This window comes from Perissodus microlepis, chromosome 13, assembly GCF_051167445.1.
Source record: "Perissodus microlepis isolate ML-2025 ecotype Zambia chromosome 13, ASM5116744v1, whole genome shotgun sequence".
In the NCBI taxonomy this organism is placed as follows: Eukaryota; Metazoa; Chordata; class Actinopteri; order Cichliformes; family Cichlidae; genus Perissodus; species Perissodus microlepis.
The window spans coordinates 24349681-24493859 of NC_140473.1; the positions used below are offsets into that span (position 1 = coordinate 24349681).

A 144179-nucleotide genomic window follows, 5' to 3' on the forward strand; every position below is an offset into this window, starting at 1 on the left:
CACGCAGGATCTTTGTACACCATCGAGTAGGCGAAAGGATGGTTCCACAGTGTGTGGCATCAACTGTCAAACATGCAGGAGGAAGTGTGATGGTCTGGGGCTGTTTTACTGGATCCAGGGTCAATGACTTGTACAGCATGAGAGGCACCCTGAACCAAAACGGCTACCACAGCATTCTGCAGCGGCATGCAACACCCTCTGGTCGGCCCCTAGTTGGTCAGGGGTTCATCCTACAGCAAGATAATGACCCACAACATAAGTCCAAGCTATGCCAGAAACTTACTTAGGAAAAAAGAACAAGACAGTAAGCTTGAAAGTATGGAGTGGCCAGCACAGTCTCTCCCATCGAGCTGGTTTTGGGATGAACTGGACAGAAGAGTGAAAGCAAAGCAACCTACATGTGCCCCACATTTATGGTAATCTCTGCAACAGATATGAGAAGAGCTTTCGATTTTTATTGTAATGTGCCACCAGGCTGTTCAGCTGTTATATCTGCCAAAGGTGGCTACTTTGATGAGTCAAAGGTTTAGAATAAATTTTGGTTTGTAAATTGATTCCATGATTTCTTTTTTAACTCTAATTGCTTATTTGTACTATGCTTTCATTTCAGAGCTCAGTGAGACATTAAACTGCATAATTTTCAATAAAAACCTGAAAAAATTGGGGTTTTCTAGTGTATATAGATAACACTTCTCTTTTCAATAAATAGATTCGAAACTACTGCCAGCTAGACTAATGCTGTTTACTGTACACTGACTAATTTCAGTCATTCGGCTCTGTGAACAGAATTTGAGACCAGGTTTGTTTCTTCGTGCATTTGGGGGTTAAAATTCAAACTGCTTCATTTTAAGTGTTTTTGTGACCATGTGTCACTTTCGACGCTTAACCCAAGGAGAGTTGTGCGCGGTGTTAAGAGTATTCAAGGATTAATCGGTCCTTTGAGGATCACTTTAAGTGCTCCGCTGTCTTAACTGGCACGACTTCAGCACCAAGGACAGCGAGACACAAATTTTACATTGGTCGATGACAACGTAGATATACATAGATATAAAGAGAGAGAATAGATGACCTATTATACTAGCAGCATTGGTTGTGTTGCAAGAAAACAGTGACGATAGGTGAGAGAGCGACCGAGAGGATGGTGGCTAGAGTCGGTGATAGAGTGTGTATAGAGAGAGAGGGAGAGAGTGCAACGGTTGGGATTAGGTTTATATTCTGGAGGTTGGACGGGATTACGCAGCGCAATTCCCCGTGCTGCGCGGTGCTCTCTGGGATTCACCACACGGCATTTCTCAGTTTCCACGAACTGATCGACGGTCCCTCCCACACCCCGCGGTCCTCCTGAGATACACTAGCTATATGGAAACATGGCCAACGTTCCGCAGATCGTGAAAATTGGGATTTCACTGAAGATGCTTCCTAACAACACAGCCGTGTACTTCAAATCCGACGGGACCCGGTTCGGACAGACCCGAACCATCAAGCTTCTGACCGGGTCGAAGTACAAAATCGAGGTGGTTGTTAAACCAGGAGCGGTCGAGGCCACGTAGGTAGCCCATGTGGATTTTCCTGACCAGGTCATAACCCAACCAAACTGCTGGGAAACCTATTAATCCAGGGAGGCAAATATCACGTCCAGATCACCATATTCTAAATCTATATTCTATTTTTGGAAACGCAAAGATCATTTCATTTATCAAAGAGCGTCGCTGACATATTTTCAGGCATTCAGATAAACGTTATTGGAGGATGGCGATAAAAGCTCAGAAAGCCTTTCAAATAATGAAGATTTTTCCTTCTGTCTGATTTGCCATTTTTGATGATATTTTCCCTTTAAATAATTATTTCTATAGCGACCTGTGGGGTTGTATGACGTTATTTTACGAATATTTTATTAATCCTCCCTGAATTTATTAAATATTGGGACTTCTTTGTCGTATTGTTTGTTTCTGATTTAATGTATTTCCCATTTAAAGCGAAATACCCTGCACTACAGCACCACTGCTTTTCTGCTTCATCTGCACTGAGAGTAATTAGATACATGTCTTTGTTGTAACTGACCAAGGATAAGGCAGACGCACTGATACCACTGACCTTAGCAGATATGCCGAAGAGAAGGCAAGTGCAGATTTTAAACCTGCAGTCGATTACAACGATGTTCTGATGGTCTCTTTATTAAAGGCTTGATTTTGATTTTCAAGCCTAAAATACAGAGAGCCTAAAACAACACACCCCTTTACCTCTTTTAAGTAGCTTTCGATAATAATAATAATAATAATAATAATAATAACAATAATAATAATAATAATAATAATAACTGAATTAGAAGCAAGCCTTGCTGGAGCGCTCAACGGGGTAAAGAGACTGTTTCCAAGTTCAACGTTCAAAAGTTGGATTTTACGTGGAGCACATAAAGGCAGCATAAACCCCAACTGGCTGCACGTCAAATCCCCCGCAGATTAGGACTCCAGTGTTTGGGCTTTGTGGCACCGCCCTCCTGGGATTTGCCTACAATTCATGATTATGTAATGTGAGTTGTTGTACTCGCATCTCCCAATAAGGATTAGCGTCGGATATTTAACTACCAGGATGTAAAAACATTACTGAAGGAGCACTCCAATGTAAAACTAGGTCACACACGCAGTGATGCATAGGTGGTGTTGAACTGAATGTGGGGCAAGCCAGTGAAGCCCAGCTGTAGCCCTATTTCACCAACTGATTTGTCAACACAAGTCTCTCTCTCTCTCTCTCTCTCTCTTCCTCTTCCTCTGCTTTTCTCTCTCCCTCCCTCTTTGTGTAAAACTATTTTCATTCATGCATTTCATACCTTTGCTGTTTTGTGATGATTCTATTTTTGCTGTGTGATCTGGTCAATACAGGTCAATGAGCGTGGGTGGGGTGACCTTCCCCCTGGAGCAGCAGTCTAAAGATCCACAGTCTGTGGTCTACACTGGCCTGTACGAGACAGAAGGTGTGGCACATACCAAAAGTGGAGAGAGGCAACCAGTTCAGGTCAGCATACAGGTATGGATACACTGTGCACAGCACAGAGGTGGAAGAACTGTTCTCGAGTGTTTAGGAATTATGTTTTGATATGAGCTGGTAAAGAAACCTGATGAAGAGCTTCCCTGTTCCCAGTAAGCTCTTTAAAAAAAATTCTAATTCTTTAACGATGGTTTTATCATTCATGTATCTTCAATTTGGATTTTGGTTCTCTTGATTGACCTTTTATCAGTTTTGCAAGTCATGTTTTCAGTTTCACTCATTTTAAGACTTAAATGTTAAGCATTGTAGTGTTTTGTGTTTTTCATTGTAGCAACCAAGGCCCTTTTTGGCTTCAGAAAAAAACAGATCATCTATTTATTCTTAATCTGGATGCATTTAGACTACTTACCTGGTCTTCTTAATATATCTCTAGATCCTCCACCAGCTTTGTTGTGTCATATCTTACAATTACTTCAACATAATAATAACTGTGGCACACATTTTTATTGAAAAAAAACTGTTTCAAAATTTTAGCTTTTTAAAACTTTCAAACGATTTAGATGTTTAATAGGAATAAATGGGATGGAGACAGATTAAAATCAAATCACCTGCTGATAGAAAGATTTGGTCTTCGCCAGCCCTTTAATCACCAAGTGATCTCATCTGTGTTCAGCCACTTCACCTCATCTATACCTGTGTTTCATAATGTTCTTATAATCCTGAGATTAATGTCAAGTGAGGCATGGTGGCACAGCTGCATCACCGGTCCATTGATTTGTGCTAGCCTGATACAGTATTTTATGAGCGTAGGAGTACTTAAGACTACTTTTATATTTACACCTACATTTAAGCATATTCACAACTTATATATTATATATTTATATCATATCTCAGTATTTGTGTAATATTACTGTTGTGATCAGAAGGCTATATATATTCATCATGGTCATGAATTTCATGTTAATTTTGAACTTTTAATTACTTTTTCCAGGGTGGATTGATTGTAAAGCATATGTCTTTAATGACTTCAAAAAACAACAATTAGATGCACAAGTTTAATCGTCTCTGTCCTTTTCTCACTCCACATGCCACTGCCATTCTTGTTCATAGCCTTGTTACTTCCCGGATCGATTACTGTAATTTACTTCTTTTCGGTCTTACTCTAAAATCCATCCACAAGCTCCAACGCATCCAGAACTCTGCTGCCCATATTATCACCAGGACCCCTTCTATCCATCACATCACTCTTGTCCTGCAGCAGCTTCATTGGCTCCTGGTCAAATATCGCATCAATTTCAAAATACTTTTGTATACACTTAAGGCAATTCATCATCTCTCCCTTCCATATCTCTCTGATTTGGTTCAGATCACCATCCCATCTCGGTGTCTCAGATCTTCTTCTTCTCTTTCTCTCTCTGTCCCCTCTCCCCGTCTTGCCCGTCTTTCCACCATGGGGAGCAGGGCTTTCAGTTGCTCTGTTCCTCGACTCTGGAATTCCCTACTTCCTGATTAAGGAAATATCACTTTCTTCTCTCTTTAAGTCTAGACTCAAAACTCACTTGTTCAAATTTGCTTATCCCACATAACCTTTCTACTCTGCTATTTTAAATTTGTTTTATGTGTTGTGCTGTGTACAGTGTCCTTAAGTGTTCTGAAAGGCGCTTTCAAATAAAATGTATTATTATTATTATAAGTTTGAATTTATTTATATTTTCTGTAATCCACACAGAGTCAAAAGTATATATATAAATTTGTCTCTCGTGCCCTCTACCAGAGGCCTGGGAGCTTGAGGGTACTGCGCAGTATCTTAGCTGTTCCTTACTGCGCTCTTCTGGACAGAGATCTTGGATGTTGTTCCTGGGATCTGCTGGAGCCACTCACCTAGCTTGGGAGTCACTGCACCTAGTGCTCCAATTACCACTGTTACCTTCACCCTCCACATCTTCTCGAGCTCTTCTTTGAGCCCTTGGTACTTCTCAAGTTTCTTGTGTTTGTTCTTCCTGATGTTGCTGTTATTCTGTATCGCTACATCTATCACTATGGCCATCTTCTTCTGCTTTCTGCTTGTCTACCACCACTATGTCTGGTTGGTTAGCCACCACCATTTTGTACGTCTGTATCTGGAAGTCCCACAAGATCTTAGCTCGGCCACTCTCCACCAAGATGTATCTCAATTTTGGTAGCCATAAACAAGATTCTGGCATTATTATGGCTGGATATTTGACCACTGTTTGTGACAGAGTTGGTAGAGTTCATTTAAACTGGTTTGTTTCCTGACATGGACTGAGCTTTGATGTGTGTTTCCAGGTATTGTCCTGCTGGAACACCCAACTCTGTCCAAGTTTCAACCGTCTAGCTGTTGATTTAAGGCAAGGTTGAAGAATTTGGAAGCAGGTCTCCTCCTTCTTTATTCCATCAATTTTGTGCAATGTACCAGTAATAATGGCAGCAAACGGCCCCCAGATCATGATGTTACCACCACTGTGTTTGACGGTTGCTACAGTGTTCTTAGGTTTGAAATCCTCATCTTTATTCCTCAGAACATACCTCTTCTCACTGCGGCCAAAGTAGCTCAATCTTTATTTTGTCCTATCAAAAACTTTTTTCCAGAAGGCAATCCGCTTGTCCATATAGGCAGCTACAAATTTCAGTAAAGGCTGAAGGTGTCGATTTTTCAATTAAATTTCAAGGGGCAGGTCTGTCCCCTCTCACTCCAGAGTGACATAAAACTTTTCACTGTGAACAGTGATGCTGGTTTTCCAGTTTGCAGTTCATGGCAGGCTTGAGCCTTGGTAGTAGTTCCTGAACATCTCAGTCAACTTCCTCTCATCTCAGGGTGACAGTTTTGGGTATTGGCAAAGTAGTGACACATCCAACTAAGTTTTAATATATAGAATTGTTTCAACGGGTGATCTTGGACTCTCAAATGGAATCTCAAATCTCAAGAAGACCTTCTTTCTTAGACTTCAGTGAGCTCCATGGACTATCCCATTGTTTTGAATATCCAGTGAGTGCTGTCAAACAAATTGTTTTTATGCTGGCAATAAGAAGTTAATCGGCCTTAGCCTTTGCCAAGTTAAGACACTTTAACTTAACGGGTTAAAGTGATAACTTAAAGAACCGTCAGCACCCCATGTATATATTTTATCACATGCACTGCCCACTCAGTCACAGCTTTTCATGCACCATGGATAAAAACACTCCCCTGAAGATTCACTTTGTATCTTTAATCGCAGCTTCTCCAGCATCCTCCACTTTCCTTGCTCAAGTTCCATTTTTAGAAAGTGTGACATCATTGAAGATGGTACACTGGGACAGATTTGATCAAAACAGGCAGGAGGACAGACGATAGGGGAAATGGGAAAACGCATACATATACATAAAGAGTAGTAAATGTTGCGGACCATAACAAACATCACAAAAATACCTCTTGCATTTGGTAATAATTGTGCAGTGTTCAGTGATCACATTTTTTTCTGCAAGCAGCACTACATAGATTTTTATGGCAATGAGAACACCTAATGCTAAGATTTTACATGAAAATACATTAATATATATTTATAAATTTAAAGTTTCTGGTATTCTGGCAGTAAAATGAAATATAAATACATTATGAAATACTGTGTTATTTGTGTCTACATACATTTATATGTGTGACCCATCTGTTGAGTTCACACACTGAGGCCTATGGGATGATCTGGTGTGTGTGTGTGTTTGCAAGTGTGTGTGTGTGTGTGTGTGTGTGTGTGTGCCTGTGTGTGCATCCATCTGTGCTGTCAGTATGCTCCCTTTTCACTGCATCTTCAAATGATTTTACACATGATGCAACAGGAGTCTGTGCCTTTATAGAGAGAGTACCCATGCATGTTCCAGTCTACCACACTGCATGTGCTCTACATCATTGTGTGCGCCAGTGTATGTACACAGTGGTACATCTGCTTCTGCTTCTGCTTCAGTTCACAGAGGCGGGAATGTTTGAAACGGTGTGGCAGGTGAAGTACTACAACTACAACAAGAGGGATCACTGCCAGTGGGGAAACAGCTTCAACAGCATTGAATACGAATGCAAACCCAACGACACGCGTACGCTCATGTGGGTCAACAAGGAGATGTTTGTGTGATGGTCTGAAAGATTTTTTAAATCATCTGCATGTTGTTTTGAAATGAAGACAATTCTGTGGTTTTACTCTGTTTTCTGTCTGTCTGCAATCTGCCAATATCGGAAAAACTAAAGGTGTTTGAAGAGAAAATGCAGGATTTCCCTCCATTATGCCCTCAAGAGTGTGTTCAGGCTCCTGCCAATTCATTTCTAATGGTTTGAAATATAAAATGCAGCGATGTTTCCAGTCTTTTCGCATTTATTGAGGCTAAAATTAAATGAAGTTTTATGAGGCAAATACTTTTATTCACATGCAGTTTTTTTGTGGCATCTGGTAAACCCCAAGTGTGACAAGAGTTACATGTATGTACATTTGTGTATGTGTGTGAGAGTGCCTGTGTGTTTAGTTACAGTATCTGTTTACATATGGTGCTTGTACAGATGTGCATGTACTTTGAAGCTACTGAACGTCTACAGAGAGTTTCATTTCAAAATCCAAGCTTTCCACAAAAGGAAACACAGAGCATTCTAGTGTGGTTAAAGAAATTCTTCAGACATGCTTAAAAATTAATTACATCATTCTCTGTCTGATTTAACAAGTGCAGTAATTTATACAAGAATCAAAACAACTGTTTCTGTCACTGTAATATAAATTTAGAATTCAGTTCAGTTCAATTGAATTCAGCTTCATTTATGCTGTGCCAAGGCTGAAGGCTGTTCTTATTATCCAAACAGCTGTTTTGTTGGTGCTGTTGCCATTTTAAGTCATTGTTGACTGCTTCTATGCAAACTTTGGTTAGTTGTTGTTACCCAAAATCATAACTGTCTTGTTTGATAAATGTTTTTAGCCCATATCATTTTGCAATGGATTGCACTTGTGAGTCTTGTGAGTCAGCAACCAGCAATCTAAAATTTTGCTGTCACACTTCGAGTGATTTTTAAAATAGTCCCAATTTTGGAATGAAACCCTCAGGGTAGTGTTGTGGATCAGTGTGTTTTATCATTTGTGTAATACAGTGTGGCAAATAGGAGTTTTGGATTTGGGTGAAGTTGTGCCCCTGTCTAGTGTATGTTTATTCTCTCTACCTCTAACAGTGGTCCTTGCCACGGATATTTGTGTGTAAAGACAAATAATTTATTTGGAATATTTGGACCATTTTGTTCTATTTAATGTGGTAAATATATGATATTTCAAAAAAATGTATTTTTGTACAGTGAGTGGACCATGTGAAATGTTTTTACGTTACTGTGTGTACTTTGTAGAAATGACAACTATTTTTAATTAAATACTTTACTTACCTATGCAAGAAATTGGTGTCAAATGTGATGTTAAAATTTTTCTGTGGTGAAGTTTATATTCAGTATTGTTCTGACCTTTTTTGTGATAGTGTTGACTGTTTACATTGTAGACATTAAAATGAAAAATCTTTTTGCGTGGCACACTCATTCTGTGCTATGTTTAAGATTAGGAATAAAACTTTGTTATGCAGCAATAAGCTTATGTTGCTGGTGGGGAGCGGGGGGGGGGGCTTTGCTTAATGGACAGAGCATTTCTTCTCCACTCTTCTCTTTTCACTTTCAGTGTGTTTATACAACATTACTGTATTTAATCACGGCCAGTTACTAGACTCTGGCTCTCTCTCCTACAGTTTGCCTTTTGTTTCTTTCTGTTAAAAAGAAGTTTTTCTTTCCCACTGTCACTAAGTGCTTCGTCATAGAAGTTTGTGTGATTATTGGTGTTTCTTTCTAAAATTGTAGGGTCTTTACCTTACAATATAATAGACCTTGAGGTGAATGTTGTCGTGAATTGGCACTGTATACATTTTTAAAAAATGGAATGGAATTAGGAACAAACAAAGAATCCATGCACATCCTCCGAAAAAAGTATAGTACAGAAGAAATTGGCTGACACAAAGGAAACCATACTGCAGAATCACATTATGTGCATACTCGCACAAAACATATTGCTGTTGTTTGGGTCATGTTTATAGGTGATTTATTAAGGTGTTTGGGGATAAATACAAGGATAAGACAATCTAGAAACAAGCACACTGTCAAAAAGAAGAATTCTGCATAAACAACATGAAATCATAGACCCATTCTGTCTTGTATAAGTGGTTCAGGCTATTGGTGGTGTAAATGTGAGGGGGTATTTTCTTGGGATACCTTGGGCTCCGTAGGACCACTAAGCATTATTTAAACACCACACTCTACCTGAGTATTGCTGCTGACCATGTCCATCCCTTTATGACTACAGTGTACCCATCTTTTGACACCTTGCTGCTTCCAGCATGATAATGTACCATGTCACAAAGGTAAAATCACCTCAGACTGGTTTTTTTGAACGTGAAATTAAGTTCGGTATGCTTATCTGGTCTTCACACTCACCAGCTCTCAATCCAGTATTGCACATTTGGCAAGTGGTGAAACAGCAGATGCATATCAAGGAGATTCAGTAGGTGAATTTGCAGCAACTGTGTGAAGCTACTGTGTCAATATGGAACACAATCTCCGAGGAATAATTCAAGCACTTTAGGGCATTATAACAAAAATGAACTCCATGTAAAACTTGGATATACTGAGGTTCAGGAGACGCTGATAGTCGAAGGCTAGATTGGCCGCTTTTTGTAGTACAGTCATAAAGCCAGTTGGGGGAGCACGTGCACAAACTTGTACTCGAAGCAGGAATACAAATAAATAAATAAATCGATAGACCCAGCAGTTCCCGGATGTACAGTACTGCTGCACCTCCCCCCCCTTCGACTCTTCTCTCCTCCCCTCCGCCACCGCCTGCTTGTCAAACCGAACCTCCTCCTCCGCTTACTGTCCCCTCCCAGCGGGTCTCCCTCCCTTCAGCCACTGCAGTGAAAGCCTCGGTGAAGGAGAGAGAAACGGTTAAGAGATCCTGAACCTGGGTGTAAAGCCAGGACGAGAGCCGAGAGCACCTACAGCGTATTTTTCTTGTATTTCTCGCCACAGCTCGGCGGCCTGCTGACTTCTGCTGTTGTAACCTCCTTTTCCGTTCACATCGCTTGGATTTCATCATCCGACCTGCAAGATGGTAAGCAGCAACGACTCTTATTTTCAACCTCCGCCGACTGGTGAACACACCAGTGGACAGGCCTGTGCTTTAATGTGTCGAATATAGTTCAGTTTTGACAGGTTCTCGCTCGTAGCGAGCGTTCCGCTTTGAGTGAACGGTCGAAAAAACGTAGAGCTGTGGCGAGAAGGAAACGCTTTTCTCACCCACTTTTGGCTCCCTGTCGCGCTCTCTGTGCAATACCCCAGGGCTGACAGTAGCCTGCAGCTTGTGGCCCAGATATTTCTTATCCCTTCTCGACATAGCCTACACTCTTATTAGCAACTAGGCCTGTGCAAATGAGTTTTCGAAACAAAAATACACGCTTATTAAGCCTAGGCTGGCGACTATTTGTGGCACATTTGACACAGCAGACAGGAAAATGTAACGGCTGCTTATGTTAGGTCTTTGCTCCTACTATATCGCACTGCATTCAAATATATAGCATCCATCTCGGTGTGTTTTCTAGATAGCATGGCGCTGTGTTGATGGTTGCAACATTGTTTCGTCTGAGTCACTAAACTGTGATAAGTGCAATAATCGGCCGAGGCTACATTTGTATCATTTCTACCTGTGGTTGTAGAGGAGGCTTCCATAGTAGGCCACAGGCTTGTTCCTGCAACACACACTTCATACGATTGTTTGGTGTGCGTGTGCGCCTATACATCGAGGGATATATATATATATATATATATATATATATATATATATATATATATATATATATATTAGTTAGACTTGCTTCTAAAAACTGTAACCCAAATGCTTTTTACAGTAGGGTTGTTAAATATGTGGCCCGAGGACCAAAAGCAGCCAACTAGAGGGTCCAATTCCACCCACCGGATAGCTTTGCAAAGACATTAATTACTCTCTTTATTTCAATAAAAGGCACTGCAGTTCTTGGTCTGGCGACGTGATGCCAGCATTACTACACAGGAGAAATCATGTATGCAAAATAGTGGAAGTATTTTTAGATATAGCCAAATTTTTACAATTGTAAATGCATAAAATGCTATTTTTTTTTTGTCTGTTTACAAAAACTGGACATGTAAGAGTTTTGTGCCTATTTTGGATCCACTGTGATCTGTGAATTGTAATGTACATGTAATGACGGTTGGACCTGCCAAAAATAGTAAAATGGACGTGTTGAAATTCATTTGTTTTTACGTATTTATCTTAATTACACCTTCATTTTACAATTGATGGCTCGTTGAATGTGAAAAAATGAACTACAAGAAGCTGCTTGTAGTTCTTTGCACTTATAAAAGAGAGGAGACATTTAAAGGGGTGTTTTTCATACAGGCTATTATGCAATAGTTTTACTGGTCTGGCCCACTTGAGATCAGATTGGGCCCATGAAAAAAAGTGAGTATGACACCTCTGCTTTACCGAGCAATTATAAACATAAGAATAATTAAATAAATTCCTATTTTAATAAGAGAAGTAGTTAATTAGTAGTAGTAGTACATAAGTAAATAAATTGTATAAGCATAGGCTGATATAGGGAAAGAGGAGGCTAAGGGGGATGAAGGTGGGTCCTTCGATGGCTTTGAAAAATCCAGATTGGGGACAATAACTGAAAATGCTTTGTCGTCTTCAGGTTGAGGTAAGTACCAGGAATAAAGAGCAGTGATTGGTCATTAAATAGGCTGACCTTTGCATATTCAAGGCTAAGCCCCATATCTAACCTCTAACCCAAATGTTGTCCCAAAAGCCTCATTTACACTACAGAATGACTGCAGACCGTATTTATTGACAGTTCACCCATGATATAAAATAAGCAGTATCAACCACATCAACGCTAGCTATTGGTCTTATTTATAATCTGTCTAGGGACGGAGAATTTCCTGTTTTCTTGTTGTCTGGAAAAGGAAAAATTAAAATATTAATTCTTAATTGGGTTATGCTAACAACATGCTAACATGTTAGTTCATGCTAACACTTATGACATCTAAAAAGTAAACGGTTATTAGAAACAGTGTTAACATTTTCTTTATCTTTTTCTTCTATAAAATGTTAACCAAAGTCAGATAGTTTGTCATGACTTGCTATACCCAAAATGAATTGGCTATTATTAGACCTTTTTTCCCCCCTTCTTTAATCTGTGTTATGCATATTGACTTAGAAAATTCAATCTTGGGAAGGCTATTGTGTAAGTACATTCCCATTTGCCACTGCATTGCTACTTGACGTAATATGTACTCACCAGGTGCATATCCTTCCTGATAATCAAGATTAGAGAAGCAAAACCTCACTTCTGTATACACTAGCTGATGTAAAATCACCAATTCTACAATCTCTTTTCACTAAGGCGGTATGAGGGTTGGTCTGGAGCCAGTGCCTAATCTCGAAGCAATTTGTCACATAATGACAGCAGGATCTCGCCATTAGAACTTTATCAAGGCGGTATCAACACTTTTGCAGCTTTAGAACTGAGAACTACTCGTGTCAAACACTAGAGGTGGGATTATTGTGACCAAGTAAAACTTTGTGACCATGTTGATGCCAGTGTCTAATGTAATTTAAAAAGGGGGAAAAAAGCAGAGATTTGGTATGACTGTGAATTCAGAGCGGTGTATAAGCCAATGAAGTCATTCCTGCTCTCATTTTGCCTGCAATTTTCATGTTGTCATGTTGAGACTCTGCATTTATACACATCATTGTAAACAGCAGTCGCTGTTTATAGATTGCATTTGCATGCAGAAGCTTTAGTTTGAATATGACCGTGTTGCACATGTTTAGTTTAATTAAGCATACATTTATAATAATCCTGACTGTATGACTGCAACAGTGTTTAAAAAAAAAAGATTGTAAACACCTGGTGTATATCATGCCCATGGATATTTGTAAAATGTTTATTCAGCGAAATTTTTTATTTTGTGTTTTTTATTTGTAGTGCTGCGGACTAGGTAACAAACCACAAAAACAACATTGTGCGTACGTAGACATCTCATTCACTGGTTTTGCTGCTCGTTCTTCTTCTCATTGAAAACACAAGAGGTGTGATTGCGGTGGGTTGAGGCCCTTTCTTGCAAGTACATAAAAGGAACTGTTGTCCAGTCTGTTGGTAGAGTTATTGCTGTTTCTTTTTTTATTGTAAAGAAATAAATGAAATTTCCTGATCTGACACTTCACCAGCCCGGGCCTAGGAACATGTTTGCATTATTGCAAAGAGGGTATTTGGATACTGGGTTATTAGAAGTGAGTGTTACTCATACAATTGCTAAACAACTATAAGGGGCCTACATCATCCCTGACTTTAATTCTGCATAAATGAGTGCAGAAAATTTGCATCTGTAAATAGAAAGGAATTCATAAATCACACACAAAAACCAGCTATTAAGAGCAGCATCTCATTACTTGGGGGCAGCAGTAACTGGGGGGTTCTTTACTTTGTCAGAGGAAACATTTTTTCCGGTGTATGCTTACCTTGTTAGATTTGCCCTGCAGCAATCTCAACTATCAGACCGTGGATTGTCAGGACATGCACGTCCTGCAGGCACTGTGGCAACCTATGGCTTGTCAGATGTATTCTTCTCAGCCGCAAGGAGAGGTTGGGGGCAGGGACGCGCAGTTGCTTAAGCATGTAGTGGAATGATCTGATGCTAAGGGGACCATATGCTGCCTAGCAATCAAGCACCACCCACATAAGGATTGAGCTGTAGCTAATGTAAAAGAGATAAAAGCCACAGTGAACCACCAACAGAAGTGATGATCAACACTACGTGATCCACACAGCACTTCCAACCAGCCCACTCAATCTGGATTTATTCTCCTCACTGGCCATTGCATCTCTGCAGAATCCATGGCTTGCACTGGAGCCAGCAGTCACCAGCATAAGCTAAACTAGTCAGTTTCTTCAATAAACACCTATTTGTTTGGAAATCTATGTGCACAGTGAAAAGAAAAGTTTATTATCATTCAGAACTTACCTCTATAACCATTGGTAGGAACTTGATGCTCAGTGGATTTGTGGTACTAGAAACAGTTCAATAGAGCTTAAAGGTCAGAGGTTTTTTTTTGTAGACTTACAGAGGGTGGTCAGTATGATAAATTTACTCTTGGCAAGAATCTATAGCTGATTGATGGCTTTGGGGATGATTTTTAAATCACATTTACCTCATCAGCATTCAAGGCATCAAAAGTACTACATTTAATTAACCTCTAAAAGCATATTTTGCACATTGTCAGTGGTAATAATGGAACCAACAGTATGGGGCTTCATTAACTAATAGCTACTGTCTTCAGCATTTTATCTGCCCTGAAACAATTTACCTGCAGTGGTCCATAGGTTTAGCGCATTAATGTAATCTGTTGCTGGCTGAAATGATGACTTTGGTTGCCTAACCCCAATACCTACTCTTCACCAATGTGATGGAGAAAAATGATTGAAATCCTTAATAAACTGCTGTAATATATAAAAAAGGAACATCATTTGCTTTTAGGTCTTGTAACTTACTTGCATTGATACTCCTGCTTAGGCTACCGTTGAGGCTAGAGTTGCCTCCTGAATGAATCCTCACAGAAGTAGTATTTGTTAGTTTAAACTAAAATGCTACGTTTTTAAGATTTTGAAATTATTCATTCAGTAGCAATTCTGAGGATATTTGAATCATACTTCAGTGTAGCCAGAAATAACCTTGCATCTCATTTAATACTACATGCTTTGTTATGTGAAACTCCAGGCGGACTCAGACGGTAAATGAAAAATATATGTAGCCACCTGTCACCCATCAACTGTATGCACTATGGCTTTGAACCCAGGAGTGTGGCATTTTGTCTGTACATGGGGCGTGATGAGCAAATGAAAAAAAAACTGATAACTCTCACGATTATATGGTAGCAACTTTTCAGTTATCTGGTAGGTATTATACTTTTGCGTGATGTGATGTTCTTCACTAATTGCAGAGCTAGCCTTAATCATGCCATGCTTTGTCATCTATTTGACACCTTGATTTACAAAAATAAATATAAATAAAAAAGAAAGAAAGATGTTTTCAGTATTTGGCAAATACAGTGTAGTTTTATCTCCACTGTGTTAATTCATAAGAAGATTTAGGCATTGTTAGTTTACATAGAATTATGAGGCTTTCAAAACCCTCAGAAGACAGGCCCAAACCAAGGATAGAAATGGCTGAGAGGATTAGCCCTGCTGGAGTTCCTTCAGGCTGCTGAGATTGTGGTAATTATTTTCATATTTGCACTTGACTCCTAAATCTTGTACAGATCCTCACCACATTTGCAGACAGCCACACGCATCCATGGAGAAACACACACACACACATTCTCATAAAAGCAAGGATAGATGCAAACACGGCAACCAAGACAATATTGCAAAACACGATTACAAAGGTGAGAGACGCTGGAGAGGAGCAGAAAAATAATTGAGTGCCTCTTCAAACAGACAAATGGCTTCAAACTAGCAATGGTTTATTTTAATTCTGGTCTATGTAACTGAGCCTCTTTTTTTGTTTCTTTGGTTTTTGGGTGTTTTTCTTTTCTTCTTAAGAGATCATTCTCAGTCAGTTGGTTATTAGCCTGGATTTTGCCTGCTGTACAAAGTTAGGCAAAAAAAATAAGGGCTAGAAGTCTATTTAAAAAGCAGTCTGAAAGCACAGCTCAGCTCAGCTCTGCTCTCTGCTGTGAGACTTGGTAATGTTTATCACAAATCTCGGCTATATGGTAAGCTTCATACTTACAGACACATTTGTGCGGAGGAGGGGAGTCTTGTGATCCCTGAACTAACCAAATAAGCAGAGCAGAAAGAAAATGCGCAACAAACAAACTGACAGCTCTGCACACACACAACACACTTTTTCCACCTCAAGAATAATGGATCAGTAACTTAAATTGTGTGGAAAAGTAATTCAGACACACCAAACCATACACACACAGATGCCTTTACATGGAATGCTGTTTTAATTGATTCCCTGTGTCCACATCCACACAGTGCACATAGCAGTTCTTTGCTTTTGAGCGTTCTGGTTTTGTGAACAGTAATTTTGCTTCTCACAAGTTCCCATAGATCTTAAAGACAACATCAGTTGCATATTTTTATCTAGCCAACATCCCCACTCCTAACGTACTGAAACCTTTAAGCTCTATAACAAAGAGAAGGTGTTAGAGAACAGTTGTGGGTGGGGACCATTGTAATGTTGCATGAACTGGACCTCTATTGTTTTTCTTGTAGGGCAGCAATCATGGTATACTACTTCTTACACTGAAACTTTGTTAGTTAATCACCCATGTCTGCATACGCTTTAGTGGCTATGTCTTGGTGACATAACTTCTTACTCATTGGTGTTGCTAAACCTAACCTTTACCCTAACCCTAACCGCAGGTGTGTTAATTTAAAGAAAAAAAGGGGTTTCCTTTAAGTACTGGGCAAACGGATTGCCTCATACACATGTAGCCTGCAAGCTAACGATAATTAAAGGGAAATAAATGGACACTAGGTAGAGTATCAGTCCAGATTTCATCCTTAGCCACGAAAGTCTAATACATAAATACTCAAAGCAGAGAATTAAAGCCAAATTAGGGATCTTTAATACTTGAAAGCATTCATTTTCAGGGCAGCCTTTGTGTTGACTTGAAATGTGATAATAGCTGCTGTGATTTCAGACTCACATTGGTGGCCAAGCCAAAGACTCAAAGCAATTCTGATTACATTATCTGCTGAAAGTGTCATCAGCAGGGAGAGGGTGCAGTTTACCCTAAGGAATCGTAAGAAGCCAGAGAAAGAAGCTCGCATATATTGTCTTGTATTCAGTAGGATTTTCAGATTTTTTTTCTTGCATTTGGAGTTACTTTAACGAGCAATAACTGATTATTCATGCACACTATTGACTGTCTTTCACTTGTACTGTTTCAGTGTTATGCATTATGAATGCATAACTAAGAGTGATAATGTTTTCATCTAAATTAAAAACAACCTAGGCAAGAAATATAGATTGGTCCAGTTTGTCTCTTAGTCTAACGTTTGTGGTGTTATGCACAATATCTCATGCACCACCGTTAGGATTCAGCGAGTGATGTGTGCCTCTGCTTTGTTCCTGCATTTTCTACGCTATGCTAATTTGCCTAGAGCACACACTGCAGTGTTGATTAATTTTTAGGATTTATGCAAGTCATCGCTTCATTCCAGCATGTTCTACATTGGGCTCGCTGCACTCAGGGCACCTCAGTGCAAGTGTGTACGTGAGTGTTACAACTCTGATTTAATCACAGTAGAAAAATGTGAAAGTTTTTCGTATCAATGATATCATTTTGTTTTATTGTTATTTATGTAAAGTGAGGAACTGATTTCTTGTCAGAAGTATTATTTTTCAATCATTTGAGCAGGGAAGTGAATGACTAGTGTCACAGCCTCATGCTGCTGCTGTCCTTTTGACAGAAGGTTTGAAATCCCAACCCTCACAAAGGCTTATTGCAGATGGTTCTATGTGGAAATCTGCATACATTTTTAGTTTTGTGACTGTCTTATTGTGGCCCACCCTCGCCTTCTGTTTTCAAGGCTCAATTTCATAGATTTTGGGGGGCAGCATCGGTCCATTTTTGGTTTTAAATTTCTTGGCTGGCTTTTATTGCACTTTAAGTTACGAATTGTCATCAGCTCCATTAACATTATCTTCACCAGTTTCTCCTCTGCTCTGTGCACACACACAAAAAAATCATCTTTTATTTAGCAATGAAAATTTTTTTATTTTTAGTTCTTATATCAGTAGAGGGAGGGCTGCCAATAGTAAATAAAACATTGGAACCTCTGCTGTACTGTTCACCTGTTTATGACTTCATATGACTAAGTTTTCTGCCTTTTAGAATAAATTAGAAATGCAGTTTCTCGCTCACTATGTACCTTCTTATTATTTCAATTTGTTATGAGAATATATTCTCACATCTTGCCAAAGCCTGAAAAAAGTCCTCCAAGTCTTCAGGCCCATGTATTGAATTCGTCACTCACTGATGTTATTACTGGGCCCTGTGGGTCTGTAATTGGCCAGATTCTTGTGCCGGTCATTTCTTTGCGACTCAACCAGCCGTGATGCCAAACTCTTCATTATACAGAATGTGTTTTGTGCGCTGAGGCCTAATTGATTCTGAATGAATCATGCATTATAAATGAGCCAACACTAGTCTTTCTCTTGTGCCTGTGTTCTGGTCTGTGTATGTAAGATGCTTTTTCATTTCATGTATCACCCTCCCCTTTTCTGATTATTATTTTTTTTATATATTCATCCATCTGGTATCCATCATGAGTATTTATGGCTGAACAAGAGCTGCCGAAGTGGTTTATTACAGAAGACATGACAAGAGTTACTCCTGACCCCAGGAGGTAGGCCTTAGTAAGTAAACCTGTAATCCTCAAAACCAAATCTTCTTTGCAGTAAGTCTATTTACCTCCAGAGACCCTATAGCTAACACTGAACTGAGAGTGGCTGTTAGGGATGTAGTTAGAAGTATGCTCCTCAAACATTTGCACACCATTTTGTTGAGGTAGTTATTACAAAGTCTGCTTTTTTCATTATTTGTTTTGTTTTAGAGAGGCTTCCTAAATGTCAAAAATGGCATAAAAATGTTATCTGTTAATCTGTTTTGGTCCATTTGGCTCTAAAAGATTTACAAGATTTAAAAGCCATGAACAAAAAAGTGACCTGTTCTGTTTAACCTGGATCATCTTTAGTTTTGTCATAGCTGTCTGTTAAGTCTCATGGCAGGTAGAGGAAGCACCGAGAACCTGTCCTTGAACTTGAAGACATTTGCTCAAGGCCTTCAGTTTCAAATCCTGTTGAAATTTTTAAGCAAGTCATCACATTTCTGTAGAGCTATGCTATTCTGTAGCTGAGTGAGCGCTATATAGGGGAGCAAACAAAAGGACTTTTCCCTACAGGATCAATAAAGTATCACATTGTCACTATTACAGAGCCACACAGGCAATGGGACACCCAACCTCAGTAATGGTGGAGTCATGCGCTACGCATTGGAATTCAATCCCTTAAACTGGCAGCACCCAGCCATTGCCAACTTGTTCCAGAGAGAAAAACCATGTCAACCTCTAATCATAACTGACTCCACTCTGATAGGGTGTCAAATGCTAAGGCGTTCTCCTGGCTAATCCTGTGTCACCTCTTTCTCCTCACTGCTCTTAAAATACCTCAACTTCTGTGAGGTAAGTCTGCTGTTACACAGCAGCACAACAACAACCTGGTATATGACATAACTGGCTCTAGTTTGTGTTTTTTTTTTTTCTCTCTAATCAATATGAATAATGTGAGTAAATTATGAGTAGTGCTAATAATATGAGTACTACTTTAATATGTGTACTGGCAACCAATTGTGAGATCTAATTTACATTCATGCTTCAGCATAGTTAAAGCTCTGTTTGCTGTCAGATGTAAAAATAATGCCTATGTATCCTCAAGATCAAAAACGGTAGGATTCTTTTCGGTAGTTCATTTACATTACATTTACCTTCACCACAGTTAATATAACTTTTTGTTGCATTCATCAAACAGTGTTGGATGTTAAGCATACTGAGGACTAATAGGCTCAATCTGGAAAAATTCACTGTCTTGTGCTGAATCACTGACAGTTACCACACAGTGCGCCATAGTATTATTGGAAAACATCCTTGCGTCATTGAAACAGGCAATGATAACATCACAAGATCAAGGCAACTGCAGTTTTTAGAGCCAGGTGCCACAGTTATATCTCTACTGACTGCAAGGTCCCGAGGCACGATAGATGTTGCCCAGTTCCTGCCTGATGGTAAAATAGTAAATGGACTTTTTAAAAAAAAATTCTAACAGCCTCATTCACCCAACCACACATACATTCATACAACTGCTTTTTTTCTGTACCTAAGATCAAATACCAGACGTTTACAATTTTCTGAAATAGGAATCAAAAAGAATCTACTGTATTTTATTTTAATCTTTTTTTAATCAAATTTATTTTAATCTAATATGTTGAATATGAAATGGTTCTAATGGTCACCTTATACAGCGTTGATACACTAGTTGTGGGTTAATACTACCACCTTAGTGCCCATACAGGCCAGCCTCCCCACACTCACAGTGTTGTCGTTTTATTGTTAAGTCATAATATAGCCTAGTTTTGTTCATCTCTTAACACTTAGAAGTTTCAGCCCTCTGTGCTGTGGCAATACTTTTGTCCTGGCTATCAGAAATGGCATTGAATATTGAATTGTTTCAGATATTATTAGATTTTTTTTAAGTAGTGATCTAGTTTGCATTTGAATAGACTACCCATAATAAAAAAATCATAATTTCAACTGTTTGAGACTGCATTTGCATTTATATTGTTGGCAATCTTATTAAGTTGGGATCAGATCTCACAGGAAAGAAGTGTTTCTGTGACTTCCTGTAGAAACAAAAAGCTGATGGAAACAGTCCGACATTACTGCAGCTCTTTGTCTCCACCCCCTGTTGGTGCCACCTGCTCTCATCCACTTTACAGGCGAGGTGGGGTCTGCCTGGAAAGTGTCCCTACTGCTCTTTTTTTGTCAGACTTTAGTGGAAAGGACATGGACCACCACTCACTGAATTATTTTTATTTATTTTTTTACTGCTATTCATGGAATTTGACAAATTCTGACTGAGTGGTACCATCAGAAAAGAAAGATCACATAGTGTTGTAGGTCTAGTTTGGCCTTCTTTGATGAAACTGTAGGACATTTTTGGCAATGTGGGCCGTGTAGCTGTCAGCTGCATGTTCCCCAACTGATTAACCTTACCTCTCTGCTTCAGAGACTCCTCATTTGTTCTCTCTGCCAGAAATCATATTTGGGCTGAGTCGACACTTCACTGTTGGATAAGATGGGATGCGCATGTGGCTGCAGCCAATGCCACACACTGCCATGCAGAAGAGCCAGGGACTGCGGGATTTTCTGGATGGCATTGTTCTTTTGAATATTTAATGCAGTGTGTGATGCATGACTTTGTTTTTGTTTTTTAATAATTTTTGGGGGTTCAGTTAAACATTACAAATTCAGTGCTAAGCCGTGTTTTTGCTATAATGTAGAATAGTAAAGATTGCAATTTGTGTACAAAAAACTTTACATGTCCTTTGGTGTACTGTTTGAAATGCCTTTCTTTGCATTATCTGGTAAGCAAAATCTTAAACAACAGTTAAAGATCACGGGTATCACGAGAGTGCGTCTCAACTTGTTAACACAGGCTTTCTTGGCCAAATCTATTTTCATTATTCTCTGGTAATAAATGTTCTTTTTTTTTTCCTTTTCAGCTGTAATGCAAAACATGTAGAAGATATTTATTCATTTTCTGTATCATCCGTAAGTTCCTTTGGTACAGTGACACACAAAGTTTGCATTGAAGACATTTGTATATAGCGATATGATCTTAGGTAGCTTTATTGCACTCCTTCATTTGGTTTTATATATTTGAACCACATTTTAAGAAGTTCAAATATATAAAGCCTGTTCCCTCTGCTGAGGATCTCACTAAAATAATTGTGCTGCTAATGACCAGGTGAAGCGGAGCTCTTCTTTGTGACACTGAAAACACTGAAAACTCTGACTTTAGGCTCTAAACTATTTCACCCCCTTCATATGAACCCCCATAACCATTCTGTGTGACTCTGGGTCTAATAGCACTGACTATAATTTACTAAATGAACTTCATGTTTTAAACAGCTGAGGAATGTTATGTTTATGGACTAATGTACAACCAGAAGTGTTTTTGCCAGTGCCGTGGCCTCCTGCTGCTCTTCAAAAAAAGACTGCAAGCTTAAGCAAATTTTGAGTTGACTTCACTTTTCAGACATAGAGGCTACAGGACATCGTTTACAGTGTCTATGGTTACAATCCATTACTTTGAATTTAACAATAAAGCCATTCATTTTAAGTCTTGATTCTGGATCTTGGCAAGATGTGCTGGCAAGATCGGTTACGCCTCTATTTCTTTTTTTTCTTTTTTTTCCTGGAATTTCTGGAATTCTTTGTGTTAGATTAAATACACAAATCAAATATAAATGCATATTAATGTCCTGTTGGCCGCACTATTACTGTCACTGATAAAATGTGGTATGAAAATGAATCCTGTACCTAACAAAAATCATGTGGCCCTGTTGTATGTTGTCTTTCCTCGTAGGTGACATTGTTTGTTTGATCAACAAGGAAGCAGTCTGTTTTGTAGAAAAGTATTTGTACATGTCTGTGCTGCACTAACTTTTAATTAGTACACATATGCTGAAGAGTTTTCATACTCTTATTAATAAAAATAAAAAAAAAGACGTTCAGAATTAGACTGCAGATTGACTGGATCCTATTGGCCATCTCAGAAACTGCTGTAGTCTGGGGTCTTTAAATACATTTAACTGATATGAGTGAACTTGTTACTGTTATTGCACATAATTTGAAATATTTGTGCTTTTGTGATATTTTATTACAACCTAAACTGAACTTTCTGCCTTTCTTCTTTCTTCAGGGAAATGAAGCCAGTTACCCCCTGGAGATGTGCTCACACTGTAAGTAGCTTAAATCTTTGCTTCATCTAATTGTACAAAACTTAGTTTACTAAAAAAACATAAAAAAAATACTTATTTTGATACGTTTTCTGGGCTTTTTGACATGACTAGTAAATAACCAATATTTTGATGACTCTCCAGTAAGGAGACAGTGTTCATTTGGTGTAAAGGGTAAAAATCAGTACTACAAATTGGGTTTAACATCCAGTTTACAGAATTTGAATGTCCTCTGATAAAATGCCATTCATTGAATGTCTGGTGTTTCTGCTGATCTGACTTCCTCTGGGTTCCTTTGGGTTAAAAATCTTTATAATTAAAAATCTCTTACAGTATTATTTTAACTACATCATAGCTTAGCTGCATTTTATGATTTATCATGCATAAGTGATGAAATGGTGAAGACATTGTCTTGGAATCAGTCTCTTATGCTCTTTTTATTTTTACAAGATGTCTGCCTGGTAGACAGACATATTCAGGTTTATGAGCTCAAGAGGAGGAGGAGAGCTGAAGATATGACTCACATTTCTTCTTTGCTGGCCTCCTTCACCTTCCCTACCTGATGATGCACATCCACACAAGCTCATACTGCTTTGTGTTGTTGAAAAGTCCTCAGAGATGCAGATTTCTCACCAGCTCTCTTTGGTGCAAACTGCACATTTTTACACCTGCTAAAAGGGTGCGCTGCTGGATGTGTTTAATGAGTGCTGAGACTGTGACAGGTCCCTCGTAGTTTAGGGGTACTGCTGTTTAGATTGACCTTCAGACAAGAACAATCATTTTTGCATCAGGATTACCGAGGCTGTTGTGAGTTTTGGTGTCACAGTGTAAAAAAAGTCTTGTATGAGGCAGAATTGGATTAAAATAAACTTCTTCTCCACAACTATTATTGTATGTTATAATCTTGATCAAACCAGGTGAAGCAGGTAATGTGATGGAGATGGGATGGAGAGGTATAGGAAGGGCAGGAATTTTAGTAGTAGTAGTTTTTCTGCAGTTTTTTTTCATATTCAAGGAACATGCACAGGGATTTTATTAATTTGCAAGTATTGCAGCTGGGGATGACTTTGCAAAAACAGACGATTTGCTTGCTTTATGTTTAAGTTGTAAATTATGAGTTAATTTGTTTTAAAGTTAATTTGCTATTTTATTATAATTATATTTGCATAGCATGCTTACCATGACAAACATACGCATAAAAATATTCAAAATGACATTTTGAATATTTTTTTATATTTTTAATGACACAGTGCGTGTGCACTGTGGCTTTTCCATACTTAGATTGTCCTACTGTAACATTGTGGGGAACGGGACCTTGGCCTGCCGGGCCTTCCAGCCATTCCTTCCCCAGGATTATACCACCATAACGAGGGAGATGAATTTTGGATGATGCATGACCCTGTAATGAACCCATAAAGGAACTCTGTATTCAGTCCAGGATATTAACAGCTTCCCTGTCCTTGTCTTTGTCTCTCTCTTTAGCTACATTTTTTCTGGTCACCACTGTCTAATTGTCTTTCTCGTTCTCTTTAAATGTTATCAATCCTATTTGCTGTTTGTTTTTAAATGCGTTACTTAGGCATCAAATACAAACACTGACAAGAAATGCCAAATTAAGAATGCAATACCCGGATGTGTTTCTCCTATTGCTCTGATGGCTCCATTTGTGTCATGGTTACAGACATGAGCCAAAATTAAACTTGGGTGACCTCCCACATTTAAGGCCTGTTCTAGATCTGACCATATGCATACATCAGTGATATAGCAATGATCAAGTACAGCTAGCTAGCTACTGCTTGTTTCAGCCAAAAACATTTTAGGTGGGACGTGTATATAAGTTATAAGTACCTAGATCACCAAAATCTGTGTGACCAACTGTCAGTTCAAAGTAATTAGTAATGACAAAACTGTTTTATATGTGTACAGATACACATAATATGCAGACATGTGGGAATTTAGGAAAGAGAATGATGATTTCCTCCTATATATTAGGCATTGTTTTTTTATTATTATTATTATTATTATGTTAGAATATATTTGCTTCTGTTATTATTGTGAAATTTGCTATCCAACTTATTTCTAAGTTCAGGATCCTTCTATTTTTCCTTTTTATTTGTTATTTTATTTTTTCCTCTCTCGGTCCTTCACTTGCTGTCTTCTCTCTGTCTCACCCTGCACTGACAGAGCAGCTGTTCAGCTCATCAAGTGCTTGGACAGGCAGGCACTCGACTGGCTGCTAAGAAATTAGCTCTGGCCCTCTGGTCAGAGAAATTCATCCTGCTGCACCTTTACTGCCCCACAGTGAGACTGATGCCCGCTCACTCGCACCTGCCATCAGACACTTTCTAACTCTGTTAGTGTGGAACATCAACATGAATTTTTCTCCATGTGTCACACTGATAAGATGGATTGTGAAATCGGGTCATGTTCCATGCACAATCCCACTCGCCTCCTCCCTGGCCACATTGATCAAAACTCGCCCTGCAACATGAGAAGCAGGGCCAGTCTAACAAAAATGCACCTCTTGTATTTGAAGGCTTGTGTTAACTGAGTTTTTTGTTGAAATGCCACATGAAGAAAGTACAGCAACATTAATAGGGACTCTGGCTGACCTAAAGGGCTCAAGTCAAGTGAACAGTAGATGTCAGTAATTATGGGAATAATTGTGCCATCTAGCATGTGGCTTTGACTTGCTGCTAATCATTTAGCCTACTTTGCAGACATTACTGAGATATTTGTGTGTTGCATTTCAGCCTGACATGATTTTTGTCTCTATTTTCTCTGCTGGAGGATGAATTTCTGAAAGGCCTGTAGCCTCTTTTCAATGCAGTGTCTCACCACTGCTGGCTTAAGCGAGCTTAGATCAGGCAGAATTTAATGGCCTACTTGTAACAGTGTGCAGTGTGTAATTAGACAAACCACACGGACACACACCTCCTCACACATCCTTTTGCAGTACACTCTGCTAAAGTATATGCACGCGCCCACTCTGTTCCGCCACTCTGTTCACCCCACACACACACACACATAACCATGAAACCCCCCTCAACGCTTCATGCTCTCAGAGAAACGCAGCAGCGAGTTTGAAACCATTGCAGGTCTGTCTGCAGCCGCCAAAAATAAATGGCGGGCGGCTTGCTGGAGTTCCTTGTTGCTAGGGGTTTCCCTGAGGGTGGGAGCCTGAGCCTCTGTTGGTGGGGGGTAGTGGGGTGAGTTGGGGGTTTTCTCATGACAGAACGGCTATAAATAAACACCATCAATGCTTTGCCCTGTCCTCGTCCTCAGTTTAGTTCATGCAGGCAAGCTGTACATTGTTGGTGCAGCCAGATAAATCAGCCTAATGCACAGAGTGCTGCAGCTCTCAGCTGTATAGCCTTCTCACACCTGCGGTCTAAATGAGATAAGACTAACGCAGTGTGAGAGAAACACTGTATTTTTTGTGTGTGTGCTTTTCTTTTATTTAGTCCAAAAATTGGACTAAATTTTTATTAAAATTTGACAGATAAACCAGAAGTCTTGCCTACTGCCTACTCCATCACACTGCTTTAAACTGGCTGCTGTGCTCAAATTTTAGTCTAAATGCAACCTGAGTTGAATTACATTTAGCTGACCACATGGGTGTTGACATAGGAGTGAGTAACGGTGCATATCAGCTAACTTTCTCAGAGCCAACATTTTGCATGTAAATCAAAGGTTTAGCACATATGTAATAAATGGTTGCTATTTATGTAATAAATGCAATGTTATGTATCTAATTAGAGAAACTGAAACGATGTCAGTGAGAGCTCCCTAACTGGGAATTCTGCGGTATTAAAATACAGTACACGTGTGCACAGAGATTGAGAGGGAGGTAAACAAATGTGAAGAGTAACAGTTGGCAGCACTTCTGCAGCATAGAGGGAGCTAATACATTTTCAAACAGGGAGGAAAATCCTGTGTTTGAATTTTGACAGTCTGTCCTAAGAAACAGCTTGTGACATCCTGCATGTGGCTTTAACTTCAACCTTACAACTGATCATATCACCCACCAAAATGCTGCCAGGCTGTATACGTCATGCAACACCGTTCAATCAAAAATGACAGAGAGGGTTTTTCATCCATATGGCTCCCCCCTGTTTAAAAGGCAGGATAGCAGATATGAAATATGGTCTTGATCAAGAGAATTTGTTACTGCGTCTGTAGTATTGGGCATGCAATACAGGAGGATTGTCAGAATTAAAGCGGAATTTTTGTTTTTTCGCCTTCCCCACCCAATGTTACCTTCCCATGAGTTTAAAACTCCCAATCTCTAGATTGGTCTGCAGTCCTGTTATCCCTTCAGCAGTAATCTTGTCTTTCAATATGTTCTCTGGATTTTACACCCTCGTTGGCTCACAACAGCCCCTTATTGGGGGACAGTGTGATATTTCATCCAGTGTCAAGTGTCATACTTGTGTTATTATTGAGCTGTGCATGCGACCTTTTCATATTTGCGAACCCTCACACCTTACCTTGTGTGCCTTGACAGCTGTATATGGCAGACTGTGCACTGTGATGCTCACTAACATGTCAACTGAATTTTCACTCTGCATCCCTCCCCTGCCCCGTTTGCCTCGTTTCAGGTTAGCTGCGTTAATGGAGTCACGTGTCTCCATTAATGTGCAGGGTGAGCCGTTTTTAGGGCCGAGCATGCTTAAGAGGACACACTCATTAGTGATATTTTGGGAACATTGTGTTTTTTATAATTAAACAAAAATGGGGTGGAGAAGCCAGTCGCACTTAGCAGATTTCCATTTCACACAGCTGTGCCGCTGTCTGATGGTTAGCTTGAGCTGACTGCTATCTTGTTACAGTTAGGTAGAGCATTTAGTTTGTGATCAGACCAACCTTTTGTGCAGCTACTCTGATAGACAGTTTCATACAAAAAGTACCCTTTGTTGCTTTAGATTTATTCTTTTATCGGCTGAATTTGCATTTTCAGATGACTCGTGATATGCGCGCTGTGAATTTAACAATGTTTGACACGCACAAATACACACATACCTCAAGAATGCCACTAACAGTACGGGAGGCCATGGAGGACGAGCTGTGTGCTGTAGACCAGAAGGAGGACCATTTGGCCGACCTTAGCAGATTTATTTATTTTTTGTTAAGTAATGCTTATGTGTGTTAGCCTCCTGTGTGCCCTCAAAGGCTGATGACATCTACATATGCATGTGTTTTCATGCATACACCTCCCGAACAATTATTTAAATATTCGTGTGTGTGTGTGTGTGTGTGTGTGTGTGTGTGTGTGTGTGTGTGTGTGTGTGTGTGTGTGTGTGTGTGTGTGTGTGTGTGTGTGTGTGTGTGTGTGTGTGTGTGTGTGGGCTACTTTAGGGGGCTAACGGGTTCCAGTTGCCTAGTAACACAGTTAAGGGTGCATACAGCGTTTATGGAAGTAAGTGTGTGTGTGTTGTGTGCTGTGTGCTGTGTGGTGGAGTATATGAGATTATCATAATCATCTCACAGTTACATTGGGTCTCCCTCAGAGATGCTCATTAGCAAAGCAGTGTGAGGATCCTCTGTGACTATGGAGACCTCAGAAAAGCATTTCTTTTACATAGAAAAACATTTTTGATAATATTTCAGTTAAACTTCCTTTACATGAAAATGCATCCAACAGTATATTATTCTGCTAGAAATAAATGTGAAGGTAAGCACAGACGTGTCATTTTCAAACCCATCCCTATCAATTCCTGTAAAGTGTAAAATCAAAGCGATCAAGCGAAATCATCTTGTTGTCAAAGGTGTGCTGTATATGAACTAATGCACCATACATAATATGGTTATAATGTATAAAGTAATCTACTAGACACTGTCATCATGGCAAACATGTAGCTCCACTACACCTTAATCCATAGTCTAACAAGCAGCAGATGTACGTGTTTGAAGGCGAGTTTGCAACATCACCCACCTTGTTGTGTTTCTCTGCTGCCAAAGACAGGCTTTAACATGCAGGTCTGATGTTGGGCTTAGATGCATGACTCTTTCTTTCCCCTATACAACCAAAGGTCACGAAGAAGGCAAGTGAATAGCAAAAGTGAAGGTTGAAGGTTTTATCACACGCTTTAATAGCCAGTCGCTCAACAGCATCCTGTTTTGTGTGAAATCAAGTAAGATGTGTCAACCCATTCAGGAAATGTATGGTGTATTATCTTATCTCAGTCGTTTATTCTGCAACATTACTTCTCACTTTTCTCGTTGATGGTAATTACAGGTGTTGTTGCAATTTAAAAAAAGAATAAAATAAAATCCAAGAACATTTCATCTTATCTCGGTGGCTCTCACACCTAGGACGCTTTCCCATCCAGCGTGGTCATTTCAGGCTGGATGTGACCACTGCCAGTCACAGTTTGTTCCAGCTTTTTTGGGAATCAGTTGTTGTTGCTGTCGTACGCAAACTATGCCTCATTTGCAGCTAGATTTGGTACACATCATTGTGCCACATTTTAAGGTTTTTAGCTTCTGTAATGGAGAGAGGCTGTTTGTAAAGCTCAGAAATTCAACTTTCTTCACTGCGCTCACTTTTAATCATACTAGAATGAGTTTGTGTAAGAACATGAGATAAGAATAGTTAAATTGCCGAACCTTGTTTGTTTGTTCATCAGCTGCTAAACCTCCAGCTCCGATATGATTTCAGGAATCTACCACTTGACCATAGCAGATGGACCCATATGTTGGATAAGTCAAACCAATATGTTTTTACATTTTTAATTTTGGCTCTGTAGGTTCCCCTCTGTGTGTGTGAATCTAGCAGACATGGGGCTTGTTGGTGTGACACTGGAAAAGGAAGGCCGATGTCCTTGCTTCCATGAATAATACATGGACCTACTCACTCGGCAGGTCCTGACAGCAACAAGGGATCTGGATCCAGTGTTAAGATGTTCCCTGCTTAGCGGCTGCGCCAAAGTTTATGTGTTGTAAATGTCACAGTACTTTTTCATCTGAACTGCATCCAGCTTATCCTACTAACCTGACTTTGTAGCACAAAACGGAACTTAAACAGAGACAGGGAGTTACTTTGAGGTTGCGGTTTTGTGAACGGTTTTTCCTTGTGTCCTTACAAAGCTGAGTATGGAATTCTGAGGCAAGTAATTATTATTCTATTATTCTTTTTATTGAGGTCCTCCTTTTGCCTTCAGAACTGCCTTAAATGGCATAGATTCAACTGCATCACACAGTTGCTGCAAAGTTTTAGTTCTTCTTTGCACATGACTAACGACCGGAGGCGCCTTTCAGTGTGACACCAGCCTTTGGAACAGTGTGCCACTACAAATACAACTAGTTGATTCTGTGGACCCTTTTAAAAAGCAGATTGTTTAACAGGATTTCTGTTAAGAATAGGGATGGGAATTGAGAACCGGTTCTCTACAAGAGCCGATTCCCAGTAGTTCAATTCCTTGGAATTGTTAGTTTGATTGCCTAACGATCCTGCTTATTGGTTCCACCTCCACTTGCACTGTAGTCAGCGGATTTTTGTTTGTGTGCCAAAGGAGGAAAATAGTGGCAGAGTCTGCAGCGTGGATATGGCCATTATGTTTATTTTTATTGCACAAAAGGATGAGAGAGTGGTGTGCAAACTTCATCCAGGATGGAAACGGCTGCATTATGTACATTATGTACACATAACTTTGGCTCTTTGCACGCAGAGAGCATGCTAACACTGAGCTAGATAAGACCCCAGAATGATGTTAAAGCTGAGTGAATTCTGACCCCAGCCCAGCAGCCAGACCCTGAACTTCAACAGATGACAAACTAATGAGCAGTCAGGCTGCAGCCTGCACCTGTAAACATACCTGTTCTTTTATCGTAGAGAAAATAAAGCATTAGTGTTGTTTTTGTGCGATGATTTATTTATTTATTATTAATTGATGTGTTTAAATTTTCATGCACATTCAACACTCCCTACTTCACCCATCATTAAACTCTAAAATTGACAATCTGATATTTGGTGACAAGTGCTCTGTATTTTTAAAGTTACTGATGAACTAAAAGAGAGGGCTGCCCGGAGTTATTCTTTGCTATTGGTTTTGATCTAATTTGGAGAATGTGGAGTGTTCAAGATCTATTGGATGTGTGTCAGAAGTATCTATACTAAGATTTAACACCCTGAAAAAAGACCTGTCCGGCTGTGTGACAGATTATCTCAAACATGGCTTTGATTTACCATACTAACACAATATGGTGCTTATCTGTAGCATTGATACCCCTTCACGGGCTAAATGGTTATGAGCTAAGATGGTGTCATCTGCTGGGCACAGGAAACAGGAGGCCGCTGATAAGGAAGTGTTTTGTGTCACAGGACAGCCGTGTGCTCGCCTCTGATAACTCATGCCTGGTAGACACAGACACCCTGTGGTCTTTATCAGCTTGTGAATGTGTTCTTGTGTGTAGATTTGTCATATCGGGAACATATAAGTGAAGTGAACCGCTGACCTCTCATTAGAAATAAATCTGGGTTTTCAGACGTCGTGGATATTTGATGCAGACTAACTTCTTGATTTGTTAAACAGGGGAAAATCAGAGTAGCTTTGACATCATTAATTTAAATTTACACATACTTACACAGCACATGGATAGTTTATTAACAGTGTAATAGTAAAGATGCTGAAAGCTGTAATGAGATTGCTCACGATTAATTGGCACAACTGACTAATTAATTGATCTGCTTATTGTTCCAGCTTTGTAGTACACCATATGGCAAGCATATTGCACTGTGCTTTGGAGACGGCCTTTATTTGGAGACATTCTAAGTGCTTTGAATGGATTTGTACATATTTTTAGTCTCCTGGGAAATTTGACATGCGATTTTATATTTTATTTCCAAGGACCAATGAACAGAGTTCTGTAGTTGAGTCATTTACAATATACAATGTTGTTACTGTTCTCTCAGTGCCCTTTGAATTTTATTGGCTTGAAGGTGCTATAAAAATTCAATTTGTGATCATGTGACTGTCATGTGCTTTATTATTAGAAAGAACACAGAATCACTAACGGTCAATAGAGGAGCATTAAATCAAAAACGTATTGGCTCACGGTGTTGGTCTAGATGAATTTTTTTCATTTATCATGATGATGAGATACACATGCTGCAGGGACCCATAAAGAATATTTATAAAGTGGATTTCAACAGTGTATTTTTTTTCTTCACGTAAAGCTTTGCTTGCAACCAGCAGTGGCTGCTGCTGGTTGTAAAGCTTTGCTTGCAACCAGCAGTGGCTGCTGCTGTGGTCATGTCCTTTCCAACTTTCTCAATCTGTCTTTCTCTCACTCCTTTATTCCTCCCCTACTCCTCCACCACACTCGCACTCTGATTAGTCATCGAGCTGATGTAGCACAGCGTGTTCGAGCTCTGAAACCCAAAACACAACCCACACCCGTCTCTCTCCGTCTCTCTCTTTGCATCGTATAATAGAAAGCGGAACAATGGGATAACATCCTGTAAGAATCCAGACATTCACATGTGCATTTAGAGCTTCATAGCCAAAATATGAGATGTGTATGTTCCCTACATTGCGTCAGTTTGAATGCAGGTTCTTACTCTTCTGATGACAGTTGTATCTTTAGTGGTTTTTACATTTCACTAACTGTGCTCACATCAAGAATTACAAGAAATTCCAACTGTAACTCCTTACAGTTACCACCACAAAGCTTGTTCTTCCTAAGTCGATCTTATCTTTGCCATTTAACTAAACTGGATGGCCTTGTGGAGGAAATTAAACCTGATCGTGACTAGAATAAGTTCATAACCTTTGTCACACCTCTTGATTGTGACTCTTCCTTCTGTTAGCTGTTTGTGAAGATTAATAGACACCCTGTGCCATTTAGCACTCATATTAAAGTGGGTAACGTAGTAGTAGCTTGTGGTTGGCCAGTATGATCACCTGACTCTCTGTGAATGAGCTTATATAGTAATTAACAACTGGATTTGTGATTGCTTGTGGATTACTACTACCATTGCTCAGTATACTGGCCGGGGAGTGGAGACTATTTCTCATGGCAAGGGAAGAAAAGATCCAGACCCCTTATGATAAAAAAGCACAAGTAGACAACAAAGGCTGTAAGTTATATTTATGTACTTGTCTCTGTGTCGCTCTTCTGATAACTCCTCTGTTACTCCCTCCTCCACTCTTTCTTGTCAGCTCTCATTTCTCTGCCTTTTACTCATTTTTTAAAAAACATCTACATCCATAGCAGTGTTTTCAGAGCAGGAGCAGTTTGCTTCATGTTAGGTTTGCTACCAAATGGAGCTTTGTTTTGTAGTTGCATCTATTTCAGGTATGGCTAGAAAAGAGCAGAACAAATTGTACCATGCTTACTGTGGGTCTGCAGCTAGTAGCAGGTAGTCCAGGCCTCTGCAGGCTAGAAGTAGTGTCCTTGACCTAGTTACAAGTGGTGACCATCAAAATCTATGACTACATTTCATGCGGAGATTTATAATATTTATTTGGTAGCATAAATATCCTCTGACTTAGTGTTTTTGTGTGTTTGATTTATTGCTCTTTGTTTGGTTTTGTTTGCTCAGTCTTGGGCTAATGTTGCTGCAGGTGCACAGTACACTGTGCATTTGTCATTGTCACTTTTTAGCTGTTTTTTTCCCTCATGCTCTTGTATAGAACTTGGGCCTGTCAGGCACTTGACACGTGCACACTTGTGGTTGTTTGCTCATAATTTTCATTATCTAACAAGATAGAAAATGCCATCAGCTAAATGTCTTGAAAGACAATGTCTCACCCATGTCTTCTCTTGCTTTTTCTTTTTGTCCAGTCGATGCTGATGAGATTAAGAGGCTAGGGAAGAGGTTTAAGAAACTCGACCTAGATAACTCTGGCTCACTCAGCGTGGAGGAGTTCATGTCGCTGCCAGAGCTGCAACAGAACCCACTGGTGCAAAGGGTTATCGACATATTCGACACGGATGGGAATGGAGAAGTGGACTTTAAAGGTATGCAATAAACCTGTCTGCTTGTGGGGATTTTACTAACAGTAAAAAAAATTATTTACACATTTGTGACTTCAGCAACAAACCTGGTTCTTAAGTGGAAGTTTGCTTTGCTTTCATTCTTCTAGTTTACTCATGGTTTAAGTATTACTCTCATACCTAAACACATGGAATCAATAGATACTGCCTGCTACAGGAGGCCTGGTGTGCAGTGAGCCAAAAAAAGCAACAACATAGGAGGAGAAGTGCTGCAAATTCATTTTTGATAGTGACTATTCAGATTTCACCATTATGTAAAGCAGTAGCATCCAGGCTTCCTAAAGATATGTGCGAAATGGCCTACAGTACATAGCTTGGGTCAGCCAGTACAATAACTAAGAGTAATACCACTGCAAATATGGCACATATTGTAGTATTTCTTTGAAGAAATACTAGTATGTGCCATATTATGTGCCACATCTAATATGTGCCACATCTAAAAAAAAAAAAACAAAACAAAAAAAACAACAAGACTGAATAAAGTTCCTTGAATCCAACAAGCTCATTCAGCTCCTCTCCGTCTTGTAGAATCCAGCATCCTGTTCCACTAATAAGACCTGCTGCTGGTTTTCAATGCTAAAACCATTTATTTTATTTTGTTTCCAGTCCATTAAAATATTCTGCCACCTGCTTTTAAGATCATTTGTAATTGAATGCATTTCAATGGGGCACAAAGTCCACATTCTGAACACGTCATTAACACATGATGGGGAATTGCCCCTATTGCATAAAGATAAGGATTGCTTTTATTGGTCTGCATGTTTACAAATGTGCCACTATCTTGGAAGTTCAGTCATAGCGCAGGCTTAAAAATAGACCAGGTTCGATATCTGCGGACTTTGCAACCTGGACATTCTTCTGTACAGGAGTAACACTTTCCACAAAAAAAAGAAAAATAAACATATATAGAGAGAGAGAGTTAATGAAAAGAATTATCATCATAAAGTTCAAGTTTAACAAATGAACAGTTCAGAACAGTGTATGTCTTTGTCTATAAATGAGCTCTTCTGTGTTTTGATAATAAACTTGATGTTGTTATGCTTCTGTATTGTGTAAGTTTTTCTTAATATACTATTTAAAGAGCAAATTCCATAAAATCAAGATGTTTCTAAAATGCCATGTTGAAGTCAGGACTGTGTGGGAAGCCTGGTTTAGCTGTAAACCTACAGCACTGATTGCTGTTCTGTTCTCTTTTCTCACAGAGTTTATCGAGGGTGTCTCACAGTTCAGCGTTAAGGGGGACAAAGAGCAGAAGCTTCGATGTAAGTAAAGCTGCTTCTTCGCTTAAATCACATGTGGCCATGGGTAGTAGAACAAGTTTCTTATCCTCAAGCACATCTATTTGTTTTGTTGCTTTGAGAGTAAAACCAGTCAGGGGCTTTGTCCCCTGTGACTCCCCTCTTCTGTTTGTCTCACGTCACCTTGCTGCTGCAACACAAATTCCCCTGGGGTAGTATGTCCTTTGTAGTGCACAGTGTTAACCTTTTGGGTCACCTTTCATGAGCTAGTTAAGTTTTCTTTTTTAAAAAAAGGGAAAAAAAACAACCATTTAAATATTAAAGAAGAGTTAAAGACTATATATAATAAAGGCTGATTGGTTTAGACTTCCAACTACCTGTGCTTCTGCTCCCTCCCCTCCCCATGCCACTCCCTGCACCACAGTTGCTTTTAGGATCTATGACATGGACAAGGATGGCTACATCTCCAATGGCGAGCTCTTCCAGGTTCTGAAGATGATGGTAGGCAACAACCTGAAGGACACGCAGCTCCAGCAGATCGTGGACAAGACCATTATCAATGCAGACAAGGACGGAGACGGCAGGATATCCTTTGAAGAGTTCTGTGCAGTAAGTCAAAGCCCTCCTGGGGTATTTTGGGGTGGTGACATTTGTGCTGATGCAGCCTAGTATGTTGGAAGCAAATGTCAAAGGGGCGGAAAACTCTGGAAACACAAACACTTTTTGCTTAGGCTCAACGGCATTGGGTTTCAGTTTCACACTTCCTTGTTGAAATGTGGTGTCAAGGGCTGTAAACATAGCCTGGTGTGTACTTACGGCATTTGTAGGAGGATCTGTGTCATCCAACAAATTTAAGGTTGGCAGTGATGAGCGTTATTTGGTTTGTAAAAGCACTGACCCAGATCAATATTCTCATTGCTGTCGTACTGATATGCATAAACTAACTAGAAAGTATGTGGCTATAATTATCTAATTTAAGATCACAGACGCAAATGAAGTTCTCGCAATACAATTAGTGTCATCTTGTTGAAAAGTGTGATACACCGATTCGTCTGTTGTCGGACCCCAGTGGAAATGGCTTTGCTCTGAGACATATTCTAAAATGAAAGACTCCACTTCCAACTGACAGACATGAGCCCCACATTTGACAGCTATATCTCTGGAGCCATGAACTAAAATGGCTCTGTCCTCGTGTGAGTGTATTTTCAGAGTGGTGCAGGAGAGTATTATATCAGTTTTTTTTTTTGTTTTTTTTACCGAAGCAGTGCAGCTCAAACACTTCAAGGTTCAAGGAAAAGGCTCCATGACATGATTTTATTCTTGCTTTGTAGTATTAGCAACACTGTTGTGTAAAAGTAACAACAGAAGAGAAAGTGTGTAAAAATAAGAGAATAAATTTAGTAGATTTTCTCAGGATGCTGTTGATCCCATTGTTACATTTCGGCATTTCCACAGCAGTGTTACTGCGAGAACTTGTAGTTGATGCGGTCACTCATAGTGAAACTGACATGCTTGTTGATGGTTATGTGGTGAATGAAACGTTACCAATATGAAATCACTTTACAATGAGGTGAAGGCCGTATATTCACAGGTAAATGTACAGTAATCTGTTTACCCTCTGAACCAACATGTTTATTTTTAGTCAGTTAAAAATACACTGAGTTGTTTTCTCAGTATATAAGGTCGTAACAGGTTACCTTTTAATGGCAGTAATAAAAAGATGACAACTTTTTAAAAATAGCAGTACCAAACATTGGTGTTCTTCTATTGTGCAGGTCAAAATGTTTTTAAGGGGCTGTCTTGGTTGGGCATGGGTGCCTCAACCTGAGACGGATTCTGTTGCAGGTCTCTTCCTGGTAAAAGGGAGTTCTTCCTTTCCACTCTTGCCACATGTTGTTCATCAGAGATGATTGATTGTTAGCTTCTTCTCTAATACTTTTGGCTCTTTACTGTTGAACGTAGCACATATAAAAATGTATTCATAAATTTTGCATATAAATATAAAGCTCGGGTGCTGTTGTTGTGAATTGGCACTTTATAAAGAAAACTAAACTATGTGAACTTTAATGCTTACCTCCACAGCGCTAACAGCACTCTAATAAAGATTTTCTTTTCTATTCCTTCCTTTCGCACTTTCATCCAGGTGGTTGGTGGCCTCGATATACACAAAAAGATGGTGGTGGATGTGTGAGCGCTCTCCGCTTGCTGAATCCCCCCCTTTGTCCTCGACTCTCGCTTTCTCCACCATCTCTGAAGATCTGCTCAAGACGTCCGGCAAAACGCTCTCTGTGTAAATCAATGGAAGTATTCGCTCTCTTTCTCTCTTTTTTTTTTTCTTTCTTTTCTCTCTCTTTCTCTCTCTCTGTGAAGCCACTTTTTCTTTTTGAGAAAAACAAAACAAAACAGGCCTCGTGAAGCCAACTTTGAAGTGTTATTGAACTGTAAATCCTCTCAATAACCCGGTCGTAGCACTTTAAGAGACTGAAGGACATCTATTTGTCATTCGCAAGAGCATCTCCGGTTTTGGATGAGGGGGGGAGGAAGGGGGGGAAGGGGATGCGGTGAAGAGGCTGGTTGGCTTGTTCATATTTCATCCTTTCATTTTCTTTTTTTCTTTTTGTTAATTGTTATTTTTGATATTTATTTTTTGTTCTTGTTTTTTTATAAAGAAGAAAAAAATACAAGTATATCTATGGTTGTCTCGTGAGGGGAAGTGTGTAGTGTATTAACACTTGACTTGCAGCACAACTAGAAAGTGTAGGGTATGAAGTGCCAACCAGAACATATCCAGAAAACCAGTCCAAGTTATTACCCATCATCACAGCAGTCATTCATGCCAGACAAATGGGCTCGTGACGCTTCCAACTGCTCGACTACGAGTCATATTAGAAGCAAATCAAAATTTTTTTTTTTTTTTGTTCTCCATTTTAGCTTACGCACGCAGTTTTGCAGACCGGTAAAGCTTCCAGTCACTCCTAGGAAAGCAACTCCAGTTTTATTTTCCTTTCTTTTTTTGTATTAAGAGTGGTAGTTTTATTTATACTTAAGAATGTGTTTATATTGTTGGAGATAATCGTTGTTTCCTGTTATAAAATTATAGATAGAAAAATTTATGCCAAGAAAATGTCTTTTGAAAAATAATTTGTGGCTGCAAACTGATACATGGTTTACTCTTGTGAAGCATTTTGCATAGAGCAGTGTGCATCTTTAAGACAATCTCCAATGCAAAGATTAGCTCTGCACTCACACTGACTAATGAATGATGGTGGAATCATTAGTATTTCAAGACTTTAATGTTAGGAACAGAGACTGGACGGACTTGGCTTAGAATTGAGAGTGAATAATGGTGAGATTACAATTTGTGCAAGGACATAGCAATTTAAGAGACTTATCTGCAGGCAGCGTGGTTTTTTTTTTTTTTTGTTAACCAGTATGTGTATATTAGGTAATCAAAGTGTGCTCAGCTTATTTAACCGTAAGTGGAGATGGCTTTGCCTCTGCTTAACAATGAGCCCTTCTGAATACGTCTCAGTACAGCACAGGATGGGTCAGTTTTCTTCAGCGCAACACAAACACTTAAAATCTTAACATGTTGGCATAACGAGTGTGCAATGGGTAGACTGTAAATTGTAGTTTTTTGTTTTTTTTTCTTTGAACGTGTACATTTCAAAAGTTGGCTTCTTCTCCCACTTTTTTTTCTGTCACAATCAATTCATTTTCTCACCCTCTGACTTACTAACAGGGAGAAAAAACATAACTTCAGCCAGATTTTTATTTTCTAGGGAAAATGCTTCCTACTGCAAACAGCATTGGGATAGCTTTTTGTTTTGCTTTTGGAGGTCAACTGCTGGTTTGAACAACAGTTTTCAGTCAAGAGATGTGCATCTGGAGTGCTCTATTTTTCCCCTATCCCAAAGCTCTGCACGGCTTGGGCCTCCCTGTGCTTGCATGACATGGAAGTATATTTTTTGTTGTGCATGTAGATCAATTTTTTGAAATAATCCTCTTGTTTACACATGGATGGTGATGTTAATATATTTAAGAATTTAATGGTATACAATATGGATGTTGCCAAACTTTGGTAAATGTACACATATTATGAGAGGTAATCCAACTGAACTGAACTACATGTAACTTTTTGTATTTTACCCGGGTCAGCGAGATGCTTCGATTCCAGTAAAAGTTGCATATCTGATCCTGTCTCAAACTGCCACACACTGTACTCAGCTTAAAGGGGAAAATTTGATGTTTTTTTTTTTCCTTTTGTATATAAGTATTTGTTAAATGCAGTTCTGGCTCTCTGTTCTCTGTATAGTTCAGACCGCGCTTTAGTTTGTAAGTGCTACTTTTCTCTGAGGGACTTGGGTTCTTTTTAGTTTGTGTGGGGATATGAGAAGATTTAAGTTTGAGAACCTTTTTTTTCCTTTTTCTGCATGCTGCATCTTATGCTGTGGGACTGTTGGAAACTTGATACTGTATGAAAAATAAAATTTAAATAAACTTTGAAATGTTGAAAGTATTCTATTTGACTGTCCTTTTTTTTTTATTATTTTAAACCTGACCAAGATGTGACTGACTAGACTTGTATCTTCATTCACCAGGAAAGAAGAGTACACACATGCTTTGTTTAGTTGTTTTTTTTAACACATTTGCACAAACACGTACTTTCAGATATCCAGATTCCCTTAATGCACGTATCATAATTTTATTAATCATATTTGATACCAGCTGATTCAGAAACCACGAGATCATTACAGAAGAACCCGAGGTATCAGTCCAAAGGGCAGTGACGGTCTCAACTCAACACAGATCCCACACAGGAATTCCACCAGCCAATAGGGGAAGATAAATACATATGGTAACCAATCACGGTTCAGGTTTAGAATCTCTCTGCAGTCCTGCTAGCCACCACTCTGATGTTGCCATAGACCTTTGAAGGTGGACTTCCTGTAGGGGCAAAAGGGATTTAAAGGTCACTTCTCAGCACTAATGTGTAAACAAAGAGTTCAATTCCAAATATGGTTAGTGCTAGATTCGATGGATTTGCTGTCAGGTGACTGATGCTCTCAACACTGGAAAAGGCTGCACAGCAGTTAAATAGGTTTGTTCAGGACTTGGCTAAACTGGTTGTTCAATGTTTTAGGGTTTTTCTTTAAGCTGACTGTCAGCTTATTTAAAAAAAAAAAGTAAGAAATTAGATTTTTGCACTCCTTACGGAAAACATTAAGTGTTATAACAGGTCTTTTTAAACACCTGATTCAGAAAAATGGCTTCATTCCAATGCTTGATTGCCTAGCCTCTTTTAATTTAGGCACTTTTACTGCTGCATTTAAGTATATATCAAAATTGAAATCCATAAAAGAAGGATTCACAGGGGAGTCTTATAATCTAAATTTCAATGTTTAAATGAGTACCTCAAAGTGAATAAATTAGTACTTGTACTTCTCCAGGAGTAACGGTATTTGAGACAGCAGAGTGTCCAACCAGCTTATCCAATAAAGCACCACCTCAATAGCATCAACCACATGATATACTGTGCTATAAAAACAATGCTCGTCTTACCTAAGATCAAGTTGCATATCGCTGTCCGGGCCATCTTGATATTCTGGAAAGATCCTAATACGTGAACTTTTCTGTAGACAGACAAAGCAGAGTGTTCGCAGTTTCAATGAACAATGAATACAAGGCACATAACTAGAAAACATACTGCAGGTATGGATGTATGCGAAAGGTTGTTTATATTGTCTTTAGAGTACCCACAAAAACGTCTGCGTGAAGAGGAAAATATCATTTGTGTGAGAAAAACTGTTAGTAAGTAATATATTATGATAGTATGTTTATGCACTTATTAACAAACCAAATCAGGCCAGTTTATTTTTTTAAGTTTAATCCCAAAGAAGTAAAGCTCTTCTTTACAGCGTTTCTTTGCAAGATCTGTATTGAACTCTAATACTTATCATGACTAAAACAATGCAAGAGAAAAAATCCCAATCTAAATGTTTGATTAATGCTGCAGTGAAACCGTCTCAACTTCAAAAAGGTGGCTAAAGAAAATTAATGAGGGATTAATAAGCAAATGATGTGGAAAATTAATTAGTAATTTTACTGTAGCATATCAAAATACTGGATTTACTCACGTGTCTGCAAGCACAATGCGAGTCTTTGTGACATTTTCAATGGTGAATTTGGTTTTTCCTCCCTTCCCTGCTATTCTTCCAATAGCTCTGGATAAGTGGTCTCCCTTCAGAGGTTTCACTGCCAAAACATGGGAGAACAATTAAATGGATCTCGAGAGATTGAACATTGTATTCTTCATGGAGCAGGGAAAGAGAACTGGTAAGAAATTATGACGACTCTAACAGCAGCCACAAGTGCTACGGAGGTGGAAACTCACCGTCTGTGACATCAAAGCTTTCAAGGAAGAGCTCATCTAATCTAATGAGAGCCAGAGCATCCTGAGGGGAGAGAGTGTGAATGTTACATCACGAGTGACAATCCAGCAAGGCTCAAAATTAACAATCAAATACTGTGACAGCTTCTAAAGATAATTTACACATTTAGACAAAGCAAAAACAACTACAAGTCACTTTATGGAGGCTACTGACAGGGAGGAAACTTTTATTGTATTAACAGTAGATTATTTAACTACACTGAGCTGAAGTAAGTGTCAGTCAAGTGTCTCTACCACTGTGCCAAAACTTGACTTTTGGCTTGACAAATACACATTCAGTACAAAAGCAGTCAGGCAGAATTAAAACATGCAGAAAACTCATGTACTTACTTCAACCTGAAATCCAAGAACAAATGCTTTAACAAAATCAGCTGCTCTTTGGAGTGAGGTGATGTCCTGTGTTTCTTTACATGTCTGAAAGAAAGAAGGCATATTAGTCATATCAGAGATGAAATACTTTATATAAGCATTGTAATAAATAGGCTCACCAAATCACCGAAGTCTACATGAACAGGAGAAACCTACCTTGATTTCAACATTCCTTGTTTTGAGGTTGAATCTAACTTGAAGTTGTAGGTTCTCTACAATGGGAGTGAAAATCTTCAGCCAGTTATCTTTCAGCGGTGTGTATCTGTGAGCTGGAACTGGGATTTTGCGGGTCTCATCTGATCCCTTAAAAAACAAACAAACACAAAGAACATTTCTGATCATACGGTGTAATGTTAGCAAAACTATTCTATGACATTTGGTTAGGATTTATCAGAAAACATCTTTGCTTTGTAACCCGAACTCAAAGCAATGCTGCAACTAATGTAACATCTTTACGATTGTTTAATGTGGTGATTCTTTTTTTCCACTTAACTGTCTGATCTTTAAATCATCAGGAAACAGTGAAAAAATGTCATCATAACAGAAACCACTAATCCACAACAGAAGGAGAAAGAGAGATTGCTGAGTACATATAAACAGCAACCCCGGGTTTCTACTGTGCCTGACGGTGCATTTAATTACTGAAACATTCATATGCACTCTTAATTTCAAAGTTTCTAATTAATCCTCGGAGTACTGGACTGATATTAACCACGAGTAATTTATGCGTTTTGTTTTCCTAACTGTATTTTTGCTTTAGTAGCCAGTGCTTTAAACAGTCAGAGTACTGTGAAATCATAAGTATTATAATGACAGTCACGACCTAAACACAGTATTTGTTGTGTATTTGAATATTCTACTTGGGCAACCACACTACCACAACAGCAGCTTTATTTAGTGTATTCACATGACTACACCGCGCGTGCGCATAATAGTTAATGGTTTGGTCGGGGAAGCTACTTTGTAAACATGACAAATAACATTAAATGTACAGTTATTGGTATTTATTTGACAAAACCGAGAGAATACACAGAGTCTATATATACACGTGGTTTAGTTACCCGTAATTTGTCTCCTGAAATGGGCGGAAATTGCGGTCGTTTGCTTGCCACGGGCTCCTCTGTGTCCATGCTCGCTCCATCTTGTTCACGTTTTCGCTTCTGAGACTTTTTTGACTTAACCTTTGTGAAAGAATCGGCGTCATCTTTGTTCTCAATGGGTACTACAGAGTCCGGGACTGGGTTTTTGTCGGTGTCCATCTCGAAAAAAGTTTTTAGAATCAGACTTTGAGTAGAAACCTAAGCAGACTGTGAACGGAGACGCGTGAGCATGTCCTCGTGGGACGAAAAGGACCCAAACAGCCACATCAACGACGCCTGTAGATTGGGAGGTAACAAAATTATCTTATTATAACTATCTAGGATGTCTCTAGTTGTCTTTAGAATTGAATGCAGGCTGTTTATATATTTTTGGATATATTTTTTGTAACAATGTACATAGATATTTTATTGAAAGATACGCATTTTGTCAGGCATCTGTTAAGGCAGCCGCTCGCTCAGCTGTACCTAGTTTGTTTTGGGAGAGAGCGACAGTTGTCTACTTTTTCACGCCGATATCAGTGTTTCTTAGAAAAATGTCATCGCCGCTGTCGAAGCCTCAGATTATTACGCATATTACGAAGAGTTTGAACTATACGGTTTTTGACAGTAAATGGATTCCCTGCAGCGCGAAGTTTGTCTGTCTGGGAAACTTTCCTAGTGGAACCGGAGTGATTCAAATATATGAAGTTCACCAAGGCGAGGCTCAGCTCATAAAGGAGGTACATTAACGTCCTAGTCTTGTGGGCCTTTGTTCCTTTCTTTTCTCTCAGATATTTCATACAAACGGCGTACAGAGCTAGCTAGCCCATCGAAGATTTCTAGAAAAGTCTGGCAAGGGTGTTTCCATGACAACAATTTGAAGGCAGCCCGTTCATTATTGTTCTACTGTAGATTATCCTATAGTTGGCATACTTTATCCAGATTATACTTAAAAAGAAAATACTACAGCATCACTTGCAACGAGTAAAAGATTGCTACGCTGTCACCAATGTATCGTACTACAAACAAAACTTACTGTTGTAGTTTTTCACCATGGCATGTGTGCCAGGCATCAAGATACAGATAAAGGAGAGTAAACGTAACAAAACGTGTATAAACATGGTTCTTTTATACTTATCTTGCCTGTTTGTTTCAAGTGTAGGTCATTTTGCTGCTAAAGCTTGAATCAAGAGTGCCTACATGATACAGTGCTGTGAAAAAGTATTTGCCCTCTTCCCAATTTCTTATGTTCTTGCATATTTGTCACGCATGTTTCAAACGATCAAGCAAATGTTAGTATAAGACAAGAACGTCTTAGTTAAGGTCAGTGTTCATGATTCAATGATAAGAAAGAGAATCGGTAAAAATGGCATCTATGGGAGAGTTCCATAGTGAAAACCACTGCTGACCAAAATGAACACAAAGGGCCATCTCACGTTAGCTAAAAAAACAAGAACAACAAATTGATGTTCCCCATTATTCTGTGAACTAAAAAAGAGACTAAAGTTGAACTTTCTGGGAGGTTTGAATCATGTTACATCTGGCATAATACTAACACACCATTTCATAAGAGAACATCATATCAAACAATCAAACATGGTGGTGTGATGGTCTGGGGCTGTTTTGCTGCTTTTGGCCTGGACGACTTGAATTAATAGGTTCAACCAGAAAATCCTAAAGGAGAATGCCTGACTGCCAGTTTATGCCCTGAAGCTCAAGCTCACTTGGATTATGAAAATACATTTTCACTGCACTCCTTCCACACTGCTTTTCCATTATATGCTGAATTGTCCCATTCACGAAACTAAACAAACTCTTACCTCTGTGATATGTTTCAGGTAGAGAAACCTAAAGCTATAAAGTGTGGAACATTTGGGGCCACGTCTCTTCAGCAAAGACACATAGCAACAGGGGATTTTGATGGAAATCTCAATATATGGTATTGTATACACCAATTATAAGTGTTGTGCCTGTAATAGCAAGAATCAAACTGGGAAAGCAAGGTTTAAATTCTATTTTTAACCAAAAAACACTTCTTATGTTAATTGTAGATCTTATATTCAAAGCTGGTTCAATCCCAAAGACAGTTATAATTGGAATGGAATAGAAAAAATGTCACGGAAATGTTATTTTAAAAATCTGTTACGTCGACATTAGACTTATTCAGTACTGATGTCCTGTGGTTCACAGGAATCTAGAGACCCCGGATGTGCCCGTATATGCTGTAAAAGCCCACAAAGAGATAGTGAATAGTATTGATGGTGTTGGTGGTCTGGGGATTGGTGATGGTGCGCCTGAGATCGTCACCGGAAGCAGAGATGGTAAGAGCATTTAAAAAAACAAACTAGATTGTAATTACTTTTCAGTGCAATGATAGTGGGAAAGTAAAGTACATGAAAATAAGACTAGATCCTACATGATTGTATTTTAATAGGTACAGTCAAGGTGTGGGATCCCAGACAGAAGGATTCCCCTGTAGCCAACATGGAGCCAATGGAAGGAGAAACAAAGAGGGACTGCTGGACTGTTGCTTTTGGTTTGTAAAATATTCTTCAGAACCTAAGTTGATAGTGCTGGTGCTTCCCCTACTTCCATGGTGTGCAGAAAAGAACATGAAGTCTGAAGAGGTTTAGGCTCCTGTAATAGTTGTGGTAGTATAAAGGACACTGTTACAGCTTGTGCCCCTTAACAGGGTCCTCACAGAACATTATTTTCTTGAGGACCAAAGTACCAACATCCACAAGTAAAGTTTAAAAACATGCTCTCCACTTTATGTGTATCCACAGGGACAGGACTGTAATGCATTTTTGATAGTGATAAGAACTAATACAGTCATAGGTTATATTAATACTAAGAAGCAGTAAAAAAATATGTATCATATATTCTATTGTGTATAATTTGAGGGATTTCTTTATACCTAGTAAAGGGGATTATTTCTCTGAATTTTAAACAGCAGAACACAGCCCAAATTCCAGCTAGTCCCTTGGTCAAAGGTATAGTGTCAGGAGAGAGTATTCAAATTCCAGAGAGAAGCACCCTGTTCTGGGTCAGACAAAGGACACTCTGTGAAGCAACAATGCTAACCTATCAGCCACCATAAATAAAGCTGCTGTAATGCACTGCACATAACTGATAAGACATGACAAACAAAACTTTTGTTTTTGTTTGTTTTTCATGTATACTTTTTTAAGAACATCCTGATCCATGCCCTCCAAACACAAAAGGTGCAAACAGATGGTACAGTGAAAAAAAAAAAAAAAAGCACATGAGCATGAACACCTATGAAAATGCAGCCATAAATCTATGTTGTGCCTTTGTGTTTGTTTTCAATGATCTTTCCCAGGCTTAAAATATCCTTTACATTTACATTTCAGGTCATGCCTTTAATGATCAGGACCGCTGTGTTTGTGCTGGATATGACAATGGTGACATCAAACTCTTCGATCTGCGGAATATGTCTCTACGGTGGGAAACGAACATTAAAAATGGGGTGAGGTGAAAGAAAAAATTGTCAGTATGTGGCATATATACATTTTCTACTTTTTTTTTTTTTTTCTGATTCAACCAAACATGAATCAAAATAGTTAAAGCTAATGCTTTTTTTAAGGGTTGAATTCTTTTGGCACATAATATTTCCTTTGTACAAATAACAGATTTTGAACTATAATGCAGACAAAAACGGTGTGAAATGTGGAGACAGAGCTGAAAATGACTTCCCACATCATTTACACTGCACATAAAACAACAGGGCAGTCTGAGGTGAATACTTCCTCACATGCCATAAGCAGTACAAAGAATTGCTCTGATTTTATTACATTGCTGTCTCTTTCATTCAGTTCCTCTTGTGTATAAACCTGCCAGAAGTCATTATGCCAAGTTCAACACATTCTACTGCATGGTAAAATCATTTGTGATGGAGCTTTGCCATGTGGTAAATATCCAGGGAGTGACTCATTTCTATTATTTTTTTTTCTTGACTAGGTATGTTGTGTGGAGTTTGACAGGAAAGACATCAACATGAACAAGCTGGTGGCCACTTCACTGGAGGGAAAATTCCACGTTTTTGACATGAGGACCCAGCACCCTACCAAAGGCTTCGCCTCTGTTTCTGAAAAGGTAATTAACCTGGGTGGAGTGACTCAGATGGATGTTTGGCTGCTATGTATGGGGAAAATGTCAAAAGGCTATTAGAACTATTATTGTTATTGTTACATTTGTGTGGTATAGAAAGAAATGGGGGCAAACGGCAATTTGACCGTTTTTACAGCTGGAAGTGCTTGGGGTCATGTTTGTCTAACTACCTTTGTGTAACCGGCCCAAAAAATGAGACTGGGCATGTTAGGGAAGAGATGTGTGGCTTTCTGTGGGAAAACGCTGGAAAAACTACACTTAAACCAGGATTAGTGCACAGCCAGCTTTCCAAGTGTTAGCTAGGCCCAGGAAATCCAGGGGCCTGGCTTTCTAAATATTTGTCCAGTTCTTCTGAGCAATCAACAGTTGGCACACCAGTGTCTCCAACCATGAGTCATAAGGTTCCACCAAGAATTTCAGACTAAAATACAAGATGGACTTTTCAAGGTTCAAGGTTCTTTATTCGTCACATGCATAGTTATACAAGTATAACGCACAGTGAAATGTAACCTGACACGCTCCTTGACTTGTGCAACGGGGGGGGGGACATTATATATAATATATACATTAGGTGAATGTGCAGTAGTAGCATGTATGCAGCAAGCAGGTGAATTCTGTACATTAAGTGAATTAAATAAGAATAGACAATCTGACTATTTTACAAAATAGACAAAATGAACATATATAAAATTAAAGGAATTTGAAATGTACATTGTGCCGGTGGGTTTAGAGTGTCTAGAAGAGAGTCCTGTCTCAGTCACTTATGGATGATGTGAGAGGGTGTGTGTGGGGGGGTGGGTTGGTTTAGGGCCCGAATGGCTTGGGGATAGATGCTCCTCTGGAGTCTCTCTGTCCTTGCCCGGATGATGCGGAACCTTCTACCGGATTGCAGAAGTTGGAACAGTGTGTTGCCAGGATGGGACGGGTCCTTCTGTATCTGTGCTGCTCTAGTCCGGCATCTCCTGGTGTAGGTGTCCTGAAGCGGGGGGAGAGCAATCCTGCAGCAGCGTTCTGCTGTACAGATCACTCTGAAGAGCTTTTTGGTCCTTAACACAGCTGTTCCCAAACCAGGATGTGATGTTCTGTGTGAGGATGCTCTCCACAGCACCTGTATAGAAAATCCTGAGGATCTCTGGAGAGACCCTAAACTTCCTCAGTTGTTGTAGGTGGTACAGGCGCTGCTTAGCCTTCTTGGTCTGGAGCTGAATGTAGGCAGACCATGTCAGGTCTGAGGAGATGTGGACACCGAGATACTTGAAGGACTGCACCCTCTCCACTGGAGCTCCATTGATGATAATGGGCTTGTCGTCTCTGTGCTGACTCCTTCTGAAGTCCACCACCAGCTCCTTGGTCTTGCCAAGGTTCAGCTGGAGATGGTTGTCCTGGCACCATGATGCCAGATTCTTCACTTCATCCATGTAGGCCGCCTCATCGTTGTTGGAGATGGCGCCATTAATATCATGGTATTGATGGTTATTATAGTCAAAATCAGATTTCAGTCATTTTCAAAGCATCGAGAGCAGCCTCTTTCACGTGGATTCCGAGGTTTTTCTGTTTCGCTTTTTAATGTCCTTTCCTATGTCTAGATATTTTGTGTTTTAATGCAAAATATTTTTTTGTGGAGATACTTTGCATATGCAAAACAAAAGCTTTTTCAAATTCAGTTTGTCCAGCTGAAGCAAGGAAAATGAAGGATTTTTGACAATGGAAGCAAGGGAAAGATGCAATGTCAGAGATCGGACTATTCCACTGATGATATAAATTTAACTTGTGTTTTGAATTTAAGTCTATACCAAAGAAGAGTCAAAACAGGAATCTCTAAAAACAGCACAAGTCACACTTTGTGACTGTTATCAGTCTAAAGTGGTTGAAAGGTTTTTACAGTCTTTCGGTACACTTTATGTACTAAACAAGACTCTTCTCTGTTTTAGGCTCATAAGTCGACCATTTGGCAGGTGAGACATTTGCCTCAGAACAGAGACATCTTTATGACCACAGGAGGAGCCGGCAACCTACATCTATGGAAATAGTAAGTAACCAGTCAAGTCAGTCAACAGACACCATGTTCTTTCCTGTAAACTGTAAACTAACCATAATTTTTTGTGTTTTGATGTCATTTCCAGTGAGTATCCTGCTCAGCGATGCAAGAAAGACTCTGATGGTGTTGACGTAGGTGTAGCTGGATCTGTCAACCTCTTACAGAATGTCACTCTGTCTACTCAGCCAATTGCCAGCCTGGACTGGAGCCCAGACAAGCAGGGCCTGTGTGTGTGTTCGGGTTTTGACCAGTCTGTCCGTGTACTTATTGTCACCAAACTCAACATAGTTTAACAACTGCACTGCATAAACGACTTTTTGTGATCTGTGCAGCCTAATATGGGAAAAACATATTGGTTACAAACTTGAGTTTGGCCATTTTTTTCCCCCCTCTGTTAAATGATATCCCTAAAAAATGTGTATTGTCTGGCTGAGCCCTACAGATGATATTATCCTTTACTGCAGAGAAATATCCCTGTAACGCAATTATACATTTCCTGTAAAGTCTCTATGTGGATGGAAAAATAACTGTAGCCTCTGGCTTGGAATTACTGTGGGATCAAGATTTATTTTCTCTCATCAATTTCTGTTTTTGTAGGAGGAAACTGAAACGTTTTCCATTGTTGCACTGTCAGTGAACATTGTTGTAGTTCACTTTTGTCTGTTGTTTAAGTTGTGGCTTTTGACATGACATTTTTAAGAGGTGTTTTTCCTAATTAAATCTGTATTTGAATTTAAAAAAAATATTTCTCAGTTGCTTTAACCAAATACAAATGGCTTATTTCATACTGCAGTAGTAATTGTAGTCAAGATAAGTAGTTTTGTTTATGAACACACAAAGGCCCAATCACAGTTGCACATCACCCCTTTGATTTGCATGCTACTATAAGTGTTAGTGTGTCCCATTTCTTTTAAGGACAACATTAATGGTCATTTACACTTTGAAATGGCCCCCCATATTTAATTTCAAAGGCTAGATGGTGAATACCATACCATATGCAGCAGCCAGGGAGAAGAGACTAGAATTAAACTCAAGACTCCAAATTTATTACATCAACACGGCAAACAACCAAAAACATCATATCCAGCACTTGAACTTGAAGAAGTTCTGCAGATCCTCATCATCCTCTTGTCTGTTGTGGATCCCCGCGTAGACGGTCTTTAGCAGCTTGGTCTTAGACTTTCCATCCAAAATGTGAATGTAATTCTCTATGCAACCTGCAAACACAACCACAGATTTGCACAACAAAATTAGTTCACTCACGCTGACAAAAATATTGTAGCATGTCATATTGTCTGGGTGTGTCTGACAAAATATTAAATATCTTTATATAACTACATTATATCCTGACTTGCCCTGTGGCCAGACAGTTTATTTGACAGCAGTCACCATATATGTATTACTATTTAGTATGCAATATGCCATCTATCTGTCAATCACACCAGCTGAATGTGATACATCTCTATAAATAACATGACATGGCATGTCACATGGGTCTGGCGGCATGATTTCAGTACAACACATTTGGTAAATATAGTCCAGCTGCCTATAAAGAAAATCATGGTAAACCAGTATTTTTTTACACCTAAAAATGTATCTCTAGCTGGCAATCTTAATAAGCAACACTCACACTTTATAGGTAGATGCTCTCCATGTCCATTCAAAATCATTAAAAAGTTATTTAACTAGACATTTTGTTTAAACTAAAGGTTTCTGTAAATAACTTTTTACTGTTCAAGTCTGACTTTTTCCAAAGCTAATACCACGTGTTTATAGTATTTATAATAATAATAATAATAATAATAAACAGTAATCACTTAGGCCCATGACTTTGCCATAAGCTATGAGGCTGGGGCCAAGATGTGGGTGGTCGTACTGCTCCTCAGACATCAGCATGCGCACAATCTCTCCTGTGATGAAGGCATCCTCGAAGTTTTGCTCAGCCACAGGTTTCAAAGGGAATTTGCAGTATACATCCAAAGCAGCCTGAGGGTCGGATGGCTCCAGCAGCTGCGCAAGCTCGATGTAGGCATCATGGATCTAAACAGTCAGTTCATTAATCATATTTGATCTGCACTGCATTAAACCAGATAAACACCAAGAGCATGAGACTCTTTAAAAATATTTAAACTACAACTTTTAGAGGTTTTCTAAATATCGAAGACATATAATGGGAAATCTTTTTCCTAAATGTTCTTGAATGACTATATTCACTGTAGATGAGATGTATGAAAGTATTTACTCAGAAATCTCAGCTAAATTTGAATCAAATGATCAAATAATGACATTTTATTAGTTCTATATGAATCTCTCCCTCATATTTTGAATGTCTTGAATTATACTGCACATTTTCTTCAGACATAATTGAGATCTTTTTTTCAGGCAAAGATTTATGAACAAAGGGTAACCGCTTTCAAGTCTTGAGCACGAGACTTTAAAATCTGAATATATATAGTTTAATTTTCTAGTCCAACAGCAGAACATGTGGCTATTCCACAGAGTTGGTGGGAGAAAGAACATGTTAATAAAATCCTTACTTAATGTGACTGGAAGCTATTGTGAAACTTTGGGAAATGCTTTAAAATGCAAATATAAAAGATAACTGACCTCTGGTGCCATTGCGATGACCTCTTGGTATAGCTGTTTTGCTTGGTCCTGGGTGTTTGGAGATCGTGAGTAAGCTCGAGCCAGACCCAGTCTTGCTGCATGAGATCTGCGGTTCATCAGACTGGACTCATGGATTTTGTCTGTCACAGCAACTGAACAGAGATTGTTTTGAATCCCACATTGTACCCATTTAATGTTCTTGGAAACCAAAATCCTTAAGTAAAGAAAATTTGTATATTTATGACAGTGGTGCTAAACAAGTAATGTCAAATCATCTGCATTTCAAGTAATCAATACCACTGCTTTGCATGTTATACCTTCAGTTAAACAGCATTATATTTGAACTTCTTAAACAGAAAAATGTATAAGCCCTCTTTTATCATCAAGATTTAGATTTTCTCTGTGTAGTTTTTTTTTTTTTATTGTAGCTTGCAAAACCTGTTCACACCTCACCAAGAAAGGATTTTCAGTTTCCCAGACTTGCCTCTGTAATGCCTTACCCTCAGCTGTCCTCAAAGTATCAGAGAAACTGTCCTGTTTAGACTTGTTGAGCGGGAGCTGAGGTTTAGTGTTATGACCAGAAAGTTTCACCCTATCTGGCTTGGCAGCTGCTCCAGAACTCCCCCTACAGGAGAGAAAGCATAATACAGGCTCTCTAAAAACTTATTTAATATTCAAGTGAAAAGTCTGTTTTTTTGTTAGTTTGGTTGTTTGTTGTTGTTTTGTCTTTTCATATAGCAGACCCAGAGTCATAAATGGCAAAAGGCTGTTTTTGCTTCATACATAGGAAGCAAGGCAAAGCTATACAGGCTATAAATCCATAGGAAATCATTCATGCTATGACAATGGGAAAGGGAAAACCATCTAAACCATGTATCTACAAACACCTTACTCAGTACAAACCTGGCTGCAGGGGTTTTGGCTGGATTCTGGACAGCCTTCCCTCCCCTGATGGAAGCTGGAGCTGGTGCTTTGGTTACAGCTACTGCTACACACCTAGAACCTCCCCTGCCCTGCTGCACTCCTCTTTTTGCCAATTTGATGTCACAAGGCTCCTTTACACCAGCTGGTTGGGTGATGGACTGCTTGGCAGCTTCCTTAGTTTTAACCTCCACCTTTTCCTGCCACCACTTTTGTTCTGAGCAAACAGGTAATGGTGAGGAAAAGTTAAATTCCAAAAAGGCTACATTAAAAATGTGTTAAAAACACTAGCCTTTTGGAAGAAATAACAGAACATTCATTAAAACACAATCATTAGTTTGATAGGAAGTAATAATTCTGGCATGAAATACAAGCACAAGACATAGAATATAAAAGTTACATGACCACCAGAGATGTCAATGAAGTATGTTTGCTAGAGAATATAGGGTCCTTTTCATTCATTATGCTAACATGTGCTTTCTTGCATCCCCTCTCCTCCCATAGCATGAAAATTGTTTCCTAAAGACGATCACAGGAGATCTTCCAGTTCCGTGAATGTACCTGAAGGACATGAGGGGCTATGATTACCATTTTGGGGGTTCTATGAAACAGGTTTATGACACTGACCTTTCCATAAATTAAAATATTTAAAATGCATTCTATATGACTAAAATCAACACTTGCAATAATGCCACTAAAATTAAGATACATTAGTCAATGAACATATGTTATGAGAAAAAAGACAAGAAATCATAATATTAGAAGTTCTGTGGACATTCATATCATTCAGTGATGCAGCTGTGAACCTTCTTAAGTAACTAACATAACTTGAGACCGACACTACGGAGGCAAGGATTTTTCATTTGGCAGCTTTGATTCTTGCATCTTGGCATCGCTTCCTCTCATCTCTCTCACATCCTTGCTGGGAGCAAGAAATGCAAGTGAAGGAAGTGAGGAGGCACATTAGCATAATGAAAAGGACCCATGGTGTTGCCAGCAGCCTACGGTGGTGACCTTCCTCCCACTTGTAAGGTGGAGGAAGCTGGTTCATCTGGCTGGGGTCAGGCCTACAATTCTGCTTTATTTTTATGTGGTTTTCTACACATTACAGGTAAACCAGCTTTATTCACATCACAAGTGAAAAGAAGTGCACCACTGCAAGCTGCTGGGAAAACCATCTTCTCTGGAAAAGCTCACTTTAGTTAATGTACAGAGACTCACTGGTCAGTTGTTCAGGTGGCTCTCCAATCTGAGTCTTGAGTTCCAGCTCAATGCTGGCCTGGAGGCTGAGAAAGGCATCACTTATGGCTTCCTTTGACCTTTCTGAATTTGGGTTATTGTCGTACTGAGCCAGCTGTGCCAGACCCAAGAGACAAAGGGCATGGCTGTCACGCGGTGTGATTACTACTGCAAGGTGGCACGTCTTCATGCACCAGCAGTAAAGAAACCGGAAGAGAAAAAAAGTCTGAATTATGTCACACGAAGCACTCTTGAAAATTAACAGTCACTCTATGGATTAGGTACCCTGCACTCGTAAAAAAGAAAGCTCAACACTCATACCCTTTCCTGCATGTCAAGAAGTTCCTGACAGGGAGTGATAGAGGTGTGACGTATTAGAGCTGTGAGGGCCTGGCATCTTTTTGCCACCAGAGACTGCCTCTCAATGCCAGTCTTAGCCTGGCATTCACTCTGCTGGGTCAGCCTCTGCAGCAGGGTAAAGTGAGCATCCAGCAGCACCCACTCCAGCTGCCTGCTCACCTCACCACGACGTACACACTGACTCACACTCTGGGCACTCAGCATTGCCACACTGAAGCAGTCCAGCACAGAGACAAGAAGACAGTGTTTTTATGTAGTGGTTAAAACAGCTAAACTGGCTTGTACTCTTAAATGACAGGACTTTTCTTTGGATCGCACATTCACTGCTGACATGAGTGAGACAGCTCGTTAGAGCCGATATCCACTGCAAACCCCGAATAATAAAACCAGCAAAAAATAAAAACTCCCAAAGTTTTACATACATATGATAGACCTGTTCAGCACTCATGGCCTTTGTGCATAATGTGTTTCTCTGCTGCAGTTGCCCCAGAGTAAGAAGGCCACGTAGGAACTGTGTGTTGCGGCTGGACAGAGGGTCCGATAGATCCTGCTCCTCCCAGCTGTAAATAAAATCATAAAATATATGGCAGTACAAACACAAAGCAGCCATTATAACTCTATAGATGACACAACTTAAAGTGTATCAATGTGCTTCTGTAGATGATAGTGGTCTCTTTCAATCAGTTACCTCTCCTTTCGACAGGCTTAAACAGAACAAGCTGGTATATTATTGTTGCTGTCATGGCCTCACACTCTCCCTCTCTCACTGAATATATCCACCTCCACCTCCACCACACACACTCACACACACACACCTCTTGCTGCAGCGCTGGCTGACAAAGTGCTCCAGTCCCTGTTGTAAGAACAGAGCAGCCTCCTTCTCTGCATCCTCAGAGGCTTTCTGTTCCTGCAGTAGCAGACCCAGGCCTGCGAAGAATCTGGAAAAAAGAAAGGCAACACACATTGAAGAGCTCTGATCTAGTTTTTAGACGTTTAGAATCTAGACCCAGTTTACCCTGTTTAACAGTCTAATCTTAGAAAGGTTATATGATAGAGGGCTTATCATGGAATGAGAATTTAAGAAGGAGAATAAGGGCTTTTTCAAACCTGCTCTTACACAGCCACAGAAAGGAAGCGCATATTTTAACCTCTCTGTACTTTGTTCTTGATTACCAGAAACTCAGTAGCTGAGCAACAGATTGTCAAACTCTTGCTTTTAAGCTGTTACCAGCAGACTAAATAATTGTTAGTATCATTTTTCAGTGGACCTCTGTGAGTTTCAGCATTGATTTTCTGGCTGATATCTAATCTATTTCTATCTATGTCACAGTGACATCACAGTGAGAGCTGCACAGCTTCCTAACTCTGCAATATTTAATCAGCTTCTTTAATCTAGTTTCTTGTTACTATTACAAGTTACTATTAGTATTACAATATTTTTCCTTCTTCTACTATCGTACGTACAATCCTGCAAACTGACCTGAGTGCAGGGTGTAGGGGCCGTAGGGCCAGCCCATTGTGAAAGTGCAGCAGGGCTTCCCTTTCCCTCCCTTGCAGCAGCAGCAGCCTTCCTGCATGGAGGCTGTACTCCCAGCTTTCTGGGCACAGAGACCAGGCATCCAGGTACTTCAGAAGGGCTCGGTGGATATAGCTCTCTTTATCCTGCATAGTTGCACTGATGTCCTGCAACCACCAAGTCCAAGTTTATTGATGATAAGTAACAGTCATAGATGCTTTGACTCAAAACAACCATACAGAACAATATCTATATTTACCATGGTAGTGAATGCAGAACTGAAGTATCTGGAACGATATTGATTTCTATAACTAGCAATGAAAAACATCAAGATCTTCAGCTGAATAAAATTCAGCTCTGTGACGACTTAAGTGTGTTTGAAGAGCCTGTGGAAATGTTAACAGTAATATTCTGAAATGCTGAACTGAATATTGTTTACAAAAGGGTTAGGGTGGTTTTACATTCTAACAGATCACTCATAAGTCAAAGAGAAGTTGTACTGATGTTAGGAAGAGGGCGATAGCCTGTCTGTACTGGCCCCTCACTAATCTTTTTCATCACTATCAGATAAAACAGTTTCCTCAAGCAATAGAAGCAGAGGTACTGACAGCATATGACACAATTACCTTGCCAGTTTTCTTAGAAAGCCAGATGTAGAGAGTCTGAACATAGTCTGCTTTGCTGGACTGTCCCTGCTCTTTGAGCAGATGATACTCTTTATCCAGAGCCTGCAGCTGGTTCTCTACTGTGGGTGTTCCAAGGAAACCGTGCAGTTTACACACAGCCAAGATGTCATCCTGATGTGCTGTTGATTTGGCATCACTTAATTCATCTCTCTCTTTGTCAGCCTTTGAGTTGAAACATGCGAGGTTCATTAGCTTTCAACTCAAAAATCAACAAGACAACTGATTTACAATAAACTGGCAAAAAAGTACTATTTTTATATTTTCTGAAAGCTTTGTCAAATTTCATAAATCTCTAAACTTCCACATGCTTATGAATACTGAAAGTGTGTAATGCAACATCAAAGCAATGTTGTTAACTGACATTTCAGCTGTAATTGACCATATATTTTAATTTAAAATTAGCATGTTATTTACTATGCAATTCTGATTAAAATAACCTTCAGTAATTTTTGTTCATTGTTTTAATACAACTAATATGCTGCATAGAGAGCTTTTATTTGTGTATAATAGTACCACACCTTCCTCTGTAGGCTGTACATCTCTGTAGCGTAATGGTGCTCCTCCAGCATGAGACCCAGCTGGAAGTGAAGCCTGGCATCTCTGGAGTTAAGTCTGATAGCTGATGCATAGTGGACAGCAGCCTGCTCAAGGCTATGCAGAGGAGACTGGCCATCTTCATGGTGCAACAGGTCTCCTGTGGAAATGGGAAAAATAAAACACTGTTTTGTGGTACACATCTGACAGAGAGACCAGAGGATTTGCATATATATGAGAGAATTTGCATCTATATAGATTATATAGTACTGGCAAACAACATTTTTCATCGGCGCAGGATGACATTACATTTAAGAGTTTTAAAGACCCATTTAAAACCCCCTTCAGTTCAAATGTAAGATCAAACCAAACTTACAATAGACTTCCTATCTACAATTTTACCATAAGTGTGTCTAGTTTAAGTATTTGGTTGAGCTTAAGAACACTGTCTAAATGTGTTTATTAATGTGAGAAGAATAAAATGTTGTTGGCTGTTGTTACCACTAGCAATTTTATTGATCTTACACATATAAACATAGCTTGAAGTATTCAGAGAAACTGATTTCAGTACACAGCATGCATCATGAATATTGGCTTTAGTTTCGAATTTTATTAAGTAATTAAGCCCTTTATAATCAGCTGACTTGAATTTAAGTATTTTTGTAATTCTTTGGATTGTATTTGGTGGCATGCTCAAAACACTGTCAGCAACCAGCAGCAGTGTAAACCTGATGATCATGTTTTGTTCCAGGAATTATAAAGAATTCAGCACGTATCATGTCACTTAGTAGTACTTAGTAGTAGCAGTAATAAAATTAATATGGAAGTACTGGAACTCGCACTGGAACGGTTCGTAGCCGAGTGTGAAGCAGCGGGAATGAGGATCAGCACCTCCAAATCTGAGGCCATGGTTCTCAGCCGGAAAAGGGTGGAGTGCCCACTCCGGGTCGGGGATGAGTTCCTGCCCCAAGTGGAGGAGTTCAAGTATCTCGGGGTCTTGTTCGCGAGTGATGGGAGAAGGGAGCCGGAGATCGACAGACGGATTGGGGCTGCAGCTGCAGTAATGCAGACGCTGCACCGGTCCGTCGTGGTGAAGAGGGAGCTGAGTGTAAAAGCGAAGCTCTCAATTTACCGGTCGATCTACGTCCCTACCCTCACCTATGGCCACGAGCTGTGGGTAGTGACCAAAAGAACGAGATCGCGGATACAAGCGGCAGAAATGAGCTTCCTCCGAAGGGTGGCTGGCCTCTCCCTTAGAGATAGGGTGAGAAGTTCGGCCATCCGGGAGGGGCTCAGAGTAGAGCCGCTGCTGCTCCACATCGAAAGGAGCCAGCTGAGGTGGTTCGGGCATCTGACAAGGATGCCCCCTGGGCGCCTCCTGGGTGAGGTGTTCCAGGCATGTCCCACCGGGAGGAGGCCCCGGGGCAGACCCAGGACACGCTGGAGAGATTATATCTCTCGGCTGGCCTGGGAACGCCTTGGTGTTCCCTCGGATAAGCTGGAGGAGGTGGCTGGGGAGAGGGAGGTCTGGGCCTCTTTGCTTAGGCTGTTGCCCCCGCGACCCGGCCCCGGATAAGCGGAAGAAAATGGATGGATGGATGGATGGATCTTAGTACAGCAATTTTGACTCTCCAATTTAATACATTTCATTCAAACTGTATTGAGAATCAGAAAAATAAAAAAAACTTGGATTAGGTATTGTGTGCTTTGTGAAGTGAGCTCATTTTGAACAGCTTATTAAAGGACAGTTTCATCCAAGCATGAATACTTCACAGCACAATGCATAATGAAAACTAAACAGACTCTCCCATCTAGCTGCCTTCTCTTTACCGAGTACTGGATGCGCCTTTTGCATGAAATATTGAAAGAGAGTATCTTCCCTTGGCAAGTGCGTCCTTTTTCTGTCTAAGTGCACTGATGTCAAGCTTTTAATTGGTTATATTCCCTGGTACATTACATAATCCAACAAGCAGACCCATTCAGCATTTGCTGTTTTATAACTGATATATGCTACTTAGCAGAAAAGTCATTTTAGCTGATGAAATTTTTGAGTCTGACAGAAGCATTGAGCTAATGTTAATGTGCAATAAACAGTGTCTTAAAAATGAAAACGTTTCACCAGGCCACATGAAAAATGAAAGGTCAAAAATCAACACTTTTTACTAACAACCCTCATGACACTCATTCTCATTTTGATACTTTTCAGTCACAAAAAAATTAGCAAGGCAAAGATAGCTGAGAAAACATGAGCACAAACTTGAGTGTGAGTGTCTGGCATGTCAAATAAAAGAGAACGCTTCAGAAGTAGCCACTTAGCAGCCTGTTTTCATGTATTTTTTATTAGCTTTAAGCTGAGCTGTGTTGTCAAGGTAAGGCAAGGAAAAAGTCCCTTTGCTCCAGAGTATTTTTAAATAATCAGTAAATAGCCTGTTTAAAAATAAAGGCAACTACAGACATTCGTCATTAGGGCAGATGGTAATTTGGACAGACTAGTCAGCATTTTATAAAAAGTAACAGGTGAAAAAATGCATTTGTTTTTTTTTTCTGACTTTCTAGTTTGTATTATAATAGCTTTACACTCTTGTCTGACCCACATTTTGTTTTGGATCACCATCTTACAATGCAGCATAATAATTCACAAAGTGTTAAAATGTAGGCGTGAAAGTGCTACATGCCTGGCTTTGGCAGATGTTGCCTGTAGAGTTTCAGGTGCTCCTGGGCCAAAGCACACAACTTGTCAACACTGTCTTCTGCTGCTGTCATTTGTAGTCTTTTCTCCCAGTTACGAATCTGTAGTAGAAAATAGACCAAGCAGGAAAGCTTAAACAGATACAGTAGGAGTAGTGATATGAGCCATATTATAACTTATACTTTTCATTTGATTAAGTGGGTAAACTATAAAGGTCCTCGATTACCCACATTCACCACAAGATAGAACTATGGCAATAAGTAATTTTAGGTTTTTATGTTTGCTGTGTATCATCAACATCAGTCAGAATATTAACTAACTGGACACTGAAAGGAATACCCAGTACAGCTTATTACCTCACAGGTGTGTTTGGTCTCTGTCTCCAGACATTTGGCTGATTCAAAGTGCTTCTTATACCAATCTGTCTCTGTTACATCCTAAAAGAAATAGTATCCTGATTATATCACAAATAAAGATTTTATAAAGTGCCTTTATCAGGTTCCATTGATAAAGCTTCGAACTGGACTGACAAGGTGGCTGTGCTGAATATACAGAACTGGGTTTGTCATTCTAGCAATGGTAAAATAACAATTACTGAAATGTAAAAATTATACATGGTTAATAAAAACTACTATTTTATTGACTCGTTCACCATAAACGTGGTCATTACTTTTACTGTGGAATTCAAACTTGCGTTTACTCACAGTTAAATGGAGCATTGTCTTATAAATAAAGGATAAACACTGTCAAAGTCAGCGATTCTGGCAATGGAGGTTACTGCTTAATCTTTTACACTGACCTTTGCATCTAGGTCCCCAGTGGGTTTATGTAAACAGTCCAGAATGTGTGACCCAAGCTCAGACAGTTTCATCGTAGTGTCACACCCTTTGTTTAAAAGGGGAAAAAAGCTCATTAGAGGTGGACCGGGATGGATTTAGCTGTCAGGTTATTTAACAAATCTGTAGAATTGCTCCCCATGCAACCTCCCCCAAGGCAATGTGTCCAAACTAGCAATTAGTTGACTCGATGAAAGCATGCTCCTGCACTCTCGATATTTTACCTGCATCTTTATTCAAAAATGTCTTTCAGTCCATCTGTCCCTTCGGGTGCAAAAGGCTTGATAGGCTGAGATACTGGGCGGGTGTTTCAGGGTCTTTTTGTTATGGTCGTATCTTTCTAATCGATCTTTTTCTGTGGCTGCTTCTAAACACATGTTTTCTTCTACTTCTCTTCACCACAGTTTGCTTCAAAGTTCTGTTAAGGGGCGTTTATAAAGCATATTAAGGTTGAAATGTTGTATATAAATAAAACTGCCATTTGCAATTTAAGGACATTTTCCTTCACTGCTATGTGAATGACAGATGATCAGTTATGTATGTCTTTTAAGCCCCAAGGTGTTTCTAAGCAAGAGATTTTGCAGAGGTGCTTAGACTATGAAAAGTTGGATGGCTGACAATTATCTCTAACTTAATGAAGAGAAAACAGAAGTTCTTAATGTGCCCCTGACAGATTTGTACCCAAGATAATAAATAAGCTAAAAGCTCATCTTTTTGAAACTTGCTTTTGGTAACTTTTTGTTTTAATGTTTAAGCATTTTTGTTGTGATGTACTTTGTGATATTTTTCTTGGAAGATGCTATATAAATACAATTTTACTAATTGTACTTTTACCTAAATTAAACAATTTAAGAGAAGCCTTGATTATTTAGAAATACACATCTGAGTAAGCAAGCCAGATCTTCTGAACATAAAGGCCTGATATAAAATCCAGCCTTTGTCCCATGACAGTTAGTGGCACAAGGTTTTAGTTAAGTAATAATACCCCCTGTCATTAGAGTAACATGATCGTTGTCTACAGTACTACATCATGTTACATGATAGTATAGCTTGTGTAATCACTTCTGCTAAGAGGTAAGATACCTGTCAACAATGTAGCTGTAAGAATTTTCTATAGGTGTGGAAATAATGAAGTAACTCAAAGAATCCATATTAGGGCAGTGGCTTCATTTGTTATTCATTGATGTGACATTCATTGTACTAGAAGTTCAGGAATCTACTAGCTCTCTTTAAGAACAACAGAACCTCCTCCTATCTGAACATCCAGAATAAGAACATCCACTCTTCCCAGTAGCTTTAAACTAATATGTTTGAAATGCTTCACCTCTGTGAAAAAAGAAACACTTGACCAAGGCAGCTGACATCTTCTTGTCAAGGTCCAGTTCAACAACCTTCCAGCCGTCTCCGAGAGGACAGTCACTAAGTGGGTCAACGTTTGACCTTCGGGCAAGCATCTCAATATAAGGCCTTGAGAAGATGCTCTTTGGTTCACTACAATTTAGCAAAATAACAAATGTGTGAAAGGTGATTTGCTATATATTATAGTATTTTTTTATATAAAGGAAACACATCATTCATTTGCGAATTAATATTCAGCATGAACCAAAGGATAAGTAATGGATGTGACTATTGGCGAATATGTTTTGCAATATGTGTTAGTTGTTTCAAGACTTACCTATGATTGATAGACAAAGGCCTGTAGAAAGCACTTAGCGATACTGGGCATTCATACTCCAGCTGCTGCTTCACATCAGTGAAATTCACAGGCACAGGAAGCAGCTCTCGAGTCACCAACACCTTGTACACCTGAAAAGGTGAGAAGGTCATTAGGTATATAAAGCTAACTACTCCCTTACTGACAAAAGGTTACCACAGATAAATGTATGGGTACAAAGCAGATGGATCCACTCATGTGCAGGAGTTATTAGGGCTCCAACAGAGACCTTTAAAAAGACTCAAATTCCTAATAAGTTTCATTACACAGAAGCAAAAGCTATGCTAAAAGCATATGAAGTTTAAAAATTAAGAAAACTATATGTTATCAGGTGGATAATGATGAGTTTCAAAGCATTTCAAAGCTAGGATGCATATATAAAGTTTGACCACTATCCATGTCTTATTATACCTGTGAAACACTGCCATCTGGTGAACAGACTGAAATCTCCACCACTGTGTCTCCAAAATTCAGAGGGACTGGTTCCGAGCTGCTCACCCCATTTACTGTAACTTTAATGCCTCTGTCAGGCACCTCAGGAAGGAGTGTCACTGAATTACAACAAAAGGGAACAGTACCTGGAGGCAAAACCCCCAGAAAAGCACATAACAATTTATTTTGTAAACTGAGAAATACTGCAAACCTTTTATGTCTCTGCATTTTTAAATAATATTCACTTACAAAGTAGCATATTTATACATACATTTACATACACGTGTACTGCTGCGGCTGCTTTTGTGTATCAATTGAAATAGAAAACAAAACAAAGAATTGTACATTTCACATACAACTTCTTGTTTACCACAGATAGGCTGTACTCACTATTGTATTCAAAAACGTCGGTGCAAAACGCGGGGTGAAGTGAAATATCTCCTTCCAAAGCCAGGTTACTGAGCTCTGCGATCTTTGCTGACAGTTTGGTGATTTCCACACTGTATTTCTTTATGGTGCCATCCTCAGCTACCACCTCGATTCCTATTCTGTTCAACCCATCTTTCAGTGTAATCGTGTTAGACCTTTCACCAAAGAGCTGAAATAGAAATCACAAGGCTAAATTAGATGCGAAAGAGACTTGAATTGAGAAATAGAAGCCATAAAGCTTGCTCACAATACTATATGAAGCCCCACAATCGCTTTTCATCACGTCCAGTGTCACTTCGTTGACGCTGCTCTCCACAGTCACTTTGTAGTCTGTGACTTCAGGTGTGAACGATGGACGGAGCTTCCCAGCAGAAACACAGAGCTTCTCTAAATCACAGTTGTCCATGATGACTCGGGCGTCTTCTTTATAGCTTGCTTGGATTGAGCTACAACAGTCCCAAAACACAGCACTTAAACTGCTGTCCCATCCCAGCGCGCTCAGTTTTATTTACCACACTGACGCCCCACGTTACCACAGTAACATGACCACTTCTGTTGTATTTAGATATTAAGTTACTACTACATATGAGTATTTTAAATACATTTGGGCGTTTAATAGGAATGAAAACAACAGCTGATACTTAAATAAGTTTTTCGTTTAGACCCTTGCTTAAAAAAATGTGTCAAAAGTCAATAATAAGGAATATAGCGTCGATTTAGAGAATACACACGGTTATACAAAAGCGGATATTGTTATTAAACAAAATATAGAAAACTGCAAATAAAATTGTTATCACGCTGAAAAAAACTAAAAATATTTAGCTAACGATAACTAGCTGTTCCACTCATCCCAACGGCAGACGGCGGTAGAGGAGCGAAGAGGAAAACGAAGACGACTAGGTCACAGTTTTAACGTCATTTCCTGTCGGCTAAAGCGTGTTGTCTGCTAACAGGGTAAATATGTGATTTTGTTTTGTTTTGTTTTGTTAGATTTAATTTACAGTGATCCCGTTTTGCTATTAAATCAGTAATTAGTAACTTGCATCTATCCCTTTTGTCACTTTCCTCAGCTTATCTAAACGTTAGTTTGGTTTCCTGTTAGCATTGTATGCTAGCTCTCTCCCTGGACATATTGCTATTGTTTTTCTGTTCTTCTAATGAAAAATAGTCCTATAGGAAAGTTACACGACATTGTAATTATTCAATTATTTTACAGAAATATGGCCGCAGAGGACTACCCTCACGAGATAGATGAACAGCTCACGTGCTTCGACTCGTCAGTGACTTCAGTTAAAACCATCTTGGAGCAGTTGATGTCGATGCCCAGAAATGACCTGCTGCAAAAGGTAGGCCTAATACTATTATACACATCGGGTACTGTGGTCTTTTTGTTGGCTTAGATTTGTGCTTGTGCGTACCTACTATCTGTATACACTCGTGCACTCACCGGCCACTTTGTTAGAAACACATGGTCAGCTACTAGGTAACAGATTATTTAATGTGCCAATAGCTCAATAAATTCAGGAATGCAAACATGGTCAAGAAAAACAACTGAGATGGGGATGAAACATGGTATTAGTATTTCAGAAAATTGCGGATCTTCTGGGATTTTCCATCACAATCGTTTCTACGGTTTACATACAATGGTCTATAAAAGAGAAAATATCCAGTGAGTATCTGTTCTCTGGGTGGAAATGTCATGTTGATGCCAGACGTTAGAGGATAATGGCCAGACTGTCACAGGCTCATAAGAAGGCAACAGTAAGGGTATACAGAAGAGCATCTCTGAACACACAACACATTGAACATGGCGGCTGATGGGTGACAGCAACAGAAGACAACAACAGAAGTGCCGGCCTACCTAAGTATTGTTGCTGACCATGTCTTTTCCTTTATGACCTCAGTGTATGCATCGTCTGATAGCTGCTTCCAGCAGTGTAACACGCCATGTCATTAAATCATCTCAAACTGGTTTCTTGCCATGACTATTAGTTCACTGTACTCAGATGACCTCCATCGTCACCAGATCTCAATGAAACAGATTATCTTTGGGATCTGGTCGAACAGGAGATTCACATCATGGATGTACAGCTGACATAGCGGTACCAGCTGTGTGATGCTATCATATCAATATGGACCAGAACTCTGAGCAATGTTTCCACCTCCCTGTTAAATCTATGCTATGAAGAATTAAGGCACTTCTGAGGGCAAAGGATGTCAAAACCCAATGCTAGGAAAATGTACCTAATAAAGTGGCTAGTGTGTTTATATTTATTTTCTTTTATAGAGCAAAATTTTATTCAGTGAAACAGTACTGCATTGACTATGTTACAAATACATTTAATGAAAAAAGTGATACTAATCTGTCATATGCAGGAGGCTATAAATAAAATAAAATTTGGTTCATTAACAGTTGGATCCTCTGGATCAAGCCAAGCTGGATCTGATGTCTGCCTACACCCTTAATTCATTATTCTGGAGTGAGTTTTTCCCTATTTTGTCTAATCTTTATATCTTGTTGAATATAGATGAAATGAATTTAGCGAAAGCATACTGAAGAGACAAATACATTACAACTTTTCCATACATGGATGTCATTTTGTGTGTAAAGTGTGGACATGTGGCTTTATTTTTATCTTACTCAGTGTACTTGGTAACACAAGGGATAAATCCCAGAGAACATGGAATCAAACAGGAATTGGTATGTGCCATCTATCTCTGACTTATTATTTGCTCACATGGATTCATATGTATTGTCTAATTCCTCAGTAACCATCCTGTTGTTTCAGGAGCGAATAAGGACATATATGAACAGAGTGAAAGAGATCACAGAGAAGAAAAAAGCTGCCCGTCTGGATAAGGGAGCTGCTGCACGCTTCGTCAGGAGTGCTCTTTATGATCCTGATGATAAGGATTCTAAAAAAAAAGCAGCAGGCACATCTTCAGAAACTCCTCCATCAAAGCGTTCAAAGCAGAAATGAAATAAAGAAGAAGCTGCAGAGTATGTCAAAGTGCAAAAGATCACGACATTTAAGGGTGATGAACACTGAGGTAAAACATTTTGGTCATAAGCCACATTTGAAGGCTAAGGTTGTCTGATCAACAATTACACAAGACAGCTAAACAGAACAATCCATCATCAGGTTCATAGCTTGGAGTCGTGTAAATTTTCATGGTTGCCCCGCAGCAGTCTGCAAATGTGTTTGACAAGCAAAAGACTGTAGTTGCTACGTTTGACACGTCGTCTCAGAGCAGTCTCACATACTTTTGGATCTTGATGCTAACAGCTGCTCTAGTTTGAAACATGGTGTAATGTTCCTGTAATGTTGCGCTGGTCTAAATCTTTGTATTTTGAAAGTGATTCTAGGAATCAAAGTTTCATTTTATTTTTTTTTAAACAAATGCAATGTTTTGAACATCATCAAGAAAATGGTTTTGTGAGTATAATGCCTTTAGCATAAAAATATTCACCAATAATACGGTGTTTAAATTATTTTCTTTTATACAGTTTATTGTCAGCATGGTGCTGAAATGTTTAATAGTGTCGCATTTCAGGAAGCAAGTACAGGTTGTGAGCCTTCTGCTCAACTGTCTGTTTCCTCTGGCCGATCTGAGAGTGCGTGGTGGTTATATAAATTGACCGTATGATACACTGCTGATCTATCTAAGGCAGTCGTCAGCAATTAATTTTCCTAAAGGGCCACATGAGAAGCTAGGATTATTGTTGAGGGCCGCACCAATGAGCTTACAGAAAGCTAAAATTAATACTGAGCAGAATTGAGTTCATCTTAATATTAATTTTCTCTTTTTGAAGGCTTATTGTTGTTTTTGTTTCTTGATAGTCTTCCTCAATAGTCCTTCTTTTAAGATGAGATAAGATAAACCTTTATTAGTCCCAAATTTGTTGTGTCACAGCAGAAAGTGGACAGTGCAAAGTTACAGTAGCAAAAATTAAGAAAAACAAGAATGAGATAAAAGAATAACATACTATATAAAATAGAATAAAATACTATGTTGTCTAAAAAAATTACACTTATTGGTATTGCGTGTGTGTCTGCACGTGTTTGGTCAACTGCACAGTCTCTGTTGTGGAGTCTGACAGCTGATGGAAGGAAAGACCTGCAAAATCTCTCTGTCCCACATCATGGGTGCCGCAGTCAGCCAATAAAGGAGCTGCTCAGTGCTGTCACAGTCTCCTGCATGGGGTGGGAGATTGCATCCAACAGGGATGACAGCTTAGCCACCATTCTCCTGTCACTCACCACCTCCACTGGGTCCAGAGGGCATCCTAGAACAGAGCTGGCCCTTCGGATCAGCCTATTCAGTCTCTTTCTGTCCCCAGCAGACCACACCGTGAAATATGGCTGAGGCCACCACAGAGTCATAGAAGGTCTTCAGGAGTGGGCCCTTGACTCCAAAAGACCTGAGCTTCCACAGTAGATACAGCCTGCTCTGCCCTTTCCTGTACAGGGCATTTGAGATGTGAGTCCAATCCAGTTTATTGTTCTGATGAACACCATTCAAAAAGCTTCTTCAGTTCTAAAAGCTGATCGGTAGTATATAACCTCTACTGTTGTCCTAATGAAGGTGCTTTCAACATGCCTGTGACTCACAAGTACATCCAGATTGTTCAACTGCCCTCGACTCCCATTCACTTTAGATCAGCGGTCCCCAGCCCCCGGCCCAGTCTGTGAGTCGTTTGGTAACGGGCCACGAGAGTTGAGGCTCAGGTGTGAAATTTGTGGTTTTCAGAGTTTTTACTGTTATTTTTTTTAATCGTTTTTATCCTTAACTCAGTTTCCCTGGGTCTTTTCCTGTGTGTTATGAATAAATCCCCCTTTTTTCTTTTTTTTTCTTTTTTTTGTACCGGTACTGGTTTTATTTTGTTGTATTTATCCGTGATATCTTAAAGGCCGGTCTGTGAAAATATTGTTGGACATAAACTGGTCATTAAGCACAAAAGGCTGGGGATCGCTGCTTTAGATGACTGTGACCAAGGTGAATGAGAACCTATACAGACAATCCAAACATCCCAACAGTAAGTAGTGAAAAAGTCAATAAAACCAGCAATTTATATTACAGAAACATGCAACAAAGCAATAATTAAGCCAGTCTTTACAGGCAGAATATCACATGTAACCCAAACTGATTTCCTTCTGACGAAAAATACAGTTTTTACTTTCATTTAAAAATGTTCAGCACTAAAAACGAGAGTTAAAAACATGCAAATATTTTTAAAATTCATTTCTTGAATGAAACACCTTTAACACTGACATACTAAAAACCCATATGTTTGTGTTTCACCTGCTTGGTCAAAGTAAACAATACTGTAGAGCTCATTTCATTAGAATAATAGGACAAAAAAAAAGGTTGAGACTGCCTTTATACACTGCATTGTACTAAATAACAATCAAGCAGAGGAATATTTAATTCACGATAGCAACTTGTATCGGCCCTCACGTCGGTCAAACTGGTGACCTTTTGATTACAAAGTTTGCCATTGTAACCATGGCAAACAGTGTTGTAGTTGGATGGCTGCATGGTATAAGCATAGGCTGTAATGAGACTCCCTCTTATAAAAACCAATGTCACATTTGATAAAGGCACCCATATAGCTTCCTTTTTCTAATTCCCTCTGGACAGCCGAGATCTTAATCTTAATGTACCCTCGAGTCACTGCATCCCTCTAATCAAGCTCAGGAAACAGCGAGGCAGTGAGTTAGATTCTAAGGAATGTATCATTTCATTCTTTTCATCATCTTTCCTTTTCTCATCCCCCCTACAGCAGCGTCCAAAAATGACATTTGTTTAGCCAAAGCCTCCTACTCCATTTTTTTTTTTAAGTTTTTCCACCAAGTTGTTGTTTCAAACTCTGTTCAAAGACATGTGTCAAACTTTGCCTGATGAACAGCCCCGTCTGCATATTGGAAAAATATGGATTTTTCTGCTTTTTCCCCTCTCTGTTATGTTCGCCTTCAAATGCCCTCTTCCACACATGTGCTGAGTATAAAGGAGTTAGGTCACAGTGCGAGCAAATTTGAACAAACAAACTCTCATGTTGAAATTGTGAGCCCTAACTAGTTCCAAACCCTGATTTGTCCCGCGGTTGTTTATTTATGCTGTTTGTGAGCAGCTTGCGGTGAGGAAGTTTATATTACATGGAGTGAAAGGCATCAGACCAAATGACCTCTTCAGGCAAGATGGCGTTAGAGGCAGCCTTTGTTGCAAACACTGTCTCCTAAAAGGATGGAGTCTGCTGACAAAAGACTGTGTTAACCTGCTTTAAATCACAGAGTTTGAGCTGGGTTGTCAGTTACAAGATGTTATAAATAGGCTACACTATGATTACAGTGCTGAAATCCAGAAGCCTCAAATAATGTCCATGTAATCACTAGCCAGACTTTTTATTGCATTGCCTCTAATATCCTGGAATTTATCATGTGTGTCTCATCAGATACATTCGGGGTGTCTTATCTATTCTTTAGAGAAGTCAAGTTTTTCCTGGGGCACAAGAGAAAATGTATTTCTTCATTTTCACCTCTCTTTTCTTGTATTTGGTGCTTTTCAGCCCAGTATAAAGTACTCATATTTTGAGAAAGGGAATGTTAAAAAAATGAGGAAGAAGTGAACATTGTTTTGGTCATGTGTTCTAGTTTGGGAATGGAAAGTCGGGAAGATTTCTTTTTCTTTTTTTTTGCCTTTAAAGCACCACGCTGCAGATAAACAATGAAAAGCACTGACAAAATGGGATCCAGAGTTTATTCTTGACCTAAAATCATCTTACCACAAGGTCCAATTTAGTAGCTGTTCTGGAGCTTTCAATCACATCGCATTTTCTTTATCCGAAGAAGGGCTTGCTGTCCGCGTTAAATGCTGAGATTCAAATTTAAAATTGGGATGATATGCACAGAGTATGTTTTTAGTAATTTGAATTGGAGGTTAAATTATATGTGGTTGCATGCCAAAAAGAAAAGAAAAAAAGAATCAGTCTCAGATGGGCACAGGTGCCTGGGTTGGTTTAAAAATGCTATAATTCACAAAAGCACAATGGCACATGTTGCATTTCATAAGGCTGAATCTGAAAACCTTTAAAATCCCAAAGTGCATCACCTACACAGACCTGGAAAGTCATTTCATTGCAGCCTGTGTTGCAGAGAATGATGGGGCATATAAGCCCACTAGGACAAGCTTTCTCTGGAATAGCTGGGTGAAATGTCAGTGAATGTGAGAGAAGGATTGCATCTATTGCCGCTTTATTCCATCTGACACACCACAAATTCCATCCAGTCATTTGTGCCACTTTCTGTTCACCTCAGACCTGATGACAGAGCCGCTGATTAATCGTGATAACAATGTTTTTGTTTTAGCTAGCCCCCCAGCACAGAGACAAATTGCTTTTTTTCAAGCGTCAGAAGGTGAGACAGTTCAGACCACCAAACTGTCCAGCAGAGAGTGGGGTCAGTTCCTTCTATTCTATTTCTTGAAGTTCTGTTAATCCTCTCTACTGCTGAAATAACCAAAAAATAATTCATTTCCCTTTAAAATCTAATAACACGCTTTTGGTCAGAACACCCACTGAACTTGTGAACTTGCTATTTCCTTACCTAATGTTTCCATCTAAACTCAATATATTTCATTTGTCATTAGAAACTATAGTACAATTTTGTGGAGAAGCATTAATAGGCAAACTGTCAATGCTAAATCTGGTTTCCATTCATTTCTCTTGAATTTTTCGAAATGTGACACAAAAACAGCAGTAGTACTTGGACAATTTCATCAAGGACGCAAATTCATGATTTACCTTTCTTCACTTCTTTGTGTCTATCTACACTTTCCTTCTCTGTACATCCCAGTGGGATTTAGCCATATAATACTGTGACGCCATGCTGAAAGGACATAGAAACCAAGGCCTTGAAATCCTCTCGCTAAACACATCACATCACCATCACACTTCATTGTGTTTCCATCCTTAAAATGACGTTACTCCTGCCAATGAAGAGAAAAAACTCTCCCCAGAAATACCCCTCATTTACTGAGTTGGGGTTGGCCTGTCATCTATCAGGTTAAAATGAACTATTAGGTTTTCTTTGTGAGTAAATGTTGTCTTTTCTCCCAAACCAAGTCAAAGTGGCATCTGTGATTGTACTGAGAAGTTCCAACGTTTGAATGTTTCTAAATGTGAAATAGGAAATTGCTTTCAATGACCTTTTAATAGATAAATAAAGTTTTGAAAATGAAACAGTCTTATTAAACTGGGTTTATTTATTGTCTTTTTCACATGTGCAGACCAGGCTTAAGATGAAGTCAGTGTGCTGCAGACTCTGTGGCCATTTGAAGACCTCATCTATTACTGTGTCCCAATGTTTACCTCTGGCATGGACCTCTTTTTAGGAGGCGGAATGTATCACCCCATATGGCTGCAATGTGAAATCGGGGTTTTTCCCCTTTAAACCATGGCCTTCCGATGCATAAAGCCTCAGGATAACTGTCCAGCCATCAAAGAGCTGAACGCGAAACCATCTCTGAATCCTTTGCACACAAGCACGCATGAACGTGCGCACAGTCTCACACACACAAACGCACATACAGAAGGAGTTAGGCAGCTGCAAGCATGCTGTGAAAGCAGGAAAACACTGACTGTTACACATGTTGAGAGACGTACAAAGGCACACAGAAAATGGATTGCATGTGCATATATGTACACTCAGAGTTGATTGGAGGTGTGTAATGGATTGGATCCCCTCGTAATTCCTGGGATAGCGTTGTCTTCTAGATCCATACAGAGGCGGGTGAGACCACAGCTGTTTGGACATAAATTTCCAGAGGAATGCCTTAAGTCTGAGCCTTCAGCATAAAGAGCATGACTGAAGATTCCTCTGCACATGACAAGTGATCACCCTAAGGATTTTTATTTTGCAGCAGCCATGTACAAGGTCACTGAATCCATTGTGTCTGTTCTTGTTTAGTACTAGCGCACAGTGTTACATGCGAAGCCAGCTACCTTTGCAGGATGAGGTGAGTCACAGGTTGATGTTATTAGCGTGCAGACGGGAGCAGGTCTCCTCTGTTGTATATAAGACTCAAACAGCTGGGGCAGAGTGGAGAGCAGCTGGCCAGTCTCATATAAAAAATCTGAATTTCACTCTCCTCTCTATACAGTAGCTAATGCTGGAGTCATATTATCATACAGGCTTGTAGGTTTACAGGAATATTTGGGGTAGATTTGGTTGCATGCGGCTTGTAAGTGATTTTGCTTTGCCAACTAGGAAAAGTTTAAGTATCGTTTCTCCTTGGATCATATGTCTTTATTAGTTGATATTGCAGGGCCACATTTGCCACAGCTTTCACTCTGCTTTCCTTTTAAGACACTGTAAAATTTGCTGTGATAACAATATCATGTATGAGTCACTCTTCTTAAATTCATGTGGGTTATTCACAAGCTGTTTTTAGTGTGCTCAGCACTTTTAAAACTAGTTGAACATTAATTTTTTGGCGTATGTCAAATTAAAAACCCTGCTGGCATCTAAGTCCCGTGGATTTCTAGACTTACATCCAGATACGGCTCTTATAAAGAGTGAAGTGAACAGCATTTTGTTTTCATCTTTCATGCATGCACTATGATCTTGAACAGAAAACTAAACTGAATAATATTTTCCTCACACTGGGGAAATATCCACATGCTTGTCCAAGTTACAAAATCATCTCTGCACTTGCTGCATTTTATAATGCCTCTGTGCAAACAAACACCACAACAGCAACATCTCTTGTTCCTCCTAAGTTTTCCTCGAAAGAAACACACCTGCTGGATATGAACAGCTAGAGAGTCCGCTCTCCTTCGCGCACACTATAGTTTCCTCTTTGCCTCAATAAAATAATGGGGTTTATAGCACATCAATAACCCCTCTCATCCCGCTTCGCTTGTACATTCAGAGGCGAGGTTTACAGCTACTGTGGGGCGGAAGGCTGCAGGCCTGATGTGAGAGCCTGGGGCTAACGGTAGCACCGGGTACTGTAAAGTGATGAAGGGCCCCCACTTTTACGATGATGTGAATGATGTAGCCTGAGAGAGTAAAAAAGCTTGTGAGAGCAGCAGTCTGTCCATTTACTGTACTTGACTGGACTGCTGTAAAAAGAGGAGCTTGTATGCTGTGCTGCTTAATATTTACACCAAGTTTAAGTCTTTTTGCAGATGATGTCAGCACAGAATTAGAATGTAACCTAAACCATTAAGTTAGCTACATTTTAAGAGCTATTTTTTGTTGATTTAACCTTTGTTAAAAACATCAACCCCACACCTGTTGTATACAATTTTTCATCTGTCCAATTACGTGGAGATGGGACCGGTGAGATATGCTGACTTTATTGCCACACCTGTCAGTACAAGATTCACAAATATGAGCTCTGTGAGTTGCAAACCTGCAATAAACACACATGATAACAATGCAACATTAGATTAGAGGAAAATTATTTTTTAAAATACCAAAACAAATGATTATTTGAGGATTCCTTTGAGTCATTTAGCTTTTTATTCTGGAAAACACATATCTATGATATCTTAGTAGTGATATATTTAAAAACTGAATATATCCTTTGTATTTTCATAGCAACATTGCTTGGCTGCATTTATGAAAAGATCCAACTACTAGCCCTATAAATCCAGGTGTATCATATTTGATAGATCAGTGTTTGCGAATTGAAAATGTCAATATATTGTACAATACATTTTAACACAATAAATTACAAACAATGCAGGATTTAGCAAAATATGATAGAAATGAAACTCATATAAACAAATTAATTTTTTTTTTTTTTTTTTTAAAAACGCTTCATTTTCACAAAATTAAAAATTTCCAGCAATTATTTCGTGCTACAGGCTTAACATGCTACACAAATCCTTCAGTCTTCTTCTATGAATCATCACGTTGTTTATTTGTTTTTTGAAGAGACAAAAAAAAATAACGTTTACTTTTGATTTAATTTGACTAAACTGTTTTCCCCCATATAAGCTGACTGTAAAGCCACTTGGGAGTCTCAGACGGGGCACTCTTTACTTTAAGTCCCCCAAAACAGCCACAGGGGGGCAGTCAAACACAGCAGTACAACCCCGTCCTCTAGTCCGGCTTGAGTGGCAAACTGAGGTTTGCTTTTCTTCCCACCACAGAGCAGATCAGAGAAGATTAGCCCTCGCTTGGCCAGTAATCACCCTTATCACACAAGAAAACGACAACAATACTGGGAGTTTAATGACAGAAGTAATTGTTGTGGAAGTCCCGCGTTATGCTGCGGTGGTGTGATGAATGACATCCGCAATGCACCGTGCTGTGAGGAGATTGCTGCTGCATGTTGTTATTTAAACCCATTTGTTATGGTTGCAACTTCCCTCCAGGGTTGTTTAGCTAAGAGAAGTTTTTTTTTTCTAATTAAAAGAAAAAAGTTTTGATTATTGGTGAATTGTGATTTTATGGGAGGATTTCTGAAGGTGGTCTGCATGTGTTCTCGTGCTTTTCCTACTTCTTTACTACTAACATACACAGACTACACAGTTTACATTTTAACTGTAAAAGAAAAACAAGTGTTTGCAGACATAAGCGGGAACATAATGATCTTTAATCCGCCACAATTTCATAGATAAAACGTAACGTGTATTTAAAGTGCATAAAGTTATTTGCTTTTGTATTTGCTGACTATACTTTACCCTTAGTTGTCTGTTCTGCATGGACAGTATAATCAAAATGCATTGAATAGAAACTGAAAACATGAATGACTGTTGATATAAGACTTTCAGTTAAAGTCCAACCGCATAAATCCCCTAACAGTAAATGTAAAAGGGAAAATGGATGTTCTACGTTCCACTAGCTGCAGGCAGTAGGGGTTAATCATGATCTAATACACAGCCGCTGCATGCTTGGATTGACATCAATTGGCTGTTTTTTCTGTAGCTCTGCGTGCATATCCATGTAATTGTGTGTGTGTGTTTGTGTTTAAAGTACTTGATTGTATCTGCACCGGTGTGCCTGATTGTGTGTTCTCTAAGTGGAGTGCTTTTACTTGTTTTGCTGTAGCCGTATTGGTGTTAATGTCGGTCTGTGTACATGCACGTGTGTGAGACAGAGATTAGCGTTTTTAAGGGACGGTTTGGTATGCTTCATACTGAGACAGCTGCAGTCTAGACTGTCATTCTCGCATCACTTCAGGCTTTAAAGACAAACAAGGAGGATATGCAACCTCATCTGATAAGAGGGGTGGTAAGAAGATCTGCTGATGACTTTTCCAAACTAGCATGAAAAGGCAGCCTTGGTGTGTGATACAGAAAAGTTGTTGGGCAGGCGATGATTGAAATGCAAGAGCTGTGCATAGAAGTGAAGCTCATGCTTAGTTTTTGTTTGCACAATATGATCTCTTTTACTTTTTTGGCAACTTGATTTGCATCAGAAAACTTGACACTGTACTGGATTTTAGGAAAAATCTTCACAAACAACCTGATTTTTTTTTTTATTTGATCATTGAAGGCTCTGAGAAACTTTCCAGAGCAGCCAGAATAGGAAATGCCAGACCTAAGTCAGAGGCCTGCTCTATCCTATTATGGCAAATCGAAGCAGAATGTGTCATTAGCTAAACGAGTGCTAGTTTCTCCTCTCAAAACAGCAGACAGAGGGCAGCCTCTGTCCCGAACGCTCTAGTCTTCAAAGGCCCCCATTATACTTCAATGGAGGGTAAACAGTGGCTCCCAAAAATGACGGTCTCCAGAGTTTAAAGCAACATCGTTTATCACCCCTGCCAGCCAGTGCAGGTGTGACCCCATTCCTATGCCCTCACTGAGAGCGCAGACCAGTGGGAAAGTATACCTTTGTGTTTGTGCATGCATGTGTGATCATGTGAATGTAATTTGTATCTTCTCCTTCTCCTTATCAGGTTCACTTTATGCACAAACTGTGCTCTCAGTTTGGCAGTGTGCATGTGACTTTGGGGACTGCGTCATTACTTCCTACATTTTCTCTCATATTCTGTGCTCTGTTCTTTTCTTTCCTCCAAACATTCTGTGAAACATATGTTGGAAGAAGAGCTGTTAGGTGTGCTTCATTTTGATGAAGAATGCATTACTGAACTTCAGGAGCTTGCTTTATCTTGATATAATGCCGACATTTATCAAACTTAATAATGCTACACGTGGCACCTGAAATTTATTATTGAGTGGTAAAATATTTTTGCAGGATTTGGATTCTCAATAGCTATTAGAATCAGTATTCCATGACGTCAGTTTGTTTGAGGCTTTGGTCTTTGCCAGGTTAAGGAAAGTAGGGAGTATCAAGTTCATGCAGGGTTTTTGCCAGTGACCTGAGTTTCCACATATTCCTGTGCTTGTGATTTCAACTTTTTAAAACACTTTATTTCAGTGTTTCGAGGAGACGTTTGTTTAGGTTTAGGTCTTCCAGGGTTGTTTTTGATCTAACAGAGAGTGTGACCAGTTCACATTTGCCAATAGAACTGCAGAAACATGCAAACGCAGCAGCGAGTCGGATCTGTTCTGACTGGAAAATGATGTCCAGTGGAACACAAACGCCATGGAGAATGCCGTGATAGCCACTTTATACAGGGAGTGCAGAATTATTAGGCAAGTTGTATTTTTGAGGAATAATTTTATTATTGAACAACAACCATGTTCTCAATGAACCCAAAAAACTCATTAATATCAAAGCTGAATGTTTTTGGACGTAGTTTTTAGTTTGTTTTTAGTTTTAGCTATTTTAGGGGGATATCTGTGTGTGCAGGTGACTATTACTGTGCATAATTATTAGGCAACTTAACAAAAAACAAATATATACCCATTTCAATTATTTATTTTTACCAGTGAAACCAATATAACATCTCCACATTCACAAATATACATTTCTGACATTCAAAAACAAAACAAAAACAAATCAGTGACCAATATAGCCACCTTTCTTTGCAAGGACACTCAAAAGCCTGCCATCCATGGATTCTGTCAGTGTTTTGATCTGTTCACCATCAACATTGCGTGCAGCAGCAACCACAGCCTCCCAGACACTGTTCAGAGAGGTGTACTGTTTTCCCTCCTTGTAAATCTCACATTTGATGATGGACCACAGGTTCTCAATGGGGTCCAGATCAGGTGAACAAGGAGGCCATGTCATTAGTTTTTCTTCTTTTATACCCTTTCTTGCCAGCCACGCTGTGGAGTACTTGGACGCGTGTGATGGAGCATTGTCCTGCATGAAAATCATGTTTTTCTTGAAGGATGCAGACTTCTTCCTGTACCACTGCTTGAAGAAGGTGTCTTCCAGAAACTGGCAGTAGGACTGGGAGTTGAGCTTGACTCCATCCTCAACCCGAAAAGGCCCCACAAGCTCATCTTTGATGATACCAGCCCAAACCAGTACTCCACCTCCACCTTGCTGGCGTCTGAGTCGGACTGGAACTCTCTGCCCTTTACCAATCCAGCCACGGGCCCATCCATCTGGCCCATCAAGACTCACTCTCATGTCATCAGTCCATAAAACCTTAGAAAAACCAGTCTTGAGATATTTCTTGGCCCAGTCTTGACGTTTCAGCTTGTGTGTCTTGTTCAGTGGTGGTCGTCTTTCAGCCTTTCTTACCTTGGCCATGTCTCTGAGTATTGCACACCTTGTGCTTTTGGGCACTCCAGTGATGTTGCAGCTCTGAAATATGGCCAAACTGGTGGCAAGTGGCATCTTGGCAGCTGCACGCTTGACTTTTCTCAGTTCATGGGCAGTTATTTTGCGCCTTGGTTTTTCCACACGCTTCTTGCGACCCTGTTGACTATTTTGAATGAAACGCTTGATTGTTCGATGATCACGCTTCAGAAGCTTTGCAATTTTGAGACTGCTGCATCCCTCTGCAAGATATCTCACTATTTTTGACTTTTCTGAGCCTGTCAAGTCCTTCTTTTGACCCATTTTGCCAAAGGAAAGGACGTTGCCTAATAATTATGCACACCTGATATAGGGTGTTGATGTCATTAGACCACACCCCTTCTCATTACAGAGATGCACATCACCTAATATGCTTAATTGGTAGTAGGCTTTCGAGCCTATACAGCTTGGAGTAAGACAACATGCATGAAGAGGATGATGTGGACAAAATACTCATTTGCCTAATAATTCTGCACTCCCTGTACATCCCTGCAAGGATCATTTGCATATCTTTAAAGAAAGACATCATGAAAAAATAATTAATTTAAATTTTCATTTATGTTTTTTTTTTTCATATTTTCTGTTATTTTGACATTTGTTTGACACATATGTTTACTTTTTGTTTGTTGTTTCAGCGTCACTCCTGCTTTTCCAATGTGATTGTCTGCCAGGCTTTTAAATTGAAACAGCGAGACAGAGAGAAAGAGAAAGAGAGAGAGAGTCTGACAATCTATCAAAAGTCAACTAAGCATGTACGGCACGGCTGATAAACATCAACCCTACATTCATGAAGTTTTATGCGTTCACACCTGGGACCAGCTCTGCACAGCCTCTACTGTCAGACACAGCTTTACACGAGCAGTTGACTTTGAAACACTTGGCGTTTACAGACCTCGCTTTGGATAATTCTGATCCATTCATCGTGGCCATCGTTTAGCCTTGAAAACTTGGCTGTGACTCTCATTATGAAAGTTGGACAAGTTTTCAGTATAGTTATACCTCATTTACCACCATTTGCAACTAAAATTATATCTTTGCAATTATTTTTCTTTTCAACAATCAGCGTCTGTTAACCTTAACATTTGCACAGGAAATGTTTGTTTAAGCATTCTAAATGGCAGCTATTTCAAGGAAGTGCTACTCATTCACCTTCTTTAGCCACATTTTCCAAGATAGTCCAAGGAGTGTGCTGGTGACCCCGCGGCCAAAGTGCTTCTACTGTAACGTCTCAAATGCATGTGTGCCAGCCAGCTGACCACAAGTGATCCTGTCCTGTGTATGGGTGCTTTATCAAACGCACGCTCTTAGTTTAGTTTAATTAACACAAAGCATGTGAGCAGATCCTATTGGGGTCAAGGTGATTGAGCTGACTGGGCAGGTGGAAAATCAATGAGATTGGCTCGCACAGAGCAGATCGACCACTAATCAAACATGGACACTATTGATTGACATGTTTACAGTGGAAGTGTGTTTAACACGAGGTTCATGTGTTGGATACACATTAAGTGAGCTCTGCTTGGACACAGTATCTATGTTTAGTTTTCAAATACTGATTAAAGATTTGTTATTCCATTTTGTCGAGATAAACCAAAGGACTGAGGTGTTAGGGAAAAAAACAAAGTGTATGTGATTCGTCTGGGTGTCATAGACAGAATTGTTTAGAATAGTAGTGAATATCGTTATGATTTTATATTAGTAAAACATAGATACACAGACTCCGAGCTATGAAGTCACCCAGTGCTCACCATGACCACCAATCTGATCATCTTCAGAATTCACAAGCCTTCAAGGAAAGACGAACCCAGTGATGCAAAATTGTGTCATTTTTCATCATTTTACTTTGCTGCTCAGATCAAATATGAGCTGCAGCAAAAACACCTGAACTTTTCATGCATGCCTTAGGCATCGTAAAGGAGACACAGAAGATAAGGTAGTATGGGAGAGTGAGGCAACAGGCGGAGACGAAGCAAGGAATTAGAGACAGAGAGAGACAAGGGGAGACCGACTAGGGAGTAGATTAAGTAGCCTTGAAAAGACTGGCTTCCCCACACACATAAACCCCCTGTGAAAACACAAGCTAATTATTAAGAAAACAAAGAGTGAACTGCAACGACGTGCCAACGCACACAGATCCCCGGCAGAGTAATTGTGCGTAAGCTATTTGGGCTGAAAACAGCACAATTTGGTGCTCTTCCCCAGCACAGCCGAGCAGAATGAACAACAGCTGTTCCTTGGGATGGGGTTTGAAAACAAGCTCAAGGATGGATTCTCTTTCTTCTTCTGTTTTTTGTTTCTTTTTACTGTGAATCAGCAGGGTCCGATGATAGACAATAGCCATTAGAATGCTTTTAAATTCAATTATTTCAAAACACTGACAAAATAAGTAGACTCTGCTGATGTATTTTGTGGGATTTCTGCTTCATTTTTCTCTGCTAGCATGCTAATGCTACAGTAACCAGAGGTCATTAACAGAAAACAGTTATTCTGCTATAAAGGGATCCTATCATCAACGTGAACGGCCAAAGCTCATAAAAGCTTGGCTTCATAACACTGCGATCACTGCCAGTGCAGATCTGAACTTGGACAGGGTTAGCAGGAGTTGAAAAAATTCTCAGTGTTTTTGAATAGGCCCTGAATGTTTCTGTATTGCCTTCTTTCATGCATGATTAAGTTATACAATCTAAGAGGCTTTTTGCGCGTCCCCTGTGCTTTTCCAATCTTACACAGTATCAAAATGATCTCTGTCTTACACAGCTGAGCATATTACTTCCAATCTCACTCTGCATTTTAAGCGTTAAGGGAAGTGTCACTGGGAATTTGATAATACTCAGCAGTGCAGTGGATGCCTTGGTGGAGAGCCATGTTTTGAATTGGTTCTGAAGCTGCAGCCTTAACCTTAGCAAGACGCCAAGTGTGTGGTTCCATTTGATTTCTGATGGAGTCAAAACAATTGATGTCAGCTCATGAGAAATGGTGGTAATAGTGAGTCAAAGAGTCATTGTTTCTATTATGTGACCGGGTTTGCTTGAGTTAGCATGCGGAAAGCTGGTGGTGGTGAAATTAGTTCCGGTACAGTTATTGGAGTGTTTTTAGTGTACGTCTTGTTGTTTTACCTGTCATGGCATCTGTCTCTGTGAAGCACTTTGATGCCTGCCCATTTTTTAAAATGTATTTTGAGGGAATTTTACAAAGTTTGATATGACAGTGATTGATGATGACAGAAGAGTTAATACTGCATCAAGGGGTCATCCGTAGGCTGCCGGAGGGAGATTTTAAATGACAGTTATGGTTGTGCAACTGTCTGCCTCTCACTTTTCAACACACACCAGGTCTCTATGTGTCCTAATGGAAACTATGCAAGACTGCTAACCTGTATGTGTGTGTGCATTGTGATGTCTGTGTATGTTGGAAAGACAGAGGAGCACTAACACACTGTTTTCTTAGAGACCTGTAATCTCCAGACACTGCGCTTTCCTCCCAAACATGCTCTGTTGGTTTAGGTTGCATGCATGTGCAGAAGTCATGCAGACAGTTACACACATAGACTTAATGGCACATGCACACATGTATGCCCAAGCACAGAGAAACACATTTATTTGACAAGCATTAGCGCGCTTTCATTTATGCACGCATTTGCACACACCCATAAGCACTTTTAAGCATGCACACTTTCTGGCCCCATATAACTCTGATTATATGAGCTATGGCAACAATTAGATATAATAGGCAAAGATAATTACAGCAATTTTTATACTTACGGGAATGATTAAACGCCAGCAAAATATGCAGTGAACTATGTTTTAAGTAGCATGTGGCAGTTTGTTTGTGTGTTTTATCCGAGCTTGTGTTTTCTTTATCATCTCAAGTGTCAGTCAAAGAAACAAAGTCTGCCAATTACTCTCAGCTTTATGGACAGATAAAAGTAGTTTTGGATAAACTTTTGCAAATTATGTGTAAATCAAGATGCAAAATCCCCATGTTCTCACTATATTAGACTTTATAGAGTAATTTTATAAAGTTGTTCTAGTTCTCACTTTATTTAAGGACTTTTCATCAATTATGCAAAGAGACTTGCAAAAAAATGACGGCCTTAAGCCAAATGAAATAAAACAAAATCTTTCGTACTTTCAAAATAAGTCATAAATGACCCTTTTTTAAAATTAGAAGCCTGTGAATGCTTGCTATGTTCGTTTTTAACTGGAAACGGAGGAAAAAAGCAGAATTACCTTGTTTATTAAACAAATACAAATGCTGGTTATAAAACTTGCAACACCTACTAAAAAGAATTAGGTGTTGCACAAAAGTTTTTGTGCTAAAAAGCAGATATTTAAATAATTAAATGTCTGGTTTATTGTAATATGAAAAAAAAATCCAGGATTTGATCACATGCAGATTTTGACTGAGATAATCTGAATTGAATGATAAAATCTAAAAACAAGAAAACCAACATTTTATCTAATCGTGTTCTTTGATCCGTTGTATCTTCTATGGAATCGGGTAAGACACCATACTTACACAATAGTGATGCATTGGCAAAGCGTGTCAGCCCAAACCCCACCACACTTCAAGGCCAACAACAGGAGAGTGGGTTAATAATTTATGGATGAGGGTGTAAGACCACCCAAAGACTGGGGCCTCTCACAGCTGCTTACTGTGATCACATGAGAGAACATACACATGCACACACCTGCATTGATACAAATGTGTGTTTTGAGATATGCACACGCATGTACCAGAAACAGTAGCAGCATGTAGTAATTAACATAACATTCACGGTACCATATTTCTATCTTGGTGGCTAATAGGCTGGAACTGATACAACAGTGTAAGACTATAGTATGAATAGAGAGTTAATAGGGAGTTAAAGAACATATATAATGTCTTTTTTTTGTAAAGGCATTTTGATTTGTTATAGTGAAAAGCAAGATTGAATTGAATTATTGAATTACTAATTAGGGACGTATTCCAGAACTATAAAGCATACCTGTAAAGAGGCGTTGTCTGTATGACCAAAAAGCTAAAACAATGAACAAACAAAACTTTCAATTTGAGAATTAATAGGTAAGTTTAAATATTAATTAGAAAAGGATTACACCCACCTCCCAAATAAAGAAAATAGCTTTTTATTGACCTGTTGAACAGTATTGCTATATTTAACATGATGTAATTCATAATAAAATCCAGTCTCCGTTACAATAATGTTATATAACACACGCTTTGTCTGCGTGGTCTTGGCTAAGCATTTGATACTCGGCTCAGGCCCTGTGAGTCAGTTTTATCAAAGCACTTCTACTCAAACATTTTGTTAAGAGTCAAGCTCAGATTAGCCGACTTGTGTGTGGAAAAAGCATATTATCCATTAAGAGTTGTAAAGCAGCACCCAGCCCACTCCTACAGCCTACTTACCAAAGCACAGATTCAAAAAACATCCTTGAATAGACATGTAATCTGTAAGTCTCATGCACACAGATATGCTTATGCTCACGTTTCACCTGGCACACACACACACAGACACGTACACAGCTACAACCAGAGGTAAGTTTCTGATCACTGGACCTGCTATGGAAAAGATAGCTCTGCTGGCCCATGACAAAAAGGCTCATCTCAGTATTGTGGAATCCAATCGCTCTTGTAGTGAAAGAATCCCCCAGACGGTTCACCTGCTTCTTTTCATGCCGGCAGTTCCTGCAGACGAAGGATCATATCTGCCGGGAGAGGGACGGGGATTAACTTTTCCAAAAGAAAAGACAAGGACTGGCAGTTTAGATGACTCTTTTCTTGAAAACCAACTCGCTTTGGCTTCAGGCACCCTTCTCATCCTCTTATCCTCTTCTATTCTATCGCTTCCATCTTCTCTCCCTTAGGCTGCATTGAAGGAGACCAAAAAAAACCATGTAATTGGAGTGAGTCTGTGTCTGTGCAGGTGTGTGAGGAAGCATATGTTGCCTGTGTGGAGCTATTATTACCTCATATTTTTATTTATTTCTTTTTGGTATGTCCGCATTCATGGAAGTGCATTGAATGTGCATTTCGGTAAAAACTCTTAGTGTGGTTCAGGTCTAGGGCTTCTTTGATCCTTTAAGAGCCTGGTGAGATAGGAGCTGTAATATCTGCCAGTGCTGCGTTCTGTGAAAGGTCACTGGGGAGGTGGAGGTGCAGAGAGGGGCCGGGCCTGTTGTTTCCTCTGGGCCAGACTTCACTCTATACAGCATGTCTACTTCTCTTTTACAACTCCACCAAGACTGGAGCGGCTCTATGCCTGAGGTGGCACACCAGGGGAAACATGTCAGTGCTCTGTAGTGTTGCTGGAACTGGGTTACAAAGTGATGGATCAGAGGAATAGGTTTATTGTGCACTGTGGGGTTTGTTTAGCTTGTGAGCCCACTCCTCCTTCACCTTTGTGGGTTTCGCTGTTTCACTATCATATTCCAATATCACTGACTTCTGTGATTGCTCGTTATTGGCAGGGATGAGTGCCTTTTCGCAATTTCAAATAGTCAGTAAACACTGCACCTGCTGGGAAAATGTAAATGTCTTTTTTCTGTTTTCATTGGGGTTCTCGCTTCTTTGTTGGTTACTCCCCTTTCACTATAAAATGTCTTTTACTTGCTTTAAAACAAGTAAAAGACATTGAAGTTAGAGGCGAGCCATTTCTGAGTTTTAAAAATGTTTTCTTTTTAGCAGTGCACAGCTGAAGTAAAATGTGGTTTTGGCTATTGTAATCGTGTCAAATTACGATTTTCTACTTTCTATGCCTCACAAAAATCTTTTCTATAGATATCACTTTGATTTAAAAATGATGTTTATAAAAATGAATGGAAACCTTCCAATGAGTGCAAAGACATTGGAGGAAGACTTTAGCATCTGAGAATAAGGCCTTGCAAATATATTGGAAATTTCTGGTAGCTCTCAGTAATTGGTACTGCCTCACAGGGAGAGGGTCCTGGGTTTGAATCTGAGGCTTTTCCTTATATAAAGTCTGCATTTTCTCCATGTGCCTTCGTGGATTCTCTTTGTGTACTATCTGTGTACTCTGGTTTCCTCCCACATTCAAAAAGCAAAACAAAACACATTTTAAGATATCTGATGATTCAAAATTAGCCATAGTTGTTAGTCATTGTCTGTTTCTGTGTGTTTGCGCTGTGTGCCCTATTACAGTTAGGATATATTTGGACTGCATTTGGAACCCTGACTTGGACAAGGAGAAACAAATTGATGCACTTTCATCATATTAATTTAGAGCTTTAGCTTTAGAAATACAACAGCCACAAAAAATGAGAAAATAGACAGAAAAAATAAAGTCCTGCTCAGTGGAAAAAAATCAGATCTTTTAAATAAAAAAAAGCTTTTCTTTACTCCTCTAAGACTCTGCATTGTTTTAGTGAAATATCTGGCTCACTTCCAGCAGACCAATTCAGGTTTTTTTCTCTTATTGAATTTCACGCAGGAGCGATATCATAACCACGGAAAACTGACTGTTACCTAGAGGGCTCAGATGAACTCATTCATCCGTGATACAGTGACTCACACACGTCTCCTCTGCCTGTGTCTCACTTTAACTTCATCTCTTCATCTTTGTGGCTGTCGAGCGCTCTGCTAGGCTTTGGCTTTTTTTCTGAACGCCTGTCCAATGTTTTATACTTAGAAACAAAGTTTATTCACATAAACACAAGTACATTACTTTCTATTACAGTTTGCAAAGCTTCCTTTTCACTTCAAATTTTATTCTTGCAAGTCTCACTGCTCTTACTCCCAGTCGGTTTTTCATCACAACTATCTGTTCGATACTTCAAAAATAAGTCAGAACACCTCCCTTCCATCTGATGCCTGTTTGTCTCTTCTGAAATTATATCCAGACAAATTCCAGTTTGCGCTTGATGAAAAAAAAAACCCCGGCCCATTTCACCCCTTTTAACCCTCTCAAGGCAGGCGTTGCAGATTTGCAACAAGTAAAAGCTAACAACCTGATTACCCCACATACATATTTTATGAGTTTTTTTTACTCAGAAGTACCACTGCAGGTATTCTTTTGTGCATTAGCAACAAAAACTTAATTTGAGCCTGAGAGGGTTAAAACACATTTCTTGTACAAATCAGAATTAGTAGATATGCGCTTGTGCATTTTCATTATATATTTACAAAACACACACATACACACTCACAGGATACTTTGTTAGATGCATATTTTAACTGCTAATTAACTGAAATATCCAATCAACCAATCACATGGCAATCAGTGAATTTAGGCATGTAAAGACAATCTGCTGTAGTTTAAACTGAGCATCAGAATGGGGGAGAAAGGAGATTTAAATGATTTTAAAAGTGGAATAGTTATTTGGGCTGGACAAGCTGGTTTGAGTATTTCAGAAACTGCTGATCTATCTCTTTTTACTCTTTGAGTAAAAAAATGTCCAATTGATACCAGAAGTCAGAGGGGAATTGCAAGAGCTGATTTTAGCTGACAGGAAGCCAGGAGCAACTAAAATAACCACTCATTACAACCGGGGTATGCAGAGACCATCTATGAACACACAACACACTGAAGCTTGAAGCAGACAGGCTACAGTAGCAGAAGATGACACTGGTTGCCTCTCCATACAGTATCAAATAAAAACAGGAATTTTAGGCTATATTTCACATATGCATTGTATAAATGGTAAATGGCCTGTATTTGTATAGCGCTTTACTAGTCCCTAAGGACCCCAAAGCGCTTTACACAACCAGTCATCCACCCATTGGTGATGGCAAGCTACATTGTAGCCACAGCCACCCTGGGGCGCACTGACAGAGGCGAGGCTGCCGAACACTGGCGCCACCGGGCCCTCTGGCCACCACCGGTAGGCAACGGGTGAAGTGTCTTGCCCAAGGACACAACGAACGAGACTGTCCAAGCCGGGGCTCGAACCGGCAACCTTCCGATTACAAGGCAAACTCCCAACTCTTGAGCCACGATCTGATAAATTGGCTAGTTCTGTATTTTAATTTGCACATTGTGTATTCAGCTGCTTATTCAGCATAACTGATATTTGAGCAGCGATGAGTGCTTTTTTTCCCCTTTACCTTACTAAGGCAAACTGCATGCATGTTTTAAGCTGAATTTCTACTTTTATGGATTTTTATGTGGCACGATTTTCTATTTGAATTGAATATTGCTGGAACACTTTTTCCATGTAAACTGTTACTTTAATCTGAGTGAGTAATATTGCTGTTTTCTGGTTGTGTTTGCAAAAATGTGGCAAGACTATGTGAAAGTATGTGGTAATGTGCTGTGCAATGTGATTAAACCGCTGTGTGTTTTCTATGAGCTGTGACCACGCATACTTGTGTATTTCCCATGTACTAAAAGCGATTAATCTCAATATAGTTAGAAAGTTTAAAGCCCAGCTTATCTTCACGCTTCTCTGTCACTCATCACACACAAGAGGGAGTTTATTTTCGCATTGCTGCGCTCAGATTAGTTTAAACTGTGTAAGCTGAAGAGCGACTGTAGCTTTGTTGGGGAGTGTAATATATCTCTCTTTGACCTCGAACAGATAATAGTAAACACACGAGGATCGTGTGTCTCAAAATGTATTCTGCAATCATGAAACCATGGCTGACCAACACATGCACTTGTTTACAGATGCACTTGTTTAGAGGTACTGAAGGTCTGCCTTGAGGCATAACGGAATTTGCAGTGTCAGCATGTTGTGATTGTGCTGTCACAAAAGTGCTGAAAGTCAAGTTATTATTTTTATTTCCCTTACTTCATTTTTTTAAAACCTGTACAGTAGAATTACAATCTGTAATGCAAAAGAGAAAAATAAAGTTTTTTACGCAAATATAAATAATGATGGGCCCATGATGTCACAAGGAATAATAATTGCAATTATGACTATTTGTACAGTATTTATAAATTTTGTTGCTAAAGTGAACTTTCTGTTAAATAAAAGTTAAAATTGTATCATGTGCAAAATCTATTTGTGCCTTTGTTAAGAGAGAGCAGAGTGAGTACTATTGAAAGTTTACTTATTTGCAGTTACTTGTGAAATGTTTAGTGTGTATTAATATCTAAGGTGATGCATGTGACATTTCTGAAGGGAAACCTCTGAGTATGCACACACAGGAGATCTTTGCCCACATCACGTCTAACTGAAATCTATCTTAGCCCACTCCTGGCTCTTCACAGGAAGCTGTCATCTGCCTCTTTCATGCTAAATGATGACAGACAGAGCAGCTTGCCATAGCCTTGCTAAATATCCCTCTTCAAGCCTTGGGTTTCACCCTGTTTAAGGTGTTCTTGTTACACTTTTTTCTGCTGGGTATGCAGACAAATGCCGACGGCCTGTTCTTATGTATCACAAATGTTGCTAATTCACACACAACCATAAGAAGACAAAAGACTATAATAAGTTCAGCAGAACTGATAGAAATAGACTTGGTCAAAATAGACCGGGTTTGAGTCAGCGGTATTCAACCACTTGCTTTTTTGTTTGGTTATTTGTTTGTTTTGCATAATGACAGGTTCATTGCACCAGTCTTATTTTGCAGCTGAGCATGACTTGCTTCGTCACCGCTGTTTGCCATGTTTTTTAAGACACTCTAGCACTACAGGTTAGAATGAATAGCAACTAAAGTAACTGTAGCTCTCTCCAAACGAAGCATGCACGTCAATATCCAAAGAGAAGTCAAAATATCAGCATACACTCTTGTCCAATAATTGGCCTCTTGCAGGGACTTAATCATTTCTTGGGGAAGCTCTGCAGTTCTCTACGATTACTTTGTTTTTGCACCTCTGCCTCAAAGTAAGACCAAACATGGTTACATGGAGTCAAAAATCTGGCCTGTCACAGTTCTATCAATGTGACGTTACGCCAAAATAAGGCTGAAAACGGAGGTTTGCAATAATCATAATTACTGAGGGACTTAGGAGGCTAAGCCATACTGTTATCCTGAGATAAATTCTAATCAGGCAGTGTTTGATGTTGGCCACACATATCATTATTATGCATACGTGTGTGTATGAGTTCAGTCGTTAAAAATTCATCAGAGAGCGTCATTGTTTTTGGAGGACTACATATGGGATAATTAGAGCAATAGTTTATATCTACATAAACAACTGCCTTCTGGTGCAGAGGGACTCGGCTTTAATGTCAAACAGACAGGGACAGAGGCATTGTGGGTGTATGCGTGTCTTTCTGCATGCTTGTCAGTTAGTGCCAGATGACCGTACGTGTAGTATGCGAGCACATGTGTGTGTTTGAAATGTGAAACAGGCAATGTCAGTGCAGGCATTTAAATGCATGTATGTGTGTTTTGTAATGAATGTGTGTTAGGTGTGTGTGTGTGTGTGGGTGGGGGGTGGGGGTGGTGCCATGTTAAATGTGAAACAGACAGTGGCAATGCCTCAGTGTCACAGAGGGAAAGGCGTGACCATCTAAACTGCCCCCTAGAGAACAAGAGAATCCATCCCCAGCCACCACTTACTGTGTGTGTGTGTGTGTGTGTGTGTGTGTGTGTGTGTGTGTGTGTGTGTGTGTGTGTGTGTGTGTGTGTGTGTGTGTGTGTGTGTGTAGCTGCAGGATATATGAAAGGTCAGGTGATATGATTGCTTTAGTGTTACACCAGTTGGATTCTTAACTTAAGAACAAAATATGATTTCATGTCATCTGTTTTCTTTTTTTGTTTGTTTTTTAAATAAATCATACGTTGTCCTGGATGTTGAACATTTACAACAGTCATTTAAATCTGAAACGCAGTAATTACTATAATTCCCATATAATGAATACTTTAGGTGGAAAATACTTTGACTATGTTTTCCCCCCTTTGTACTTGTACCTGTACTCTGATCTGGTCTGTTTTAAGCTAATCCTGTCAGATGGTTCAAAACTGTTCACTGAATCCTTTCTGTGATGGAGACTGGTGAATGATGGTAAAAAAAAAAAAAAAAAAATAGACTGCTTGGTACGAAGACAGCTGTGTTATATAAATGCTTAATAATGTCATTCTGTTTTTCAAGATTTAGATATTTAAAATGGGAAAGGAGAGAAGAACAGCATGTAGGAAATGGACCAGGTCTCTGCAGTATCCTTTTGGGTTATGGGTTACCTACTTAACCCAGTGAGCTATATTGATGCTTTCAAGCACTATCAAGCTGTCACCATCCTGGGTCTTTCACCCAGCATTTTAAATTTGCTTACCGACTCCTGATTCTTTTGCAGTAAGAGATGCTTCAAGTTCAAGCTTTGTACTGTTTAGTCTTGAGTTTAGTTCTTCCTTGCACCTCTGAGTTATTTGTGTTCTCGGTTCATGGTTCAGTTTTTTGTCTTTTGTTTCTGTGTCAAGCTTGTCTGTAAGTCTCTGTGTTCTTACTTCTTTTATTTTGGTAGTCCCTTGTCCTGTGTGCGTTGTGTTCAGTTTTGCTTCCCCTGTCTCTTTAGTCTGGTTTTGGCTGGTACATCTCGCTCTACGTTAGACTGCTTTTCTTATTATTATCTGAGAGGATCACCTCTAACATTGCCTCCCTGACCTGTGGGGTTCCACAGGGTTCAGTTTTGGGTCCATTATTATTTTCTTTTTACATGCTTCCTTTAGCTAGCTTTATTCTTTTAATGACATTACTCATCATTTCTATGCCGATGACATTCAGCTGTGTATATCTTTTAAGCCTCATCAACTAGATAGGTTGTCCACCCATGTCCACTGCTTAACTCAGGTTACTGATTGCCTCTCTAGCAACTATCTTGTTTTAATAAACACCAACAAGACTTAGACCATGATTACAGCTCCTCCTTAACTACATAGTAAAGTCAGTAAGGTGCTTGCTTCTTTTTTGTGTAACTGCTAAGTCAAACATTCAAAATCTTGGTGTGATATTTGATTCTTCTCTGGGCTTTTACTCACATGTAAAACCTTTGTCTCATTCCTGTTTCTTTCCTTTAAGGAACATTTGTAAGTTGCCACATATGGTGTCCTCAGCTGAACTGGAAAAAAATTATATATGCATTTGTGTCATCGTGTCTAGATTATTGCAATGCCCTGTTTACCAGCTTGGACAAATCATCGCTTTCACACCTCCAAGCTGTACAAAATGCTGCGGCCAGACTATTAACATATTCTAGCAAACGAGCTCACATTGCTCGCATTCGTTACATTGGCTCCCAGTAGATTTTAAAGATTCATTTCAAAGTTCTTGTTTTAACATACAGAGCACTAAGTAGTCAGGGTCCTGATTGTTTATCTGAGCTTCTTACAAAATACACTACAGCACGCTGTCTCTGTTGACAGACTCAGAATTTGGTAGTTGTTCCCTGTACATGGCTAAAGACTCGGGGGGGTTGGTTTGGTGTGGATCCTTTTAAAAAGCAGTTAACAATGATTTTGATTTCTGTTAAGAATTTTTTATTAAAGTAATATTTATTTATTTTAAAGCTACCTGTTTATTTGACTGTTTCAATGAATCTTTTCATGGACTATTTTGACACGTAGTGTTTGTGTTTATTTTGGTGGCAAGTACAAATACTTTGTTACTGTGCTTAAGAACTTGAGTAGTTTTTTTCTGAATACTTGTTACTTTTACTCCTACATTTTTAAAAAAAAAATTAGTGTACCTTCTACTCCTTACATTTTCAGAACAGGCTCGTTACTTTTGCTCTAACACATTTGTTGGGAGTTATTATTTCCTCACTGTGAGTAAACACATGAATGGTTATCCTGTTACCATTAATCACCAAGAGATAAAAAGAGATTATGTGTGCCAAGGTCAGGAGTTAAAAGTGAGGTGGTAGGTTTTTTTTGTTTGTTTGTTTTGGTCTGGTTTTTTGCCATAACACCGGAATGACTGCAGATGTCCTTACGTTGCGGTTGAAGTGGTACTTCAGCATCTAGCTAGCTCTACAAAAGAGGAACAAACATAAAGTGAGCGACTTTTTTCAAGTGTCCGGTAATTTCAAATGCAGTGTTTCTATCAGCTCAACAAACATCAGCCAACACACAAACTGTTTGTCTCACAGTGTGTTGCTAGCTAAAGGTCCAGCTGCTGGAATTCCCCTGGGAGAGAAAAGAAAAAGCGCTTACTTGACTCAGAGATGGAGGAAGATAAGAAAGGCAGGACAGGAGAGGAAGAAGAGAGGTTAGATTTAAAGGTAAGGATGCTCAGTGGTGTTTGATAAACTGAATATGTAAAGCTTACATGTAAGTCCTTGTGTTTTTAAATCAGATATTGGGTCTGTACATGTGACATTACGCTTTGTCATATTGTGAAACATGCTGCAAAACAAACTGAGGTAGACTAACTATGTTATTTAAAGGCTGCCTGAAAATCCTCTGCAGGTTAGTGCAGGATAAACAGGTTAGTTTGCTGTACTGTGATGGACTTAAAGTAAAGAACAGTGTGTGACTGGTGCACAGCGGCTGTGGCTTCATTGTCAGAGTAAGCTTACATCAAGAGTAGCAGAAATTCAAATGATCTTTAGCTGAGATCCATTCACTGAATTCCACTTTTATACCACCTTTGCACCATCTAGAAAAAAGACAAACAGTTTACTGTCAGTGTAGAGAATGGAAATCAGCCAGGGCAGCTCATGAAACATCTGCTGACATCTGGTTGAATTATGTTGTGTAAATCCACGAAGAGCAGCAGGTCAGCCGATCACAACCTGAACACTAAGAAAATCTACTCAAGCTCGCAGTGGAAATTATTGTCAGTTGTGATTCTTTTCCCCATGCTGAGCCATTACAACCAATTTTAGAGTCCCCCCACCTGCTGAATCCAATTTTAACCCCTGACTGTACACACTGTCCCGTTTAGAGGCAAAGTCACCCTCTACAATGTAGGCAAAAGAAAATAGATATATATTTTTAATTTTCTTCTTTTTTTTTCCAGATTCAAGCTGAGTATAATTAGATTTTTAAAAAAGTTAAAGTTTATATTCCAATCTACTGATATTATTTAGTTTTTATGTTTTTATGTTTTTGCACTAATGTAACCGGAGCCTTGTCATCTCGTCTCTCTGTAATCTGCACTGGATATAGCAGAGATGAGAATAACGTTTACTTTGACTTTGACTTGACTTATTTTATCATTGTGTCATTATAGCACAGGATTCAGTTAGCTTCACACAAAAAGAGCTACTTTGTACTTTCTTACTTTGAGTACATTTCAGAGCCTGTCCTTTTTCACTTTTACTTGAGTAAAGAAGTCGAATCAGTACTTTAGCTTTTACTCGAGTAGTTTTTAACAGTAGTATTGGTACTTCTACTTAAGTACTTTGTACTTTTCTTTAATTCAGCAATAAAGCTGCTTTTCAGTTTTACCTTTGTGAGTTTTGAGTCTTGCTCTTGGGTCCTACTTTGCCCGCCACGCAGCGAACCCTGATACGCCCTGCAGTATCATCCAAAATGATTCCCGACCTCTTTAATGTATTTCTCTCTGATTTCGCCATGGAGGCAGTTTCACTGTAATGTTTTGCAGTATTTTATCAAGATCTTTTGGAGAAATCCTAAATGGCGAGGTACACAGCACAGTGAAACATAATCACACCCTGCTCGTCAGTTATGCATACATGTGACTTTGTCCCCAAAATGAAACCAAGTTGAAGGGCTGCTGTTTTGACACATTGGACGATGAGTCACAATGAAAGCAGTCCCATGATCTTGAGGAGAGCAGGCAGTAATAAATCAGAATTTTTTTTTAATCTTTACGGACGGCATAGCAGAACTTTACGATCACGTCACATCTTATATTTCCTTTTAATGTGTTTGTGTCTCCAGTAGATGAAGGATTAGATCTTATTTTGGCTTGTTAACCTTGGGTATAACTCATTTGTTAAATACCAAACAAGAGAACAGACTCAGGGATGCAGTCCAGTTTGCAAATTCATTCCCTGGATTGCTTTTTTATTATATTGGGTTTTAGTAGTAACACCATGCTTCCTTTCCTGTAAATTTAATCTGTAACCACTTCTGCCCTTCAAACTTTTTTGTTGTGTTACAAAGTTGTATATAGTACACGATGGGTATTCCTATATTGTGCATACATGTGGAAGTTTATGTTTGCACATTTCCATATTTTTAAGAGTTTCCTGCTTATGTATTGCGGTTTTGCATTCTGGGTTTTGTTTGGCTTACAGTCTTACGCTGCATTCAAAGATCTGCTGGACTGCTTCATGCAGTTTTTGGCGGGTTTGGCAATGCAGTTGTGCACAAGTGTCAGTATGCATGTAAGAGTGTGTGGCCTAGGAGTGCATTGACATTTACGCTTGCCATCACATCCACAAACACTTCCCCAGGCCATTTAATCAAAGCCTGCATGAAATGGTGAAACACAAGTGTACCTATTTCTTCTTGGGAAAATCCCTCCACTGTCGCATTGTGCTTATAACAGCGAGTTTGCAAAAATGTGTACACAATAGGCAGGGGCTGTGTGTCTTTGCATCATCAATCTTCCGTGCATGCTTTGTTTATAGGCGGCAACTTGACCACTACAAATTAGATTAAAACTGGGAAAGTGAGCAAAAGACAAAGGAGGGGTCGAATTGCTGCACTTCAGACGATAAATCAGGGCAAAAGTAGAGCTTTCATTTTGTCGTAAACTTCGACAGAAATGCGGTCTTGGGGTGAATGCATGTAGTTCATCCATTTTTATTATGTTGCCATATTCTTTATTTGTCTCTCACACCCCACACTTTATGTTCTCAGCAATATTTCATTTGCTACCCTGACTCCCTTGTTATTCTAGTCCTGTCCTTCTGACTTTCATGTATTCTCAAACAATAGTTCCCAGAATAAAGTACAATAATTTATTTTTTTGGGGGGAGTCATAAAATTTTTTAAATATCCTGTGGTATGTCACGGCATGTTTGCATTTTTAACTTTAATGTGAAAGGGAATTAAATAATTTGGCACAATATAAAGTGGTCTCTCTTTACATCGTCAGTGTCTCCCTTTTGCCACATATTCATTTTATGACATTAACCCGCTGCAGACAGCTACTTCTTGCACAGGGCGGTTGAATAGGGTTATTGTGGCTAGTGAATGCAGTTGCAACCAAAAATCCAGATATTTCTCTCAGAAGTAGGAAGAGACTAAATCATTGTGCTTTATTTCTTGTTTGTATGTATTGCACGACATTCTAAAGCCGCTGCCACAGATTTTATACCTTCATTTCCATTCATTTCCATGAAAATTAGTTTAGCAATGAAACACTGAAAACTTCAAACATAAAGTGTCAAGAAGATATCAGCAGATCAGATCATCACAGTCTGTTTTCTCTCGCTTCCTACCAGCAGAATGAGTGGAAGCTTCCTCTCCAAAGAGCCTCAGGCATACCTGCCTCACCCAGAGTCAGCCCAGGCTGAGCCCACAGCCAGATACACGTAGAGTGGAAGTAAGGGGATGGATGATCTTTGCCTTGAGAATGTGAGGTGAGACAGAGGAAGCTAATCTGAGAGATAAAAGGCAGTGCAACTACATACCTATTATTATCTTAAACTGTGTTTAGTTTTCAAACAGTTAAAATAGTTTTAGTAATGGCAAACATGCAATGGTCACACAGACAGTAGATCTACCCAGCTGATATTCATGCAAAGTACAGGGTGGGCCATTTATATGGATACACCGTAATAACATGGGAATGGTTGGTGATATTAAAGTCCTGTTTGTGGCACATTATTATATGTGAGGGGGCAAACTCCTCAAGATGGGTGGTGACCATGGTGACCATTTAGAAGTCGGCCATCTTGGATACAACTTTTGTTTTTTCAATATGAAGAGGGCCATGTGACACATCAAACTTATTGGTAATGTCACAAGAAAAACAATGGTGTGCTTGGTTTCAACATAACTTTATTCTTTCATGAGTTATTTACAAGTTTCTGACCACTTATAAAATGTGTTCAATGTGCTGCCCATTGTGTTGGATTGTCAATGCAACCCTCTTCTCCCACTCTTCACACACTGATAGCAACACCGCAGGAGAAATGCCAGCACAGGCATCCAGTATCCGTAGTTTCAGGTGCTGCACATCTCGTATCTTCACACCATAGACAATTGCCTTCAGATGACCCCAAAGATTAAAGTCTAAGGGGGTCAGATCGGGAGACCTTGGGGGCCATTCAACTGGCCCACGACGACCAATCCACTTTCCAGGAAACTGTTCATCTAGGAATGCTCGGACCTGGCACCCATAATGTGGTGGTGCACCATCTTGCTGGAAAAACTCAGGGAACGTGCCAGCTGCAGTGCATAAAGAGGGAAACACATCATCATGTAGCAATTTTAAATATCCAGTGGCCTTGAGGTTTCCATTGATGAAGAATGGACCCACTATCATTGTACCCCATATACCACACCAAACCATCACTTTTGTTGTTCCAACAGTCTTGGAGGGATCCATCCAATGTGGGTTAGTGTCAGACCAATAGCGGTGGTTTTGTTTGTTAACTTCACCATTCACATAAAAGTTTGCCTCATCACTGAACAAAATCTTCTGCGTGAACTGAGGGTCCTGTTCCAATTTTTGTTTTGCCCATTCTGCAAATTCTGTGCGCCGATCTGGGTCATCCTCGTTGAGATGCTGCAGTAGCTGGAGTTTGTAAGGGTGCCATTTGTGAGTAGCTAATATCCGCCGAAGGGATGTTTGACTAATGCCACTTTCCAGTGACATGCGGTGAGTGCTACGCTGTGGGCTCTTGCTGAATGAAGCTAGGACAGCCACTGATGTTTCTTCATTAGTGACAGTTTTCTTGTGTCCACATTTTGGAAAATCCAACACTGAACCAGTTTCACGAAACTTAGCAAGCAGTTTGCTAACTGTAGCATGGGAGATGGGTGGTCTCGTAGGGTGTCTTGCATTGAAATCTGCTGCAATGACCCAGTTACTGCGTTCACCAGATATCAACACAATTTCGATCCGCTCCTCACGTGTTAACCTCTTCGACATGTCAATGGCTGTGAACAAAGAGAACTTGTAAATAACTCATGAAAGAATAAAGTTACGTTGAAACCAAGCACACCATTGTTTTTCTTGTGACATTACCAATAAGTTTGATGTGTCACATGGCCCTCTTCCTATTGAAAAAACAAAAGTTGTATCCAAGATGGCCGACTTCTAAATGGCCACCATGGTCACCACCCATCTTGAGGAGTTTGCCCCCTCACATATACTAATGTGCCACAAACAGGACTTTAATGTCACCAACCATTCCCATTTTATTACGGTGTATCCATATAAATGGCCCACCCTGTACATATAATGTTAACACCAAAGAGTCTGTACTTGCTGCCATTTTGCACACATATGCACATCCCCCTGCCTGGTTATGGTGATGATTCAAGCAAAGAGTTTTCATGCCAGAGGGAACACTAACCCTCACCAGCTGGCCACCCCGGCACCACTCAGGTCATCTGCCTATTCACACGCACACTGGCTCACAGCCTCAGGCATACACATGCATGAGCATGCAGCAAGCAGGCGAACACATATATACAGTGTGTCTGACCAACATTATGACAAATGGAAATGCAGTGGATATACACCCTTACCTTTACTCACATACTTTCCTACAATATCCAGACTCTATATATTAACATCAGAATAATGCACTTTTTGAGTAGCAGTGGTGAAATGAGTGTGGTGCTTTGCTGCTCTCCTTCTGGGAGACTAAAGGCCGCTAGGGAATTATGAATTGCCAAATGGCTGCTGGTAACAACCACCACACTGTCAGCATTCAAACCTTTGGGACTTCATTATTTGTAATAACACAGCATTGTAAATATATTGGGTCTAAATGGGGACTTAGCTCTTGTTTAGCTTCTCCACCCTTTATTCAGTTGAATAAAACCAGCAGGGATACAGCGTTCAATAGAGCAGCATTATTATTTTTTTCATTGTAGACATAATTTACAGCAATAACTTTAAATCATGTAAAACTGGAAATAGAAAGAGAATGATCTGGTAAAAGGAGCTATTACAATTATCTTTTTCATCAAAAGGGTTTTTAAAAAAATAAAATAAAATTTGCTGTGGATATGAGTTAAAAACATATTTCACATCAACAAGTTCTGAAATATTTACACTAACAAAACATGACTGGTAAAAGTCAGTTTGGGCCACAGTAAACTGAAAAGCAAAGACCTGTTTGGACTTGTTTTCACACAAAAACTCAGTTCCCAGAAAAGACATTTTCCAAAGTTGTCCTTTCTCACACAACAGGTGATAGACTGTGTGCTATTAAGGGGAGAGATGCCTAACTCAAACAGAAAGGACACAGGACATTCCCTCACTAGCTGTGAATGAAGAAGGAAGACATTACACACATGTAGTATCAAATCAGACTGTGCCAAACATATAAGTTCTCACACATTCAAGGTCGAAATGTATGCAAAACTACAACCATATGCTGACAATATTCTACAGAGAGAATAGAGAGACAGTTGAAACTTACAGTTCATAACTGGAGTGTGACAGCAATGTGTTTTTGCTGCTGACCACAAAGGCACTTTGGTCAGCAGCCCTGTTCTCTGAGCTCTTTTCTTTGCTTGTTTCTGTCTGCCTCTTGAATGTTAGCTTCAGCTTTAGAATTAGTTAAAATGCCAAATACAATATAAATACGGGAACCTGTGTCAGTTCCACAGTGACACACATGGTACAAGTAAAATCGACCTCACATACAGTATGAAGTTTCACTTTGGTGAACTGCACTATAAATTTTACTGACCGCTTTTCTCTTCATCCTGAAACACTGTTTTGACTATGCAAAACAATGAGTGAAATTCAAGCACCACATAAGTCATATAAAACCAAAGAGCTGGTTTCTCTGCAATGCTCTTCTCTCTGTTTTGGTTCCAAGTGTGGCCAGAGTTCTGGGTCTGATTTCAATCTCCAGATACTTTTGCAGTGGCCAGGGCTTTCAATGTCAGGGGAAAAAAGCGAAATACTGTAGAAAAAAACACTGCGAGACGTAATCAGATATGCCATATGACATTTTCTTCCTCCAAACTCAAAGCACTAGCTCTCTGACACACAGACGCAAAGACAGAAATGTGCTCACGTGCAGACGTATGGATGCAGACACAGTGTGCTCAGCAGTCTCACACAAAGCATATGTAGACATGTGCACAATAACACACAACTGCTTTCGCTGTCTGCCTGTCTACCAGAAAGTCATAGCCCTTTTCCGGAGACAATCCTTCACTGTTTCCTCCAGTCTCCTAATTGGCTTTGCCCAGACTCAGCCCACAGACTTGAGTCAGAAACAATTAAAAACTCCATTTATAGTCCTGCAGTGAGCACATGAGCTCCCACAGCGGGTGACTACACACATGAGCCCTCATCATCTGTGTGTGATTTTAAACTTCAGGCTGTTTTCTCTATTTATTTGAACATGGCCAAACTTGAAAGGTTCGTGCACTGAACAGAGAAACGCTCTTTTTGATCACACGAGTAATCTGTAGCTCGTCCAGCATTGCCTTTTCAAATAAATATCTGATTCAGAAAATATTAGCTTTTTGAGAGGCCTGTTTATTGTTTAAGCTTTCTGAGGCTTAAATAGTAAGAAAACACTTTGGCTTTTTCTCGTCGTCAAAAGCCAGGGATTTCAAAAGGCGGTCTGACAGATGTAATAACCATTTTATAAATAAACAATCTCCATTCTCCATCACGCCGAACTGGCCAGTGGTGGTGCTTTTGGGACAGGTAATTTACCTTTTGCCCTAGCAGCCAATTTTAGAACATACCACAAGTGTATAAATGACAAAATACTAAGAAAAGAAAATACGTGAACTAGCAAATCTCTGTCTCACCCATGTAACCAAACCCAGAATACTGTTGTAGATTTTTATCAGTCCCCATTTGGTTTTTATTTGTAATGTGGGCAGCAGATTCTGGTTTAACGACAGACATGGATCAAAAATAGGATGTGGCATCATTTGATTTAGAGATTCAAGTTTAAGCTGTCAGCATTACACCAGTGATAGTGATCAGAGTCTTTGCTGTACTTTCATGATCTGGTCTTGTCACTTTGTAAAACGCAACCTGAGGCGCGGGGCAGATCGAGGTGCATTGGCAGTCGAAAGACAAGGAAGTGATACCTGATCATACTCCATGTCAAAATATATTATCATCAACATCGATGCCTCGGAAGAGGATATTCACTTGACAGCATCACTTACCCCGTATTACTTTTAGTGCCGTTGTAGGATATCTGACTCCTGAATGGATTATAATCAAAGATGCTCACTGCTGCCATGGTTTCTTCAGTAACTAGAAAAAAAGTATCTATACAGACCACATAGACAGTGCATGCAAGATACACAAAATGCAAGCTCAATAAGAGTCAGCAAAATAACTTTGTTAGAGATAAAGTAAGGTTGCTGTTTGTGGCTGTGCATGTGTGGCTATAATATATGAGGTGTTTGTGGAGATGAGCCTTGCATGCCAGGAGCCACAGCAGGTGCAGCACATCTCTGGAGTGCTGTGTCCTAGTATGTCCTGGGTGGGTGGTTGGGTGGGAGGTATCTTTCCCCCCCACATCATCTCATCTTTCTCCACCTCTCCTCCCTGTTGATATAAATAAAAACAGACAACTCACCACAAAGCAGCAGGGGTCCTCGGTAGAAAAAGAGGCAAGTTATCCGGTGAGGGGCATGAGTGGATTATGAGGAAGCAGTTTGACTTTCTCTGTGGTTGCCCAAGGGCGCTTGTGCAGTGCAAAAGGCAATCATTTTGATTAGGCATTATTAGGGTTTATATGTTTTATATTACTTTGATTGCAAATGCTTTCATATTTGTTTCCTAGCTTAAATAATTAGAATTGGTTTGGGAATATTCATGGTTGGCAGGACATTTTGGAGTCAAACTTGTGGTGGTTCTTATGGTATCCACTAATTTTCTTTAGCTGATTTCTGTGTTTCAATTTCACTGTCGTCATTGTTACTGTTAGCCTTCATTTTTCAGCATCTTCATGTTTCAGTGTTGCTGTTTTTTTCTCTCTCTCTCTCTTTGGGTTATTTCCTATTTTATTTCAAAGGTTAGTTTTTTTTAAAAGTTTCTTGTTGTGTTTTTACTTCCTGTTTTTGTGTCTTTACCTTTTTAGTGATTTTAGATTTATCGTTTCCACCTGTGTCTCATTTCCATGTAGGTCTCATTACTCCTCTGTATCTATATAGAGTCCTGTCACTGGCTTAGTCAGATTTTCTATTTGCCCTTCACTGTTCATCAAACCTTGCAAATACTTGTTTTCTGTTCCTGGGTTTGTGGATTAGCAGTAATTCCCCTGTGTGTACAAAATAGCCACATCAATCAGTTTTTTGATAAACATATATGTGCCATTAAAGTGAAAATAGTATAGTCAGGGCAGGAGGTTGTGGTGGCTTATAAGTGACTGAGTTTTAAAAATAATTCAGAAAACCAAGAGTCTTTTGGTACAGGTTAAGGATTACTAGAGGTGCTTGTGTAACATAGAAAGTACTATAATTAGCAGATTTAATTCAAATTTCCTTATATTATCATTGGATATGATGATTAATATTGATTAGAAAGGGTTGTTGGCTTTAAACCTAGCAGTAATATTAATGGGAAATCATATAAATAGATATTTTCCTCACTGTATGGTGCCATGTATGTGTCATCTAATAAGATTAATTACTAGATGTTACATAAAAAGACTTTATTAGAGAACATCAGAAGTTAGGTTTTTAGGTGTCTTTGTGTACGTATATAATATGCATGCATGAAACATTACAAATGCAATAGTTTGGTTTTATTATTAAGTGTCATATGGACAGCAGGGAGTCTTGTTCATTGACAAAGCCGGGCTCCTACTGATCTTGTTGTGTTATTGCAGCAATGAACTAAACCACAAGAGTCCATAAACAGTCTGAGACAAAATCCCTTTTGTTTCTGCAGGAAGCTCACCTTTCCTTCACCTGCTTTGATTGGTCACTGTGAGTTTTGGCCCAAGTGCTAAACTATAGGAACCAATCTGGTATATGGCTATATTCAATTCAATTCAATAAAACTTTATTGATCCTGAAGGTTGACCCCGAAGGAAATTGGGTAGTGTTCATGTTTCCAAGTAAGGAACCACAGACCGTATAAAAGACGGGTGTTGCCACCACAAGGACGCACACTGCGTTTCAACTCTGCATTTTAAAGCCCGATCTTTTGTGTTTCAGTCGCCGTTGTATTGAATCTTTGAGTTAGAAGGGTGGATAGATTGCTAAGTTATCTGCTAATGCTATCTAGCTTGACAACGACAGACACATATCAGCTAATTAGTGTTAAGTAAGGAATTAATACCACTTTAGAATTTCACTCACTGAAGTTTGTACCACAAGGTATAATATTAGTGAGATAATCCATTAAAATGTCCCCAAAATAACCAAAAACAACACACACCAGTCCAGTTTAATAACTTGAAGTAGTAGATGAGGCCTAGTGGATGCTAGTTGGCTAATCTGGCACCTGTTGATCAATATAGCCACACTGCTAAGTCATTTATTCAGGTAGTTTAATTAATTTTAAAAATCACAATATTCAGAGCAGTTAGAAGTGGGGAAACAATGTATAGAGGCCAAAGCTGTAGTTTGTATAATTGTCTGTAAATATGAAACAAGTTTTAAGATGGGAGTTTATGGAGATCGACTACTTTCTGGAGGCAATCTCAAGTGGCACCCAGAAGAACTACATGCTTTTGCAACTTCTGCACTGGTGATATTTTTCAGTGCCCCTTGTGGAGAACCAGCACACAATGACAAAAATTATTAAAGCAGTCGGGAGAACTGCACTGCCTAAACTCATCAGAGTCACGTACACATCACATGTAACATCAATAACAACATTTTTTCTTTCTTGCTTTATGATAAGGTTGCCAAAATGACATGTTTGTACTTTAAAGGTTTACTTGCTAAAGTAAGAAGGGGAATTATTTCGTATTAAACATTACTGACTTTATTTAGTTGATTAAAATAATGTACTTTTTGTGTGTTAAGAAATTAAACCTTTGAAAAAAAAATGAAGACATCCCGCTTTGCCATTGGGAGTCCTGTTATGAACTGCTTGAGAGTATCAAAATCCCCTTTCTCCAGTCCTCCATTTCACATATATCTTCACCATCTCTATTTCTCCTGTCTGTTCCTCTTCCACCCCCACACCTTATTTTCCCTCCTTTTCCTTCCCTACACCCTCCGCAGTCTCCTTCAGTAATGGATTACATGTCTCCACTCAGCCTTTCCTGTCCTCAGTGAATCATGGGGCTGAAGCCAAGGGTGGACTTGAGGGTTAGGTGGGAACACCAGCAAACCAAGGGGAAACTCTAGATATTGGGTTACTGTGTTCTTAACTTCAGATATGATGTAGTGAGTGTGAGTATGGGTGCGTAGTGGGGCCTTTCAATGTCCCACACATTCATCGCAGCATGAGATTGTTGTGGAAGTATGGGATAAATCTGCAGTGAGAGGGAGGAACAGACAAGAGGGTGATGGCGGAATGATTCAAGAGGGAGACACCAGAGCTGCTACTATATATCTTACAGACTGTAAGCACATTTGTGCTCTGTACTGACTTTCAATCCATTTTGCACGAAACAAGTCCTGTTATCCACTTGCCAAGTCTTGGAATATCATCATTATCTACTGGATTGTGTGTCTTTTTAAAACCAGTGGATTTCACTCAACTTAAATTTCACACATTACACTAAATGTAATAATGACTCTAAAACCTGAAAGGCTGAAGCAGTGCTGAAGAATCCATGTTATGAAATTGTTTCTGTTGCTTGCATATCTTCAACATCAGAAATGTCATGTGATAATTATTTGCTTTGTCTGTGCAGTTTTATGTCTGCAGTATTTGTCCGGGACAGCAGGACTTTGTTGGCTTTGCTCCTTTTTTGGCTTTGGCTCCTGTACATGTCAGCCCCAAAGCTAGATGCAGCAATGGATTTTTTGGGCGGCTGTAAAATACTATTACGGTGGAGTGAGGACAGCACTGAAAGCACAGCATAGCTGTAGTTCATCGACTAACATCTTAACTCCTCTTTTTTATCCCTGTAAATCAGGCTAGTCAGCGGCTTAAGTGCCTGACACTGCCAAGGGACGCACCATTCAGACATTGTTGAGAAGGTGGGGGGATGACTGAGCGAGTTGAGAAGACAGAGTTGTTCCATTACATAAAATACCCGTACTGAACTTGCTATGAGGTAATGTGCAACATGAAGTCTTTAATTTTCCACTGGATCACAGCACTATTTTGCTTCAACACCATCTGCAATGTGGCAGCAACCCAACTCTATAAAAGATTTTATATAAATAAATTTTGCTGTTTGGACTGAATCTAAGACTAAGAAGTCTCATAAATTTATATTACAAAGTTAAATATATATATGTTCTTATTGTTTAAGTTCATTTTTGTTTGTTTATCTTGACACTTTTTTTGATAAGAGGCCAGCTGTTTTTTCAGGTTGTTATTAGTCTTTACTACAGTTAGATCCATTTAGAAATACACAGTATTGCACAGGCAGCGGGGTGGTGCAGTGGTTAGCGCTGTTGCCTCACAGCAAGAAGGTCCTGGGTTTAACGACACCATCATGGGTCTTTCTGTGTGGAGTTTGCAGGCACTCCGGGTTCCTCCCACAGTCCAAAGACATGCAGTTGTTGGGGATTAGTTTAAATGGTGATTCTAAATTGCCCATAAGTGTGAATGGTTGTCTGTCTTTTTTGTGTTAGACTGGCGACCTGTCCAGGGTGTACCCTGACTCTCACCCTCAGACACCTGGGATTGGCTCCAGCCTCCCCTCCCGCAACCCTGAATTGGAAAGGTGGAAGAGAATGAACGGACAGTATTAACATACTTTCAGAAGCTTTAGTAGTTGAAGTAACAGTTTTCTGTATTTGTTCAGTCTCTCATATCATTGTGGTGGAATTTTGGCCCCGTGCTTGTTAGCAAGAATTCATTTACATTTGAGGGTTTGATGCACAGATTTCTTTAATGCTCGGCCACAGTATTTCAGCTGAATAGAGACGTGGACTCTCACAGCATCATCCCATCACCTTGAATCTTTTGTTTTTGAGCCATTCTATTGTAGATCTGCACATGTGCTTGGGATCATTGTCCCGCTACATGACACAATTTCAAAAAGGTTTTAGCAGCCAGACAGAGGGCCTCATATTTGACTTTAGAATACTTTGGTATACAGAGGAGTTCATTAGCAACTCTTGTGACTGTGGCTGCAAAAGAAATCACCGCTCCCCCACCACCATGCTCGACAGCTGAGGTGTTTGTGCTGATATGCTGTATTTGTTTTTTGTGAAATGAGGCTCTATGCATTGTGTCCAAACATGTCCATTTTGGTCTTAAGTATCCAAAGGATATTGTTGCAGAAATGTTGCGGTTTGTTCGAGTGTAATTATGCAAACTAAGCTGTGCTGCTGTTTTAGAGTCAGCAGGCTGTCTGCTGGCAACCCTTCCAAACAACCCATACATGTTCAGTCTTTTTCTGGTTGTACTGTCATGAATTTTAAGATTTAACATGCTAAATAAGGCCTGTAGAGTCTGAGCTGTAGCTCTTTTTTTGCCTTTTCAGGAAACCCACAGCTCACGGATGTTTTGTCAGATTTGATTATATTTAGAGGTACAAGCCAAAACTGACTTTATTATCAGCGTGCTTGAAATGATGTATAGGATCAAAGTAACGCCGTGTTCAACCAGCTTATGTTTGAGAGTCATTATTTTTGACCCTGTTCCAAGCACTTAGTTTTTATCAGTAGATTTTGTTATTCAGTTCTTTTCTTCAGACAGAAATAATACTTTGCAGTGCACTGAATTCAGCATGCTGGCTCATGGCCTCTGCTGAGTGGATATCCATCAATATTTTTCATATACAACCCTCTTTCCAAATAAGCTGGGATGCCAAATCGAATGAAAATTAAAACAGGATGCAGTGATTTGCAAATTGTTTTAACCCCAGATTTATTTGAAAGTCTTACAAGTTCCAGAAACACCATCTGGGCAGCTTCATTTAAGGACTGAGGCAAAGTGGAAAACTGTCCTGTGTCTGACCAAATGAATTTTGAAGTTCTTTATGGAAATCACAGATGCTGCATCCCTCAGGCTAAAACGATAACATTATCCAGCTTCTTATCAGTCCACAAAACAGTATCCATGATGGTATTGGGGTTCATTAGTGCACACACAGTATACTGCTGCTTTGTGAGTGGGGAAAAGAAAAGAGGTAATGTGTCATACTTTCTCTGTGTTGAAGTTACTACCATTAGGGCTGAGGTACACGGCATTGCCTTTCCAAAGATCTTTTAAACCTTCCAGTATAACTGTTGAATAAATCCAGGTGATATGAGATGTGTGTTGCTTGTATTTTTGGTGCTTTAATTCCCGCTGTTAAATGTATGTGAATGGATGTCTTTTATAGTGATTTGCATACCGAATAGTAGAAGGGTGGATAGTTTTACTCCACATTTTTTCAACACACCCAGTCATTTTCTGACAGCCAGATCGCGCACCCACCCAGGTAACCTTCTCGTTTAATTTGGCTGCTTGCATAATTCATCATCAGTTTGTCTGACTTATCCACTTCATGAAGGTTGTCGGCCATCCCGCTTAGAATTATGAAAACTCACCACATTCCTTCCCAACTTCAAATGGTCAGAAACCGTCTACAGTGCCAAAATCTCTGAAACACCCAGCCCTTAATGAACTCACACATGACTCCCCACTATTTATTACCTGTGGAAAACATGAAATAATTAGTTGACTTTCACAGCGTGGTTGGAGGGGCTGTGGTCTTTTCATCAGAGAGGTATGAGAGGTTGCATCAGTTGATTGTGCCCTTTAGCTATGATAAAGCTCCACTACTCTTTAAAAATGATGGAGCCTGGTAATGGAGTGTACAGTGTGAGTAGTGGCTGTCATTACATAATACACTCCCTTATTATTTTTATTATACTCTCCAGATCCCAATGCAGAATTTCTTGATGTGCAGAAGTACAAGCTTATACAAGTATAGGTCAGAGTACTTTTGGAGGAGAAATAACAAATGAAAACCAAGTAAACATTATAAATGTTTCTTTTATTATGCATGAAATGTATCTCTTGCCATATTGATACTCAATGGAATATTAAGTAAATTAAGTATTATTTTTATTACAAGTTTCCTTCATAGAGTTGACATAACTAAAGGCAAACACAGTAACAAAAAGGCAAAAATTAAAACTCCATTATTATAATTTAAACACAAAGACATCAGAAAGAAACAGAAAGGCAGTAAACCCCTAAGAATTTCAAGATATGCTTTATGAATGCAGAAAGGTTTCCTCATATTATTATTATTAGTATTAGTATTTAGGCTGAAAAGCAGTGTTGAGCACAAAGATCAAGTGTGAGAAATAAACTGGAGGTGCGTTCACAGCCATTACTATACAACGAGAGGTCGTCTGAAGTTTTTTCAGTTACTTTGGAAGGCTATAAAATGGATGCTAATGAATTGTGCTTTCCAACTTTGCTTTCTCTTGCAAAGCGTGCTGCGCCTTTACAAGGCAAAGACTCATTTTCGTTCTTTCATTTCCTGGATTAACTGGACTGCTTATTAAAGTGTTGGCTTGATGTCAGTGACTCTGTAAAATAAAAGAAATCAACTAGATTGAGACATCTGTCCTCTACAAAATGAGCAAATAAAACGTCTTTATCCAAATTGTTTACGCCACTCTTTGAAATTAAATGTTAGTATCATGGAAATACACTGAAAGAAGTAGAACTCACCAGATGTATCTGAGTAATTCGTGACACATTTTAAAGAATAAAAAGGAATATTGACCTTGGAGTCCTGAGAGCTTTGTGCCTGACATTCTCAAACATGACTCAGAGAAGAATTAAGTAGCACATTTTAGGTTTTTGGGATTCCCCTTTAACCACCATGGCCATCATACAGTTTTATTGTGAAGAATGGGCAGTGTGTAAAGCCCCGATGTTTCCTATATGCTGGAACTGGTTAACCACACAGATGTGCGGTAAATGAGGTGTAGAAAGAAGAAACCCCCATGTCCCTCTCTCCCTTATTTTCATCTCTGAAATATTAGATTCGTCTTCCCTTCTTGCGTTTGAAAAACCTTGGGTTTCTTTTGTGTTCTTCTCTGTCCACATTTAGAGCAGCTCAGTCATTTTGATTTGTACCAAACACACAAACCTGCAGTTGGTAATTATGCATAATTGCAAAGATCCACAAAAGGATTTCCTAATAATAGTGCATACATGTTTTGTCAGGTTTATTGCTATATTTATGTGTGACTGAGTATTTCAAGTCCAGATTTTGGCAAATGGAAGGCTGTGAATACCTGGAATGAAAATTGCATTATATCAGAAATTAGTATGACTTCACTGAAGAAAAACTTAGAACAGTGAAAAGTTGCCAGACAACCGTTATTTTCCACAACCTGGGTTTATACTAATTACTTATTAGTATTTTCACCCAGCTTCTTTATGTGACCATTCATTTGCATGATTTGTGTTTTCCACTCCTAACCACTTGTTGCATGCAATATTAGTGGTCATCAGTGAATGATTCCTTAGGATAACTACGTTAAGCGGAATAAATGCAAAATTAAACATAAACATTACCTAATACTTTTATTCTAAAATCTGTTTGCACTAACAAAATGTGCTTTATGGAACAAGCATGTTAGATTATTGTTAATCTTTGCATCAAAAATTTCAAAAATGTTCAAAACCAGCTTTTCTCATCAGTCCTCTCTGCACCGGCCAAAAGTCTACTCCAGACTTTCAAGGTTTAACATAGAGGCGATAAAAGTTTCCAATGTTCTGGTATGAGTGTGAATGCTATTTGATTGAAACAAGGTGGCATGCACTTGATTTAACCCCTGAAAGGCATGTCTGTCCAAATTCTCTCCTAATTTGACTAATCAGAGTCTGGCCTGTCACAGTGACCTCCAAAGCCAGAACAGCCTGAGAAATATGTGCCTTGACTGGCCTAATGACATTTTACACGTAATAAACTTGCTCTTGGACACCATTTACCACTACAGGGAGCTGGTCTGAGAATTTGACATGACTTTTACAAGGCCCAGGGTAACAGCCTTTCTTTAAACTGTTTTCGCCTCGGGTGGAAGTTATAGTTGGTGGTGCATTGTATACATCTGATGGGTAGTTGATGATGAAGATATATATATGGTGTCACATTTTTCATGTACTGTAAGGAGAAGGTGAAGCTGAGAATAATACTGGGTAGAGTTTTATTTTGTTTTGTTTTCAAATGAACTGTTTTAATCTTATGGCATTTGATAACTATGCTCCTTATTTTCATTCATAACCTGGAAGTAGTGACCACGTCAGTCATGCTCATTAGTCAAAGATTGCTAACATTCCTTATCACTTCTATGTTTAAATCTGGAAAAGTCTAATTTTGTGATTTAATCTGGTAATACAGGTGCATACATAGAAATTTTGCCCAGTGCAGCATTAACTGTAATAATGATTGCAGCATTTACTAACTGTAATAATGATCCTAATGACAAAGAGCATAAAAATGACAGACAGAGAAAGAGAGAAAGAGTGAAAGTGACAGAGGGAAAGGAACGAGTGCACAGGAAAATTGACCCCCCAAAAAGCTGCCATTGTAGATGATGAATTCCTCCCTAATCGAAACAGTTTGCCCAGTCGCCCAGCTGGGCTTCATGTGCTTTTGATTACTCTCCGCCATTTAGTTCCACAAAATTACATGCTGCCTAATGGCCTTTTAATGGTTATAGGTTTCTCTGCTCTTTAATGAGCCTGCACCAGTTGGTTGCTAATGCCCTATGGAAATTTGGCAAACGTCCAGTGTGGTTAAGTATATTTCCCTCCAGTTTACAACTTTGTTGTGTGAAATCACAAACAAGGAGGCTGGTGTGAAATGTGGAAATGCTGCTCTTGCTTCTCCTGTTGGGTTGTTTTGTTTTATTGTGGAGCAGCTCCATAATTGTGTTATTAGGCATTTGATTGTTTGCACTCTTATGCTTCCTATAATTTTTCTGAGGTGATAATGTGGCAAATGTTCAGTCTTTGCACACATTTGCAACTCAGACATTCAGTTTGGTCAAACAACGCAGCATGCTGAGATAATTCAACGGTAAACAACAGATTAAGACACACGGGAACTGTAAGCATAGCTCGTGTCTCAACTTTTTAACAAGACATGTAAACAGTGGGAGGCTCCCAGGAACCAACGCGTGTCAAGTGATCAAGGTGACAGAGTTCACCCTCTGAACTGACCGTAATCATTGCCACAGTCATTACTGATGTGTTTGTGTAATTTTATCTATGCGGCGCGTCTGTTTTTGTGTCCTCGTGCACACGTACATGTATCTATGTGTGTGTTGGTGCCTTAATGGGGACATTAGCAGCTGCTTTTTGATGAGGCCCTGTTTACTGGACCTAATTAAGCAGAAAACGGCCACACATATCCCCTGCTAAAGTAGGACCCCAAACAGATGGCCTGAGGCCGTCTGACACCTTGCCTGTCCTGGATACTCAGCAGCTAAATACAAAACAAAACAAAACACACACAAAAAGTAAAATGTCATCATTGTCTAATTGTCATACTGTTTTTGAAGGAGCTCTATTCATCCTCCCCTTTGCTTTCATTGTATTGTTTTAAATGTGGCCAGATAATGACATAAAGTAATGCAAAAGTAGACTATGCTAACACTTTGTTCTACTTTTTCAACATTTCTGCTTTTCTCCTTAGCGAGCAGAATCCTCTGTCTCCTAAAACAAAAAAGAAAAGAAAAAAAAAGAAGTGCAAAACTGCAGTTCCTTGAATGGCCACCGGCTCCAAAGGAAGTCAATCCCCACATACTGTCCAACTTTACAACAAAAAGCATAGTTGTTGACAGCTGGGTGTCTGTAGCTAATTTCTCCCTTCATAACACGGTGATTTTTAAAATATATGTCTTTCAAGTATTTTGAAGTTTTCTAGAAAAAAAAGTAAATAAATAAATAAAAGTAGCCACTTTTACCAGTTAACGTGAAAAGAGGATGTTTTGTTTTGTTTTTAAAACAGCCTTTTTGCAAATATATACCCGCCAACATCCAAGTTGTACATGTTTGTCTAATCTTACCCAAGTTGCCAGGCTTTCTATGATATGAAACACAGTCTACACCCAGGCATACTAGGTACATACTAAATAAATTAGCTGCCGTCTCCTGCTTGAACATTTCAACTGTCTTCACTCAGAAGATGGTGTAAAAGGTGAGGCTTCAAAAACACATGAGATTAAATAACTGAGTTGGTGCGTGCAACTCTTCAGGTGTGTCTAATAGGCAGTTTTTGACTTAGCTGGAAAGATATTAATCGTTGCAGGCTTCAGGAAGTAATCGCTCATATTTGAAAGGTAAAAACAAACAACACATCTGTCAAACTCTAGGCAAGTTAGAGTCATTTTCATTAAATATTTTCTGAGCTAAAATTGATGAAATTGATTAGAACTTGTTGTCAGTGGTTGTAAAAATGAGATCAGTTCTACAAATACCAATACCATCTACAAAGTGCAACACTAGAAAAGTTGAGATATTACAGAACAAGTTTGACTGGAGCTGAGAGATGAATATTTCCAATATTTATATTGCTACTTTGCTATCAAATCTTTGGCAACATTGTTCTTTTATAAATTTTACTAGACGAAAATGAGATACAGGTCTTCTGAATTTTACTTTAGTGACAGAAGCTACAAACTTTTTTCAGGCAACTGATGAAGTGACAGGCTGTGTGAAGAAATGTATAAGATATGTAAGGATTTTTCTGCAATTTGAATCATAGTAAGTGTGGTACTAAAGTCCCAGAAAAAAGCTGAAAATTATGAAGAGGACTGTGGAATAGAGGACTTTTTGCATATTTTTACTCAAAAGTTGTGTGGCTGAACTTCTGTTTTTTGTCTCACACTCACCTCTTGGGGCTATTACCCTCTTTATGCTCCTATTAAGAACTTGACAGGTCTTGTGCAAAAACATTCTGCCTAGTTGCCTCAAGGAAAAACTCTGGGATACGTCTTCCGCTTTGTTATTCCAATACTGCTTTACCTGTCTGGAGTCTGACAGAGGCTTACCTGAGGACTTCTCCTGACACTAAACGGATCACAGAAGCAGCTCACTACATGCCTCGCTGATGAAGGCATCACCACATAGCTATGCAAAGGGAGAGATGAATCCCCGGACCGCAGGCACCGTCATGTTTTAAGAAGTTTTAACTATTACAATGGTGTTCTGAAAGGCACTCGTGGAGTCTTCTGGTATTTTGTTTAGAGCACTACCAGCTGCTCTACTTCAATTATCTACTACTGTGTAGCAATTACTATAAAAGTTACTACTTCACTACTACTGACTTTATGAGGCAGGTGTTGCAGGTACAGAAGATCAGGTGCTGTAGCTAAACTCTAAATAATCTCCATGTCTGCAAGTTTGACTGTTATGGCACATAGACTTAGAGTTTTATACATTATGTGAGTTTTACTTGGTGTTAATGATTACTAAGGATTATTTTGTGTTTGAAACATTAAAATTTTTTATGTCCTTGAGAGGTTACATGTAAAACGTTATTTGGACTGTCCTTACATTGTATCACTGCTTTCAGGATGGTGTTCTCTGGAACTCCAACTGTGACTATGATTGCACTGTTTGCGTGCTAGCTTAAATGTGTGTGTTTGTGTGTGTGTGTGTGTGTGTGTGTGTGTGTGTGTTGGTGGGAGGTAGAGTAGTACTCTAGAGGGCAGCATGAGACCATGCAGGATCTGTGGCAGCTCTGTAATTTTTTGCAATTGGTTGGTAAATGGATGGTTAAGTGTGGAGTTGAGTGTTTTTATTGTACTGCGGCTTTATTAACTAGACATAGATATAGCCCTACAAAGACAACATTTTAAAAAAGCAAGAAAAAAAGACCTGCAAAGAGACAGAAGCTAGTTATCAGGGGTGGATGATGTAATTGTGAGAATTTATTGATGGAAAAAATGTAATTTGATTAAAGATGTAAAATAAAGACTCCTAAACATCTAAATAATTTATATTGATAATTTGTACAATATGTATATTATAGCATACAGTATCCCAGAGAAATCCAAGCATGATTTGTAATAAAAAAGGTCTAGCCTGGTCCATGAAACCCACATTCATACAGTTCTACAGCATGTTGAGAATAAAAGCTGAACCTCTATTACGGGATTGTCTGCTGTCATCACAGTCCCAGAGTAGACTGAGGAGGGCTCGAAACCTGACTCTGCTGTTTGTGAGTCCAGGAACGAACAAGCAGGATCAGTGTAGGAATGACAAGGCCGCCGAACATTGTGAACCCGCACAAACAGTCTTTGAGCCTGTATCCCCTGCCGACAACATGCTATGTTTTAACATTATGTTCCTTTACTGTGTGCGCATCATCAATCACTATATCAAAGAGCAATGGAATGGCATCGGGTGATACAGTATAAGGCCGTTTCAGTAGCCTCCTGTCAGTTAAATTAAGGAGGCATATGAAGTTAATGGCACATAGTCACATGATTGTTTTAACATGGCCTGCTGGGGGCCACTGGGCAGCTATTGTTTTGGAATTTAAGGGAACACTATTTTGAGTATGTGTACCATCTGTTTAATTACTCTTCGTGGTGAGTGAAGCAACATTACTGATTGCCGGTTCACTGTAAACTGGCAAAATACTGCATGCTCCAGTTGTATAAATATAATATAAACACTCCCCATTTTGCACCAGACCTCTCACAAGTGCAAAGATACCAACATAACTGATTATATTTGGGAGAAAAATAGATCAATGACACATGTGGAGAAAATGGCCAGGGTTTGGCAAACGCTGTGGCCATAAACAGGGTGATCAGTGTGTAAATGTCACCAGTCTTGGGAGCTGCAGAGAGCTTTTAATTTGCTAGCTTTTATTACCTATCAGAGAGACAAGATGCCTGTCATGTGCTGCCAAATCCACTCTACATGTCTAAATGGCCCTTGACCTTTTATACTTGAGTTTACAGCATGGAAAACCTAGCCACACAGCCCATACAGAGACAGTATACAGTAGCCCATATAACTTAGCATATCATAAATTTATGCCCTGTCAAAGGCTAATCTGAGGCGCTGTTAAACAACTTAATGTAAGTTCGGAGCCAAAATAAAATGCTTTTGGCACACAGTCTCACAGAGAAAATCTTATGCCTTTAGAGGCTATGTATGTGAGTGTGCTTCACTAAACGTAAATATTTCTGTGCTCTATGTAGAAAGTGCTCAAACATGATGATCAAGGAAAAATAAAACAGTTTAATATTCCCTACATATATAAAACTAGGAATACAGCTATAAAAGTGGTAGAGATATTGTCACAACAAGGATATCAAAAAGCCCTTTTTCACTCTCACTTTTGTTTACACACATATTCTACACTGACATACTGTATGTAGTTAAAATGAATGGAAAATGGTGGATTAATAGTGTGGAATTGGATGTAGTCCCTGCTGAGAATCTATTACCGTCAAAGTCAAGCAACACACACAATCTTCAATTCATTTTACAGGCACAAATTGAGAAGAGTCAAGCAGAACAATGAAATTATGTCATATATTTATTCACACACGCACGCACGTTAGGCATATCAATAAAAAGCATAAAAGACAGATTTAATTTCAAGAGCATCAGTACAAAGCAGCAAATGTCTTGGATACACTTTAGATTACGTCCGGGCTTTCATATTGAATAATAGATCTAAGCAGCTCTAAACTGTATTCTTTTTTTTTTCTTTTTCGATTTGATTTGATAAGTTGCCTAGCTAAATTTAGTAGCATGTAATCAAATCTTGCTAATCTTGTTCCATAGTCGTAGATGAGCTTCCATCTTATGACCACTAAGCTTTCATCTTGTGATCTTAAAGCTAATATTAGTTTTCTGTGTTAACAGCGTACTTTTGGCTGCAGAAGCTCAAATTAGGGCATTGGTTTGGCTCAAATTAAAAAGTATTAAAGCTAATTAAGGTTGTTAGTAAACATTACTGTTGCCTGTGATGACGTTAAAGCTTGCTCAGATTGTGATTCTTATCACAAAAGATAAAATGAACCTTTGCTTCTTTGTAGCAGAATACATTTTATGCCATTCCAACGAGCACATCTGAAAGTAGACGCATAGTGTTTAAAAACGGCTCCTTGACTTTTAACAGTGCATCCCTTTTTAGCAAGATACTTTCCATGGTGACCTAATGGGCTGAATGCTGTTTGTCTGAATCACTCCTTTCAGTTAGAGGGGACATTAACAGCTAATGCTATCCCGTACTTAACTGTGCAGGAGGTAATGAAACCTTGAGATCACAACACTCCATCTGCAGTTAAAGCTCCAACATGGCTGCCAGGCTATCACCGTATACCCTTGGAGGAAATCTAGACAGTGTGAAACGTCAGTGTCTCATTCTCTGCTCACACATGGCAGGTTTAAACTTCATCATCATGGACTTCACTGGGAGTTGGTCTAGTTGTTGCTCAGCTGGTGTGTTGGGCAGTGGGTTCCACCATGCCAGTAAGTGTAGCGGGTAGACTCACATTCTTTTTCCAGCACATGGAGCTGTGAAGTTGAATAGTGACAGTAACGTCACAGTGGTCTAATAAAACTTTACAGAGCACATATTGCAAGCAGGAAAAGGGACCAAGTATAGCAATTACATAACAGAAACATATGCACTTCAAATCTTAGATTTATCTCCATCTAGTAGTGTTAAAAGGCCAGCTGAAACTAGTCAGCGCTCTTTGATCATCTAGTGAGTTAACGGTTAGACCACACAAGTATGTGCTCATAAATATATACTTAGCTGGTCATGAGTCAATTAAAATTTAGAACATGACAAGATACACCTCCTGACACTTTCTGGCACAAACAAACTCCTCAGTCTGTTTAACTACGAATTCAGCACATGATCAGCAACTTTAGTCAATGTTTTTACAATCTAAATGTATATAAAATAATGGAAAACTAGCATTATTCTATTATAGTATGATCAAATGAACACTTATAAAACCAGTAACCACAAATTTGAGTAATCTGGATGGGAAGATCAATGTAATGCTGCACATGTTATTAATAAGAACAAAAAGCAGATAAACAATAGTCAAACAATTACAAGTCTGAAAAAAGCTTCAGCGGATGAGGATTAGAGGATCTCAATGCAATGAAATCTTTCTGTGAAACATTTTAATTTGTTCTACCTACACATTTGGGGATTAAACTTCATAATGAACTGATTACAAAACACTTGATAAAGTACCTGTGGTACGCTAGTCAAGTCAACTTATTTATGAGCAGATTTAAAAGCAAGCAAAGTGCCGTAGAACTAAAAGAATAAAACAATTGGACGAATTGAACAGCATAATACAGAAAACAGACAGATAAGGAAAAAAAACATTTCAGGACTCAGTCTGGTTTAAATCCCAAGGAGTAAAAATGATTTTTCCAATGGATTTTGAAGATGTTGGGTCAAGGTCCAAATTTTAAGAGGCTGACTGTTCTAAACCTTTAGTTGGAGCTACAACAAAGCCCTGATCTCCACTGTGCTTTAATCTGCTTACAACCACAATCAATACTGAACAAAAGTCTGGAGGCACCCATCATTTCTTTATGTTTTGCTATTAAAATGAGAAAAAGGTGTAGCAGTTTACTGAAACATTAGCAAACATACATGGAAATACATTATATAACACAAAAACGTTTCTAGTGTGAGTATTTTTAACCAGCTTGAAAGTCAAATTTTAGTATGCCTTCATTCTTAAAGACAACCCCAAAGCACTTCTTTGGTTGCTGGCTGCCTTTTGGTCCATTCTCTATCAAGATGATCCCACACTGCTCCAAAAATACTGAGGTCCAGACTCTGGGAATTTTCCAGAAGGTATTGAACAGAGGATCAAAAATCCAACACTTTTGACAAGATCTCTGAAATCACTGGCTAAAATCCAGTTCCAAACCATGACAGTGCTTCCACCATGTTTTAGAGATGGCTGCAGACATTCACTATTGTACCACTCTCCTGACCTTATTATTTATTATCCATAATATTTAACATGTTTTGAACCAAAAATGTCAAATTTGGATTTCTATAAGACCTCTTTCCACAATGTAAGTCCAACTGTTGTGTAATTTGACATATTTCAGCTTTTTCCCTCCTCTTTCCTTTCCTTAGGAATGGCTCCTTGACCTTCTCATTGGACCATTTCTCACAAGGTTTTAGTGAACAGTAGCTAGATCAACTGAAGGAGTAACTGTGTCTCTAAAACCAGGAAATGACTTTCAGAATCTATTTATCTGCTACAGATAGTTTTGTTGTTCTTCCGCTTCTTTTGTCCATTTGTTTCCTCAGATTTTGTAATGACACAGTGCATGCTATGCTGAGCTATGCCACTTTTTTGAGCTAATGGATATTTGGGAATCACCTCATTGTGCACAAATACAATTTTTGGCTGTCAAACTCTCTGTTTTTGGAAATTTGTGTTGATTCAGCTACAGAAATGGGATAAAATATGTGTTTTGCAGCATGCTAAAAAATGGTTCATTGCTAAATTGTCTGTTATGTGTAGACAGTACACTGATTTATCCCTTGAGTTAGGAGCTGTTGTGCATAAAGGATTCATAGGTCAGTGTTAAGTGGCTTAACAGAAAAATGGTCAGGTGTGAGGACTGCACTGAAACTGAGTGAAAAAGTAGCCAATGTCCAGAGGCTTCTTGAATGAGTGATGCACAGTATTGTACCTGTGGTAGTGAACACCCCAAAAACATTACTTATAGCCAATACTTTGTTTCAATCCATACAGATATAATCTACCAAGCCGCCTACATATTTTGGCAGATTCAAACTGTAAAATTAAAGAGGGTTTCATTTCAGCTTAGCCCTGCTGGCTCAGCACTTTCACTGGTCAGAGGAGGCGTTAAAGAGGGAAGGCAAATCTGTGCTGGCGTGAGTTACATGAGCTCTGATACTTAGTGTGGCTGAGGATTTGGATATAAGTAGGAGCAGAGTGATGCAGGTTAAACGGTGATGACTCTGGATGGATTTGTGACACAGCAAATAGCTGTTTATGTCCTCTTTAAACATCATTTTAAGATTTCAACTACTTTCGTGGGTTGTATGTAAAATCTATCAGCATCTGTTCCTTGTTTTTGGAATGAGGACATTTTAAAAGCATTTTTAACCTTTATATTTAAACTATATTACACCCACAATTTTGATGGCTGTAGAAATTGGAGCTCCTGGAGAAACCTCACACAAAAACAGTTGTGCAAACCTCATGTAGTGTGATCGTAGACTGCTTATTTGTCGTTCCTAGAGTTTTCAAAATTGAATGGGAGGCAGAGCCGTTGGCTATCAGGCTATGGATCCAGCTCCCAGTTTGGATTTAGGAGACAGATTCCATCTCTACTTTTAAGATTAGGCTGAAACTTTTTCATCACTCATTGCTCTGCACTCTGTGAGTTCATACACCACTACTGTATATAATAACAAAGATTTTTAAACTCTGGCTCTTTGTTTTATAGTTTGCTTTTTGTCCTGTCTCTCTTTGCTCTTTTCTCTTTCCCCTAACCCTCAACCAGTCATGGTGGACTGCTGCCCCTTTCCTGAGCCTGGTTCTGTCTGAGGGAGCAACCCACCAAGGCTCACAGAAGATCGTGTGATTGCTTTTTTTCTTTTGTTTTCTAATGTTGTGGGGTTTTTACTTTACATTAAAAATGACTTGGCATGACTGTTGTTGTGAATTGGTGCTGTATAAATGAAATTGAATTAAAGTAAATATATATATATATATAGATAGATAGATAGATAGATAGATAGATAGATAGATAGATAGATAGATAGATTGCTTTTTCCACATTCAACAACATAAATCAAATGATCACATGTTACATTGTTGTATGCCATGTGTAATCTTGTAATCCTATTGGTTTATGCTAGAATTAGTAATACAATCAGTGTTATGATATGCTAAAGTGTTCAAATATTTTCATGTTTTTATTCCCCGTGGTTACTGCTGACCACACTCAAAACAAAACAAACAACAACAAAAAAACTTTAGTTAAAAATGTATGTGATGTGGATCGTAGCTCCTAACAAACAGACTGTTTTACACTAAAGTGTGGAACTCCTTTAACCAAAAGTCATCAAAAAGCATACTCAAAAAATGAAATGAAATCTAACACACAATAGTGTATTTTGGGAGGTTAATGGCTCGAGTTGAGTCACTTCAGTGTTTTAGAATCAAAAACAGTTTCTTTGGAGTTACTTAACTGGGTGGAACCAGTTGACATCACTTTTTTAAGCAAATCAAGTAAATCCAAAAGAACATCTTTTAGTGCACAGTATTCCATTAATATAACACATATGACTCAAGTAATTCTTAAAAAAACACTCATTTGTTCTATAATCCTTAAAAAGGGGATTCTTTAAAATCAAAATTATTGAGATTTTCTTTTCTCTCTTTCCTTTTTTTGAGCGCTCAGTCAAAATATTCCTAAAATTTTATTCATTTTGATGTGACTGTTTGCAGTCCTCTTAGACTTCTCACTGGACTTCTCTAAATTCTTATTAGTTTGTGCAGTACAGTCGACCAGTGACAAGAAAATGTAATGCATGCTTGCCGTGCTTCACATATTACAAATATTACCTGTGAATAGTGCCAGCTGGGTTACTAACTTACAAGTAACTATACAATAAACACACTGAATCTGTATTGTTTTATATGTATAACAAAAACACAACTTTACTTAAAATCATTAAAAAACTGTTTAAATACTCTAAGTATTAGAAGACACACGGTGTAACGTGCCAGTTTGCCATATCAACTGTCGGCTGAATAAAGGCAGCTTCAACAGTTTCAACACTATGTACTGTACTTTGGTTTGAGGCATCAGCAAGACAGGTGGCAGGAAGTTATTTCAATAATTGGTAGTAATATCATCAGCTCCCACTCCTGACACACTTAAACACAGACGCACACACATGCTGATAACTGCTCACAGGGTGTCAGTGTATCTCAGCATGCAGTTTGGATGTCTAAAATAGACTCCAGCACAGCTGGGGCTGCACGAATAGGAGGAGGAGCAGATTACTAACTAGTTTCTGTTTGCAAATACTCATACCAAAGCTGTCTTATGTGGTTTTCATGCTCCATGTGCTGTCTCCCTAGACTGATTCATGCAGAACCATGCTTTAAGTTCCCTAGCAGAGATCAAGGGCAGATGCTGGCCCACTGATCAAGGGCAAAAGTTGGCATTCATTGTGTGCTTGAGAATGTTGCACCTGTCTAATAGTTATGCACATGCTTTTCATTTGATCTGCATGTGCTATTGTTACAAGTTGCTGAAACGCTTATTGAGGCAGTTAATTTCCTTGCCATCTAATGAAGGACGTGGAACTGACTTTTTTTTGCTGCCAGAGCATCACATGGGGGGGAACATTGTAAATGAGCAACTGGCTGTCTAAAGGTAAATAATAATAATTTTAGGTCTTATTTGGGCAAACCTAACGCTTCTAGTTTAACCATAAAAAGATATTTTGCAAAAATGTATCCATCTCGGGAAGTAAAAGTTTAAGCCACAGCGTTGAAAATACATCTATGAACTGCTAAAAGTTACATAAATATTTAAGAAAATCTATTGCCTAAATTTGCTTCCTCCATTCATTCAAGCGATAAACTAAAACAAAAGTCTGTTATTATCGCCTGTTGGAATATTTTCTCATTTCCTGTTGAGAATTCCAGCATTCCCACTCTGCTTCTTAAAAGGAGCTTTTAATCACCGAGCTAAACATCTCATCGCTTTATTACTTTAACCCAGCGAGAGTGGGGTGAAAAAGTTTTTTAACACTTTACATTTTCCACTACAGATGTGGTATATTTTAGTGAGTGATTTCAACAAAGGAGACATTTTGTTTGAGTTCGAGAAATTACAATGGAACAATTAAAATAAATCTTGAGGTGAACTTCCATTAACCTCGGCTTGGTTTGGGTTTCAGCGCTCTGGTCCCCAAGGATGAAGGCCTTCATTTGATTTATATCATCCTCCCCTTTGCCTGAACTAAAAGAAGGGGAAATAGTTTCACCGAGAACTCGGCTGTGTAAAACCCCTCCCATTTTCTGATGGGTACTTTTTGGTCTGCTTCGAAACTTCCATTAGTTGGGCAGTAAATCTGAGATCATGGCTGTTTTGGGGTTTTTTCTCAGTTTTTTTGGTTGCTTTTTTGTTATTTTAATAAACCAAATAAAATAAGAATTTAGTTTACATTTTAGGACTGGACTTTTTTTTCAATTTTGCTTTAAAAATACTATTTTTTAAGCTATAATATTTTCTTTAATTAATGATGCTCTGGTGTGAAAATGTAAAAACATGACACGTAAATTAAAAAAAAAAAAGGCTACAGAAACTAATCTCTAAACAATACAAAAACACAAAATACTGTGCAGCAATTTAGTCTTCTTTATGACTTTTTGGAAACATGGAACTGTAAAGAGGCATTGTGATGGTTATTCCAGTTATTAGACTTTATTTGTGGTGAATGTGTGAGGCACTTTCCAGTGTAGCTAGTAATGGGCTGACATGACCAAGATGTCTGTAGCAATTAATCACACTTATTAGGCACGATGAACTGCTCGCCAAGCTAGCTGTTAAAATGTTGAACACAGCTGCAGTCGTGTGTGAGCAAGCAGCAGGCTGATATCTTGCTTTATCTCAAGGGAAAAATGCCATTAAATTCAGGGTATATAGGTGAGGACATGCAGGTATATGTTACAGTAATAAAGAATTCAGGTTTAGAAGGTACAGCAGAAGCAGACGAAGAATAATTTTTGCAATAACGATTGGTTTATATCACAGAAATAACATGAAAATATGAAAAATGGAAAATGAAAAATATTTGCCAGCACTTTCTTGTAAATCAGCACTTAAGTCAGTGCTGCAAAACCAGTGACTCCAAGCTCACATGTACAGACTGGACATGCTAATTGCTGATCAAGCAAGCCCTTGATTAAATGGTAAAATGTAGTAGTATATAATAATGGTATAATAAAAGTAGTAAACACACAACGTTCCAGCTATTGAAGTAAAATCTGCAGGAACATGTCATGATGATTGTCTGTAAGAGAAGTTTAAAACAAATGTCAAACTGAGACGTTAAAGTTTAAAAGTCTAAAGGGTAAATGTAAAATGAAGTTCATCTAGTCTTTTATATGTCTGTATCAGTATTTAAATCAAGTGTGTTTATGTTTCGAAGGACACATTGATGTGGTCAGAGACAAGTCTTTTGGGAAGTTGGCTCCTGTGATTGCCGTCTGCTGATGTAAACTCTGTTCTGTCGGTTCATGTTTCAACCCAGAGGGCCAAAGAAGCAGGTCTGTGCCGAAACTTATAAACACTCGCATGCCGACCCACAGTGTGGAGGAGCGTACCTCTTCAAACACAAACATGGAACAACATGCACAGATCCAAACGCCTGTGAATGCACTCTTTATGTGCTGTAGAGTCACAAGGTCAGTTCATCAGAGTCAGTCATTAATTCTGAAGGCTGAACAATACATAAATTAGTGTGTTTCCATCAGACATTACAGTTTATTTAAACTGATTTAAAAAAAACTTCAAATACTGTTTTACCTTGCTTTAATTTTAATAATATTTCACATTTTAACAGCTCTAATATTGTGGAGTTCCTGATGTAGCAATTTGTGATTTTAATTATATGTTTTATGGGCTGTTTCCACCTACTGTGTATCAAAGTGCCAACACATTTGTAAGTTGTAGGGTTTTTCCCACCAGTCATGCATCTCTAACTTGACACCTGATTCAACCATAGCATTCAAACATGAATTCCTTTTTATTAATCTGTTATATCTGAACATTGTGTTGATCCAGTGCTTTGATCACTTTGAAAACTTTTCCAAAAAACCTTCATTAATAAATCTTCCACGTCAACAGCGCTTTCTCTTCTGCTTTAGCCAGAGTGTCACGTTATCACATGTAAAGCTTTGTTTAAGTTTTGTTTTTTCCAAGATAATGTATGGGCATGTTTCTGTATTCCTCCATTTCTCTCTCTGTGTTTATCTAACTCTCTTCCTTTGTCATGCTGTGTGCACGTACAGTATGTGCGTGTGAATGAGTAAGGCACAGGTGCAGCTGAGGAGTATAGTGTAACGAGGTGCCCCACGGGCAGAGGATCGGGATTGTGTTTCAACACTTTCCGTCAAAGATGCAAATAAGGCAATGAATCAACATTTCCTGCAGTGCATCCCCTTTATCTTTGATCAACCTCCTGGCTTTTCTTTCACTGACACATGCAAATTTGCATACACATTTGCACCACTGCTACAAGCAATAATAATAACACTCCCAGAAAACTGATGCAGCTGCTACTGTTAATCAATAATTTCCTTTCTCATGTGAGGTGTTGTGTGTAGTTAAGTAAGTTAGATCCGCTGAGATCATGCAGAATCAACAGTAGTGAACTCTGCAGTTAAAAATAAATAAATAAAATAAGGCTGTGGAATATAAAATATATAGTGGGAGTGAACCCTTTTGCCTTCAACATGCCTCCAGATTTTACTAGCTCAGCCTAGTTGTTGACATTTTTATTAGTCGTGGCCACTGTGGTTATCTTTTCGTAAATCAAGGCTATAAGGAAAAAAGAAAGCTCTGCATGGCTGCACAGCTCTGATTCAACAGGTGCAGCAAGTAGTAAAAAAACAAAAAGTCATGATGCCAGATATTGAGCAAAAAATAAATAAAACAATCTGACAGTCAGGATGATCCTGCTGAAAGTGCTAAATAAATTGATTTTATTTTACTTTTAGAAGATACCACCTCTCATAGTTTTCCTGGACCACTTAATATCTATCAAGATTGTCAAGATTGAGTTTTTAACAAACATCAGTTATCTCCCCAAATATAATGTTATGTTAATGATTTACCATTAGACAGTGAAGGAGTAGCTAAATCAAAATGTTTCCTGTGAATAATTTGCATCATACTGAGCAAACAGGTATACTGGCTCAGTGTCAACTTAAATTCTTCATATTGTATTAATTTGTGTCTTTTCTCAATACTGGTTTTTATTAATTGGCTCTTTCTTTCTAAACTGTGCAGTTTATTAACCAACATTTTTTTTTACTAATGATACCACAGTTACCACCATTGCTCCTACTTCTGCATGTCTTTTGGCCATCCGCTATCTCTGTTACTTGTGTGTCACATGTGGTGTATGTGTGCTTGCATGACTTGTCATGTGAGAAAGAAAATATGCAGATATGATTTACAGTCTGCTCTTGGCTACTGAAACATGTGTCACGTACAACATGCCGCTCATACCCTAAAGTGTGGATATGTGTATAGTGTTTAAGACACCTGATGGGAAACCATGCAAGGACTCTATTATATCTTACTGTGTGGCAGACTCACAGACTGTGAGTCATTACTGTACAAGTCTTTGCTATAAGTGAAAAAATAATTTGAAATGGCTCCGCAGCAAAGTTAGTTAGGTCGTGTAGTGGTTGGAGCAATAGCCTCCTGTCCTGTTGTATTATTGTTGCTCCCTTCAGGGTTTAATGTGTGATGTGCACCCAAAAATACTCCACAACATAGCTGCATTTTCAAACAGTTGAGGAAAAAAAAAGGAAGCTTAATTTAAAGCATGCATTTTTGTATATCGGTGCATTTATTTGATTTACAGTTGATCCCTGAATGCTATGCATCTCATGCTTTTTGGAGGGAAGAAGTGGACAGAGAGCAGAGGGAAATTTAGTGGCTTGAGCTTGGGTGCTTAAGCGCCTATCTCTCGTTTATCACAGGCAGTCTGGGCGCAGCAGTCACAGAAAGTGTCTCCACTCACATTTAGCAACACAATTTACCTTTGCCACTTTGCATGCAGAGTCTATTTGTCACTTTAATCTGGGTGCTGTGCATTTATCTTTCTTCAGTCACTTTAATGCATATGGCGGTTGGCTGAGGCAGTGTGTCAACTCATGGCTGCATTAGGGCTCTAACGAGAATTAGAGGCAGATTTTTCACTAAGATACATGAGTTCACATTCACATTTGCACAAACTCACATACTGACCATTTCACAGATACTATCATAGACATGGAATCATATACAGTACATAAACTTGTGAGACACAGTAATAACTTTTATCTAATACATTCCTGGTGGAGAAGGGCAACATAGTACCTTTATGTTAATGTCACAGCAAAATACCTTCATATGCATAAATATGAACTTTTTTCCCAGACTGTTACATATGCATCATATACACACATATCTATTACAGCATACCAGACAATATAGGACATTTGAGATCTGCTGTAAGCAGGAAGAAAATATTCAACTTAAAAAAATGTTTAAATGTCAGCATATTTTTTTTCAAAATTACATTGTGATTATATTTACCTACAAATACTTAGAGGTAGGTACACAAGAATAAGGGGGTAACAAGTAATTTTAGGAAGTACAATGTATAACTTAAGTATTGCAAAACTCCAGGTATTTTATAGGAAATGAGACTAATTGTTCTAGAACATCCATCTTGCACCTCAACATAATGAATATGAAATAAAGTAATGTATGTAAAAAATAAAAATAAAAAAAATGTAAGAAGAAGAATGTAAAAAGGCAAGATTAATTCACTCCATGATAGTTAGATAGTGGTGGACCACATCATGAAGTGTTACCAATAATTAAGCAAAGATTTCTGATTATTATTTCCTGCATGTTACATTTAAATGCTTGCATCAGTTTTAGCGAATGCGATTTTACAGATTAAGTCTTAAAATTAATTACAATATTTAATAACAATAACAAACCAAAAATTGGGGAAAAAATTGATGGATAATAAAAATGAAGTGTTGTTACTTTGTAATGCACTAAAAAAAATATCCACTTATCAGTAAAATGCCAGATGTCATGATGTTAGATAAGATTTGAATAATACGAATATCTTTTGCCAAAACATGTAAAATATTAACAGATTTCCCATTTTTTAAAACAAATTTCAATCCTTAAAGTCCACCACCTTGTGTTCCAGAAGGATGTAAGGCCATCTGAATCCAGGTCAGCCTGCTCCACTGATAATGCTGTCTCCTTCTCTTTGATTTCCTGTCTGGGACAAGGAGTCATGGACCATTTTCGCCAGCTGTTCAGTCATATAAATCAACCAAGCCCAGACAGTGGGACTAACATTAGACAGCCCCTTTCCGCAAAACGCCAGGAGCAGTTACAGCAGAAAAAATCATGTGATTTGGGGTTAAAGGATGCTGCTGTAAATTTGGTGAATCTGCCTCTCTTGGTTTATGAAAGTCACAAGGAAGCTAAAAGCAAGACAGTCATGGAAAAGAAAACATGCTTTCATTTATCTTTGTTTCAGCGGTCAAAAGCAAAGAAAGCACAAAGTCAAAACTATAATTCTATTCTAACCATAATCTTTTTTTTATCCTAGTATGTTTGTGCATTAATAGTTTGGATGCGTTCCTTCAAGTGTTGATTGATTTGTTCATCCTAGCCTCTATCAGCGGTCATTTTGGGCAGGTGCAGAAGTGGACCAGAGCAGCTGCTATGGAATCGAGGGAGAGAAAGAGAAGGCAAGAGAAGAGGAAAGAGAGAAGTTTCTTCTGACTTGCTGCCATGTCATGTAGCTCTCCCATAAATCTCTGTCCCATAGAGAGGGACAGGGAGAGAGAGGGGGGGTGAGAAAGCAGCTTGCGTTTGCATTTCATTCGCACGGGTTTCTCTCCATTCTGCCCTTCCTCCCCTCCCCTAGCGCTGTTTATTTTCAGCCCTCCACATACTCCGAAGGCCTGAGAAGTAATTATTTCATAAAGTTACACCTCTGCTGTCACAGATGACCACAGTTGGCCAGCACTTAAAAAGCCTGAGCTAATGATTAATGTTTGAAGGCAGGCAGCCAGGGAAAATCACGGCCTACCTCAATTTGTAGAAATACCTTCTGCATGACAAATAGATGGAAGGGGCACCAAGGGCATCAGACGCAGAAAAACGTTACATATCCTGTTATTATCATGTAAGGAAAATGTATTAATTCCCTTAGTTTTATTTATAAATGACTTGTGCATTCACCTGCCTCGCAACATACTGAAGTAATAGCAGACCGTGAAAATGTTTCTCATTTTGTGTGAACTTTTGGGATCTAAGACTTTGTAGACGTTGAGACCTGTTCTTGATCTTTACTCTTTCCTGAAATAGCAGTGACTTCTGAAATAGTTTTTATAAGAATAAAAAATTTGCTTGTCCTATATTTCCAAGTTATGCTTTTGCTTGTCCTAAAATCAGCATACCTCTTTTCTTTGCTTACAATGCTGCATCTTTAATGTTCAGTAAAATCCCATCCTGACTTGTAGTCAGTTTAATTTGACTGATTGAAAGAAAGCTTTAGATCATGGGTAATTTTTCAAAAGAGGGAAAGCATCCAGTGAGCCGCAGCTATCTAGGTTGGGTATCTTTTAAGCACTTACCTAAGTATTGTTGCTGACCATGTCCACCTCTTTATGACTACAGGGTTTCCATCTTCTGGAGCTGCTTCCAGCAGGATAGTGTCACAAAGCTCAGATCATCTCAAACTGGTTTCTTGAACATGACAATGAGTTCACTACTCAAACGGTCTCCACGGTCACCAGATCTCAATCCAATAAAGCACTGGTGAGATGTGGTGGGATGGTAGATTTGCATCATGCAACTGCAGCAACTGGTGGTGCTGATGTCAATGTGAGCCAAACTTTCTGAGGAATATTCCCAGCATTCCAGGAGTGTTTCCTCATTATATGTATGACATAAACAATTAAGGCCCTTCTGAAGGCCAAAGGGAGTCCAAAGTGACAGATCTGGACTTTGTGAAACTGTCTTCTAGCAACTATCACTCAGGCTCATCAGGTTTCATGTACACTATATCTATCACGGGAGTATAAAAGGTTTGATGCAGTGGCATTGTAAGTAGAGATTAAATGCAAGTCCAGTTGAGTGTATATTAGTACATCCTTCACTTTTTGCTGTTTTTGCTTTAAATCCATATATCCATGGATTATTTGTGGGGCAGGGAGAGAGATTATGGCTGCATGTCTGTGAGGTCTGATATAGCAGTGTGCATACATATAAATGCTGTAAATATATATACATATATATACTGTATATGCAACTGTAGATACAGTAAACCTATACAGATGCACACAGCATCAGACACCTATCTATCAGCAGTGCATGTCAGGATATGTTCAAGACCATAAAAGTATAGGGACACAAGGGCATAGTCAAGCCTGTCATGATTTTCAGAAGTTATAAATAGAGGAAAAGCCAGTAAACATTTATGGAGTGGCCGTAAATCGCCTGCAGCGTAAACGTTTTACAATAAGTTGTGTTATCCTTGCAATGTCATTTGAATGCCCTTTAGTGGTGCGGCCATTACTCATCCAGACCCCTCTGTGGTTTCAACCCGTGCTGCCATTGGTCGGCTCCGGGGTCCTCCAATAAGAAAACTCGATTTGGGTGGGAGTAACATCCGCTAGGCCCTTGCTGTCCACTCAGTGACATCGTGATGCATAACCATTAATCTAGGGTTGAAGTGTGAAATGAAGGGGAAAGAAAATGTTATCATCTCTTAAAAATATCTGTGGGTGGGAGTGTTTGTGTGTTTGTGCAACAAACACACTGCTGTCACCACAGTGGATTACTTAATTTTCGTACTGTGTGGAACTGATGAAAATGTAAAAGGAGCTCCGGCTCTGGAGAGATTAAAAGTGTCAAATGCATTTTATATACATAAGGATGAAGAACAGTGGATCATTTATGTTTTGATTGAAAATATGAGTTTTGTGTTGCTCAAATTTTAAGTGTGATTTACTGATAAATTGTATGACCCTTCATTTGAAATATTCTTCTACCCATACACTATGAAGTGAATTTAAAATTAGTATTGACTGTAATATTTTATTGCTAGGTAAGTGAATAAGTAGGTAAACTATACATAAAATGCACATTTAAACACGGTTCTGTACAAAATATGTATATTTTTAAATATGCACAGCACACACCACACAATGTGTTTTCTAAATCCTTGTTTCTAAACACGCTATGTGTTCAGTCAGCAGCAAAGCATGATGGGATTCTTCTTTAGCCTCTTTGCTGGTCCTGAGCAGTGATGGAGTGTGTTATGTTTTAAAAGCTAATTAGCGTCACTAGCAGTATCAGGAGCCATCAATCTCAGGCTCAGTAAATAACCAAAATGGACCAAATAACCGAGTTTGGCTGATGATAGTGGATGTAGCCTTTGTAACTAATGGTGGTCATTAACCTCTCAATGGCTAAATAATAGCATCTTAATTAATTTGATTCAAAGGGAAAGTTTGTAATAGAATTTAATTATATTAATGGGGGGGAGGCCACAAGGTGGACAACAAGAGAACTGGTAAACAGATACATGGACACAAACTCAGATGTGATTACATTCTTCATGTCGTTTGCATGTGTGTGGCTATATGTGCAATTTTACCTGTGTTTGTGCATGTACATACACTCACATGCAGACACACAGCACTCTTTAGATTTATGTCACGCCTGGCTGGCAATTTGTCAGCACAGAGGCTTTAAGGAATTTATACAGACTTCAAAGTTGATGATAACTTTAAGTCAAACAACTTCACAAAGCCGATTGTCCCCCCTCAGCCCACATTTCCAACCTCTTTTAATTAAAAGCAATTTATAATCAGTCACAACATTTAAATGACTGAAGCTCATTGTTTTATTACACTGCAACCTTATGTCAAAGAGAATTTTTTAAACATTTTGATTTGTTTTTTATTTGTAAGTAGAAAATTAGGTAAAATAAACGAATGAAACTAGTAAATTAAGTACATTAAGATTGTGGCTTTGGTTAAAATACACCCTTTTAACAATGTTATTAATGGCTTAAAGACATAGGTGACATGGATGGAGACATGGGTGCTCAAGTGCCCCCAAATCTTATCAGAACACCTCTAAAAATAACTACTAAAAGTATTAATAATATCATATTCTAGTATTATTTTGTGGAATTATATTGAAATGGTGCATTTGAATAAGTTATCCATTGACGTGAAAGAATGAAAACATGTTTCATGTCCTGTCTTCTGTGCGCTCACACAGAAGCAGACACTTTATAAGTCACAGCATTGTGACTTATAAAGTGTCATCACTTGTCATCAACAATAAGACTTGTCACTGATGCTGTGACAGAAAGAAGATAAAGAGGTAAATTTAATGACACAAATCAGTGATGCAGATTTAAAACACACTTTAACTGAAATACAGCAAAAGTTCAAACTGTTCTGATAATGCGGGGACAATGCTGTGACTCATAAGGTGTCTGCTAATTTTCATTTGTTCTATAAAAACAGTCAAAAACATTAGCTAATGTAGCTGAAATCACTGGAGATGATTAGTTAATTTTAACCTTCTGGTCCACTTGTCTGCTGGTATATTGCGAGTTGCCAGCCAAGGAGCTGATGTGCTTTAATATTTTAGTGTTTGGTGACAGCAAGTCACCTGGATCTGTAGCAGTCTGTATTCAGTTTGAATATTGCTATAAACTGATATAGCTCAGTTTGTGACATAGATGTGTATCTTCTGTACAGCAAGGGGTTAACTCCTCTGGTTTCAGACTGTATTCCAGTGGAAACGAATATTACCCCACTTCTTGCTCCATTTTTAACCTCTGTATAAAATGTTCGTAATCACTATGGTCCCAATTGCTATATTAAAGTATTCTTCAATAGATCATTATGTTCATTTTGGTAATTTTGATCTCATTTAGAGTAGAGTAGATTAAAAAAACACAAGGCACGCTTCAGGGTGTGGCTACATTGTGATTAACAAGTCATTACCATATGAATGTGAATAGTGTCCTTAGGTTTTTATTCAGATCATCCCATCCCTAGTACATGGAGCAGGATGATGACTCTGAAAATGCAAGACTTCAATCTTCAAAGTTGAGTTTCAGAAATGAATGTGTGATATCAGAGTAGACAGATTCATCCTAAATATGTGTGTTTTGTTTAAGGCTTTTCAAGCACAAGTTAACCGTTGTTTCCAACAATTTCTGATGTAACACAGGCGTTAAAGCACAACAGGCTCTTTGTGTAGTCTGTCATGTGTCACATAAACGAGTATGACTGTAAAATAAAATAATAAGGCACAGTTTGGATTTTATCAAGCAAAATATTTTTGTGGCCTGAAAACACCACAGTCTTCCTCCGTCTTCAATTTTGCTTTGCTTTTTTTGGGGTGGAAATGGCAACTTTTGTGCACCGAATGGCGATTATTGTAAAATAGGCCTCATTGCTGAAAGCCTACACATGGCGCTCTCACTCTTTGCATTGCCTTATCCCTGTTCACCCAGGGCACATAAAGCACAATCAGAAATTTTCATTCCTGTTTAGGTGATGCTTCTATTCGAGGTGATTTGCTGTAACAGTCACAGTGGATTAAAGCCTATCTGCAAGCAGAAAATTTTACGACCACCGCCTGCTGTGGTTTACTATTCCTGTCGCTCTGCTGCCGAACAGATAAAATGTCCTAATTCAGTAAATTCAGCCTCAGTCCACACATACTAAACCTTACAGATCCTGATTAACTTTCTATATCTGCGGCTGTTTTGCTCTCCTTTTACTCTTTTTTATACCCTCTTCATCTTCTTTCGTCTAATTCTACTTTTCCCTGCTTATAGCCCTCCTCTCCTCTCTTTTATCCTCCTCTTTCTCCTCCTCATCCTCTCCTTCTTCTCCGGATATAAGTACAGCCAGATCTATTACCAAGCCCTGCGGATATACTGAGACAAAATGAGAGACTTTGATTTTCTAATACCATTAGACTATATATAAGTGAGTGTGCGTGTGTGTGTGTGTGTTTGGGTGGGGGAGTGTGGAGAGCCGATGGAGGACTCAATAAGAGAAGAAGAGCTGAGATTTATTAGTGGGACACAAGTCCAAAATCAATCAGGTGATTGAATCAGGATATTATTGGTCGTAAATTAGAGTTGTTTATGTCAGAAAGGGGAAGGAGGAGAGTGGAGGAAGAGGCTGAGTGCGGAACAAGCAACAGCAAGGTAAGCTAGTTGGTGAGCTTATCTGATTCTTTATGTCATGACCAATACATGGCCCCAGTCGTTAGCCTCGCTGGAATGCCTTTTTCAGCAATACGGTCTTTTATAGTCTATGAGCAGTATAGTGCGTACTTTCTTATCCTGGTTCATTTTATTTTCAATGTTAACATTAATCCTTGTCTAAATACGTAATGAAAAAATGAAATAAAAAAATAAATAAATGTGAACTAAACTCAGTATATGGATAGCTAAATGATACAGAGCCTAAATATAATTGAAAAAACAACATTTCAAGTACCACAGCTGGTTTTACCTTTTTTTAGAACACAAACACCATTCTTGGAAATTAATAGCATCTCTGGCTAATAATACAATCAATATTAAAACATATCAATATTCTTATTATTCTATAAACCATGTTTCACCCAGCTCAAAAATTTACAGATCAATAAAACACATTTTCAGCTATCTAAATTATACAATCATAGCATTTCAAGACTATAGATAGTTAAAAAGATATATCTGGTTTGTTCAACTCAGATCACTTAAAGCCTCTATTTTGTGATATAGTACAATGTCAACATGGCTAAAACACAGAGTGTAATGAGTTGAGAGTGTTGGTTCTGGTGAACACAGATTGAAGCATGTGAAGTGTACACATAATATACTCTATAAGGAGCTTGCCTATAGCTTTGAAGTTTTGTTAGTCAAGTGAGACTATGTTCCCATGAAAAAGAGAAATGCCCAGGACTCCCAACACAGTTCACAGTTGAAACAACATCTAATAAAAAAGAAGAGGGGTGATATAAAGATAAGGCCTCGTAAATATAAACGGGCCAAGAGGCTGATAAAGACAGAGAGAGAGAGAGAGACGGAGGCTGAACCTGAGAGGAGCACATAATAACATGGGGACTCTGCAGAAGAGATGAATGTCCAAACAGGAAAGCTGGCTTTCCACCTGGAATTAACATGAATCCAGATTGTGTCTGGATCTGATGTACTTTAGGTAGAATATATTTAAACCTGGCTTTTTAACATATACACTAACACATGATTTTGTTTCCCTCACCAAAACACAGATTATGCGATCACTTCCCCACACAATATTAAAACTACATGCTTCCTGACTGAATAATTGTGTTACATGACACATAATCATGTAAACATGTTTCCCCACAGCTGGAACAAACTGATCCACATGTACACAAATTGTATTCATTTTAGGCGAGCATATCTGTTTGGATTATCGTTTGTGTATTTGTATCTACTCATGATCACAATTCAGTGATCTTTTACTCATTTGACTCTGTAAAAGACACACAACAAAAAATCACATGGTCGTTTTGTACTCAAGGGAGCCTAAACACATCGGTTTAGAATAAGCCTAAATTTATCCAGTTCATTTACTTTTTCCAAATGTTTGCTTCAGTGTGCGGTGACGTTAAGTCTAACCTGTTACCACTATTAGCACTATTATAAAACAAAGCACAAACAAGTAGAGCTGTGTTAATAAGTGAAGGTGTCAGCTTGAGTGGGAACTCACCTCAAAAACAGATATGCTTGTTCAAATAAAGAGTCGGTCGCACTGCGGTAGTATTACAGAAATCCAAACCAGTAAAAATCTGGCTGTCATTATTTTACCTGTTCATATCCAAAGTTGCCTTCTGTGCTTCATATACATTTTTAATCTCTACACTTTTTTAGTGAATTTACTTGCAAACCCTGCCATCTGGTACTCACATATAACATCCACAGTGTTTGCAAATAGTCCTTGAACCAGCTCTGGGTCTCATTTAGAAATTCCCATGTCAGCATCTCCCAGATGTTGGGAAAAAAATCATCTTTCTCTTCATCATTACAGAAAAACATTTCTTCAATAGCTTTTGAACCCTTGTATGCTTTTCCATTTTTCCACTTTCTCTGTCCTTCCCCGGACTTCCTGTTAAGTCTTTACTTTTTCTAATGTTTCCTTGTTTTCCTCTACCACATCATCATGTTTTTCAGCATTGAAATCCACCATTTCTACTCCCCCGCAGTTCCTGTTTTTGTAAGCACGCCTGGTCATTTGATGGCCAGATGTTTCAATAAAATGAAAGTAGATTTTTGGTCCCTGGGATATTATATGTGCTAGGACTTAACTTTAGGTTATTTTCACATTTTACAGATCAACACTTCACATACATTTTAGGACAGAATAGAATAGAATAAAATGACACTTAACTGTCACTGTATACGCATAATGAAATTATGCACACCAACTGTGCAGGAATGAAATATAAATAATAAGACAGCCACATATATCAGCCACAACATTAAATCCACTGACAGGTGAAGTGATTTACACTAATTATACAGTCACACTGCACCTGTGAGGAGGTAGGATATATTAATCAGCAAATCAAATGTTTTGGAAGTATGACAAGAAGTAAACATAATGATCAAAGCAATTTTGGAAATGATAAAACTGGGATAGCTTTAGGACTTAATTAGAACAACTCCAAGTTCAACATTTAATCTCAAAGTTCAGTCAGGTTTAAATCCATATTTGATGGCTAACAGTTATTTCACCTGTTACTGAATTTCACTGAATTTCAGTAGTCTGTCTAATGTGGACCTCACAGAGCAGCTTCTGTAGCACAAGGTCCTTAACACCTTAGTGTGGGCAGTTAATGTGTCTTATTGCACGTGGGGATGAAAAGCTATCAAGCAGTCTGAGTATCTGTGCCAACCACAGACCATTGTTTAAAAAAAATGAAGAGAAATGAAGGACAATGGAGTTTTCTGTGTGTCTTTTACCTCGTGTGGTCAGCCAAAGTGTGTGTGTGTGTGTGTGTGTGTGTGTGTGTGTGTGTGTGTGTGTGTGTGTGTGTGTGTGTGTGTGTGTGTGTGTGTGTGTGTGTTGTTACCTGGGGAATAGATAGCAGGATGCACTTTGAAAGAAGACAAGCTGACAGAGGCAGCGTGATGCTCTGAGTGATGTTCTGCTAGAAGACATAAGGTCCTTGCTCTCTTGTCATTCTTACTTTATTGTTCCTAATGACACACACTGCTTCATTGTAATCATATTAATTGAATCCTTCAAAAAAAAAAGGAAAGACTGCACACTACAGCACTCCAAAAGTTTTTCTGAAATAGTTTGAGAAGCATGAAAACAAAGTTTACAGTGTTCAACTGTATTCCAGATCCTCCAGATCTCAATCTAATTGAACATTTGTGTAAATATTCATGATAAGCAGCCAATTTTCATCCTCAAGGCATGAACTGTATTTTAGTGTGTAAGCCTTTATAAGTATGTTTTGGTGTCTAAACTTACTCAGCGAGTGAAAGCAGTGAAAAGTGAAAGCTAGACAAATCAGTCAATGAAACCAAAGAATAGTACCAAACACTGAGCTTTGTACATGAACCACAGTCTCTTGGCTGACAAATTCATGTGTTATTTATAAGAAGTGATCTGACATTTTTTTAAGTTTTAGATGGCTTAATAATATGTTACTGAAAAGTTCTGACATTCCTTTTTTTTCCTCTTTCTTCTTCCTTCTCCATAGCCTCATCTCACCCTGGGTCCTTAGTGCCTTCCATTCTCCCACAGTCTCTCCTCCCCCCTCATATCCCCCTCTGTCTCTTCTTTACTCTTTTCTTTCCTTGTCTGTTTTTGTGATCCACTTCTTTTCCCCTCCCTTCTTCATTTCCCTGCTCCCTCTTTTACCCTCCCTCTTTCTCCATCTGTAACCAGGCTTTATCAGTCACAGTAGGGTTATTTGTCTATCAGTTACAAGAGTGAGTCTTTGCCAAGAATGAGATAACAGTGGATGAAACCATGTGGCGGTCCTCTTTCCCTCTGACTCTCTCATCTTCCACTCTGCTTTGTCTGTTCTCTCTCCTTTAGCCTTCCTTATCTGTCCCCATTTCCTCTGTCTTCATCTTTGCTCCCTTTCCCCCTGTTTGCAACATTACACGCACATGCACACACACACACACACACACACACACACACACACACACACACACACACGCACACACACACACACATATTCCCTTCCCTCCTTCTCCCCTCTGTCTTCTGTTTGTGTTCATTAGCCCAGTGCAGCAGGCATGGATCTGGTTGAGGCCTGAACAGGAGAACACTGCTCTGGCATAGAGCCTGGCATTGACTGTGATCCTCTGTTACGCACATACAAGCGCACAAAAAAATGTGCACATATACTTGAGACATGCACGTGCAGGTTTTGAAGCTACAGACACTCCAGCACATACACGGAAAAGAAACACAAACATGCATGTAAGTACAGACACGTATGTGCAGACTTAAAACCTCCTTCGAAACCCACATGCACACACACATGCACACTTACACACATGCAGGCCTCTCATCCATCCATCTTAGCCCCTTGATTAGATTAGGCATTATTAATGGAGGGCCTGTGAGCCGAGCAGACAGCGGGGTCACACTGAGTTTAATTCCATTCTCAGATAACTTCATTTGGCCTGATGCGATTGTTATTGCCCCGGTGCTAGATGTTTATAGGAAACAATAGCCCCCATAACACATCCAGACATCCTATTTAAAGAGGGTCAGCCAGGGGCACTGGATACAGCAGCTCTTCTTCCTGCCACGCTGAGTCCGGTGTTGTGGCTGATTTAAGGGGTTGGTCATTTCCCATGCCAAGGAAAAAGAGGATTAAAAGGCATACTGAAATATATTACCTTTGCCGCGTAAGCATGAGCACCTTCTATGGCGTATGGATAGGCAAGCAAAAGAAAGGGAAGCGGTGCTGGAATTTTGCGATAATCCTCGGTATGGCTTTCAGCAGGCAGTAAATCTAGTTTTTATTGGTTTGTCACAGGGAGTTCTCTTACAAAGAATAAACATTAAGCATAGATGGCACAAATTTATTATGTGCGGTCGTCGACAGGGCGAATAAAGCTGTCGAAGGGGAGGCGACAGAGAGAAAAAGGGGAGATTGATATGCATGCTGCATCAGAGCAGAGAATGCAATTAAACTGCAAGTGTCGGATTTTCGTTCTGAACAGCACATACGTAGATAGAAGCATGCTCATCCAAGTGTGGGAAAAGATGATAGAACATACTCACTCTTTAGAAATCTAGTATTAGCAACCACACCGCTTGACCGCAGTTTTGAAGGGAAATGTACGGTGCCCTCAAAAACATCCAAAGGCAAAACCGACTTGTCTAGCTTACTGCTGAAAATTCACTTCCCCCCATTTAAGACGAATGAGGGAAAGAGGTGGACATCAAATGAGCAGCTCTCTTTATTTCAAAACACAGACCACATTAATGGGAGCCGGGTTTCACGTTGAAACATTACAGCCTGCGGAGCGCCATTCGTTGGTTTTCATTTAGAAATTTTTACACCATGTCACGTTAATGTTACGGCCACTGACTTTTCAGTCATCACCTCATCGCGGCTGAGGTAATGCCTTTTAGTATGAAACCAGGGGGTTGCAGAAAAAGAGCGAAAACAATGAAAAAAGACTGGAAGCTATCCAGGAGCTGTTAGAACAAAGCTTATCATGTATCATATTGCTGCTCCATATTCCTGTTAGTGTTAGCATGCTGCTGATGGACTGTCCTGTGCGGGTGGGTTGGTCAGTGCTGCAGCCAGAATGGAGGCCCCCGCAGATCCAGTTTCCCTGTGATGGATGGCTTTGGCTGGAAACTCGGTGGAGCTATGACCCTGTTGATTGCATGCATGTTTCATGGGGTGATGCCGTGGATTGTGGCTACAGCTCCCCTCTCACCCAAACCTACAGTGTCTACACTGGGCTTCCTCTTATTCCTTGATACTATCACAACTGCCTTAACGGCCAAGTGTGAGAAATCTGCAGCAATTCCTACTAACCTTCACAGCACAAACTGACATAATACCTTAATTATCATAATTTTGTTTTGTTAATTGTTTGCTTGATTAAGAAGGACTAAACAAGATGAGGTTCTATTGTTTGATATGTAAGTATATGTAAGGTTTTGCACTTTTAGATTAGACTTGGATAATTAGCATGTTTTTGTACAAACTAACGGAAAAGAAACACCTGTTTTCCTTTCTCTGATATCAAGATTGCATTACAAGTCACCAAGGAATGCAATTATCAAAACCACAGATCCATTCGGAGGATCACATTTCCTTTATTTCATTAATGGCCATGTTTGACTGACTTTTTAAATAGACTTAAATTGCACAATAAGGAGGCTATGAGGGTAGAGGCTAGAATGGTGTGTTGTTCTTTGATATCCTGAACAGGTGCAAGTAAATAAGCCCACTTTAGCTCGTTCTGCATTTGTACATGATTAAAATAAACTGATTCTGGCTCTGAGATCCATGTGGTGGTACAGAAGGGAGAAAGGGAGTTCTAGTTTCTCCTCACACCTGGTGCTAGCTAGCAGCAGTGCCCAACCCTTCAAGCACTGCAGGAAAGCCGACTCACCGTGGACCGTACAAGCTGTTGGAAAACCCTAGGTGGCCATAATGAGAACGCAGTGTAATGTATCACACTGCTGGTGCTATTGGAACTGGAGGCGTGCTGGGCTTGCGGCAGACAGGAAGAAAGTTAATCACTGACTTAAGGGCTATTCTCAAAAGTTTTTTGTCCAATTTAAAAATGGAGGAAAACTTAACGGGGCAAAACATTTTTTCCACTGTGGCTTGAAAGGTTTTCCGTTCAATTATTATCAGAATCAAAATTTAAATGAGCAGATGAATCCTTAAAATTCAACTATTTTGTGCACTGAAGGTTCATCCTTTAGCTTGATGTAAAACAAATATTTCCTATGTACTTTTATGTCATTTAATGTGCTTTTTAACATTATATCAGTATAGTAAGTCCAGTAGTAGTCAACTTACCATTTTATTTTCAAGAGAAAAACAAAACTAGGTCTGTCCATCAATTCATTTTCCCAGTTCAGGGTCATTGGCAGGCTGGAGCCTATACTGGAGCATGCCCCTTGACAGGTCTATCACTCGACTAAGCGCATAAACAAAAGTTAGATTGTTTGCATACTTTATAACATTAGAGTTCGTGTGGTGTAAGATCACTCACAGGCTAGTCTGCATTGTTGTTTGATACTGTCTACTTTCTACGTGCAGTGTGCCGTAATTGATGGTTGTATTCCAATCACGGGCCGTAAAGCTGTCATCATCAGTCTGGGCTGCCAGAGGTCGCTTCCTCACTTCTCCCTCTGTACTGCCTGTGGTTTGTGTGCAAAACAAACAGCCGATAACAACTAACCTTTGATAAAGGAGTGGTATTTTAAACTGAGAGGGAAGTCGATAATGACTCTTTCTAGGTTTATGGAATGATAGGTTACAGTGTGTGTACACTGTGGGGAGTGGGAGATGATCTCAACATGGAACTGATTACCAGTAGAGAAAGAGGACCCTGTTTGATTAGTGTGTGTGTGAGAACAGAGAGAGAAATGTCTTCATGTTCAAGGTAAGGCTTTTATTCAGTGACTACACAGCACTGTGGAGACAGGTCTGGCTGTGTGAGGCTATTCAGCCTCTAAATCACTTGGCAAGCGTGCATGTCTTGTGAGTGTGCATGCCTGTGTTGTATTTATATTCCATATTTGTATTTATGTGCTATATAAATGTGAATAAAGTTTATAATGTGCATGCTGTAGTGCATGCCTGTGTCTGTGTGCATGAACTGTATATAGCTGTGCATGTTTGTGTGTATACGTGTTAGAGTGAGAAGCCTAATGCCTCTGTATTCATGGAGCTGAGGAGGAGCATCAGCCTAAGTGGCAGGAATGGTACATAATGGAGTGGCCATGCTGAGGTGAATAATTCATACCTGGATGGGAGCTCAGACGAGGATATCAAACATATTTATATATTCACATATTGCATGGCAGTTGAAGGCTAAAATATGCTAGAGTGCTTTATTAGCTGCAAATCTATGTCACTAAAAGGCCTTTGTTTGAGTGAGATTAAAGGAGAGTTTGGTAGGATACTGAATACTTCTTTTCATCTTTTTTTAAAATCTTATACAGCTATACACGGCCACTTGACTATATAACATATGATGCTTCTCAATTAGAAATATGATCTAGACATTTTTTAAACTTAAAATAATTACTTTTGCCATTCCAGAAATATGACCTCTAACTGTTGCTGAATGGCAGCTTTGGTCAGCATGTTATGTTATGCAGTTTTACAGATAGGTTTCCAAAATCTCCATGTGTTCATGCAACACTTTAGTCATTAGTTATTATTAATCTCTGGCTCTCTTCCACAGCTTGCCTTTTGTCCCGTTTCCCTCCTCTCATCCTGAACCAGTCTCCATAGATGACTGCCCCTCCCTGATCATGGTTCTGCCGGAAGGTTTCGTCCTGTTAAAAGGGTGCTGTTTCCTCCCCCTGTCGCCTAGTGCTTGTTTCCAGGCTGTAATCTGATTGTTGGCATTTTCTGTTAAAGTAGGGTCTTTACCTCAAAATATAAAGTGGCTTCAGGTGACGTTGTGATAAATAAAACTGAATAGTCACACAAATGTACAAATTTATACAAAACTTATTGGATTAAAAAGGTTCCTGTTTGTTATTTGAAATTCTACAATTTCAAATCTAAAAATGTTGCTGTTATTCGTGTTGATTTGAGTGGTACAGAAGCTTGTTAGCAAATATAAATTTTGAGATAATGACCTTAAATTTTTTTTTGTTTTTTGGTGGCAGAAACAATTTTTCATTATAGACAAACTGCTGAGGCAGACATAATGACATTACAGTGAAAAACACAGAAGACCCTTGCTGTCCACAGTTTGTGGACTTTCAGTGCCTTTCTGATTCTGCCATTATCGTACTCTAGTAGTTTTTACTGCTTAACTTAAACTGACCAGCAAGCACTTAGAATGACGTTTTTAATGTTGATTTTCAGATTGTCCATCTCTGTGCTTTGTCCTTGGATAAGACAGCTAAACACTTAACTTGCTCTTTGCAGCTCTGACCTCTCCAATTTAATGTGTTTATGTCTATCTGATGGGTATGTGGACAAACAAATTCCTAATTACCCACTGTGGAATAAGGTGATCAAGTGCTCTAAGAAAATCTTCACGTACACTTTAAGAATCTTTATAGGGACATGTAATGTGCAAATCCATTGCTTTGGAATGGAGGAAAAACAGCATTAGCCCAGAATGAGAAGGCATGAATATTGCATCAGAGCTTTGTTATGCTCAGCCTCTCGACTCTCTTAATGGTGCACTTTACCAACTAGCTATATCCATTAAATGAGTGCGGTTAATGTGAGTGTGTGTGTGCTCAGGGAAAATGTGTGTGTATGTGCATGTGTGTTGGGACCCTTTACTTATAAGTAATGTGGCATTTGCTTTCGCACTGCTTCAGTTTTATGAACACATTTGTGTACTTGGCTTGTGTGAAACCGATGCAATCTGTCCAAAAAAGATGTAATAGCAAATTTTTAAACCTTAAACAAATTATCTTAAAACTTTATGGCTTCTATTGAATTCAGCAAAACTACAAATGCACCAAAAAAACCCAAAAAAACAGAGAACCTGAGAAGGAAATGTTACATTTCAAGTCACCTGTGTGAAACGACACACAGTGAGCATCGACTGGACCTGCGAACGATCAATAAGATAATTCCCACCGCTTATCTTCTGAGATAACGGTGATGGCTGTTTGTTTAACTTCTACAGTGACCTCTCCGATGTTGCTTCTCCTTTTTTTCCCCCTTAAACTCTTTCCCTGTGATCAAGGTTGGGAAACTCAATACCCCCAGTGCACTCTGTTTTCACCTGGTCGTCACGGTAACCCAAAAACACAAGGCGGTCATGAATGAAATTCCTGTGTGTCATCAATCACTGGCCAACAAAGACAGGATTGTTGTGGTCTTTGAGTGACGCGGGGGGAATGTGCTGGCTGAGGTGAGGCTGGAGGCTTTGTGCAGTCTGGACCGGCAGGCTCTGAGCTGAGACCTGGATGTTTACACTGCTCCCCTGATCTTGGCATCGATTCAGGTTCACTTGAGAAATAGAGAGACTGTAGACGAGAAAGACCCCAAGCTTTTGACATGAAATGACCGATGTTAATAATGCTGGGCATTAAGTAGTGATAAACCTTCAAGGAAACTGTGTGTGTTTTATGTTTAACATTGTTAGAACAAAGTTCCTTTGGTCTGCAGAAACCTCTGGCTTCCACTGCGATATTCTGGCCTGTCTTCATGTTCTGCCACACCTATGAACGGCTCTTTGAAGCTAAAGACTTGGTTTTAGGGTTTGGGTAAAAATTAAGTTTGGATTCAGAGTGGGTGGCCAAAGTTTACCTCTAATGTCTAAGTTTAGAACAATGTCCTGGGGATTTCATTTAAAGTAAATGTCCTCATGAATGTGGATATACAAGAAAGTCTACTCTATGTGTGTGTACTTAAACACATGTAAATCCATAGGAACTGGAATGCAGTACGATAACATGCTTCAACATTATGACATGCAGGTAACGTAACACCCAAAAGCAACTGTGTATGTAGACATTTCCACAACATTTCTGTTTTTTTCTTTCTTTCTTTGTTTTCTTTAAGGTCTGTTTACCAGCAGGCAACCAAAGCCTATTCAACAGTTCAAAAATGACTGTCCCATAGGACTCAGGTAACACACATTCTGCACGTTTAGCTGCAGATATCTGCTAATAAAGATTTAATCTGTAAAACATCTAATCTTCTTTGTCGCAGACTGATAGCTGCTGTAAATGCAATGCAAATGTTTGTGTTTTGAATGGAAATCTTTTCATTCATGCCACCACAGAAAGATGCTACACAGCAGGTGAAAAGTGACCCCAAAGGTGTACCCAGTGTGTTTAAATGTGACTTAACCAAACCTCAGTATATGCTAAGGTGAGAATGTGCTGTATTGGCAGGTGTGATCGTTTGCCTAAGGTAAAACTGTAAGCCCATAAGCTTCATCTTTACTTCAGACAACTTCCAATCTCTAAATCTCCTCCCTCAGTCTCATTACAGTGTCAACACTCAGGCTGCCCGTCTTTGCCTAATCATGCATCCATCCTAAACCCAGTCATTAGCATGTATGAATGATAAAAAGGCTATCAGGAAGAACGACCATGCGCCATAATCCCCCTCAGCATCCTTGCTCTGTAACACTGGGAATCTGGTTGACATTTCTGCTGCTCATTGATCCATCTTGGCACATTTGGGTTCTGGCATGTCTGTGATCAAAGGAACAGTTTTCCTGGTTTAACAGTGACAACAGCAAAGAGTTTCTACTTTTATTATGTCAGTTTGTCCATTCACTACACATAACATGGTGGTAAAGATGAAGTGACGCCTCACAACAAGAAGGTTCCTCGTTTGAGTCCCGACTGTGTGTGGAGTTTGGATGTTCCCCCTATGCCTCCACGGGTTTCCTCTTGGTACTCCTGCTTCTTCCCACAGTCCAAAGATATTTATGTTTGGTTAATTGGTTATTCTAAATTAGCCATTAATGTTAGGTAGATAAAGTGCTTTATGAGTGTATGGTTAAAATGTGACTTGTAGTCTAAAGCACTTTGAGTAGTCAGTAAGACTAGAAAAGTGCTATGTAAATTACATTACATTATCTGCCATGCTGATCAATACATTTATCTATTATATCTTTCACCTGCCTGTAACTTGGATATTGCTTTTTATCTACTTACCTCCGGTACTACCTGATATTTATTGTCTTTTTATTGATTATACACTATTTTGTCTGTTTGTAATTTAGTTTAAAGTTTACCAGGAAACTCTTACAGCTGAGTTTGAGGATTAAACAAAAATGCTTTCATTAGTGAGCTTTAGATGAGCTTAAGGGTGGATTTTGGAAGTTTGGTCAGCGCTGGTTGGCTCAGACTTAATCCTAAGCTAAGCTAATCATCCCCTTGATCTAACTCCAAAATTAACATACAGACTTCAAAATCAAATTTAACTTCTTATATAACTTATATAACAAGAAAAACGAACACCACCGAGTGCACATTTCTTAAAATGTTGAAATGTTGCTTTAACTGAAAACTGGGTAACAATGACAAGGAATCTGACAGTGTCAACAACCCACATGTGGATCATTTTCAACCTGCTCTGTCACTCACAGCTAATTACAAATACAACACAGAACCAGCTATACCTGCTATTTACAGTACAATGTAAAACACACATTCACAGGGGCAGTATTAACATCACTGCAGTGTTGTCTTACAATAACAGTGACCTTTCCTCTTACAGTGGGTTGTTTTTCTAAAGCTTGTGGTCAATTTAAAGGCCCCATTTCCTCCATTTCCTTCATAATATCATGGCAAAGAATAGGGGTCAACACCTCCACTGTTTTTCTGCAATACCTGCTTAGCTGAACTTTGACACAAATGCCACACAATGCAGACGCAGATTCCCACACTGATACATAAACACAGAAACTTTTTCCCTATACTAAAACTTCATATAGTCAGGAGGAGCAGTGGCAA

The 144179-nt window shown here is 39.1% G+C and overlaps 6 protein-coding genes across 10 annotated transcripts; 4 read left to right on the forward strand and 2 right to left on the reverse strand.

Annotated features, from left to right (window-relative positions):
- Nucleotides 1-931: 931 nt before the first annotated feature.
- On the forward strand, nucleotides 932-8513 carry cnrip1b (cannabinoid receptor interacting protein 1b). 4 transcript variants are annotated; one of them, XR_014802035.1, is made up of 4 exons: nucleotides 932-1546; nucleotides 2880-3012; nucleotides 4760-4954; nucleotides 6942-6991. XR_014802035.1 is itself a non-coding variant. In XM_084949297.1 (3 exons), exons 1-3 carry the CDS (start codon nucleotides 1368-1370, stop codon nucleotides 7104-7106), a joined length of 477 nt encoding a protein of 158 aa, XP_084805423.1. In that variant the 5' UTR covers nucleotides 940-1367; the 3' UTR covers nucleotides 7107-8513. The 4 variants fall into 4 exon arrangements, 2 of the variants coding, with proteins under 2 accessions (XP_084805423.1, XP_084805422.1); XR_014802034.1 differs by having other exon boundaries at nucleotides 933-1546; nucleotides 2880-3024; XM_084949297.1 differs by lacking the exon at nucleotides 4760-4954 and having other exon boundaries at nucleotides 940-1546; nucleotides 6942-8513.
- Nucleotides 8514-9855: 1342 nt separating this feature from the next.
- On the forward strand, nucleotides 9856-39422 carry LOC146375206 (calcineurin subunit B type 1). The gene is made up of 6 exons (XM_084948008.1): nucleotides 9856-10145; nucleotides 22628-22667; nucleotides 33453-33629; nucleotides 34868-34927; nucleotides 35328-35512; nucleotides 37047-39422. The coding sequence occupies exons 1-6, from the start codon at nucleotides 10143-10145 to the stop codon at nucleotides 37092-37094; spliced, it is 513 nt and encodes a 170-aa protein (XP_084804134.1). The 5' UTR covers nucleotides 9856-10142; the 3' UTR covers nucleotides 37095-39422.
- A 166-nt stretch (nucleotides 39423-39588) lies between these two features.
- On the reverse strand, nucleotides 39589-43081 carry pno1 (partner of NOB1 homolog). The gene is made up of 7 exons (XM_084948007.1): nucleotides 42785-43081; nucleotides 41880-42026; nucleotides 41685-41768; nucleotides 41298-41358; nucleotides 41041-41158; nucleotides 40466-40536; nucleotides 39589-39850 (listed from the first exon to the last, which is right to left on the reverse strand). The coding sequence occupies exons 1-7, from the start codon at nucleotides 42980-42982 to the stop codon at nucleotides 39783-39785; spliced, it is 747 nt and encodes a 248-aa protein (XP_084804133.1). The 5' UTR covers nucleotides 42983-43081; the 3' UTR covers nucleotides 39589-39782.
- Nucleotides 43082-43270: 189 nt separating this feature from the next.
- On the forward strand, nucleotides 43271-49714 carry dnaaf10 (dynein axonemal assembly factor 10). Its single transcript, XM_084948610.1, has 8 exons — nucleotides 43271-43542; nucleotides 44641-44741; nucleotides 44993-45123; nucleotides 45237-45338; nucleotides 46177-46292; nucleotides 46784-46918; nucleotides 48865-48962; nucleotides 49057-49714. Exons 1-8 carry the CDS (start codon nucleotides 43357-43359, stop codon nucleotides 49262-49264), a joined length of 1077 nt encoding a protein of 358 aa, XP_084804736.1. The 5' UTR covers nucleotides 43271-43356; the 3' UTR covers nucleotides 49265-49714.
- Nucleotides 49715-49880: 166 nt separating this feature from the next.
- Nucleotides 49881-63669, reverse strand: LOC146375209 (uncharacterized). Of its 2 annotated transcripts, none has more exons than XM_084948607.1 (20): nucleotides 63182-63669; nucleotides 62896-63103; nucleotides 62485-62624; nucleotides 62035-62165; nucleotides 61684-61850; nucleotides 60323-60408; nucleotides 59880-59960; nucleotides 59510-59624; nucleotides 56819-56994; nucleotides 56241-56462; nucleotides 55579-55781; nucleotides 54914-55036; nucleotides 54521-54658; nucleotides 54060-54309; nucleotides 53721-53922; nucleotides 52482-52716; nucleotides 52079-52203; nucleotides 51579-51730; nucleotides 50789-51011; nucleotides 49881-50188 (listed from the first exon to the last, which is right to left on the reverse strand). In XM_084948607.1, the coding sequence occupies exons 1-20, from the start codon at nucleotides 63338-63340 to the stop codon at nucleotides 50049-50051; spliced, it is 3276 nt and encodes a 1091-aa protein (XP_084804733.1). In that variant the 5' UTR covers nucleotides 63341-63669; the 3' UTR covers nucleotides 49881-50048. The 2 variants fall into 2 exon arrangements, with proteins under 2 accessions (XP_084804733.1, XP_084804732.1); XM_084948606.1 differs by having other exon boundaries at nucleotides 49882-50188; nucleotides 62485-62651.
- A 103-nt stretch (nucleotides 63670-63772) lies between these two features.
- On the forward strand, nucleotides 63773-69681 carry c1d (C1D nuclear receptor corepressor). Its single transcript, XM_084948611.1, has 5 exons — nucleotides 63773-63888; nucleotides 64151-64280; nucleotides 65348-65414; nucleotides 65580-65635; nucleotides 65724-69681. Exons 2-5 carry the CDS (start codon nucleotides 64155-64157, stop codon nucleotides 65913-65915), a joined length of 441 nt encoding a protein of 146 aa, XP_084804737.1. The 5' UTR covers nucleotides 63773-63888; nucleotides 64151-64154; the 3' UTR covers nucleotides 65916-69681.
- The last annotated feature ends 74498 nt before the right edge of the window (nucleotides 69682-144179 follow it).

Coding starts and splice junctions, on each gene's coding strand:
- LOC146375206 (XM_084948008.1), top strand. Junction 33,630..34,867: donor TGGAGAAGTGGACTTTAAAG/GTATGCAATAAA, acceptor CTTTTCTCACAG/AGTTTATCGAGGGTGTCTCA. Junction 34,928..35,327: donor CAAAGAGCAGAAGCTTCGAT/GTAAGTAAAGCT, acceptor CCTGCACCACAG/TTGCTTTTAGGATCTATGAC.
- dnaaf10 (XM_084948610.1), top strand. CDS start 43,357: ATGTCATCGCCGCTGTCGAAGCCTCAGATTATTACGCATATTACGAAG. Junction 46,293..46,783: donor AAACGAACATTAAAAATGGG/GTGAGGTGAAAG, acceptor TTTCTTGACTAG/GTATGTTGTGTGGAGTTTGA. Junction 46,919..48,864: donor TCGCCTCTGTTTCTGAAAAG/GTAATTAACCTG, acceptor TCTCTGTTTTAG/GCTCATAAGTCGACCATTTG.
- cnrip1b (XM_084949296.1), top strand. CDS start 1,368: ATGGCCAACGTTCCGCAGATCGTGAAAATTGGGATTTCACTGAAGATG. Junction 1,547..2,879: donor CCAGGAGCGGTCGAGGCCAC/GTAGGTAGCCCA, acceptor TGGTCAATACAG/GTCAATGAGCGTGGGTGGGG. Junction 3,025..6,941: donor CAGTTCAGGTCAGCATACAG/GTATGGATACAC, acceptor CTTCTGCTTCAG/TTCACAGAGGCGGGAATGTT.
- LOC146375209 (XM_084948606.1), bottom strand. CDS start 63,340: ATGGACAACTGTGATTTAGAGAAGCTCTGTGTTTCTGCTGGGAAGCTC. Junction 63,104..63,181: donor GTGGGGCTTCATATAGTATT/GTGAGCAAGCTT, acceptor TTTCTATTTCAG/CTCTTTGGTGAAAGGTCTAA. Junction 50,189..50,788: donor TGGCAAAGTCATGGGCCTAA/GTGATTACTGTT, acceptor TTGTGTTTGCAG/GTTGCATAGAGAATTACATT.
- pno1 (XM_084948007.1), bottom strand. CDS start 42,982: ATGGACACCGACAAAAACCCAGTCCCGGACTCTGTAGTACCCATTGAG. Junction 41,769..41,879: donor CAAGGAATGTTGAAATCAAG/GTAGGTTTCTCC, acceptor TCTTTCTTTCAG/ACATGTAAAGAAACACAGGA. Junction 41,159..41,297: donor AAGCTTTGATGTCACAGACG/GTGAGTTTCCAC, acceptor ATGTTTTGGCAG/TGAAACCTCTGAAGGGAGAC.
- c1d (XM_084948611.1), top strand. CDS start 64,155: ATGGCCGCAGAGGACTACCCTCACGAGATAGATGAACAGCTCACGTGC. Junction 65,415..65,579: donor CCTTAATTCATTATTCTGGA/GTGAGTTTTTCC, acceptor TATCTTACTCAG/TGTACTTGGTAACACAAGGG. Junction 65,636..65,723: donor ATGGAATCAAACAGGAATTG/GTATGTGCCATC, acceptor CTGTTGTTTCAG/GAGCGAATAAGGACATATAT.